Consider the following 115,062-nt stretch of genomic DNA (forward strand, 5'->3'; position numbering starts at 1 on the left):
CAACTCCCGGAGCTCACTCAAACTCATGTCCATTGAGTTGGTGATGCCATCCAACCATCTCATCCTCTGTTATCCCCTTCTCCTCCTGCCTTCAATCTTTCCCAGCATCAGGGTCTTTTCCAAAGAGTCAGTTCTTCGCATCAGGTGGCCAAAGTATTGGAATTTCAGCTTCAGCAGCAGTTCTTCCAATGAACATTTAGGAATGATTTCCTTTAGGATTGACTGGTTGGATCTCCTTTCCATCCATGGGACTCTCAAGAGTCTTTTCCAACACCAGAATTCAAAAGCATTAATTCTTTGGCGCTCAGTTTTCCTCATAGTTCAACTCTCACATCCATACATGACCACTGGAAAAACCATAGCCTTGACTAGAAGGGCATTGTACAGGAGGCAGTGATGTTGGAGGGCACAAACAAAACCTTGTGTGCACCAGGACCCAGGAGAAAGGAGCAGTGACCCCACAAGAGACTGACCCAGACTTGCTAGTGAGTGTCCAGGAGTCTCTGGCAGAAGCATGGGTCAGCAGTGGCTGCTGCAGGGTCAGGGGTACTGACTGCAGCACTGTATGCACAGGATCTTTTGAAAAGTGAAGTGAAGTCACTCAGTTGTGCCCAGCTCTTTGCGACCCCATAAACTGTAGCCTACCAGGCTCCTCTGTCCGTGGGATTTTCCAGGCAAGAGTACTGGAGTGGATTGCCATTTCCTTCTCCAGGGGATCTTCTCAACCCAGGGCTCAAACCCAGGTCTCCCGCATTGTAGACAGACGCTTTACCATCTGAGCCACCAGGGTCACCATTATCTTCATTACCTCCACCATAGTTTGGTCTCAGGTCAAACAACAGGGAGGGAACACAGTCCCTCCCATCAATAGAAAATTGGATTAAAGATTTACTGAGCATGGCCCTGCCCATCAGAAAAAGACCCAGTTTCCCCTTCAGGCTTCCCTGGTGGCTCAGATGGTAAAACGTCTGCCTACAGTGCAGGAGACCTGGGTTCGATCCCTGGATCAGGAAGATCCTCTGGAGAAGGAAATGGCAACTACTCCAGTACTCTTCCATGGAAAATCCCATGGATGGAGGAGCATAGTAGGCTACAGTCCATGGGGTCGCAAAGAGTCGGACACAACTGAGTGACTTCACTCCCCTTCCTCTTCAGTCAGTTTCTCCCATCAGGAAGCTTCCATAAACCTCTTATCCTTATCCATCAGAGGACAGACAGAATGAAAATCACAAAAAACTAATCAAACTGATCATATGGACCACAGCCTTCTCTAACTCAATGAAACTATGAGCCATGCCATGTAGGGCCACCCAAGACAGGCGGGTCATGGTCGAGAGTTCTGATAAAACGTGGTCCACTGGAGAAGGGAATGGCATGCCACTTCAGTATTCTTGCCTTGAGAACCCCATGAACAGTATGAAAACACAAAAAGATAGGACACTGAAAGATGAACTCCCCAGGTCAGTAGGTGCCAAATATGCTACTGGAGAAAAGTGGAGAAATAAACTCCAGGAAGAATGAAGAGATGGAACCAAAGCAAAAACAACATCCAGTTGTGGATGTGGCTGGTGATGGAAGTAAAGTCTGATGCTGTAAAGAACAGTATTGCATAGGAACCTGGAATATTAGGTCCATGAATCAAGGCAAATTGGAAGTGGTCAAACAGGAGATGGCAAGAGTGAACACTGACATTTTAGAAATTGGTGAACTAAAATGGACTGGAATAGGTGAATTTAACTCAGATGGCTATTATATCTACTACTGCGGACAAGAATCCCTTAGAAGAAATGGAGTAGCCATCATAGTCAACAAAAGAGTCTGAAATGCAGTACTTGGATGCAATCTCAAAAACGACAGAATGATCTCTGTTCGTTTCTAAGGCAAACCATTCAACTCACGGTAATCCAAGTCTATGCCCTGACCAAGTAACACTGAAGAAGCTGAAATTGAACAGTTCTGTGAAGACTTACAAGACCTTTTAGAACTAACACCCAAAAAAGATGTCCTTTTCATTATAGGGGACTGGAATGCAAAAGTAGGAAGTCAGGAAACACCTGGAGTAACAGGCAAATTTGGCTTGGAGTATAGAATGAAGCCAAGAGAACACACTGGTCACAGCAAACACCCTCTTCCAACAGCACAAGAGAAGATTCTACACAAGGACATCACCAGATGGTCAACACCGAAATCAGATTGCTTATATTCTTTGCAGCCAAAGGTGGAGAAGCTCTATACAGTCAGCAAAAACAAGACCAGGAGCTGACTATGGCTCAGATCATGAACTCCTTATTGCAAAATTATGACTTAAATTGAAGAAAGTAGGGAAAACCACTACACCATTCAGGTACAACCTAAATCAAACCCCTTACGATTATACAGGGGAAGTGACAAATAGATTCAAGGGATTAGATCTGATAGAGTGCCTGAAAAGCTTTGGATGGAGGTTTGTGACATTGTATGGAAGACAAGTCCTGCTGGCTGCTGGCTGCTGCTGCTAAGTCGCATCAGTTGTGTCCGACTCTGTGCGACCCCATAGACAGCCGCCCACCAGGCTCCCCTCTCCCTGGGATTCTCCAGGCAAGAATACTGGAATGGGTTGCCATTTCCTGATTCAATGCATGAAAGTGAAAAGTGAAAGTGAAGTCACTCAGTCGTGTCCGACTCTTCACAACCCCATGGACTGTAGCCTATCAGGGTCCTCCGTCCATGGGATTTTCCAGGCAAGAGTACTGGAGTGGGGTGCCATTGCCTTCTCCAAGATAAGTCCTAAGAGAACACAAAAAGCTTTTTCTTAACACTCAAACACCAACACTAGCTCTTCTTGTTTATCTTTTGTTTTGAGGGAAAATCTAAGGGATTTGTGAAGAATATGCCACCCAGAAATGTAGTATATTGGCTTCTTGGTATCACAGTTATGCCTTTTATGCATGCTATATTGATAGAGCAATTAATTTTTACTCCAGTCTAGTTTTCTACGAAGAAAACTGAGTAGTCAGTATGAATAATAGGAAACAGCTTTGAGATATGTTTGTCCCAAACCATATTCTCTACTTCTCTCATGAAAATCTTGTTGAGCTGCCAAAATGATAATAGACCTCATTAAAAGCATCCCACCAGTCAACACTCAGCAGAAATTGAGGAGGAGGATGCTGGGAAATTACCATTGCTGTGCCAAGATGCTGGGTGTAAATTAAAAAGAGTAGGTTTTTCCTGTCAGGAGCATCGGGTCCAAAATAAAGTAGCATTTCTGGATTACATGTTATCCAAGATATTCTACAGAACTGTGGCTTCTACTTTAGGTTTCCATTCTGCACACGTTTCTGTCCTATTTTATTATTTATCTCTAATGACATTCCTACAAAATCCCACTCAGTCCCCTGCCTCCTTGGCTAGTTGCCCTTTTTTCTATGCTGCTGCCTCCTCCACAACACCCAGATGCTCCCAAGAGGACACTCACTCAATTCTCAGCTCTGCTTGTAAGCCCCTAGAAGTGCCCTGATCATGTTCTACTGCTCAGTGTTCAGCAAAATAACAAAATTTTTAAACACCCAGAAAGTTGATTTTCCAGCTCACGCTGAGCACCTGCTGGCTTTAGTACAGAACCTATTTGCAGGGCAGGAATAGAAGTGCAGACGTAGAGAATGGACAGGTAGACACAGTGGGCAGGGGGGAATGAATTGAGGGATTACGCTTGACGGATATACACCACCATGTGCAAAATAGATGGCTTGTGTGAAGCTGCTCTATCGCACAGGGAACTCAGCTGGGTGCTCTGTGATGGCCTAGATGGGTGAGATCGTGGGGGGCATGGGAGGGAAGTCCAAGAGGGAGGGGATATATGTACACATATAGCTGATTCACTTCATAGTACAGTAGAAACTAACACAGCATTGTAAAGCAATGATACTTCAATTGAAGAAAAAGAAATTAGGAAAGAGAATTATTCATGAAATCAGGAGATGTGAACAAGTTGCCATGTCAGTGGAAGCCTTGGTATTCTCAACAGTAAAATGTAGTTTAAAATAGCAGTGATTCTGTACCCTGTGGAGTTTCAATGAGATGAAGTTTGTGAAAGCATTTTAAAGATGACAACATACACTATATACGCCAAAGGCATGAGAATCAAGGTATTCCCTGAACACACTGGGTGTGGGATGTTTTAAAGACAAAATCATGCTGTGTTCATGACTTCACTCCTCCTTCAAATCTCAGAAAAATCCAGTTTATAATGATACCTGGAACTCAAACATTTGCCATTTTCAGGGGTCTCCAGAAATCCCCTAAAAATACCCAAATGTACCCAGTACTGATAACAGATGAAACTTGAGAACAGATTCAGAAAGGGGTTTATCAAATTATTTCATTCTGATCTTGCTAGGTGGATGAAATATCTTAGAGAATGGGATACAACTTGAGTAAATTTGGGCTGAATTCAGGTTTGAACTACTTATGTGTTTGAGTAAGACACAAGGAGAATAGACATTAGAATCAGTCCCAAAAGGGAAATGTGAAGGGAAGTACTATAGAGAAACTTCCTCTACTTAACCACTTGACTCAATTCTAGATCAGAAGGACAAGATTTGACTTTGAAACTTAATTATCTTTCTTTCAAAGTCCCTTTCATTACAACCTCTGTCAACTTTGGTCTCCTCATTTGTGAAATAAGAATAGCAATACCTGGTACTTTTTTTGGAAGATTAGATATTAAAATAATTAAATGCACCAAGACATCATATTTAGAATCTAGTATGTGCTCAATAACTTTCTTGAACGATGTTTTGATGTTTTTATGTTTAAGGGTGCAGAAGGAAGAATGGGCATAAAGGGGAAAAGAAAAAGTGATATGAGAACTAGGCTCAGAGAGAATCACTTTGATAGATGTGGAAAGTCATAAATAAATGTACAATCTCTATAAAACAGTAGCAAAAACATTATGAATGCCTAAAAGAGCATAGTTTTATTTCAATTGGACAATTAGCAAAAATTCTCACAACCATATTGTCAAGAGAGAGAACTCTAAAATGGAGACATACAGGAAGAAAAATTGGAAGAATTATTGAGCACAAATCCTCAAATAGCTAGTTCATCGTTGTCAATATACCCAGAATAATCTCCAGCCTCAAATTTCAATTCCTGCTAGATTTTCCTTGTTCCATCTGCCCCATTTCTAGAAAGGGACTCTCCAAATTCTCCCTTTAGGCAGCCTAGAACCTGTCCCCTCTCCCAAGCCAATCTTCACAGTAGAATATACACCAGCTTCTTATTATGACCTCACATGACAGAAAAAGTGCTAGGGAGCTCTCTTGGGGTCTCTTTTATAAGGGCACTAATGCCATTCACAAGGGCTCCACCTTTATGACCTCATTACCTTCCAGAGGTTCCACTACTTATTATTATCACATTGAGGGTTAGAATTTCAACATGGCAATTTTAAACATTTATTTTATTAAAGTATAGTTGATTTACAATGTTGTGTTAATTTCTGCTATACAGCCAAATTGATTCATATATGTATATATATATATATATATACACACACACACACACACATATATTATTCTTTTTCATACTCTTTTCCATTATGGTTCATAACAGAATATTGAATACAGTTCTTTGTACTATATAGTAAGATCCTTTGTTTATCCATCCTATTTATACCAGTTAATAGTTTGCACCTTAATCTCAAACTCCCAATCCATCCTTTTCCCTTGGCAACCACAAGTCTGTTCTCTGTGAGTCTGTTTGTTTCATAAATTACTTCATTGTGTCATGTTTTATATTCCACATATAAGTGATATCATATGGTATTTGTCTTTCTCTGACTTACTTCACTTACTATGATAATCTCTAGGTCCATCTTCAAAATACGAATTTTGAGGGACCACAAATAATCAGTCCACAACACAGACTCTCCTATCCCTCAAGGTCTTCTTTAAAGCCAATTATACCCAAATCTCAAGAACTAGGAGTAAATCTTGGGCACCTGGGTAGTGTCCTCAAATTTCAGTGCTAGCCCGACTTTCTTCCCCATGAAGCCAACCTATATGATCCTAAGCGTTTCCATTGGTTGTTGTTCTGCTTGGCTCCTCTAGTAGCTGCGTTTTGGGGTTGTGGAGGCCTCCAGGTTCCTACTGTGCGCCTCCCTAGGACAGTCCTTGGCCCTCACAAACTCACTTCTCCTACCTACTAACGAGGATCTCTCTCCTCATCTCCTCTGTAGCTATGATTTATTCTGTATTTGTCTGCCACCTGAAATCCCAGGATCCAGAAGTCTGCTCATCTTCCTGAATAAGTATAAGCTATTTTCTTACTTTTCTAAGAATACTTATCCTTCATCTCAATAAACATGTCTCTGGTGCCTTAATATTCTCTTCCTACTGGCCGGCCAGTGTTATCAGTTTCTAATTATTTCTATGGGTGAGATCATCCAATTTATAGGCTCTAAAATATTTTTGAAATGTTTATTTTTAATGTATTCATTCAACAAATACTTTCTGAGAACTTTCCTAGCACTATTCTAGGAACTAGAAACAGATAAATGAATAAACAAGTAAATTTCCCTGCCCTCACTTAAGGTAAGATATATTTAATTTTAAAAATTTCTAAAAACTAGGAGGTATATTCAGTAAGTTAGGAGACAAAATGATCAAAGTAAATTTTATGATAAATCAAAATAAATAAAACTATATTTAGAAAAGTAATACATTTGGTGACAGGCTTTTAAAACTCCTTTGTTTAAATATAATTTGGGAAGATCTGGTATGCTGGCAGTGCAAGTGAAAAAGTTCTGCGAGTTAATCACAGCATAGAAGCCCAACAACTGCCAACAAACCAAAGCAAAAAAACACTGAAGTAAGAGAAGTTCAATGTCTACATCTGAATGAAATATTGGGATCCATTATAAACGATGAAGAGGGGCTTTTAAACACTAGAAAGTAATCAGAAGGAAATGAGAAAGATGGTTACGAGACATGGAAACCATGTTATCGGGGGTGGGGAGTAGGGAGAACAATTAAAGAGATCCTTTAGAGACGTTTTCCTGGAAAACAGGAAATCTGCAAGGGATAGCAAGGTTCTGGAAACCTTTCCAAATATTTGAAGTGCTATCATATGGAAGTGAGAACAGAATTTTCCAACTGCAAAGGACAGATCTGAAGCAAACATAAGCTTTCAAAACCAAAGAAACTCATCAGCTGGGTTTCCAATAACTCTAAGTTGTGTCAAAGCAATGTAGTCTAGCTGTGTGGAAGCAGTAAAGTCTCTGTCCCTGGAAGGTTTCCAGCAGAGGTCAAGATGCCACCTGCTAGGAACTGAGGGGGACAGAAGGAGTTCTGCAGTCAGACATACGTGAACCTGTATGACCATTTAACATCCTCTCCAATTATAAAGTCCTCTCATCAATACTTGCTACTCTACCATATACCAAAGGAAGGAGAGATATTCCCAGGCACTAGAAAATACTCAAAGAAATCTGATAATCATCCTGCAATGGAGAAAGCTATATCTAACAACAGAGCAGTCAGCACAAATTGAGGCAAAATGGCCCTTGTGAGGATTTCTAGTTCAGTCACTTAAATAAAAACTGTCTAAATTTAGATGTGCATATGGTATTCATTTAATAAATTTTAAAAGTGACATTTCTTGACAAGCAAAGGAAATATTTAAGTGCCAACTTCAGAACTACAAATCTGTCTGAATACTAATTTATGAATGAGATTCTTTGCCAATTTTTAATGCAAATCAAAAAATTTTTTTAATTTTTAATGCAAAGGTATATGCATACATATACAGGCACAAACATGTAGACACACACATACGTGCTTTTAGAAGTATTCCTTCTTATGTTGTATGCTTTATGTTTATAAAGCAAATGCTTATAGCTTTAACTGGACTGTGTTACTGTTTTTAAGATTATTTTCTCTTCTTTTCCTTTTTTTTTCAGCTACACCAGTGTTTTGTAAATTGGGAAAAAGAATTATTTTGTCATAGCCCACATGTTGTTAAGTAACAGTGAACAGTAGTAGATTTTGCTTCATGTTGCCCTTAAAACCATAAGCAATATTGTTTATGTATTAAAAAGATATATTTTTATCATTCAGTTGAAGAAAACATATTTATCATATATATTTGGTTTCTAGCCATTTTTCTGGCTCATGGCTTCCAAAACCTTTGGAATTTCTTAAGTACTGAGAGTAATAAAGAAGTTTTTGTTATGTCAGTGAGGTGGCTTTCGGAAAGCATCAAAGGATGGGGCAAGTTGCCAATGGAGCCAACTTAAAAGGATTGAAACTTTCAGTCCATGACCTCTGCAGAAGGGAGAGGAGTTGGAGATTGAATTCAGTCACCATTGGTCAACAATTTACTCAATTAAGCCCATGCAATGAAGCCTCCATAAAAACCCAACAAGAGAGGGTTCAGAGAGTTTCTGGTTTCGTGCACACTGGAAGATTAGGGCAGAAGTTCCGTACACTTCCCCTATACCTCTTCCAATGCATCTCTTCCATCTGGCTGTTCCTGAGTTGTAACTTTTTCTAATGAATTGGTGATCCAGTAAGTAAAACGTTTCACTGAGTTCTGTGAGCCACTGTAGTAAATCAGTGGAACCTGAAGAAGGGTTCACGGGAATCTCCGATCTATAGCTGGTGGGTCAGAGTGTGCATGCTCAGTTGTTTCTAACACTTTGTGACCTCATGGACTGTAGCCAGCCAGGCTCCTCTGTCCATGGAATTTTCCAGGCAAGAATACTAGAGTGGGTTGCCATTTCCTCCTCCAAAGGTTCTTCCTGACCCAGGAATCAAACCCATGTCTCCTGCACTGGTAGGCAGATTCTTTACCACTAGCACCTCCTGGAGTGGGTCAGCATGGGTGGTAATCTGGGCTGGTGACTGGTATGTAGAAGTCTTGGGACTAAGCCCTTTGCCTATGGAATCTGATACCATCTTTGAGTAGGTAGTGTTACAGATGGGTTGAACTCTTGAAAAGAAACCAGCCAAAGTGGAAAACTTCATAACTCATGGGATCCAGATAGGACTCAGTAGGCATCACTTCATTAGTGAGACCAAATTAGGTCTTTATTAAGGTTGCCTGGTCTTCACACCTTATAAAACTTAAAAGTAAGCTTGAAAAGGATCAAATTGTTTATAGGTGACTTGACTCTGTCACAGAACAAAGCTCAAAAATATTCAGTACGCAACAAGAAAAAAAATAATGTCTGCCATCTAATGGGAAAAAAACATTCAAATAAGCAGGAAAATATGACCAATAAGAGAAATAACCATAATCAATAAAGAGAAACAGAAATCACATTCTTTAGGATGTAAACAGCAAGGAAAGTGATTTGTATATTTGCTTTTATAGAATTAATATACCATCAGGAAGCAATGAGGATTTAAGGAATATTATTTAACAAAATATAAATGAGAAATGCTTAAGAAGTAACCACAGTTGGGTAAGGATTACATTCATAAGTATGATTATTTCATTAAATGTCCTGGAAAAGCATGTGTTTTTTTGAAATCAGAAACCATACTCTTAAAACCTCAATAAGCATAATGCTGCTGGATTGATGTGGTCTGACTAGTCTGTTCTTTGGTAACATTACAAATTTGACAAGAACCAGAACAACACAAAATAACAGGAAATGATAACTTAAAGAAAATTTAATCTTCTCACCTAACCATTTTACAGAAGATGTAAGTGAGCCTTGGGTAGATCAAGCAACTTTATTGCTAAACATCTCTATTATTTATTAATGAATATGTCTATTTTCTACTTTAGCCAGCACAAAATGCCGTCATGAGCTCCAGGTTCCTCTTCTGGAATGTGTGTGCTCATCTCTGTGCCCTATAGAAGCAGAAGAAGACTGACACATTAGCACAAGGACCAGCCATGAAAGTTATGTTTTGTTTCTAAATCCTGGGCCTAGAATAGAGTCTTGTGATCTGCCTTCTTTCTGGCAAAAATCCCCATTCTGTAACCAGAAATTTCATTATTTGAAATTTTACCTAATAGCTGTTGATTAAAATGTTTTGACAGAGAAGGCAATGGCACCCCACTCCAGTACTCTTGCCTGGAAAATCCCATGGACAGAGGAGCCCAGTAGGCTGCAGTCCATGGGGTCGCTCAGAGTCAGACACGACTGAGCGACTTCACTTTCACTTTTCACTTTCATGCATTGGAGAAGGAAACAGCAACCCACTCCAGTGTTCTTGCCTGGAGAATCCCAGGGATGGGGGAGCCTGGTGGGCTGCCGTCTATGGGGTCGCACAGAGTCGGACACGACTGAAGTGACTTAGCAGCAGCAGCAAAATGTTTTGAATAGTTTTATTTATTGTTGTTTTTACAAAATTCATTGAACATTTGTAGAATTACAAAAGTTTCTAAAATGAAGCTATCCACATTTTCCCCCCTAAGAGGTTTATTTATTTAATTAATTTATTTATTTTAACTGAAAGATAATTACTTTACTATATTATGATGGTTTTTGCCATACATCAACATGAATTGGCCACAGGTATACATGTGTCCCCCTCATCCTGAACCCCCTCCCACCTTCCTCCCCACCCTATCCCTCTGGGTTGGCCCAGACCACAGGTGTTGGGTGCCCTCCATTCACTGAACTTGCACTGGTCATCTATTCTATATATGGTAATGTACATGTTTCAATGCTATTCTCTCAAATCATCCCATCATCGCCTTCTCCCATTGAGTCTAAAAGTCTGTTCTTTACATCCGAGTCTCCTTTGCTGCCCTGCACGTAGGATCATCATTACCCTCTTTATAAACTGCATATATATGCATTGCTGCTGCTGCTGCTAAGTCTCTTCAGTCGTGTCTGACTCTGTGCAACCCCATAGATGGCAGCCCACCAGGCAGGCTCCTCTGTCCCTGGGATTCTCCAGGCAAGAATACTGGAGTGGGTTGCCATTTCCTTCTCCAATGCATGCATGCATGCTAAGTCACTTCAGTCATGTCTGACTCTGTGTGACCCTATGGACAGCAGCCCACCAGACTCCTCTGTCCATGGGATTCTCTAGGCAAGAATACTGGAGTGGGTTGCCATTTCTTTCTCCAATATATATGCGTTAATATACAGTAATTGTCTCTCTCTTTCTGACTTACTTCACTCTGTATAATGGGCTCCAGGTTCATCCACCTCACTAGAACTGACTCAAATGCCTTCCTTTTTGTAGCTGAGTGATATTCCGATGTGTATGTGTACAACTTTCTTACCCATTCATCTGCTGATGAACATCTAGGTTGCTTCTATGTCCTAATTACTGTAAATAGTGCTGCAATGAACACCGGGGTACATGTGTCTCTTTCAATTCTGGTTTCCTCAGGGTATGCCAAGCAGAGGGATTGCTGGGTCATACTGCAGTTTTTTAAGGAGTCTTCACACCGTTCTCCTTAGTGGCTATACCAGTTTGCATTCCTACCAACAGTGTAAGAAGGTTCCCTTTTCTCCACACCTTCTCCAGCATTTGTTGTTTGTAGACTTGTTGACGATGGCCATTCTGGCCAGAGTGAGATGATATCTCATTGTGGTTTTGATTTGCGTTTCTCTAATAAGGAAGAAAAGTTATGACCAACCTAGATAGCATATTGAAAAGCAGAGACATTACTTTGCCAACAAAGGTCCATCTAGTCAAGGCTATGGTTTTTCCAGTGGTCATGTATGGATGTGAGAGTTGGACTGTGAAGAAAACTGAGCCCCAAAGAATTGATGCTTTTGAACTGTGGTATTGGAGAAGACTCTTGAGAGTCCCTTGGACTGCAAGGAGATCCAACCAGTCCATTCTGAAGGAGATGAGCCCTGGGATTTCTTTGGAAGGAATGATGCTAAAGCTGAAACTCCAGTACTGTGGCCACCTCATGCAAAGAGTTGACTCACTGGAAAAGACTCTGATGCTGGGAGGGATTGGGGGCAGGAGGAGAAGGGGACTACAGAGGATGAGATAGCTGGATGGCATCACTGACTCAATGGACGTGAGTTTGAGTGAACTCTGGGAATTGGTGATGGACAGGGAGGCCTGGCGTGCTTTGATTCATTGGGTCGCAAAGAGTCGGACACGACTGAGTGACTGAACTGAACTGAACTGAATAAGGAGTGGAGTTAAGTATCTTTTCGTGGGTTTATTAACCATCTGTATGTCTTTGGAGAAATGTCTGTTTAGGTCTTTTGACCACTTTTTGATTGGGTTGTTCATTTTTCTGCTATGATATCCACATTTTTATGGCATATCTACAAAGCATTGGAACTATCAAAATTATGAATTAGAAACATGTTTTTAATCTTACAAAAAGTAGGATTCAGTTCAGTTCAGTTCAGTTGACTAGATGGACCTTTGTTGGCAAAGTAGTATCTCTGGTTTTGAATATGCCATCTAGGTTGGTCATAGCTTTTCTTCCAAGGAGAAAGCGTCTTTTAATTTCATGGCCGCAGTCACCATCTGCAGGGATTTTGGAGCCCAGGAAAATGAAGTCCCTCACTGTTTCCATTGTTTCCCCATCTATTTGCCATGAAGTGATGGGACCAGATGCCATGATCTTAGTTTTCTGAATGTTGAGTTTTAAGCCAGCTTTTTCACTCTCCTCTTTCACTTCCATCAAGAGGCTCTTTAGTTCCTCTTCACTTTCTGCCATAAGTAAGATTACTTATTACAAAAAATAACAGAATCCCATTTGTTTCTTCATAATCAAAGTAAAGGATTTTCTAAATACAAGATAATCACCCATAGGCAATGGAATTGTCTCTTTTTGATGATACTTTTAATTTATTTTTCTCTAAAGTAAAAACAGTCAATTACAAAAATTAATACAGCAGAACTTAATTTGAGGACAAAGGTCCATCTAGTCGAAGCTATGGTTTTTCCAGTGGTCATGTATGGATGTGAAACTTGGACTATAAAGAAGGCTGAGTGCCAAAGAATTGATGCTTTCCAACTCTGGTGTTGGAGAAGACTCTTGAGAGGCCCTTGGACAGCAAGGAGATCAAACCAGTAAATCCTAAAGAAAATCAGTCCTGCATATTCATTGAAGGGACTGGTGCTAAAGCTGAAACTCCAATACCCTGGCCACCTGATGCAAAGAACTGACTCATTGGAAAAGACCCTGATGCTGGGCAAGATTGAAGGCAGGAGGAGAAGGGGACGACAGAGAATGATATGGCTGGACTCAATGGACATGAGTTTGAGCAAGCTCCAGGAGTTGGTGGCAGGCAGGGAAGCCTGGTGTGCAACAGTCTATGGGGTCTCAAAGAGTCAGACATGACTGAGTGACTGAACTGAACTTAATTAGAAATATTTGTTGGCAATATAAGAGCACAATGAATGAAACAATTGAAAAGAATATCACAGTATATTTTTAGAACTATTTTTCTATCCCTTAAAAATATACTGATGATTGTTTCTTCTAAGATTTATATACTTGGGCAGTTACAGAACCCAAGTAATCCATTCTGAAACACTGAGGTAATGCAAGAATCTTACTTTGAATTATCTAGCAACTGTTAAAGGTGAATTCCTCAACCAGAAAGATAATGTTGTATTTCTCACTAATGCAACCTGCAGAAGACTCTTGAGAGTCCCTTGGACTGCAAAGAGATCAAATCCATCAATCCTAAAGGAAATCAACCCTGAATCTTCACTGGAAGGTCTGAGACTGAGGCTGAAGCTCCAATACTTTGGCCACCTGACACGAAGAGCCAACTCATTAGAAAAGACCCCAACGCTGGGAAAGATTGAAGGCAAAAGGAGAAGGGGGCAGCCAAGGATGAGGTGGTTAGGTAGCATCACTAACTCAATGGACATGAATCTAAGGAAACTCTGAGAGACAGTGGAGAACTGAGGAGCCTGGTGTACTGCAGTCCATGGGGTTGCAAAGATGTGTACACGACTTAGAGAATAAACAAACAACAAAACAGCAAAAAAATGCAACCAGAGGGTCCAAGAAGCCACTGACAGTTAAAATTTAGTCCTTCTAAAATCTCTTGAGGGCAAACAGGCTCCAGAAAGCAGAAAGCAAACTCTTGTGATGCCAGACCACAAGAGAGGCAGGGTGTTTAGAGGTACAAAGGGCTCCTGTCGTGTCTGTCACTACTCCAAATTACAAAACAGACTGTATTCTTCTCCTGACATCTATTAGTAACAAAACTATAATAGAAATGCCTACTATGAGAAAGTGAAATTTTCTCTGCCGTGTCTGACTCTTTGCAACCCCACGGACTATACAGTCCATCGAATTCTCCCAGGCCAGAACACTGGAGTGGGTAGCCCTTCCCTTCTCCAGGGGATCTTCCCAACCCAGGGATCAAACCCAGGCCTCCAGCATTGCAGGCCGATTCTTTACCAGCTGAGTACCAGGGAAGCCCAAGGGGAAAGAATTTGCTAGAAAATTACTTACTCATCTGCAGGAGTTTAAATCACCTGTCACTTGAGAGTGAAGCCATTTTATAAATCCATCTGCAAGTTCCCTTGACAAGACTAAACTCTTAAGCTTCTTCTGAATTTCTGAGAGATAACCTTAAAACCATAGTCTCAGTTTTTAAATGCTGCATGCTTAATAACATACAGAAGAGTAACTGCTGTTTATACATGTTTCACATTAGCAATTCATAACTAATGTCTCCTGAGGGTTATTAATCAAGAATCACTAATTGAAGTCAGTCATTTGTGAGAACATGTTCATGTGCCTTCCCTTGCTGTCCATAGCAATGGCTGCCTTGTATTCAATCCCTAGATGCTCCTCCGACTTCCTCTCTCTACATCAGTGGTCCCCAACTTCCGGGATCTAATGCCTAACGATCTGAGGTGGAGCTGATATAATAATCATAGAAATAAAGTGCGCAATAAATGTAATGTGTTTGAATCATCCTGAAAGCATCTCCCTGACCCAGTCCATGGAAAAATTGTCTTTCAAGAAATCGGTCCCTGGTGCCAAAAAGACTGGGGACCCTGCCCAACATCGCTGCTGCCATCAGGGCAAGGAAGAAGGAAGATTCCATGCTGGATTTATGTGCGGGAGAGGGTGAGAATTCCCTGTCCACAAAAGGGCAGTCTAAACAATTCATTTATACATTTGTTGTTCAGTCGCTCAGTCGTGTCCGACTTTTTGTGACCCCATGGACTGCAGCACTCCAGGCTTCCCTGTACTTCACCATCTCCTGGAGTTTGCTCAAACTCAGGTCCATTGAGTCGGTGATGCCATCCAACCATCTTATCCTCTATCGTTTCCTTATACATTTAGTGTTTGGAAATGCAAAACAACACTGTGCGTGGTTTTGGTTTCACTGAGAAAGTAAAAACAAAGTTGCTTCATGCAGGGAAAGATTTTCAGATTAACTAACCAGATCCTTTCATCTTTGCTACTAAAAAACTCAAATTCAGTCCAGAGAGATTGATTTTTCCCTGAGTAAAACAACTAATTTGTAGCAGGATTTGGATATACTCCAAGCTCCTAAACTCCAAGTCTCATACTATTTCTTCATTTCACTTTTGTTTCCTATGTGAATTCCGCTCTGAAGAAAGAAAGAATTTTGAATGTATATTTTATCATAGTATCATGTCTGAATACTTTACATCTGCATTGAAAAGAGTAGCAGTCTAAATCTTGTTAAATAAATAAAAAATCAAGAAATGCTATTACTTATGTTTACTATTCATGTTGATGACAAAATAGAGTAATTAGAAGGCCTGTGGGCTTCTACTTAGAAAAAAGAGGAATTGTGTTCCTCTGTATGTTATTCAGAGGACTCATCTCCACTGTCATATAGACTATCTCAAGCACTACCCCGGTGCTCTATGGACAGAGTTCACAATCCATTTGGGCTCTTTGTTTATGCCTTTAGTGTAACTGTCACTACACTGGATCATTTGTCAGTCAGCTGTGTCAGTGGGATGGCTTCGCCCCTCTGATTGCAAGTTCCTTGAGGTTACAGCATAGCCTCTCATCACGATACGTTCAAGCACCTCCATCATGGAGCTTCTTGCCCAACAAGTAGACAGTAAGTGTGTGTTGAATTGAACCACAGTGAACTATACTGGACATCATTCTTTAGTTGTTATTGCTTCCTACAAGAAGAAAAAGCAAAGAAAGAGGAAGAGAAACAAGAGACAGAAGAGAGACCAGAGAGGAGGAAAGGAGCCAAAAGAGGACAAGAGGGAGAGGAGAGAGGAGGAGAGAGGAGGAGAGAAGGAAGGGAAAATAAAAAAGGGGAAATAAAAAGAGGAAAATGGAAACTAAGGCATCTTTAATTTGTCTGTGAAATTACCAACTCGTATTTCTTGCCCTTCTGGGTGCTAGAGTACTAGGGATTAGGCTTATATCATGAAACTAACAAAAATTCAGAGCCTAAATTTCATTTTTGATATCTTTTATAAGATTCAATATTTCATTTAAAGAACAAAAGGATTTGTGTTAAGGTTTAAGGAATTGTGCTCTATAATGAAACCATTAAAACCACAAAAATTTAAAATTTGATTTTCATAAAATTTTAATTTCTATAATATTTTTATATTATTTTCACATATCTATTCTCACATAGCCTTATATTTTTCCTTTACTGCCTTATTAATATCCTTGTCCAATAACACTGCATTTGGGAACATAGTGCTCCCATAGTACACATAGGGTTGAGTGGTATCATTTGACAAGTCACACTGAAAGGGGATGGTTATACCATACCCAGAGAGACACCCTAGTTCTTTAGCAAGGTGAACATCAACTCCCCTGCAATCAAACATCTAGAAACAATACATCATTAATTAGCACATGCCATCCCATTAGCTTTGAGAATTAGGGTTTAGGATGCTACTAGGGCTTCAGAGAAATCAAACCCATATTGTGCTAGTCTAGCACAAAAAGTAGGAAATAATAGGAAAATGACTTTTTTAAAAATATATCTGCAACACTACTTTATGAAAAGAGAGATCTATGAGTAAATTGCTTTATCTGAAAGAACATTTAACAAAAAGTTGTTTTGATTGCCCTGATGAATAAATTACAAAGTCAGTATAAATCAATCATCTCCTAACTTCCCTAATCTCTGTGAAATCAATAAAATCTTTATGTAGAGACACTCAAAAAAATCATTTGCCACCATTCATGAAAAGAATAAGAAATTGATTGTAACAATCAGCTGAATCACTGTCTTAGTATTGATTCTGTTTCACAGTGTTCTTTAAGATTCTAAAAGCACATCATTTCTAACATTTTCATTTCGCTATAAGACATTAAGAGATTCCAGTTTCCTCTCATCACCTCATCACCTCTCTGACCCACTAATTCTTAGCCTATCCTCCAATGGGTGAGTGAGTCATTGTTCTGAAGATGAGCAGCTGCTATTCTCACAAAAACACAATGAAGAGCCTCCAAGTAAGTGCTAAATTTTCAATTATCCACTAATGGGTGATTGCACAAAGATCTTGGCAAGTGCTTCTCAGACTTTAGTAGACCTAAGAATCAGTCAGGGTACTCATTAAAAATACAAATTGCAAGCCCCTTTGTAATTTACCAGGTATGAGGTGTCCCTGAAGGATGGACATTTTTAAATAAGGACAACAGGTGATTCCTGATATAACACACTTGTGGACCACACTTTGAGAAACAGTGATGCTGACTTGGGAAGCTGAAAATGCTTCTAATCACCAGCCTACTGAAGACCTCTACAACAGATCCAGAGTGAAAATACCTATAAGAAGGACAATGAATCCAAAGGTTTAGGCCAAAGCACCCAGCCTTGGAATCTGAAATATCCTTAATGAAGGGAAGATAGCTGGAGAAGCAGCAGAAGCTGAGACTTGTCCTGGGCCCCTCTCCTCAGCCCCTTTCACACTCAGACCTACAGACTGCTGGTACCCCACTCCCACTTCCTCTGACATCTACCACCTTAACATACAATCTGGACATACACTGAAAGTTGTGAATAGATTTAAGTTTGCCGGTGCGTGGAGAACAGACTGAAGTACTAGTAAAGTTGAAAGTGTTATAGCCAAGAGATCTGGATAAAGAATGACTTGAAAATAAGAAGAGAGAATGAAGTCAGAGGAAAAAAGCCTGAGCCTGGAGTGAGGGCAGTATCCAGATCAAGTCAGTGACAGAGGGGATGGGGAGGGAGGCTGAGAAGGTCTGGGCTCTTCTGCTGTCAGTTGGACATTCCATTCAACTGCCCGTGGTGGGCATTCCAGTCCACTGACCATGCCTAGTTTGTGTGACTGACTTTCACCAGGTAGAACAATCAACAAGGTCACCATAAAATTTTGACCAACACCAGGCCAGTAAAGTGACCACTGAAAACAATTTCCAAATTTGTAATCAATGGACCCACGTTTAAGGAGAAGAACTCCTTTGGTCTACCAAAATGGTTTGAGTTTCAGTCTCTAATTTCTTCCTTCTCAGATACTCTGGTCTCCACCAAAAGGACACTATTTGGTGAGATGAAGCCATTTTGTTGGTCAGCAGGAGCTCAGAAGCAAGAAAATGTCCCAGTGGTAGAATACAGCATCATCTTCCTCAGCAGCAGCCCATCACTGGAAGTTTCCAGAGCATTGTGCCAATCGAGTGGTGGACGGACTTTCATTTAGAGACCCTTATGTGAGAAAATTGCAAACCTGTTTCTTGGACTTGTTAGCCTTACTGTTTCTGATACTTAGGTGCTGTCTCTTAGAGAGCCTGAAACAGCCAAGACATGGCTGAGGACATGGAGGAATCTGCAGGTAAGCGTCACTGGACCCTGAGGAGTTAGATATTTTGTGTCTGTGTGACCATGTACATATGGTGGGGAATAGTGAGCATGATTTAGGGAGATCTGTACACCTGAAAGGTTTTATGAAAAATTATATTAAAGTAAGATTGTTTCTCTCCACTCTCCTTTCATTCCAAAATAATAAAAATCACCAGATTATAAATTATAATTATAAAGGACCAGTGAAGGACTGGGAGCCTGAGAGATGATTGTGTTTTACCTCTTTAAAAACGTATAGTCTATTTGAAGAGAAAGTGCCTACAACACAAAGGCAATTTCTTGTTTAATCTTCAGTGCTGGCAGAGTCCTTTGGAAATATTCTGCTTTGCCAAAAACGACTGTATGAAAGGGTGATGTTGTTTGATTTGGAGGCTTATGGAAAATCATTACATCCAAAAGGATCCCTCCTACCAACTTGCTGTGTGGTGTGAAATTTCTCAGTTCCCTTGACTCAAATATGTCTTTTCAGTTTTCCAACGTGCTTTATTCAAATAATGCCTGGAATGTGCAAGTCAAAAATATTTGGATCATTTTTAGAAAAGAACAAGGTTGCATGAGCATGATACCAGAAGAGCTGGCAGGCCCAGAAGGGAAGTCAGAGAAAAAGAGGATGTGAATAAATAGGATGGAGGGGAGCATGGAGGACGGAGGTAGAAAATAACCAGCTCTATCACACTCCTGCCTTCCCCTACTCAAGTCAGGCATAAGGGGCTCAGTTCATGGAATCTGAGAGGGGAGCCTTGCTGAAGAGGATATAGAGTGATACCTACATGACTGGAGGGATTAATTGGGACATAGCATCTTCTGTCTTCCCCTACGTGTTTAATTTAGGTTTTGAAGAAAAAATACAAAGCATCTTCTATTGTCAAGTATATGAAATATACATGACACTGTTCCTGCCATCAAAGAGCTGGCAGTCAAGAGGGAAGAGGAGAAAAGTAGGAGGAAGGGAGAGAGGGAGAGAGAAAAGAAAGGGAGAGAGAAGGAAAGAAGAAGAGAGAGGAGAGAGAGAAGAGAAAGAGAAGGAGAGAGAAGTGAACACTGCAAAGTAATTAACAGGAGGGCATTTCAGCATGTGTTTTTTTTTTTTTTTTTAATGTTTACAATGTTGTATTGGTTTTTGCCATATTTAATTCTTTTCCCATCCATTTTTAGAGATTTTGGGAGATATTAACCTCACTCTTGGCATGCTGAACAAGGAAGATAATATTAGCAAGGTAAGGAAAAGAGAGAAAAATCTCTTCCCCATTCACTTTTTCTAGTCCAGTTATTGCAACATTTCATCTGCATCCTTCTTTGCTTCAACTTCTTCTTTTCTTTCTGGCTTCTTAAGTGGTATTCAGTTTTTCAGAAAATGCACTTTCATGGAAGTCATTTTAATGTTTCCACCATGACACTTGGCATTTGAGGATTCAGAGTATCCGGTTGTAGAAGCTAGCAAAAGAATGTCCCCTTCCATAACCTTATGCAGATAGATGTGGAAAGAGGGGGATGCCAGAGTCACAACCACGTGGGTTAGAGCCTACTCCTGTGTACTCTGAGGGTTAGCAGACATTTTTTGGTGCGGACCAAATGTTTTATGAATGTTTTGGACAGGACCAAATGACCTGCAAGGAATTTGAGGGCTCCTATGAGAAAATTCCCAAAGATCAAACCAGTCAATCCTAAAGGAAATCAACCCTGAGTATTCACTGGAAGGAATGAGGCTGAAGCTGAGGCACCAGCACTTTGGCCACCTCCTGGGAAGAACCGACTCACTGGAAAAAATCCTGATGTTGGGAAAGATTGAAGGCAGGAGAAGGGGGCGACAAAGGATGACCGGTGTGTCCATCATGGACTCAATGGACATGAGTTTGAGCAAACTCCGGGAGACACTGAAGGACAGGTGTGCTGCAGTCCATGGGGTCGCAGAGAGAAAGACAGCGCTTAGCGACAGAACAGCGAACAACAGCAACGACCCATCTGTATGCTATTCCACAAATAGAGATGAATTTCTCTGAGATTTGAAGGTTTTTCTGGCTTCAATAACCTTTCGTAAAATAACAATGCTATCTTTCATAGAACACTTATCTAGGGCACTTGATTCTTTCCAAACAATAATGCATTGTATTATGGTCACTCCTCACAACTTTGTGATATAGGTGTTGTTATTTCCATTTGACAGCTAAGAAAAGTGAGGCCCAGAGAAGTAACATGCTTGAGAATAGTAGACAAGCCCATTTGATTCCAAAATAATGCTCCTAATCATTATTCAGTGTAACCTCCCTGTGAAGGGCGGTGCCTACACCTTTATCTCTTAATCCAGTGGTTCTCAACCCTGATTCCATATTAGAATCCTGTATGCAAAGTGAGTTATCTCACACCTTAAACACAGGCATAGTACCTCAAGGTAACATGCCTGAGGCTCTTGGAGATTTCAGAAGACCAGTCTCTCATCTTCCAAAGGCCTTGTGGCCATCTAAGAGATTGAGAAGAGCCCTCACACAAAACATCTGCTCAAGCCATGTAGTTCCCAGAGGCTGCAGCTCTGTGGAAAGGAGTTCACAACTTCTCCTCCACAGAGGCATAGATGAAATAAGGGCTTACAAATCCCCTTTAGGAACAAGTTGCATAACTTTCAGCCTCTTGGGGAATGACATCATATTCCTTAATGCTATAGGTGCTCTTTGGTAGTAAAAGCAACAATTAGGGTGATGGGCATTTCCATTGCCCTGAGGGCCCTACAACAGAGGATTTCGAGAGACTTTAGTATGTCAAGTGACCCATTCCTGCCTTCAGTTAGATATTGCCTTAGAAATATGGTCATATTAAAACAGGTTTTAGAATGAACTTCGCTTTACCTATAAGCCTTTGATTCCTAAAGATGCATATTATGTTAAGTGCATGTGTGCTCAGTCATGTTCACTTCTTTGCTACACCATGGACTGTAGCCTGCCAGGCTCCTCTGACCTTGGAATTTTCCAAGCAAGTATACTGGAATGGGTTGCCATTTCCTACTCTGGGGAATTTTCTGGACCCAGGGACCGAACCCACGTGTCTTGGGTCTCCCGCATTGGCAGGCAGATTCTTTACCACTGTGCCATCTGGGAAGCCTATATTATGTTAAGGAAGCCTCAATTAGGATATATAAAATCTCGTAGATACTTTGCTTAGTTTAATGGTATTATTCATCTGGATATATTCTGACTCTTTTAGTTTTGCAACTCAAATTTCTGTGTATAACTTTGTATGTTCACAGGAAGACATTTATGGTCATCTCGCTTCCATTATTCAGAATACTGACATCTTGGATGATGCAATTGTCCAAAGGTTGATTTATTATGCTTCTAAGGACATGAGAGATGACAATGTAAGTTTTATCCTTAATGATGCATCAGTGTCAGGGCCAGTAACAGGTCTTTATGTGACGCAACTGCACCCATGTAGACATCCATAAACATTTTTTACATCACTACAAGGACCATAGATCACTTCTATTTGTTTTTCATGGTAACCTGGATATTATTTACCCCATCACAGATGAGGAAACCAAGGTAGAGCTTCGAAAAGTTTTAGAAGTAATATCCCATTCACTTTTAGGTGAGGAAATTGGTGCTTAGAGAGATTGTTTGCAAAGTAACACAGCTATCTATCAACAGAATGAATAAACTAGAACCCAAATTTCTTCATTCCCATGTGAATTCCTATCTCTTCATATGCCTAATTGTCCATGTATACTAGGCATTGTGTCTGAAAAATTATTTGTAGAAGTAGTTTGAGTCTTACATTATTTCCTTCCAGAAAGGATTTTCACTTGTTTATCTGCCGAGGCACAAGCAATCTAATTTCAAGGCTTGGGATTTTTCTGGGCAACTTCCGTAACTCAAGGTTGGACTCTAGTCCCCGGAGAGCCAATTTAACCTCCCATATGAACGCAGCTCTTAAAACATAGGATGACCAGGGTCTCGCTCTTGGTTGGCCCTGAATTCTGACTATTGTCCCGAAAAGCTGCAACGCAGTCCCAAAGGCAAAATTCACATCTCTGGATTTCCAGTCTTGTCCAGATTTCAATTCAGTAATTCATTCCACCTTATATTGTGATTGTCTTTGATGTTTCTATGAGTATATTTTTTAATATCTTGCCCAGCACTTTTTCTTTTCCTCAGCAGGAAAGTGGATCAAATTGACTTCATTCACCATTACCAAAAGCAAAGGCCCCTCCAAATATCTCCAACATTAAGGATAATTAGATCAGGACAATACTAAAACTCAAAGCTCTGGACTCCCAGCCCATTTTTCTTTCTCCATTCCCTTCAGTAATTCATACCACTTAAACGTAAATCTTAAGTTCACGGTACCTGATTAATTAGCTAGAAAATATGCATTGCCTCGAGTTTACAAGAACTCTATGAAAACCTGGCTTTGAGAAGCTTTTGAATCACATCCGCTTCCCAGCTGCTGACATCTACCCTAGAGTCTTCCACACAGGGTTTGTAACAGCCTGTTCTCCCTCGATTGAAAAGGTAGAGAACTTATAAATATTATGTCAACTATTTCCCCTCTGCTGATTCATGCTGGCTGTTATTGTTATCTTCCTTTTCTTCTTCAGATCCTCAGAGAAATCAGAATGCTAGCTGGGGAGGTATTGGTGTCTCTTGCTGCACATGACTTCAACTCTGTAATGTATGAAGTACAAAGTAACTTCAGGATTCTGGAGCTACCAAACGAGTTCGTTGTGCTTGCCCTGGCTGAACTGGCAACCAGCTACGGTACGGAGGGAATAGCCTCCACATTTTCCCTGGGAAACCATCATTTTAATTGTCTAAACCCAAATGGGAGCAAACAGCAGAGGGGGAGTGTCTCTCCTACTTCCTTCGGTACTAAAGAAATACTGACCCGTTTGGGCTGCTGTTTGTGAGCTTGGATGGGCCTGCCCTCCAGCCATGGGTCCACGCTGCTCTGAATTTGGCTGGACTCTTTCTCCCACTTTCACCTCTCCTTTCATCTGGCCTTGTGTTTGCAGAAGCACATTTTCCACAAGGCATATTCTGCAAACCACTCAACTCTTACATGAAGTAAGGGTTTCCTAGGATGCTTTTTTCTTTATTTAACATATTTATTTATTTATTTAGCATATCACCTGTGCTAGGCCCTGCGGATACAGGCAAGTTCTGGTGGGAGGGATGAACATTAACAAAATAATTATCCAAAGTAATTGCTAAGAAGCAACAGGTACAGACAAACTAATAGAAAGCACCTTATTTTAAGGTGCTCTAACTACAGTAAGTCTGCCAGATGTGACTGAGTTCCATTCCAAGAGCATGTTTGTAAGTCCAGTTTGTTCGTTCAGTCCAACAAAGTTAGCCTAGCATGGTCGGCTGTATAGTACTGTACTGTAATAGGTTTATAATAATTTTCACACAAATAATACATTAAAAATGAACACAAAATATGGAGAAAATATTTTAATCCTACTGTACAGTACCTTGAAAAGTACAGTAATCCCAAGCTACATCACCACAGCTTTTGTGCTTGCTTCCAGACATGATGGGCTTGGAATAAAAACTATGTACTTCTGTATTGTCTACAGTACTGGGCGGTAAAGAACATGTCTACTTGCACATGACATTGTATACCGGACACGTGAACTAATGTATGAGACTGGACAGGCAATTGCACATTCTCATCTTTGAAAGTTTGCAATTTGAAGATTCATATGAAGGAGACTTACTGTACAGGCTGGCATTGGGGGGTGGGCATGGGGCAGAATGGCTTCCCACCACACCTCATCTGCTTTGAAATGCTTGTTAACTGATGATGGTTTGGGGAGCTGTGACAGAACTTCCTCTTGTGCCCTTCCTGCAGTGTCCCAGAGTATTCCCTTCATGATGATGACCCTGCTCACCATGCAAACCATGCTCAGGCTGACCGAGGAGGAGAGGATGAAAGGCGCTTTCTGCGTTGGTGGGTATGCCTGTGGTTTCCCCTTTGTTAAGACCAGACTATAAGTGGAGCAAATGTCTTATTTTTCCTTTTATTCGTGTCCTTTCTAGCAGTAGTATCTACCATTTACTGAGGGCCTTCCACATGGAAGGCCTTCTGCCAGGAGTTACCCCTATCAATCCTCACTGCAATTCTACAAAGTACTATTAGCCCATTTTACAGATGAGAAACTGAGGGCCAAGGGAGTTAAGCGATTTTCTCTCAAAGTCATGACAGTCAATGTGATGGAGAGGTGGCATTCAGATCTATATGGCCACCCAGCCCATATTCTTTCCACTCTCCTACCTAATTAGTTTCTACTAGTCTCCTTTTTCAACTGGACCACACTTTCTCTAGTGACTATGAGATCTTACTAGCTCTTCAGTTCAGTTCAGTTCAGTTCAGTTGCTCAGTCGTATCCGACTCTTTGCAACCCCATGAATCGCGGCATGCCAGGCCTCCCTGTCCATCACCATCTCCCGGAGTTCACTCAAACTCACGTCCATTGAGTCGGTGATGCCATCCAGCCATCTCATCCTCTGTTGTCCCCTTTTCCTCCTGCTGCCAATTCCTCCCAGCATCAGTCTTTTCCAATGAGTCAACTCTTCGCATGAGGTGGCCAAAGTATTGGAGTTTCAGCTTTAGCATTATTCCTTCCAAAGAACATCCAGGGCTGGTCTCCTTTAGAATGGACTGGTTGGATCTCCTTGCAGTCCAAGGGACTCTCAAGAGTCTTCTCCAACATCACAGTTCAAAAGCACCAATTCTTCAGCGCTCAGCTTTCTTCACAGTCCGACTCTCACATCCATACATGACCATCCATACATGACCAAGGCTATGGAAAAACCATAGCCTAGACTAAACGGACCTTTGTTGGCAAAGTAATGTCTCTGCTTTTCAATATGCTATCTAGGTTGGTCATAACTTTTCTTGCAAGGAGTAAGCGTCTTTTAATTTCATGGCTTCAGTCACCATCTGCAGTGATTTTGGAGCCCAAAAAGATGGGCTAAATTTTGGTATCTTTTTGTAATGAAATATTGTAAAAATGATAAATAAATAATCTAATAAAAGCACAAGCAATCATAAAATCAAGGGAAATGGGTATACAAACTATGATCACAAGTCCCTTCTACCCCAAAACTGAAAGACATCTATAGTAATCAACAGTCTGCAGAGAATGGCATGCCCTTCAGTTCCTGGAAAAAGCATTCTCTGAACAATAAGAGGCTTCTTGGATGAGTCTGAAGACCTGAACTCTCTCCTCTGATGAGTCACTGAGCCATCAGGTGATTCTGTCCTTCTCTCAACCTCAATTTCATCTCTTAAAACAACAAATGAAGTGACTGCTGAGATTCCTTCCACCACTGACATCTCTGTGACTATTACTTTATAGTATTTTAAGGCCCATGCTGTCAGAAATGTCTTCTTTACTTATCATCGAAGTCTTCTCTGTTCTATTTTGCCTGTTTCTTCTTGTCTGTCCTCAGTGAAGGTAAGATTTGTACCTGATAAATATTGAGAATTTACTATCTACCTGGGTACTGCCGTGGGTATTTTTAGATTATTTCATTTAACCCTCACAGTTACTACATTGAGTGGATAACAATTTCAGTTCATTTTACAGATGAGAAATTGAGGCTTAGAAAGGTTAAACAGCTTGCCTGCAATCACATAGCCAATACTTGACAGAGACAAGATGTGAAGTATGACAGTCTAAGTCAAGGACTAAAACTACTATACTAGATTAGCAGTTTTCAATATTTTTTTTATTTTCCCTATTTATCATCACAGTTAACATTGTGTTCCAGCAAAACAGCATTTGGTGCCTCTAAGTGCATTTCTACCTCCAGTATTAATAACCAAGAAGGTAAAAGAAAATAAAATCAGAAATCACAATGCAATGAATAAGGGAATTCTTATCTGTGTATTATAAAGTTATCTAAGTGCTCTTTGGTCCTAAAACAACCTTTGCCTGACTGCCAGTTAAGGTTAAATGTCTATACTATAAAGAAAATATATACAATTTAATAGCCGTCCATCTAGCTGTGCAATCAATCAGCAAAGAAACAGATATTGTGTTTGTTGTTTCAGAATATCAACAAATAAGGTATGTATACCACACGCACAAAATAGATTTGTGATGCTTTTGAACTGTGGTGTTGGAGAAGACTCTTGAGAGTCCCTTGGACTGCAAGGAGATCCAACCAGTCCATTCTGAAGGAGATCAGCCCTGGGATTTCTTTGGAAGGAATGATGCTAAAGCTGAAACTCCAGTACTTTGGCCACCTCATGCGAAGAGTTGACTCATTGGAAAAGACTCTGATGCTGGGAGGGATTGGGGGCAAGAGGAGAAGGGGACGACAAAGGATGAGATGGCTGGATGGCATCACTGACTCTATGGACGTGAGTCTGAGTGAACTCTGGGAGTTGGTGATGGACAGGGAGGCCTGGCGTGCTGCGATTCATGGGGTCGCAAAGAGTCGGACACGACTGAGCGACTGATCTGATCTGATCTGAACACCACTTTTCACTTTCATGCATTGGAGAAGAAAATGGCAACCCACTCCAGTGTTCTTGCCTGGAGAATCCCAGGGATGGGGGAGCATGATGGGCTGCCGTCTATGGGGTCGCACAGAGTCTGACACGACTAAAGCGACTTAGCAGCAGCAGCAGCAGCAACATGAGATTACATGAGAGAGTCTGGAGGGGGAGGAATAAACCAATAAATGACCAGTTCTAAAGCTAAGGTACTTGGCGTCTTTTCCATAGTATTGTGTGACATATCCTTGAGAGAGTAAACTATAATTTTTTACTATCTAACACAAGGGATAGCATGAGGAGCTGAAGGAAAAAACAAATATGTAATGATTTGATGCAAATATATACGATATATTGCAGGCTCAAGATTTTTCAGTTTTATTAAAGTAAAATATACATGGAGAAAAACATAATTACCGTAAGTATACAAAGAGCTGAGTTGTCACAAAGTCAGCCTTCCATTTGACCTCCACTCAGGTTAAACCTTTGGACATTACTAGCTCCTTAGAGGCCCCCTTCATCTTTTTTCCCAATCATCACCCTCTCCATCCTCTCCAAGAGTAACCACGATTGTGGATTCTAACACCACAGGTTAACTTTGCCTGTTTGTGAGATTCATGCATGTTGTTTTGGGTCCATGGAGTCCATTTTCACCTCTGTTTACAGTTACACATCTATATGATAGTTTTTCCATCCTGCCTGTTGACAAGTAATTTGGATTGTTTTTTGTATGAAGTTGTTACCAAAACGTGAATAGAAACATTCTTGTACAAGTTTTTAGTGCCTATATGTATGCATATCTAAGGGCTGTATACCTCAGAGCAGAATTTCTGAGTCCAAGATAAAGCATGTTCAAGTTTGGTTGATAACATCAAACCTTTCTCTAAAGTGTTTGCAGCAGTTCATACTCTCACTAGCAAAATGTCAAAATACCAGCTGTACCTTAGTCTTGTCAATACTTGACAATGACTGTCTGAAATGATAGCAATTCCCGATGGTATGTTGCAGTATCTCATTATGGTTTTAATTTACATTTCACTAAAGTGGCTGGAGCACTTTTTTATAAATTCATTTGGTACTGTCATAGATTTTATAGAAATTAATACACATTTGTTAATCATCAGTACGCTCTTCTCAGATTATATTATGGCCCATCCCCTCTTGATACTTTTCTCAGTCTGTGGTTGTTTTTAAATGCAGCCCTAGAGAAGTTCAGCAGAGCCATTTACAAGTATGTCAACCACTGGAGAGATTTCCCCTATCCCAGATTAGATGCCAACCGCCTCTCTGACAAGATCTTCATGCTGTTCCGGTATATCATGGACAAGTGGGCCTCCACGACCTCGCCCACACAAGTGAGTGGGGCTCAGTATGACTCCAGCTAGCTCTCCTCGCATCCCGATTGAACTTCCTCTTCTCTTTTTAACATGATAATTCATCTTAGTTCTTTTGGAAAGTGATGGGTTGTATTTTATCTGGTTTATTAAGTCTTTTGTTTTTCCTGTTTCAAATCACTGTTTACTTGTTTATTTCAACTAAAATTTGTTGAGTCCCCATGACATGTCATATCATTCCACATACTGGAGATACAGCAGAGATTAAACAGACCCAAATCTCCACTGTCATGGAACTGACATACCTATGTGTGGAGAGAACAATAAATATCTAAAATGAGCAAAATATATGGAATGTTAGCTATATCATAACCCATATTTGGACTGAATCACTGATTAGGAAAAACACCAGTCCACAGAAATTTGCTGTGTCTGTGACTATCACAGTGAATTAAAATGACATCTAAAGAATGAGACTGATCATTTCATAATAGTGTAATGCCTTATAAAGAATAGATTACAAAGTTCATTCATATATATAATCCCATGCTGCTGCTGCTGCTGCTAAGTCGCTTCAGTCGTGTCCAACTCTGTGCGACCCCATAGATGGCAGCCCACCAGGCTTCTCCGTCCATGGGATTCTCCAGGCAAGAACACTGGAGTGGGTTGCCATTTCCTTCTCCAATGCATGAAAGTGAAAAATGAAAGTGAAGTCACTAAGTCGTGTCCGACTCTTAGTGACCCCATGGACTGCATCCCATCCTAATCTTGCTTAATTGCTATAATTTTTTAAGTAAGCTAACTTATATTTTATTTCTTTATTGCTATATTATAAAAGATTTAACATTTAGCTACCTTCTCTAGTTTCTTTTTTATATTTTGAGCTATTATTTTTTTTAACATGCTGGGATGGTGAAATCATCAGCGAACATGAAATTTTTTAAATACTCTGTAGAGGTCTTTTATGAAAGCCACTTGAAAAGCAAAATGCAATTCAAACTTGCTCACTACAAGAGTTAGGCAAGTAATAAGAAGGTGCACAAAGTAATAAGAGAGCACAGGGAGAGAAACACTTAACACCCGATGAGTACTAGAAAGGCCGTGACACTAGAACTGAGCTTGCAGCCTATGAAGTCATTTACTGCTGGGGAGATGCAGTCACTAAAGAGGGGAAAACTCACTGAAGCATAGGTTGGAGATGGGATAACGTGGCACTTGAGTGAGTTAAGTGGGAGGAGGGGAAGTAGGGTGAGGAAAGTGAATATAAACAGGCAGAAACAAAAGAAACCCAAATGGTGATCTTGGCCAACAGAATAAAGAGCCTTGAATTCTACACAGGATGTATTTTAAGAATTAAGAAAACTTGGAAGGACTTGAGAAGAATGAGATCTTAGAAATTAAAGAGTGATTTTCAAAAAGCAAAGGCAGATCTACAGAGGCCATTGTTATGGTGCTCAAATAAGGAAAATCTTGAAACATGTCCACTGCATGGAAATGTGGTAGAACCACCTCTCAGCTGACATACAGTCTTAAGTGAAATCAATGGTTATTGTTATTAGCCACTAAGCTTTTTAAAATTTATTAATTTTTTAATTGGCGTATAATTGCTTTACAATGTTGTGTTAGCTTCTGCTGTATAATAACGTGAATCAGATATGTGTATGCATATATCCCCTCCCTCTTGAACCTCTCTGCCAGCCCATCCCACCCCTGTAGGTCATCCCAGAGCCCTGAGCTGAGCTCCCTGTGCTATACAGCAGCTTCTCAAAAGCTATCTGTTTTATGCAAGGTTGTGTCTATATGTCTATGCTCGTCTCTCAATCCATCCAATTCTGTCCTTCCCCCATTGTGCCCACAAGTCTGTTCTCTACATCTGCATCTCAATTCCTGTCCTGCAAATAGGTCCATTGGCACCATTTTTCTAGATTCCAAGTATATGTGTTAATATACAATATTATTGCATTGTATATTACAATATACAATATGCAAAGAGTTTTGCTCTTTCTGACTTACTTCACTCTGCATGACAGACTCTAGGTTCATCCACATCACTAAAAATGACACAATTTTATTCCTTTCTGTGACTGCCACTAACTTTTGAGATGGTCTGCTCTATAGGAAAAATTAACTAATAGATAAAAATTATATAATGTTAGGTAGAGAAAGCAGAATATAGATCTATAGATTAAAGAATGATGTCAGTTTCTAAGAAATTAAAATACATAGAGAAAAAGAGAGAAAAGAAAAGGTCAAGTAAAGAAAAAACATATTAAAAACATACCAAATAGTGCCTATCCATGAGTACTCTGGACACTATGTTTTCTGCTTCCTCCTAATTTTTGTGATTTCTAAATTGTTATCATCAATATACATTACATTTATATTTTGTGCGGGTTCGCTTTTCATGTCATGTGGAAGCCAGAGTATTGTGGACTGAGAAATAAGTGGAAGGATATTGGAGAAGGAAATGGCAACCCACTCCAGTGTTCTTGCCTGGAGAATCCCAGGGACGGGGGAGCCTGGTGGGCTGCCGTCTATGGGGTCGCACAGAGTCGGACATGACTGAAGCGACTTAGCAGCAGCAGCAGCAGCAGGGAGTGGAGATAGCAAACGCAGACCACTCCTTCAATAAACTTTGATATGCAAGCAAGAAAAGAGAAAGAGAATTGGGTGAGGATAACAGTGGGGTTGAAGTGATATGGAATCAAAGAATATTTCATGTCAGGGAGATTTTTAATTTGTTAGTATATTCTCATTAGTTGTATAGCACAGGGAGCTCTACTTAACTCACTGTGGTGACTTGAATGGGAAGGAAGTCCAAAAGAAAGGAGATATACTTATGGTTGATCCATCTTGCTGTACAGCAGAAACTAACACAATATTGTAGAGCAACTATGCCCCAATGAAAGTTCATTTAAAACGAAAAAAATCCATGTTGTTTGCAAAATAAACTTACAAGTAAATTTTCTAGATTATTGACATTTTAAGCACCATGATGTTTAATAATATTATTCAGAATAATAATAATATTCAGAGGAATACTGAAGAAAATTAAACATTTAATGAAAAATTTTTTAATTAAAAAAAATTTAGTCTGTGGGAACTTGAATAAAATTTGTATCCTATTATTGTGTGAAAATTATTTAAACCTTAATTATGTTGATTGGCTCATGGTGCTTTTCCAATCTACTATATCCTTCTACTTTTCTGTATATTCTATTAGTTTTTGAGAGCTTAATATTGAAACTCCAATTAAAAATCTTAATTTACTTACTTAAAAAAATAATTGTAATATATAGTGGAACTACATGTAACATTGTTCTGTATTTTCCAAGTCTCCTGCAACTGTGCTATTATCATACTTTCATGATTTAAAAAATAAAGAAAGAGAAAAAGTTTTTAATAAATCTGTTAATATAGTAAAATAAACTGACAATTAGAATGAGATTAAAGAAATAGAGGAGAGGGGCAAACATTGAAATAAGCATAGATATGGATATGGATGTAGATACAAATATGAATATAACTCTTCATACAATGAATACAGTGATCTTAGCTTCAATATTTTTTGAAAAAACCTTGTTTGGTTGAAAGCAGTGAGGAAAGGTTTTTGGAGGTATCTAAAACTCTTCCTGGTATACTGAGAAATGTACAAAAACATAGTGAAATATTTTATTATGTACTTATGTAAAGTATCAGTTCAGTTCAGTTCAGTCGCTCAGTCGTGTCCAGCTCCTTGCAACCCCATGAATCACAGCATGCCAGGCCTCCCTGTCCATCACCAACTCCTGGAGTTCACTCAAACTCACGTCCATCGAGTCGGTGATGCCATCCAGCCATCTCATCCTCTGTCATCCCCTTCTCCTCCGGCCCCCAATCCCTCACAGCATCAGAGTCTTTTCCAATGAGTAGTTATTATATATCTTATATTATTAATATATAATTATATATTATACTTTACATAAATTTACTATACTTATGCTTAATATGTATAATATACATAATATACACAAATATAATATACATAAGTATATTATACTTATGTAAAGTATAATTAAGTATTATACTTTTTCTAAGTATCTGTTTGCTGCCTCTGCAGATTTTGGCCATCATTAAGGCTCACGGCCCCACAGTAAGCTTGCTGCTCCATCGGGAAGACCTCTGTGAATATGCCCTGGGCCAGGTCCCATGGCTCCTTAACCAGTACAAAGACAAAGAGATTGACTTTCACGTCACTCAGGTGAGAGCCACATCAGAGAAACTGATTCCCACGGTTGTCCAAAGATCATCCTGAAGGATGTTCATTCTCAGGAGGGGTTAAGGAACTCAGACATGTTTTGGGGCAGCTGAATTTACATACCTCCCAGGAAATACGAGGTAGAGAAGCAGTAGGCCTCTAAGGTGGCAGACACTCCAGAAAGGAATTCCTGTTCAAGCTGCAGGAGCACTGAACAAGGTAAGGCAGCCAGAATCACTAAAGAAAACGGTAACCACTGGAAGGATAGGGGTATGTTCTCCTCACAACCATGATCATTTGCCTTCCACATTCTGGGCAGTCGCTCCGCAGGCAGGCTCCAGCTAACCTTGGAGAGCTTTTATTCCAGAGTCTAAGACAGATACTGACCGCAGCAGTCCTTTACGATGTCAGCCTTCCGAAGGCCTTGAGGAAGGCCATCTTCATCAATTTACTCCGCCAGGTAAGAAGACCATGCTGTCAAGTCTGTTTTGTTGTCACCAGTTTTCTGTTTCACGTCTAGGCCCTTAATGTTTTTTCTTCTCATTCAGGTGTGCAGAGTTCCAGAGCCTCCAGAAAAAGAAAACGAAACCGAAGCTTCAAACTGTTTCCTCATTCTAGGTAGGACTCAGCATCCAGTGGGCTTTTAATTAAAATGTCTCAGAGGGGTGATGACAAGGATGAAGTGTGAGCAAACTGCCACATTAGTCACTTTCACACATACACACAAAATGTTCCTTTGACTCACGCTATTCTGTTTTTTCATACCCTACCTGTTCTGAGGAGTGCTGTAGGTGGGGTGACCAATTATCCCGATCTGCCCAGGACTGAAGGATTTCCGGGAAATTAGAACTTTCAGTTTTAAAACCAGAAAAGTCCCAGACATGTTTTGGATATAAACTTTTTACTGGATATGTGGTTAGCAATTACTTTTCCCATTTCATAGGTTGCCTTTCCATTTTGTTGATGGTTTCCTTTTCTGAGCAGAAGCTTTTTGGTTTGATGGAATCCCACTTGTTTATTTTTGCTTATGTTACCTCTGCTTTTAGAGTCAAATGCAAAAACTCATTGCCGAGACCAGTGTCAAGAAGCTTAGTCTCTATATTTTCTTCTAGAAGTTTTACAGTTTCAGGTCTTATGTTCAAGTTTTAAATTTATTTTGATTTAATTTGTGTGCATTTGTATTTTTTGAGGTAACAATCAGATTTCTTTCTTTTCCCAGCACCATTCACTGAAGAGACTAATCTTTCTGCATTGTATATATTCCCGGGTCTTTTGTTGAAAATTAATTGACCATATATGCTTGGGTTTATTTCCAAGCAAACCAGTGTGAGTTGGTAACCCTAAGGCTAGGAAATACATTTTTTCTTGGTATTTGTGATTAGTAGACACTCTATCAAACTAATGTTACCCTTTTTTTCTTCCCTGTCAACTCTTGGTATTTATCCCTTATCATTTTCTCCAGCCTTCAGTCTTTTTTCTTTCACATCACAATCCTGCCCATCACTATGTTAGAATCTACAGCCTGACACAAGTTGCAGAGGAAACACCAAGGTCCCAGGGTCAGGATACAAAACCATGTTCTAATATAGTTTCTCAGGGCAAGGGACAAGAACACCCTATACCTCCCACACCTGCACCCTCTCCAAAATGTGTCATCTCCACTACCTCACTGCATACCTTTCTAGCCTGGCCTAGTTCTCTCCTAATCAGCCCCTCTGTTTTTGTACTTTCCATTTCTCTATGTGCCAGCCTAATTAACTACTTCGCTTTATCATTTCTAGCCCAAACCCGTCCACTCTATCCAGACCTTTCTTCAGTTTTACCTGCTTCCTCCCCACCCCCACCAGCTGCACAGCTGGTGAAGCATCACTTTGGTCTCTGCCTCCATGTTCACAAGGCATCCTTCTGTGTCTCTGTCTGTGTCTTCTATCCATCTCTTATAAAGACACCAGCTGTATTGAATTAATACAACTTCATCTTAACTTGTTTTCTCTACAAAGAACCTAATTTCCAAATAAGGTTACATTCACAGGTATGAACAGAAGTGGGCCTAGCTCTCTTAGGGACCAAACTGTTAAATTCTGTATACTAAAGAAGTATGGGCCTAATAAAATCTGATTACCAACCAAAGGGTGACTTTGACAATTCTCATAGAATGATCGTCTTCCCATTCACAAGAATTTTACCTAAGGTGAAAACGAGTTCTTTTGACTCCAGTATTTCTTAAACCCACAGCCCATTCAAACCCTGCAGACCTGATGGATTTTTTTGATGAACAAATGAGAAATAATAATGAAGCCATTCGAATGGGAATCTTGACTTTGTTAAGATCAGCTATCAATGCTGAAGGTAAGAATAGGGATGACACCAGAGTTGTTTCTTTTGCATTAAGAAGCAGATTGAAATCTGTGCACCGTCTCTAATTTGATCCTGTGTCTTTGGGAAGTTTACAGAACATCATATTCAAGTAAAGCTAGGTTTTCTTAGTTGTCTATAATCAATCTACTACTTTTAAATAGGCATTTCCAGTTACCTCTGTTCTTTCATGATATTTATGGATGCAACCAGTAAAGGAATAGAATATTTGAGAATTGAATCTGGAATTGAAAGGAGGTATTGGTTAAGTGGCCCAATAAACTGAGGGTGGGTGTAAGAATGCACAATGTTCTAAAAATTTGTACTTTTAGAAAAGAGAATTTAATGAATTTTCATTTTTCATTCTAAAAACTGTTAATTTTTGCAATTTCAGAATGCATCTTATAATTGATAGCGTCTTTAATTATCATTAGCCACTATAGGTTTTCACTCTTGGTGCAATATAAACTAATGATGCCTCATAAAATTGATACCTTAGATTCAATAAAATATGATCTTTCATTTTTGTACAACAAAATAATAGTTTTTTAAAAAAAATTCAGTTTGCCCTGTGATTTACTGAAAAATTGGCAAAAGAAACCTGAGGTGGTCTCCAAAATTTAAGGCTAATCCATTAGGTGTGATGTATTGACTGCACTTAAGAATCTAACAATTTAAACAAGGTTAAACAAAGTGTAACAGAGAACCAAAAAAGCAGTCAACATCTATAAAGAGTTGAAAAAGGAGAAGGTAGGAAGGAAGTGAACAATATAAAATGTTAAGGACAAGAGACTTTGAAATTATGTGCCATAACTCTAATCGGTTTTCAACAATTCCAGAATGTACTGTACTCCTACTGAAGCAGGCTTCTCAATTTCTCTTTCTGTCTTTCAGAGCCCAAGCTGAGGGATCATATCACTTCAATTGAAAAAGCAGTCAAAGTCGTCATGGGTGACCTCAGTATTAAAGTAAGAGAATTAATGGGGACTTTTATTTGGATAATGATAGCTTTAGGAGTAAATGAAATAGTTTTGACTCTTTAGGGATGTGCTTATGAGACTGATTTATAAAGAGCTCAGTGACCAATTCTACTTTTAAAAGAACTCCATCTTTCCCTAATAAGATAAACTCTATCAAAGTAAAGTTCTGAAGCACATTCTCAAGGGCTTCTCAGTAGGAAAAAAAAAAAAAAAGATTTTGTTCTAGAGCATGATTCTGCTATGCTAGTTAAATAGTTTTAAAATTAATTGTTAATTATAAAGATGATACTTCTTCCTCCAAAAATAATAACCCCTGAACCCTATTTTGAGCAGAGATATCCTATTTTCCAGTCAGGGAGCATCTATAGAAAGTCTTACATGCACAATAGATTTCTCAATATCTCCTGATTATCTGATTAAAGTATTCCATGTTGAAAAAGACATAGAACTTTTATGTGAGAAATTTTTAAAATTAGCAATTATAGTATTATTTTGTATGAAAATTGTATTTTATTTGGATCAAAGCCCTATGCAGAAGCCAATGAAGAGAAGAAAATTCCCCCAGGAGGCTTTGGTCACCAATAACTATGGTTAAAATAATCAAAGCTATGCAATAAATAATAATGGAGTGATTATATTATGTCCAACCTAGATAGCATATTCAAAAGCAGAGACATTACTTTGCCAACAAAGATCCGTCTAGCCAAGGCTATGGTTTTTCCTGTGGTCATGTATGGATGTGAGAGTTGGACTGTGAAGAAGGCTGAGCGCTGAAGAATTGATGCTTTTGAACTGTGGTGTTGGAGAAGACTCTTGAGAGTCCTATGGACTGCAAGGAGATCCAACCAGTCCATTCTGAAGGAGATCAGCCCTAGGATTTCTTTGGAAGGAATGATGCTAAAGCTGAAACTCCAGTACTTTGGCCACCTCATGCGAAGAGTTGACTCATTGGAAAAGACTCTGATGCTGGGAGGGATTGGGGGCAGGAGGAGAAGGGGACAACAGAGGATGAGATGGCTGGATGGCATCACCAACTCGATGGACATGAGTCTGAATGAACTCCGGGAGTTGGTGATGGACAGGGAGGCCTGGCGTGCTGCAATTCATGGGGTCACAAAGAGTTGGACACGACTGAACGACTGAACTGAACTGAACTGATTATATATATAAACCTGACCCAGTAATTGAGCAAGCCAATTGAAGCATTGCTAGGATTTAGGGTAGAATAAAAGAGGACAGAAATTTCCAGGAAAGCGCTCACTCCTTGGGCAAATATACAGAGAAGGTTTACCTCTTTCTCCTCAGTTAAGGAGATTACAGAGTCCGTGTGTGCAACCTTGGGACCCTGCTTCCCTATGAAAAATTATTTTCTTCCTATCCTCCATTAAAAGACCCATTCACTAAGGAATTAGATCTGAGGTTTCTATCCTCCAGGGAAACAATCCAATAGATGAATTGAAGCCAAATTATTAAACAACTTGTGACACAGGTTCATAACCATTTATTCAAATCCATAGAGCAAGACATATTTCATAATTTACAATTTTTCAGATTAGAAAAAAGTGTTACTGTGATAGTAGCCCACAATCAAACCTATTAAGATTTCTTCAAGAAAATGTATGCATATTCACACTACATAGAAAGGGTAGAGATGTTGGATGACATCACTGGCTCAATGGACATGAGTTTGAGCAAGCTCTAGGAGGTGGTGAAGGACAGGGAAGCCTGGCATGCTAGAGTCCATAGGCTCGCAAAGAGTCGGACATGACTGAGCAACTGAATACCAACAAATCGCTTTAAAACAGTTCAGTTTGAGTTTCTCAACCAAGTAGGAACCAAATTTAAGAAACAAAATCCCAGTTTTCAGTGTCATTTAGAGTTTGAGTTTGTGGATAAGAAATTGTGGAACTTTATTTCAATGTGCCATCTTTCACTGAGGATTTTTTAAGTGAGACAGTGTTTTAGCCTTTTCATAGGCTAAAACAGAAAAGGAAAAGCTTTATTTTGGGGTGGGGGGGTCGCTCCAAAATCACTGCAGATGGTGATTGCAGCCATGAAATTAAAAGATGCTAGCTCCTTGGAAGAAAAGCTGTGACCAACCTAGACAGCATATTAAAAAGAAGAGACATTACTTTGCCGGCAAAGGTCCAACTAGTCAAAACTATGGTTTTTCCAGCAGTCATGTATGGATGTGAAAGTTGGACTATAAAGAAGTCTGAGCATCAAAGAACTGATGCTTTTCAACTGTGATGTTGGGGAAGACTCTTGAGAGTGCCTTGGACTGCAAGATCAAACCCATCAATCCTAGAGGAAATCAGTCCTGAATATTCATTGGAAAAACTGATGCTGAAGCTGAAACTCCAATACTTTGGCCACTTGATATGAAGAACTGACTCCTTGGAAAAGACCCTGATGCTGGGAAAGATTGAAGGCAGGAGGAGAAGGGGATGTCAGAGATGAGATTGTTGGATGACATCCCCGACTCAATGGACATGAATTTGAGTAAGCTCTGGGAGTTGGTGATAGACAGGGAAGCCTGGCGTGCTGCAGTCCATGGAGTTGCAAAGAGTAAGACAGGACTGACTGAACTTAACTGAACTGAGTTTTAGCCAGGATATGTCGTGGGAACTAGAAAGAGTTTGGTTAAAGAGAGCTTTGCTAGTGACACTTAAATCATAACCTTATAGATTACTTCCTGCTCCTACAGGGCGTAATTGTTGTTGTTGTTTAGTTGGTCAGTCATGTTCAGCTCTTTTGCAACCCCAGGAACTGTAGCCCACCAGGTTCCTCCATCCATGGGATTTCCCAGGCAAGAATACTGGAATGTGTTGCCATTTCCTTCTCCAGGGGATCTTCCTGACCCAAGGATAAAACCTGGGGTCTGCTCATTGGCAAGCAGATTCTTTACCGTTGAGCCACCTGGGAAGCCCCATCTATTACAGTAATATCATTCAATTTATAGGGTTGTTTTTTTTTTTTTTTAAGATTCCTGCTGAACAATCCATAAAGGTTACAGAATAGGAGTATCTAAATTTCCATTCTGCCCAAAGAAATGAAATATTGTTAATGTATTTTCCCTACTCTAGGTGAGGAACTCCACCCTCCTCCTCATCCAAACCATGTGTGAAAAATGCTACATTGAAGCCCGGGAAGGCTGGCCACTGATTGACTACATCTTCACCCAGTTTTCAATGTCCAACAAGAATCTGGTACGAAGAGGGTGCCATCTTGAGTGCTGCTCTGCAGCAAGTGCAGTTGACTCGACTGGATTTTTAAAAATACCTGAAGTTCAATTTAGTAACTAAAGTCATATTTAAGCTTTCACTTTTATTAATAAATTTTTCAGCATCTAGTGTTCTCAGTTCCCTTCCACTGATGCCATTTCTAACTTATCATAAATGCAAGGTAGGTTAACTCACAGTTTTCCCTAGAGAGGAGACAACTTGGCCTCCAAGGCTGGGGGCTGGTTTGGAGAGAGGCAGAGAAAGTGAATTGTCTCTAGAAAACAGGAAACATCCATACTTGTTACACTGGTTCCTTTGGATGAAGAGCCTGAAAAACACATGTCTAAGATCTCAGTGATCTTACAACCTGCAAGTGAAATTGCAGTCCACTCCATAGGAAGTAGTGGAAATTTTTGTCCCAGAGAAAAATGGGGAAAGGCCTCAGAAAGGGGGTAACTGAAGTTCACAGTGTTTGTTTTTCTATGAAAAAAGCCAGAGGCATTTTTGTCTCCCCCTTCTTCCAAAGAGCAGTTAGAAGCAGGGGTTAGATACTGGAGTCCAAGGTCACTGGGTTCCTCAAGCCCTTTAAGCTGAGTGACTTTATCCTCCACCCCAGAGACTAAGAACACACCCAAGGTCAGAGGAGACCAACAACAGGGATTATTAACAAGTCACCTGCTTCATCTTTCTTAAAGGAGAAACCAATAAAACCTAACTCCCAGGAGACTGAAAAGGGAGAGATATCTATCCGAGAAATAAGCCTGGAGGTCTTAAAAACCCTGGACCCACTGGTCATTGGAATGCCTCAGGTAAGGAGTCTTCTGTCACCAATCATAGTTCCTTTGATCACCTTTCTAAAGCTCTGTCCATTTAGGAGTAAAGAAGTTGGGACTCCATCTGTCATCAGCTTTTTGACGCTCTGGCCAGAGAAATTATGTGAGAATATTCAAGGCCAGCACATAATGGTTTCTCAAAAACAGGTGTTAAATTAGCTACATACTCTTATATCTGGAGGCAAATGGCAGTTTATAAGCATCTTAATATATTGTTCTCTTCTTCCCAAGTAGTAAGGCAGTGAATGCTAAACTTACCCCCACTTACCTGGAAAGGTGTTAAAAGCACACATTCTCAGACCTCACTTGAGGTTTAAAATAACCTGAACCTCAGGAACTTTGGGATCTGCGTTTTGCTTAAGAAAAACAACCTGGGAAAGGATTTAATGGCCAGAAATACATGGCACAGCCAGAAGACAATCTACAGACCAATTTAAGTGAATCAGAGGCTTTATCTAGGATGGTATTTTAAGGTGTGATTGTAGATTACCTGCAATATTTATTTAAAATGCAGATTTCCAGGTCACATGCCAGACCTAAATGAGTCAGCATATCTGGGCGTGGAGCCCATGAATCAGCATGCAAATAAGTTCCAACATTTCTGATGCATATTAAAGTTTGGGGAATTTCTGATCTAGTAGTAAATGATGAAAAAGTAGTCTAGAGCCAGAATCATAAAGGATCTGAAATGCTAAATTCCTACCTTGTCCTTGATGAGCCACTGGAAATTTTAAGCAAGAGCGAAACATTTGAACTGTGGTGTTGGAGAAGACTCTTGAGAGTCCCTTGGACTGCAAGGAGATCCAACCAGTCCATTCTGAAGGAGATCAGCCCTAGGATTTCTTTGGAAGGACTGATGCTAAAGCTGAAACTCCAGTACTTTAGCTACCTCATGTGAAGAGTTGACTCATTGGAAAAGACTCTGATGCTGGGAGGGATTGGGGGCAAGAGGAGAAGGGGACAACAGAGGATGAGATGGCTGGATGGCATCACTGACTCGATGGACGTGAGTCTGAGTGAACTCCAGGAGTTGGTGATGGACAGGGAGGCCTGGCGTGCTGAGATTCATGGGGTCGCAAAGAGTCAGACACGACTGAGCGACTGAACTGAACTGAAACATTTGATAACTATAGGAAGTCGGTGAATTGACATGAGTAGTCTAAGCACAGAGACTATATATAAGATGAGATTATATATATATATATTATATTCTTATATATATTCTTATATATATATATTCTTATATATATATAAGAATTGACATGAGTAGTCTAAGCACAGAGACTATATATAAGATGAGACCCATATCCAGTCTCTATGATGGATATAGAGACTGGATATGGGTCATAAAATTAGGAAGGGAAATACGCAAGGGCATGAAAAATCTTATAATGAAAAAAAGATCTAGGCTTGGTGATTCAATGGGGTTTCCCAGGTGGCACTAGTGGTAAAGAACCCACCTACCAATCCAAGAGATATAAGAGACTTGAATTCTATTCCTGGATCAGGAAGATCTCTTGGAGGAAGGCATGGCAACCCACTCCAGTATTCTTGCCAAGAGAATTCTATGGACAGAGGAGCCTGGCAGGCTACAGTCCATGGGGTCAAAAACAGTCCGACACGACTGAAGCAACTCAGCATGCTGGTGATTAAATGCAGATGGCAAGACAAAAGGCAGAGTCCAAGTCGATACCTAGGTTTCCATTAGGACATGAACCATATTCAAGTTTTCCAAGGGATGTGAAACACACAGACTACAGAAGTTAGCACCTGGAGCACAGACGGCAAACACAGTCCATTCGCTATCCATTCCCAATCGTTCTCACTTTGGAGAGTTCCACTCCAGTCTTGGAGTTTGGAGAAATATATGGGGCATTTTTGGTTGTCATATTGACGAGGGGCTTAAGGGCACTTGGTGAGCGGAGCCTGGCGCTTCCTGCAGTGACCCACAGTGAAGACTTGTCCTGTCCCAGATTCCAGCAGCAACCCCATGGAGAAACACTCATGGCCAGTAGCGCCTGAAAATGAATGTGCTCAGCAGAGACAGATTTCATGATTTCATTTTGATTTGGCCCAAAGAGCAAAATAATAACAAATGAGAGGAAGTTTTCTAAACTAGAGGGAAACACACAGTGAGGACCAGGGAGGAATAATGGAAAAGAACAAGCAGCACTTTCATTTTGCCTTCGTTTTCCACAGGTGCTATGGCCCAGAATCCTGACTTTCGTGGTACCTGCAGAATATACAGGAACGCTGAAATACCTGTTTAATATCATCAGGATTCTGTTTATGGCAGAGGAAAGAAAGAAGAAGAATGCCGAAGAATCAACAGCACTTGTCATCTCTACAGGAGCTGGTTTGTACATTCAAAAACAAAGCAAAACTTTTCTCTTATGAGACTCGTTTCCTGAAGGGCTACAGGGCTTCACTCATACACCCAACCCCAATCTGAATTTTTCTAGTCCCCATAACAGTAATGAAAATTGCTTTCTCTTTCTAGTGAAACTTCCTTCACCACAACAGCTACTAGCCAGACTTCTGGTGAGTGAGTTATGAAAAATCAAGGCGGGATCAATTTAAACCAATGCAGATATTTCCAGTTCCAAATAAATGATAGTAAAAGCGACAAAGATACTCCAAACCAAAAGAAACACTAAAACGGCATAATAAATGTTCTGCTATATTAATGACACTCATGAAAATTTATTCCTGGCAAGATTATCTCCTAACTCTGAAATGTTTCCTAAAACTTCATTTATGATTTTTTAATAAGCGTAAACTGAATCTGATCCATGAGAATGATTCAAGCAAATTGCATATCTGTTGTTCAGATTTCTCTCTCTCTCCTTTTGGCCACATATTCGTCATTTACTCCAGTTGTATCTCCACGTGCCCTTATTTAATTCACAGATAGATCTGTTAGTACATTTCATTTATTTTCAGTTGATGCCTTCCATACACTTTTTCACTTTTATCTGCAGAAAAAAATTGGACAGATGGATGTCTAAGTATTAGCTTTACTCTAGAATAGTCTGTGATGGTCTGTTAAAAGATTATCTAATGAAGGATTCTAGGGAATCCAGAACAATGATTAAAAGGAAAATGTCGGTGAGCCCTTTAAATACCCCTGAGTTGATCAGTAATTTTTCTTCCATCCTCCAGGTAATATCTATGCTCGCTAGTGTGGGGAAATTGCGTGGGGCTGGTGCAATAGGACTTTTGAAGATATTGCCTGAGATAATTCACCCAAACTTAGTAGAGCTGTGGAAAACACGCATACCTGAACTCCTACAGCCTTTGGAAGGTACAAGTGCATGGGATCAGGTCTTATTCAAGGAGGCAAGAGCACGAAGAACAAGGCATCCCTTCTGTGTCTTAAGCCATGAGTGTTCATGCTAGACAATAAGGACAGTGAACTTGATATGCAAGGTGGACAGCTCTGTTTTGTCTTAGACTCCTCAGGTTCCATTTCTCTACCAAATACTTATACTGTAATAAGGCCAGGTGGGTTACATACTTAGCAAGAACTTTTACTTGTGGTCTGGTCTTTTTCTTGTATTTAGAGAAGTCTTCTTTTGGTAGTATTCTAAAATGTTACTATTCATCTATGCTAGAATATTAAAATACTATCATTCAGTAAGTACTGTTGAAATTGGCAAAAAGCCTGGATTTTTACCATGAACTAGCAATTTAAGATTGCTAACATAGTAATTTTAATCTTAAATAACCATCCTGTGTAGGGAGAAAATTGAAAATGGAACACTAGCATCCAGTGGGAACCTGGCAAGGGAGAAGTACATCTTGATTTTTTTTTTTTTTTTTTTGCCCTTATTGCATCAATTTCTGTTTCTAGGAAAGAACAGTAGTATCGTGCTGTGGGAGACCATGCTGCTTCAGGTAAAGATGGCTCCCAGACCAACTGTTGATGATGGGGTGATGAAACCACCTAAAATTACTCACCTTGATCAGAAAGAATTAAATTCCCAAGGGCAGGAAACAGCATTTCTTTTCTTGAGAAAATTGTTAGACTATTAGATGTGATCGTGTCAACACTGTACTCTTTAAATTACCATAATTTGAACAACTATCTTTAGTCTTCAATTTGGTTCAGAATCTAGGACAGTTTTGAAGATTTCACATACTAATATTTTTCTCCCTCTTTCTTAAATCTTCTCTAATTTTCAAGTTTTCTCCTCTCCTTCCAATTGCATTCTTTCATCATTCATATAGAGAAATAGAAATTAACATAATTTCTACTTCTTTGCTCCTAAATACAACTCTATTTCCTCCTATATCTGCTTCTCATTATCTTTTTCTTGATGTCTAAACACCAAAAGACCATATTGCACCCCTTCTCCAGAAAAGAATCTTACTCTCATCCATAACTTTTTGGACTTTGACAGCCAACAGTGCCATAATGTCAAATCCCCAAAACTATAAGATAGGACTTGCACATAGGACTTGGACATTAGCGTTACAAACAGCACATTGGTTTTAGGAGTCTACAGAAGATCAAGGAGCCCACAGCCAGGAAGCTTTTAATCCAACAGAGTTTCAGTGCATAAACCACCTATATAGAAATTAACTATGGCTTCTTTATTTTTTAATTGAATTTATTGATTTGCTGCTGTACAGCAAAGTGATTCTGTTATACATATCTATATATATACATATACATTCTTCATTATGGTTAATCATAGGATATTAAATATAGTTCTCTGTGCTATACAGTAGGACCTTGTTGTTTATCCACTCTATATATAAAAGCTTACATTTGCTACTTCCAACCTCCCACTCCATCCTTTCCCTCTCCCTGTCCCCCTTGGCAACCACCAGTCTGGTCTCCATGTCCAAGAGTCTGTATCTATTTCATAAATAGGTTCTCTTGTGTCATAGTTTAGATTTCACATATAAGTGATACCATATGATATTTGTCTTTTTCTGATTTACTTCACTTAGTATGATAGTCTCTACTTGCATCCATCTTGCTGTAAATGGCATTATTTTGTTTTTTGTTATAGCTGAGTAGTATTTCATTGTACATATGTCCCACATCTTCTTTATCCATTCGTGTATTTATGGACACTTAGATTACTTCTGTGTCTTGGCTATTGTGAATGGTGCTGCTATGAACATAGAGCTGCATGTATCTTTTGGCATTATAGTTTTGTTCAGGAGCAGGCTTGCTGTATCATATAGCAATTCTATTTTTTTATTTTCTGAGGACCCTCCATACTGTTTTCCACAGGGGCCCTACCAACTTACATTCTCACCAAGAATGTAAGAAGGTTCCCTTTTCTCCACACCCTCCCTAGCATTTGTTATTTGTAGACTTTTTAAAGATGACCATTCTAATCATACTAATCTAATGAGGTAGTACCTCATTGTAGTTTGTTTTCGTTTGGGGGCAGTTTTGAGGGGATGTATTTATTACTATGTATTACAGAAAAGGTGTATTTTTAAAAGTAAGCTAAGGGTATTTATAATGATTTTTAAATTTATATTTTAAAAAGGACCTGTCAAATAACTTTTTAGGATTTTGATTATAAAATTTACTAGATTTTTTTAGTATTTTAGTTTTATTGGAGTAAAGCTGATTGACAATATTGTCTTAGTTTCAAGCATACAGCAAAATGACTCAATTATACATATATATATTCATTCATTTTTAGATTATTTTTTCATATAAGTTATCACAGAATATTGGGAAGAGTTCCCTGTGTTATACTGTAGGCCCTTGTTAGTTGTGCTAAGTCACCTCAGTAGTGTCCAACTCTTTGTGACCCTATGGACTATAGCCTGCCAGGCTTTTCTGTCCATGGGATTTTTTAGGCAAGAATACTGGATTGGGTTGCCGTGCCCTCCTCCAGGGGGTCTTCCTAGCCCAGGAATCAAACCCACATATTTTACATCTCCTGCATCGGTGAGCGGGTCCTTTACCATTAGCACCACTAGGAAGCCCCCATGTTGGCTATCTATCTTATATAGTAGACATGTTTGTGTTCATCCCAAGCTCCTGATTTATCCCTCCCCTTCTCATGTTTCCCTTTGGTAACCATAAGTTTGTTTTTGATATCTATGTTTACTTCTGTTTTATAAATAAATTCATTTGCATCTTTTTAAAAAAATTATATCTTACATAAGAGTGATATCATATGATATTTATCTTTCTCTGACTTACTTAGTATGATAATCTCTAGATCCATCATGTTGCTACAAATGGCATTATTTCATTCCTTTTTATGGCTGTGTAATATTCCACAGTATATATGTACCATAGCTTTTTTATCCATTTCTCTGTTTATGGACATTTAGAGTTGATTTGTGTTCCTCTAATAATTAGCAACGCTGAGCATCTTTTCATGTGAACTATAATTTCTATAAAATGTAATATTTCAGTGATGTCTCCACAGCACCTCTACCCCTAAAACCCCCCTTCTAGAATCAGAATCTCCAAGAGGGGGTACCTGACAGCTTACAGGTCTTGATGACGCTCACAAATGAGTCTTATCCAATATGAGGTTTGAAAGCAACAGCTCTATTCTTCCTGTTCCTTAAGTCTAGAATCTATCTTCCTCCTATATTCATGCTTCTTCTATCTCTCCCTCCCTCCCTCTATCATAATTTCTACCTTATTTCCCCACTTACCATTTTAAAATAACTGTTCTTACTAGGAAGGAATGTTCTTGAAGCCTTGAGAACATTACTTTCCCTTCCTCCAATCTTGAGTATACTTCTTGGCTTCTTTTTCCAAAACTGTCTACATTTGCTTTCTTCCCTTATAATGCCAAGGTTGTACAATTTTTACTTTTCAAAAGATCCATTGAATGAATTCTTATTAAGAAAACATGTTCACAAACTTTTTCAATGGTTTTGACACTGTGTTCTGTCTAAGATTAAGATAGAGAAAATGCAGGAGAAATCATAGATTTTAGATATTGCATGGATTTTGTCCTCCAAAAGGACAAAAACACCTCTTCATATATGGTTCAATGAAGAAAGACATGGGTTCAGATGACTGATTGTGGCCCTAGCTCAAAATAATTGATGAAATGAGGAATATTTCATTACTCCAGTTGAAGTTGGCAACTTGTGCTTGTATATCTAATTGGTTCTTCAAGGCCTTTAACTCACTATTCCAAAAATGTCCCTTTTTCTTAGTAAATAATAAAGCAAACTAACTTTGACAAGTGGAGTTTTTCCAAATCTACTGAAACCTTGAAAAATGTTAACTTCAATTTAAGTTTCAGATTGGATGAGTTTCTATTGTAAGTCTTTTGGCAATTTTTATTTAAAAGGAAAACAGAAGGCACTTACATGAAGTTAACTTCCACTTCCTGTGGATCTGATTCTTACTGGAAATTCAGAACAATACGGAGTATGTCTTCTAAAATAAGAAGAAAAGTTTCAAAGTAATCAAGTTTTTATGGGAAAAGGAATAATCCCATATAGTATACATTTTATACTTCTAGAATATATTGTAACAGAAAAGTAGCAAGAAAACACATTAAACAGTCACATTCATATCTGATTTTCACCTCCTACAACAGTTGCTCAAAGAATCGTTATGGAAGATCAGTGATGTAGCCTGGACCATTCAACTGACTCGTGATTTCAACCAGCAAATGGACAGTTACAGCAACACCTCTGTTGAGAAGGTTGGTTTTTCAGCTCAGAGACCATACCTTCTAATTTATGACCAAAAATTGTGGTGCAAGTTCCAGCTTGTCTGCACTGCAATGCAAAGGAGGAAGAAGTGGTTAGAAAAATGCTCCCTTCTATTTACCTTTATTTGACCCAAAGTTACAGGGCCACAGCCTATCTGCAAGGAAAACTGCTGAGTATAGTGCCTTTAAGATAAATACATGCCTGACCAAAATTTGGAGGTTCTGTTCTAGAGAAGGAAAAAAAAAATTACTCGAGAGCAAATAGCAGCCTCTTAACCATAGCACTGGTTTAATGCCAGTTTATGCCTTGGTTTGCATTCCACTGGGCCACTCATGTGAGGCTGGCTGCGGGAAATAATCTATCTTTTTTTTTTTTAATTGAAAAAAAAAAAAACAGAACGCTCAAATTTACATTTTTACAAATTTACCAATTTTCATTCCTCTCTCTACACATGACCTCTACCAAACCCTCCACACTGTAACCATCCATTCCAAATGGAGTTTGAATTCAGCTTCCACTACTTAACTACTAATGCAGCTTTTAGTAAAATTTTTAACCTTTTCAGAGCCTCAGTATACTCACCAATAAGATGGAAATTTTTATCTCTCTCTGAGGATTGTATTTTTATAAGGGTTTGATGAGATAAAGTATATAAAGACCCTAGTAAAGTGTCTGGCACATGGCATGTGTTCAATAAAAAGTAGATTGTAGTTATCACTGTGGTTATATCATTCCAAAATTTATTCCCCCCTGGAAAGACATTTGCTCAGTTATTAAGTGTTCCCAGTATTGAGTGTTTCTTCCCACAAATCCTTTATTATCAACCTACAACTCTCTTACATCATTTTCAAATCCTAAACTTTTCCCTGGAAAAAAACGTTTCCTAAATCATTGTGTTCCCAGGATTAAGTGTCTCTTTCCACAAGTTCTTTATTAGCAACCTGCAACTCTTCTATGTAATTTTCAAAATTCCCCTCATTGATTGACTCTCTAATTTGGTACAGAGTACTGATTCTCCAAATTGGCCTACCCAGCCTACAGACACACCCATCAGGAAGATTTGGTGAGCAATGCCTCATCTTCTTATACACAAACCAGCCTTCTGCATCTTATGTAATACCGTTCATCCAATGGCTCCCAAACCCACAAGATTAGTTCAAGATAATGGTGGTGTGAGTAGACAAAACAATTCAAACAACGAGCTGCCTCAATGGCTCTCATCTGTTATGCCTAACACCAGAAAACTAGGAGTGTACCAAGTAGCTTTAAAAGCATGACAAGCTATCCTTAGTGGCTTAAAATAATGGGCACCTAAAAAGCTTTGGATTTTGCAGGTTGACTGTTTGGGTTAGACTCAATTGGGAAGTCTTCTGATCTCAACTAGCCTCACTGGGGTGTACTGGGGATTGGCTGGTCTGGGATGATTTTGTCTAGGACAGCTTGTTTCTGCTCCTTGCAGTCCCTCATCCTGCAGCAGGCTATCAGGGGCTTGCTCTCATGGTGGTGGCAATGATGCATGCAAGATCCTTGAGGTCTAAGCTCAAAGGGGGCATGCTACCACTTCTACCACATTCCAGTGACAAAAGCAAGTTGCAAGGCAAGCCCAGATCCAAAGAATGGAGAAACAGACTTGTCTTGATAGGAATCACAAACTCCCATAGCAGGGAAGCATGGACAGAAATGAGATAGAAAGATTATGGCTATTTTATGATCAACCACAATTTTCCCCCAATTTGGGCTTTCTGATTTCTGGGATTCCTAACCAAGTCCCCAGGTGTGAATGCACTATTCATTGAATCTGACAAAATTCAGCAGATAAGCAAAAGGTCAGCAGTACTGGGAGGCACTGAAGCTATATTATAATACAATATATTTTCCTCCTTCCTCAAATCAATATTCCTGCAGCACAAGATTTTCCCACCTCTTTCCTACCCTTCTCCCAAGATGAAACTAAATAGACTCTAGCAGCTTTGGCCCCACTCAGGGGATCTTTTGCCTAGACAACTGAGAATGGAGTGGATGCTCCCTCATCAGAATCTTACTCTGATCAAGTCTACTCTTACTCTGTTCCACCTGTTTTATAGCCTTATGGCCCCCTCCCATCCCAAATCAGATTAATCTGTACAATTTCTCCTGAATGTGCTAATTTGTCTTTATCTGTTATGCCTAGATTTTCCATTCCTCCTGTGCCATAGATCCTTTCTGATTACTAATGACCACTCAAAGAGCTACAATCCTTTGAGCTCTGCAGAGTTTTTGGAGTGGACTTCCAACTGGCCATTTTTCTCTCCTTTCTGTAACAAGACGGACATTCTAAATTAAAAGATGCCAGTCTGGTATTAAATTGCTTTGTATACCTGCATGTTCATACACCTATTTACAGCCAGGCATGTGCTGTGATTTTCAAACACAAGCTACTGCAGGGCTGTCCCTTGCCCCTAGTCAATAACTCTGCATGGCCTCCGATGAAAGATGACAGGAAGCAGTGCCTGTTCTACTTGCCTTTTCTCCATCCTGACACTACAGAAGTGCCCAGCGTATGGCTGGCATAATGGATCCAACACTCTCACCGCCTCTGGAGGGGGTGGAAGCCACAGAATGATTCCTGACATGCTCTGTCACCAGCGTTCCTCCACTGGGTGCTTTCCTTCCTCAATTTACTCAGTGTTCATTACCGAAGACACATGTGTATGTGAAAGTTCTTATGTGACTTTTCTGCTTCATTCCTAACACCAGTCTGACAGCACTTCTGGAGAGAGGTAATGGTAGAGAAGCCAAGGTGTTACTTTCAAAACTACTGTTAAATCTCTTAAACTATAAACCAAGTCAATATACTGTGAAGTTTGAAAATATCAGATGACATTGTCTTCAAAATAACCCAATTTTCATTTAGCATGTTTATTCAATAAGAACTTATTAACACTTATTTGTACATAGATAATCAGTGAAAACCTCTGCTACCAAGAACTGAAATTCTGAGCATAGAGACAATAAGAAAATTAAAAATCACAGTAGGTAATAAAAGGTATTATTATGATGGCAGGGCACACAGCACAGAGGAACGCAGGAGAGCACAGGCAGAGGACAGAGCCTGTGGGGAGGGAACATTGTGAAGAAGAGACAATACGCGAAAGCGCTTGATAAGGAAGCAGTCCTGAGTCAACTCAATGTCTTTTTTTTTGAATGACTGTTTTTACTCTTTCTACTTTTTATCAGTCTTGCTTTCCAACTTTTAACATTCTGTTGCTTGTCCTTTGTTTTCCAGAAATTTCTTTGGAAAGCCTTGGGAACCACCTTGGCATCCTGCCAAGATGTGGACTTTGTCAGCTCACAGATTAAGGAATTTCTGGCTGCTCCCCACCACCTGGGGGACCAACGACAGGTGGGACCACTTTCTCTCAATTTCCTCTCATGACAATGATAGTGAATTCCCTCTGGAAAACTGCTGGCAGTTCTTACATTAATAGCTTACTTATCCAGAATTATCCACGCAGAATTATCCACGCATACATTCAAAATAGTCCAACAGAATTTTTCAGAAAAATGAGGCTTCCCTATTTTTTATTATTATTAGAGTCTAACTGCTTTACAATATGTTATTTTCTGCTGTACTACAGCATGAATCAACTATATGTATACATATATACCCTCCTTCTTGAGGCTCCCTCTCACCCACCATTCTTCCCGGGCTGAGCTCCCTGTGTTTGTTTCACAGCAGCTTCCTACTAACTATGTATTTTACACATGGTAGTATATTCTTTACATCTGCGTTTTCTATTTCTGTTCTGCAAATAGGTTCCTCTGTACCATTTTTCTAGATTCCAGATATATGCAATATTTGTTTTTCTCTTTCTGACTTACTTTACTCTGTAGACAGACTCTAGGTCCGTCCATGTCACTACAAATGACCCAATTTCATTTCTTTTTATGGCTGAGTAATATCCCATCATATATATGTACCACATCTTCTTTATCCATTCATCTGTTGATGGACATTTAGGTTGAGGTTTCCCTATTTAAAAATCAGTGCTTCATTATCTAATCAGATTTGTGAAAATAGTGAAAAATTAATTTCAGTCACTCCTACTCAACAAGAGTATTTTAAAAATATTTTGACCTTGGCTTTGTAACATAAGGGCATGATTCTAAGTACCAAAATCATTAAATGTGTAAGCCGAAAGTAAGGGTATGTATCATTGGTTTTCCTCCTAGAGAAAATATAACCTGGAGAGCTTTTGCAAAGAGCTTTTGCCTATTCCCTACCCTAGCCTAAGCTGGAGAGCATATGTGAAGAAAAAGACGATGTCTGTTTAAGAAAAGAAACCACCCAGGAATAAAGACCAGCTAGTAAAAATAAATGATCCTAGTCTGTCTTTTTATATACCTGTCTCAGAAATTCTCAGGTGTTTAGCGTCCTTTCCCCATTGTAAATAGCTGGAAAACATTATACTTACTGAACTTTTAAAACTGACTTTATATTGTCATTAGTTCTTTTTTCCATCTCAGATATTCAGCCTTCAATTATTTCTCATTGACATTATTCCTAGCACCATTATTTCCATTCTAGTTGCCCTTTTAGTTCTGCTCTGGGCTAGAAAACAATTAAGTTTATTTTAGATCCAAGCATACCATATGGCCATCATTCAAAGTCTGAGGAATTCACAAGCCTTGGAAGGAAGATGAACTTTGTGACATCCACTCAAGCTTCTCAAATTCCTCTTTTACTTAACTTTGCTTCAAGTTCTTCAGTGTATCCTGCACACTCAAATCACTTAGCAAATGGCCTCTGGGTTGGTGAGGAGTTAACACATAACTCTCTAAGTCTCACCGATCAGCTGGCCTTCCTTCTCCTAAGAGTGACTCTCTCACTCAGGTGACACCTAGGCTCTGATTCTGGTGTCAGACCAGCTGGATTCAAATCCTGTCTCCACAACACATTGCCTGCATCCCTCAAGTTCCTCCAAATAAAATAAAGGAAAATAGACTCCTCAAAGTTTTTTTTCATAGAAAATGCTTAGTAAGGAGTTTCAGGAGAGAAGATCTGAAATTACAACTGTGAGGAATTGGAGAGAGAAAATAGATTAAAGAAAACAAATAGGATATGTGTGCAGATTTGAGGGCCCCTTGGAGAGTTGAAATCATCTTCTACTCCAGCAATTTTCTCAGGGGTGTCATTTTTTTTCCCGGAAGCATCCAACAAATGGGGTATACGGATAGGTGATAGACAAGTATGAGAGTCAGATTTTTCCAGACTCACATGACAGAAAGACAGTGGGACATAGGTCAGAGCTGGAAAGATGGGGAGGGAGTTAAGAAGTTAGGAAGATGGGTCGGGAGAGGAGAAACACAGAGCACTGTGGGGTGAGAGGACCCGGAGATGGAAAGTCACAGAAGTTTACATCTTAGGATGTAAAGGAACCTAAGGAACCAAGGCACCATGACCAAGGAACACAGAGACACCAGGCCACCAGCCTTTAAAGATTTCTTCCAAGCATCTCCTGGTGGTAGAGAGTGTAAGACCCGATATCTAAGAACAGTGCTGGTTGAGAGCTTGATGACAGAAGTCTAGTCCCTGGATTCTCATGCTGGCTCTAGCAGGGTTATGCAACCAAATGAAACAAATCAGGACTCATGAACAAACTGGCATGAAGGTACAGTGGTGAAGTGAGCCTGAAGCAAGTGAGGTGGAAAGAATGTGGGCAAGGGGGAAATATGAACACAGAGTGTGAAACAGGAGCTTTCAACATTTTAATCACCTAAGGGTGAAGTTAACCTTGGGCTTCCCTGGTGGCTCAGACAGTAAAACATCTGCCTGCAATGCAGGAGAGCTGGGTCCAATCCCTGGGTCAGGAAGATCCCCTGGAGAATGGAATGGAAGCCCACTCCAGTATTCTTGCCTGGGGAATCACATGGACAGAGGAACCTAAAGGGCTATAGTCCATGGGGTCACAGAGTTAGACAGGACTAAGCAACTAACACTTACACTTTTCAAGGTAAAGTTTCAGAAGGAGAGTGATCCTGTAGAAATGATAGTCAACTCCAGCTCAAGAAAACCTCCACTTGCTTCCCACTGGTCTAAGATTAAAAATCCAAAGTATTGAGTGTGGCCTAAAAGACCTTACTCAGACCAACCCCCACTTTCTCTCTGACCTCATCTTTTACTTCTTTGTTCCATCTGTCCTCCTTGGTGGACCTCAGGACCTTAGCACATACTCTCTCTGTTTGGAACTCTCATTTCCAGGAAGTCCATTAGCTCACTGTCTTGCTTATTTCGGGGCTCTTCTCCATGTCACCCTTTTATTGACAACTTGTCTGGCTACTCTATTTGTATTGCCAACTCCCCGAACTTATAGAAGCTACCCTTTTTTCTTCTTTTCTTACAGCACTTATCACCATTTGACATACTATATATTTATAGGCTTACTGGATTTGCGTATTCACTTTATGTCACTTCCTTGTGACTTCCCCTGGTTTTACACTCAAGAGGATGAGGAGTTTGGTGTGTTCTGTTGACTCCTATACCTCCAGCACCTAGAGTTCCTGATGCATCAAAATGCCCTGTCTTTTCTGATTTTAGGGAATAACATCTATCTTAGGATACTGTGCTGAGAAACACTTTGAAGTTGTCTTAAAAGTTCTTAAAACATTCCAAGATCGGGAAAAGTTTTTCATGAATCGATGTAAGGTAAAAAGAATATCCTTCTCCTCCAAACCCCTTGGTCATTGCAAAGGCAAGTGACACTGACTCCATCCGTGGACATCCTTTCTCCATATCATACTTGCTCCCATCCTTGGTCTTTATTCCAGGTTGGAACCATCTGAGCCCAAGCCCTGTAGAATGACCAGCTAGATAACAAGTCTCCTCCATTTCCTGTCACTCATACTGACCTGGGAGGACCTGAGGAGCTCTGTGGGTGTCTAGTTTTATCCCTCTTCTGGCTCCTCAGGCCTCATGGACAGTTTCCATTGCATACACTGCTTCCCCTAAAGAAGAGGAAGAATGAGTAAAATGAATGCAAGCCCTCTCTCAAGTACCTCTATTAAAGCCTGGTAGATCCACCACACCATTCTGGGTGTTGAAATTTATATCAGCAAGCATATCAGCTTCAGACTCATTTTAATAATCCCAGTCCCATTTCTTAACTCCCATAGTGGCCCATAGGATTAGGAAAAATCATGAGAGGAAAAGAAACTCCTTCAAAAAAAAAAGAAACTCCTTCAGCCGTATTTTTCATGTCTCTCTTTTCTCCTTTTCAGGGTATTTTCTCTGGGAAAAAGAGCCTGAGCAAAACTGACGTCATGGTAATCTATGGAGCCGTGGCCCTCCATGCACCCAAGAGTCAACTCCTAACCAGGCTTGATCAGGACATTGTATCCCAAGTCCTATTTCTCTACGGCCAGTGCTCTCGGGTAATAGCCAACACAGGGCTACTTCAATTTCCAAGACTGGGGTTCCCAAACATTACAGGGGCTCAGCTCTTCAAAATCTTCATCCTCAAAGGATACAGACCAAAGGGAAGATAGGATCTGGTACATTTAGAAGATGAGAACATACTGTTGTTGCTCAATCACTCAGTCATGTCCCACTCTTTGCTACCCCATGAACTGCAGCAGGCAAGCCTTCCCTGGCCTTCACCATCTCCCAGAATTTGCTCAAACTCATATGCACTGTGTCAATGATGTTATCCAACCATCTCATCCTCTGTTGTCCCCTTCTCCTCCTGCCCTCAGTCTTTCCCAGCATCAGGGTTTTTTCCAATGAGTCGGCTCTTCTCAGCAGGTGACCAAAGTATTGGGGCTTCAGCTTCAGCACCAGTCCTTCCAATGAACATTCAGGACTGATTTTCTTTATGATTGACTGGTGTGATATCCTGCAGTCCAAGGGACTCTCAAGAGTCTTCTCCAGCACCACAGTTACAGAGCAGCAATTCTTCACCTCTCAGCTTTCTTTATGGTTCAACTCTCACATCTGTACATGGCTATTAGAAAAACCATAGCTTTGACTATATGGACCTTTGTCTGCAAAGTGAGAAAATATGGGAAGAGAAAATTTGATTATGAAATGGAGTTGAGTAATTTGTTTCTTTTGTAAGATCTTGGGCAGAGTTCCAAAGAATAACAAGGAGAAATAAGAAAGCCTTCCTAAGTGATCAATGCAAAGAAATAGAGGAAAACAATAGAAAGGGAAAGACTAGAGATGTCTTCAAGAAAATTAGAGATAAAAAAAAAAAAATTAAAAAAAAATAAAAAAAAAAGAAAATTAGAGATACCAAGGGAACATTTCATGCAAAGATGGGCTCAATAAAGGACAGAAATGGTATGAACTGACAGAAGCTGAAGATATTAAGAAGAGGTGGTAAGAATACACAGAAGAACTATACAAAAAAGATCCTCATGACCCAGATAACCAGGATGGTGTTATCACTCACTTAGAGCCAGACATTTTGGAATGAAAAGTCAAGCGGGCCTTAGGAAGCATCACTATGAACAAAGCTAGTGGAGGTGATGGAATTCCAGTTGAGCTATTTCAAATCCTAAAAGATGATGCTGTGACAGTTCTGCACTCAATATGCCAGCAAATTTGGAAAACTTAGCAGTGGCCACAGGACTGGAAAATGTCAGTTTTCATTCCAATCCCAAAGAGAGGCAATGCCAAAGAATGTTCAAACTACCGCACAATTGCACTCATCTCACATGCTAGCAAAGTAATGCTCAAAATTCTCCAAGCCAGACATCAACCGTATGTGAACCAAGAACTTCCAGATGTTCAAGCTGGATTCAAAAAAGGCAGAGGAACCAGAGATCAAATTGCCAACATCTGTTGGATCATAGAGAAAGCAAGACAATTCCAGAGAAACATCTACTTTTGTTTATTGACTATCCCAAAGCCTTTGACTGTGTGGATCACAACAAATTGTGGAAAGTTCTTCAAGACATGGGAATACCAGACCACCTGACGTGCCTCCTGAGAAATCTGTTTGCAGGTCAACAAGAAACCATTAGAACTGGACATGGAACAACATACTGGTTCCAAATTTGAAAAGGAGTAAATCAAGGCTGTATACTGTCACCCTGCTTATTTAACTTATATACAGAGTACATCATCTGAAATGCCAGGCTGGATGAAGCACAAGCTGGAATCAAGATTCCCAAGAAAATATCAATAACCTCAGATACGCAGATGACATCACCCTTATGGCAGAAAGTGAAGAAAAACTAAAGAGCCTCTTGATGAAAATGAAAGAGGAGAATGAAAAAGCTGGCTTGAAACTCAACATTCAAGATCATGGCATCTGGTCCCATTACTTCATGGCAAATAGATGGGAAAACAATGGAAACAGTGAGACTTTCTTTTCTTGGGCTCCAAAATCACTGCAGATGGTGACTGTAGCCATGAAATTAAAAGACATTTGCTCCTTGGAAGAAAAGCTATGACCAACCTAGACAGCATATTAAAAAGCAGAGACATTACTTTGCCAACAAAGGTACGTCTAGTCAAAGCTATGGTTTTTCCAGTAGTCATGTATGGATGTGAGAGTTGGACCATAAAGAAAGCTGAACACCAAAGAATTGATGCTTTTGAACTATGGTATTGGAGAAGACTGTTGAGAGTCCTTTGGACTGCAGGATATCAAACCAGTCAGTCATAAAGGAAATCAGTCCTGAATGTTCATTAGAAGGACAGATTCTGAAACTGAAGCTCCAATACTTTGGTCACCTGATGCGAAGAGCCAACTCATTGGCCAGCACCCTGTTGTTGGGAAAGATGAAGGCAAAAGGAGGAGGCAGCAGAGGATGAGATGGTTAGATAGCATCATGGACTCAATGGACAAGAATTTGAGCAAACTCCATGAGATGGTGTAGGACAGGAAGCCTGGCATGCTGTAGTCCATGGGGTCGCAAAGAGTTGGACATGACTTAGTGACTGAACAACAACAATGAATCAGTCTTCAGGGATGGATCACTGAATCTGTCATTTCAGACAGATTCTAAATGTGATTCTGATGCTACACACCCAAAATTTGATAAATAATGATGAGAACTGAAAACATAGTTTAAGAAGGTATTTTATATTATATTACTATTAAGTCCATCACTGAGGAAAGTTATGGTAACAATAAAATAGAAAGGAGATACAGATGTTTTAGATAAGGATCACTACACTTTAAGGTAAGTCAACTCTGCTAAAATGCAACTTTTGCACAAGAGAATACAGGAAAAACCACAGGGATTGTGGGGAAAATGGGATGAGTGGTACAATATTCAACAACCCCATCAATTATACAGTTTAAAAAAAAAAAACAAGAATTTAATTTTCAAAAGTAATTTTAAAAACAGTAAGTAGATAAATACTACTAAAAAATGATGGAAATTTTCCTTAAAAAACCCCTGAATTCAACTGCGCAATTTATGAGCTATTATGAAACGGTGGTGGGAAGGAGGGATATCTGAAATCCGACAGACAGCTGTAATGCCGGATTTGGGTGAGAGCAGCTCATCACACACAGTAAACAGAGGCAGCTGATGACGTCTGTGGTGTTATGTGCAAGTCTTCCTCAGGCTCAGTTCGTCTGGTTCACCTTTTTGCCCTCATAGACAAAACTGCACATAAGCAAACTCAAAATTCAGAATACGCTAAAAGTATCCCCTCATACATCAATTTCATTGTAACAAATTTGCATTTTCAACACAGGCATTGTCAGAGAACTGACTATATCTCAGTTCCAAAATCAGCTGCTACATTAACTTTCATTTTATAAGTTTTCATTGCTCTTTCTTCCAAGAGCTTTTGTGCCCTTTTTCTTACCAAGGTCTGATAGAGCCTTTTTATTTATTTATTTATTTATTTTTTCCCCAATTTTATTTTATTTTTAAACTTTACATAATTGTATTAGTTTTGCCAAACATCAAAATGAATCCGCCACAGGTATACATGTGTTCCCCATCCCGAACCCTCCTCCCTCCTCCCTCCCCATACCATCCCTCTGGGCCGTCCCAGTGCACCAGCCCCAAGCATCCAGCATCATGCATCGAACCTGGACTGGCAACTCGTTTCCCACATGATACTTTACATGTTTCATTGCCATTCTCCCAAATCTTCCCACCCTCTCCCTCTCCCACAGAGTCCATAAGACCGTTCTATACATCAGTGTCTCTTTTGCTGTCTCGTACACCGGGTTATTGTTACCATCTTTCTAAATTCCATATATATGTGTTAGTATACTGTATTTATGTTTTTCCTTCTGGCTTACTTCACTCTGTATAATAGGCTCCAGTTTCATCCACCTCATTAGAACTGATTCAAATGTATTCTTTTTAATGGCTGAGTAATACTCCATTGTGTATATGTACCACAGCTTTCTTTATCCATTCATCTGCTGATGGACATCTAGGTTGCTTCCATGTCTTGGCTATTATAAACAGTGCTGCGATGAACATTGGGGTACACGTGTCTCTTTCCCTTCTGGTTTTCTCAGTGTGTATGCCCAGCAGTGGGGTTGCTGGATCATAAGGCAGTTCTATTTCCAGTTTTTTAAGGAATCTCCACACTGTTCTCCATAGTGGCTGTACTAGTTTGCATTCCCACCAACAGTGTAAGAGGGTTCCCTTTTCTCCACACCCTCTCCAGCATTTATTATTTGTAGACTTTTGGATCGCAGCCATTCTGACTGGTGTGAAATGGTACCTCATAGTGGTTTTGATTTGCATTTCTCTGATAATGAGTGATGTTGAGCATCTTTTCATGTGTTTGTTAGCCATCTGTATGTCTTCTTTGGAGAAATGTCTATTTAGTTCTTTGGCCCATTTTTTGATTGGGTCGTTTATTTTTCTGGAGTTGAGCTGTAGGAGTTGCTTGTATATTTTTGAGATTAGTTGTTTGTCGGTTGCTTCATTTGCTATTATTTTCTCCCATTCTGAAGGCTGTCTTTTCACCTTGCTAATAGTTTCCTTTGATGTGCAGAAGCTTTTAAGGTTAATTAGGTCCCATTTGTTTATTTTTGCTTTTATTTCCAATATTCTGGGAGGTGGGTCATAGAGGATCCTGCTGTGATGTATGTCGGAGAGTGTTTTGCCTACGTTCTCCTCTAGGAGTTTTATAGTTTCTGGTCTTACGTTTAGATCTTTAATCCATTTTGAGTTTATTTTTGTGTATGGTGTTAGAAAGTGGTCCAGTTTCATTCTTTTACAAGTGGTTGACCAGATTTCCCAGCACCACTTGTTAAAGAGATTGTCTTTAATCCATTGTATATTCTTGCCTCCTTTGTCGAAGATAAGGTGTCCATATGTGCGTGGATTTATCTCTGGGCTTTCTATTTTATTCCACTGATCAATATTTCTGTCTTTGTGCCAGTACCATACTGTCTTGATAACTGTGGCTTTGTAGTAGAGCCTGAAGTCAGGTAGGTTGATTCCTCCAGTTCCATTCTTCTTTCTCAAGATCACTTTGGCTATTCGAGGTTTTTTGTATTTCCATACAAATTGTGAAATTATTTGTTCTAGCTCTGTGAAGAATACTGTTGGTAGCTTGATAGGGATTGCGTTGAATCTATAAATTGCTTTGGGTAGTATACTCATTTTCACTATATTGATTCTTCCAATCCATGAACATGGTATATTTCTCCATCTATTAGTGTCCTCTTTGATTTCTTTCACCAGTGTTTTATAGTTTTCTATATATAGGTCTTTAGTTTCTTTAGGTAGATATATTCCTAAGTATTTTATTCTTTCCGTTGCAATGGTGAATGGAATTGTTTCCTTAATTTCTCTTTCAGTTTTCTCATTATTAGTGTATAGGAATGCAAGGGATTTCTGTGTGTTGATTTTATATCCTGCAACTTTACTGTAGTCCTTGATTATTTCTAGTAATTTTCTGGTGGACTCTTTAGGGTTTTCTATGTAGAGGATCATGTCATCTGCAAATAGTGAGAGTTTTACTTCTTCTTTTCCAATTTGGATTCCTTTTATTTCTTTTTCTGCTCTGATTGCTGTGGCCAAAACTTCCAAAACTATGTTGAATAGTAATGGTGAAAGTGGGCACCCTTGTCTTGTTCCTGACTTTAGAGGAAATGCTTTCAATTTTTCACCATTGAGGATAATGTTTGCTGTGGGTTTGTCATATATAGCTTTTATTATGTTGAGGTATGTTCCTTCTATTCCTGCTTTCTGGAGAGTTTTTATCATAAATGGATGTTGAATTTTGTCAAAGGCTTTCTCTGCATCTATTGAGATAATCATATGGTTTTTATTTTTCAATTTGTTAATGTGGTGTATTACATTGATTGATTTGCGGATATTGAAGAATCCTTGCATCCCTGGGATAAAGCCCACTTGATCATGGTGTATGATCTTTTTAATGTGTTGTTGGATTCTGATTGCTAGAATTTTGTTAAGGATTTTTGCATCTATGTTCATCAGTGATATTGGCCTGTAGTTTTCTTTTTTTGTGGGATCTTTGTCAGGTTTTGGTATTAGGGTGATGGTGGCCTCATAGAATGAGTTTGGAAGTTTACCTTACTCTGCAATTTTCTGGAAGAGTTTGAGCAGGATAGGTGTTAGCTCTTCTCTAAATTTTTGGTAGAATTCAGCTGTGAAGCCGTCTGGACCGGGGCTTTTGTTTGCTGGAAGATTTTTGATTACAGTTTCAATTTCCATGCTTGCGATGGGTCTGTTAAGATTTTCTATTTCTTCCTGGTCCAGTTTTGGAAAGTTGTACTTTTCTAAGAATTTGTCCATTTCTTCCACATTGTCCATTTTATTGGCATATAATTGTTGATAGTAGTCTCTTATGATCCTTTGTATTTCTGTGTTGTCTGTTGTGATCTCTCCATTTTCGTTTCTAATTTTGTTGATTTGATTTTTCTCCCTTTGTTTCTTGATGAGTCTGGCTAATGGTTTGTCAATTTTATTTATCCTTTCAAAGAACCAGCTTTTGGTTTTGTTGATTTTTGCTATGGTCTCTTTTGTTTCTTTTGCATTTATTTCTGCTCTAATTTTTAAGATTTCTTTCCTTCTACTAACCCTGGGGTTCTTCATTTCTTCCTTTTCTAGTTGCTTTAGGTGTAGAGTTAGGTTATTTATTTGACTTTTTTCTTGTTTCTTGAGGTGTGCCTGTATTGCTATGAACTTTCCCCTTAAGACTGCTTTTACCGTGTCCCACAGGTTTTGGGTTGTTGTGTTTTCATTTTCATTCGTTTCTATGCAAATTTTGATTTCTTTTTTGATTTCTTCTGTGATTTGTTGGTTATTCAGCAGCGTGTTGTTCAGCCTCCATATGTTGGAATTTTTAATAGTTTTTCTCCTGTAATTGAGATCTAATCTTACTGCATTGTGGTCAGAAAAAATGCTTGGAATGATTTCTATTTTTTTGAATTTACCAAGGCTAGCTTTATGGCCCAGGATGTGATCTATCCTGGAGAAGGTTCCATGTGCGCTTGAGAAAAAGGTGAAATTCATTGTTTTGGGATGAAATGACCTATAGATATCAATTAGGTCTAACTGGTCTATTGTATCGTTTAAAGTTTGTGTTTCCTTGTTAATTTTCTGTTTAGTTGATCTATCCATAGGTGTAAGTGGGGTATTAAAGTCTCCCACTATTATTGTGTTATTGTTAATTTCTCCTTTCATACTTGTTAGCATTTGTCTTATGTACTGTGGTGCTCCCGTGTTGGGTGCATATATATTTATAATTGTTATATCTTCTTCTTGGATTGATCCTTTGATCATTATGTAGTGACCTTCTTTGTCTCTTTTCACAGCCTTTGTTTTAAAGTCTATTTTATCTGATATGAGTATTGCTACTCCTGCTTTTTTTTGGTCCCTATTTGCATGGAAAATCTTTTTCCAGCCCTTCACTTTCAGTCTGTATGTGTCCCCTGTTTTGAGGTGGGTCTCTTGTAGACAACATATGTAGGGGTCTTGTTTTTGTATCCATTCAGCCAGTCTTTGTCTTTTGGTTGGGGCATTCAACCCATTTACATTTAAGGTAATTACTGATAAGTATGTTCCCGTTGCCATTTACTTTATTGTTTTGGGTTCGAGTTTATACACCGTTTTTGTGTTTCCTGTCTAGAGAATATCCTTTAGTATTTGTTGGAGAGCTGGTTTGGTGGTGCAGAATTCTCTCAGCTTTTGCTTGTCTGAAAAGCTTTTGATTTCTCCTTCATACTTGAATGAGATCCTTGCTGGGTACAATAATCTGGGCTGTAGGTTATTTTCTTTCATCATTTTAAGTATGTCTTGCCATTCCCTCCTGGCTTGAAGAGTTTCTATTGAAAGATCAGCTGTTATCCTTATGGGAATTCCCTTGTGTGTTATTTGTTGTTTTTCCCTTGCTGCTTTTAATATTTGTTCTTTGTGTTTGATCTTTGTTAATTTGATTAATACGTGTCTTGGGGTGTTTCTCCTTGGGCTTATCCTGTTTGGTACTCTCTGGGTTTCTTGGACTTGGGTGATTATTTCCTTCCCCATTTTAGGGAAGTTTTCCACTATTATCTCCTCAAGTATTTTCTCATGGTCTTTCTTTTTGTCTTCTTCTTCTGGAACCCCTATGATTCGAATGTTGTAGCGTTTAATATTGTCCTGGAGGTCTCTGAGATTGTCCTCGTTTCTTTTAATTCGTTTTTCTTTTATCCTCTCTGATTCATTTATTTCTACCATTCTATCTTCTAATTCACTAATCCTGTCTTCTGCCTCTGTTATTCTACTATTTGTTGCCTCCAGAGTGTTTTTAATTTCACTTATTGCATTATTCATTATATATTGACTCTTTTTTATTTCTTCTAGGTCCTTGTTAAACCTTTCTTGCATCTTCTCAATCCTTGTCTCCAGGCTATTTATCTGTGATTCCATTTTAGTTTCAAGATTTTGGATCAATTTCACTATCATTATTCGGAATTCTTTATCAGGTAGATTCCCTATCTCTTCCTCTTTTGTTTGGTTTGGTGGGCATTTATCCTGTTCCTTTATCTGCTGAGTATTCCTCTGTCTCTTCATCTTGTTTAAATTGCTGAGTTTGGGGTGTCCTTTCTGTATTCTGGCAGTTTGTGGAGTTCTCTTTATTGTGGCGTTTCCTCACTGTGTGTGGGTTTGTACAGGTGGCTTGTCAAGGTTTCCTGGTTAGGGAAGCTTGTGTCGGTGTTCTGGTGGGTGGAGCTGTATTTCTTCTCTCTGGAGTGCAATGAAATGTCCAGTAATGAGTTATGAGATGTCTATAGTTTTGGGGTGACTTTGGGCAGCCTGTATCTTGAAGCTCAGGGCTGTGTTCCTTTGTTGCTGGAGAATTTGCTTGGTATGTCTTGCCCTGGAACTTGTTGGCCCTTGTGTGGTGCTTGGTTTCAGTGTCGGTATGGGGGTATTTGATGAGCTCCTGTCAATGAATGTTCCTTGGAGTCAGGAGTTCCCTGGAGTCAGGGTTTGGACTTAAGTCTCCTGCTTCTGATTATCGGTCTTATTTTTACAGTAGTTTCAAAACTTCTCCTTCTATACAGCACCATTGATAAAACATCTACATTAAAGATGATAAGTTTCTCTACAGTGAGGGTCACTCAGAGAGGTTCACAGGGTTACATGGAGAAGAGAAGAGGGAGGAGGGAGTTAGAGGTGACCCAAATGAGATGAGGTGAATCAATAGTGGAGAGAGTGGGCTAGCCAGTAGTCACTTCCTTATGTGCACTCCACAACTCGACCACTCAGAGATGTTCACGGGGTTATACAGAGAAGAGAAGAAGGAGGAAGGTAACAGAGGTGGCCAGAAGGATAAAAGGGGGAATGAAAAGGAGGGAGACAGATCCAGCCAGTAATCAGTTCCCTAAGTGTTCTCCACCGTCTGGAACACACAGAAATTCACAGAGTTGGGTAGAGTAGAGAGGGGTTAGGGAGGAGACACAGGCGACCTGGTGGAGAAAAAGGAGGGTCCAAAGGGAGAGAGAGCAGTCAAGCCAGTAATCTCACTCCCTAGTGAAAAATGGGTCCTGAAGATTGGGTCCTTATAGGTACAAAATTGGTAACAAATACATAAAAGCAAAAATTAAAAATCTAGAGTAGAGTTTGGAATTTCAAAAATACGATGTTAAAGAAAAGAAGAAGGAAAAGAAAGAGAGAAAGAACGAACAAACAAAAACAAACAAGGTTGCGAAAATTATAGAGAAAGTACAGGTACAAAATTGATAACTAATACCAGAAAGCGAAAATTAAAAATCTAGAGTAGAGTTTGGAATTTCAAAAATACGATGTTAAAGAAAAGAAGAAGGAAAAGAAAGAGAGAAAAAACGAACAAACAAAAACAAACAAGGTCGCGAAAATTATAAAGAAAGTACAAGTACAAAATTGATAACTAATACCAGAAAGCAAAAATTAAAAATCTAGAGTAGAGTTTGGAATTTCAAAAATAGAATGTTAAAAAAAAAAAAAAGAAGAAGAAGAAAAATAAAGAGAGAAAACAAACAAATACGAACAATGTCACAAAAATTATAAAGAAAATACAGGTACAAAATTGATATCAAATACCAAAAAGCATAAATTAAAAATCTAGAGTAAAGTTTGGAATTTCAGATATACAATGTTATATAAAAGAAGAAGAGAAAGAAACAGAGAAGAAGAAAAAAAAAAAAAGTCACAGAAATTATATAAAAAAAAAACTATAGGTACAAAATTGATAACATATACCAAAAAGCGAAAATTAAAAATCTAGAGTAGAGTTTAGAATTTCAAAAATACAATGTTAAAGAAAAGAAGAAAAAAACAAAAACAAACAAAAAAAAACAAGGTCAAAAAATTATAAAATATATATATATGAAGTTTGCTGAAGAAGAAAAAAATAGGGTCTTTTTTTTTTTTTATTGCAAAGTAATAGGATATAAAGGTGAAAATTAAAGGAACAATAGAGGACTTAAAATTTTTTTTTTAATTAAAAAAAAAAGAAAGAATGATCGTAAAAATAATAAAAATATATCTAGTACTTTTTTTTTTTTTTTTTTTTGTGGGTGTTGTGGGTTCAGTTCATTTTTGGCTAGTTCCTTGGTCAGATTTATATTTCTCAAGATCTATAGGCCCCTTCCTATGTAGTCCGTAGTAACCACAGGGTTTTGATCTATTGCCTGTAGCTTCCAAGGCGTTTCCCTCTGTTATATCTTCTTCTGTTTGCTAGTCTCTTCAGTATCTGGTTTCCGCCCTGACTCAAAGGGCAAGGTGGAGGGCACTTTTTTTTTTTTTTTTTTAGGCTTACTTGTTCAGTCGCGCTGTGGGGAGGGAGGGAGGGATGCTGCAAACAAATAACACTGGCGTGGGCTCGCAGTGCCTCAGCCACCCTGGGTCTGCCCCCGCTCACGGCGCGTGTAGCCTCCCTGTCCACACTGCTCGGACTCTAGGTTGTTCCGCCGGGAACAATCCAAGGCTGGCCCTGGGCTGCATGCACCTCCCAGGTCCAAGCCGCTCAGGTTCAGGCACTCGGGTAGTCCTCAGAGGCGCAGACTCAGTTGGGCCTGCGTTTTGTGCTCTTCCCAGGTCCGAGCGCTAATTTGCTCTTCCCAGGTCCGAGCGCCAATTTGCTCTTCCCAGGCGAGCGCCAATGCTGCGACTTATCGCCTCCCCGCCACTCGGTTATCTGGATGTAAAACCGGCGCACCTTCTCAGGCAGATGTTGACCGTCCAGACCCCCAAGAAGTTTTAGTTAGCAAAGAAGCCTGCTTACAGTTTTATAGATAATGTCTCTCTGGGGCTGCGATTGCCCCCTTCCGGCTCTGGCTGCCTGTCACCGGAGGGGGAAGGTCTGCAGCCGGCTATCTCTGTTCAGTCCTTTGTTCCGTGCGCGGGCCTGGCGGTCTTAGGTTAGGGCTGGCTTTTCGCGTGGTAGGTATCCCACAGTCTGGTTTGCTAGCCCAAATTATTTTGCTCAGATAGCGCTCAGGGTATTCAGGCCAGATTCTTACTCTCAGCGATGCAGCCCACGCCGCGCCTCCCTGCCCAGCCCCGGTTTGCTAATGGCGGATGCAGGCGTCTGCGCTGCTTCTCTGCTGGGGGAGTTACCGTAGGGCTCGCAATCTGCGAGTTTTAAATTGTTTATTTATTTTTTCTCCCTGTTATGTTGCCCTCTGTGCTTCCAAAGCTCGGCACAGATTCGGCAGTGAGAAGGTTTCCTGATGTTTGGAAACTTCTCTCTTTTTAAGATTCCCTTCCTGGGACGGAACTCCGTCCCTCCCTCTTTTGTCTCTTTTTTTTTGTTTTTAATATTTTTTCCTACCTCCTTTCGAAGAGTTGGGTTGCTTTTCTGGGTGCCTGATGTCCTCTGCCGGCATTCAGAAGTTGTTTTGTGGAATTTACTTCACGTTTAAATGCTCTTTTGATGAATTTGTGGGGGAGAAAGTGTTCTCCCCGTCCTACTCCTCCGCCATCTTGGCTCCTCCCCCTGATAGAGCCTTTTTAAAATGAGAAGCCTGAAATCCAAAGGCTTGAAATCTTTGTGCTGCCTTTTGTAGCTTAGTCATGATTCATCCATGGCAAAGAATCCACCAATACACAGGTGTCCCTTTTGAATCTGAGGGAGGGAGGGAACAGCCCCCACCACTTGGAAAAGTTGAACACCCTGCCTCACTGTTGTCCTTCAGGTTGATGCGTGGCTCTTTGGTTGGGGTGAAGGAACTCTGACTGCTGCTCTAGTATCTGCCTTTCCTTCTGATTTTTTTCAGGTTCTGGGCATGTCTGTGGCGAACAAGGTAGGTGATATATTTTATATACCTGAATACCTCTGTTTGAGTATAAATATATCTGAATACAAATTATGCTCCCTGAAAATACAGTAAGCATAAATGTTCTCTTGATTTGATTTCACAGGAAGGCATCCCAAATTTTAACTAATTAATCCAATTCTGAAGTCAGGATTCCCAAGCCTAATTTAAAACAGAACAAGGAACTGCATTTGGTTCTAGGTGGTTTGAAAGTTACCTGTAAACCAGAACAGTGTTCTTAGAACTGTGATTTGTGACCCACCAGTAGATTAGGAAATCAATTTAATATATCTAATAAATCACAACTAGTAATTTTTTGTAATAAAATAAAAGAGGAATAAAAGATAATTTTTGAGAGTTTGATATTGAAACTCCAACTAAAAATCATAATTTTTCTACTTAAAAAATAATTGTAATATATGGTGAAACTGTATGTAACTGTGTTCTGTATTTTCCAAGTCTCCTATAAATGTGTTATCATACTTTCATAATGTACAAAATAAAAAGAAAGAAAAATGACTATATATAGCATTAAGTATCACAAAACTTTTATTTCAGTTATGTATTATATATATATAATATATATTATATTGACCTACGGTTGAAATATGTGCCCAGACAGCAGTGATACTGTGCTTCTTTGGCCATTTTCACCTTAGTCTCAGATCCAAGTTGCAGGCAGGTTGAGAAATCATGGTTTTATATATATATATAATTATATATTATATACATATATATATGTATACATAATACATCATGTATTATATACATGTTCAGTTCAGCCACTCAGTCACGTCCAACTCTTTGCAACCCCATGGACTGCAGCACACCAGGCTTCCCTGTCCATCACCAACTCCCGGAGCTTACTCAAACTCATGTCCATCGCATCGGTGATGCCATCCAACCATCTCATCCTCTGTCATCCCCTTCTCCTCCTGCCTTCAATCTTTCCCAGCACCAGGGTCTTTTCCATTGAGTCAGTTTTTCGTATCAGGTGCCAAAGTACTGGAGCTTCAGTTTCAGCATCAGTCCTTCCAATGAACATTCAGAACTGATTTCCTTTAGGATTGACTGGTTGGATCTCCTTGCAGTCCAAGGGACTCTCGAGAGTCTTCTCCAACACCACATTATACATGCATTATATATATATATATATATATATATATATATATATATATATATATATATATATATAGTTCATGTAAGTACCAGATAGATTTGTAAATTGTTCCCTATTTTGATTCTGGTCAGAAATGTTTGAAAACCACTGTTCTAGAGAATCCTCAGTCCATGGCAGAGGCCGGGGTTGAGAAGCCCTGCAACTTGGATCTGAGACTAAGGTGAAAATGGCAGAAGAAGCACAGTGCCACTGCTGTCCGGGCACATATTTCAACCGTAGGTCAAACATTCGTAGAACCAGGTTCGGTGCCTAAGACTCTGGCTTGCACTGTGAGTCATTTTCCTTTAGGACATGGATCTGCAGATGAGTTTTACCAGAAGTATCACAGAGATTGGTATTGCTGTCCAGGATGCTGAGGATGAGACGTTCAAGTTCTCCTACAAGGAGGTGCTGCTGGGTTACATGCTGGTGAGTGTGCAAAGGACATGGGCAAGATCCTGAGAAGTTAATTACCAAGAGAGCAAGTTGTCTTTTTTTTTAAGTGGGTAAAACTTGCCAATCCCTAAGAACAGAATTTTGCCATGATTCTGCCTGAGGGCACCCAACAGTCCAATGAGGCTTCCACCTCAATGCATCTAGAAACTCCCCTAGTCCTCCCTGAGATGGTTCACCACCTTGTCTGTGTTGCAGGACTTCATCAGGGATGAACCTCTGGATTCCTTGGCCAGCCCTATTCGGTGGAAAGCCTTAATTGCCATCAGATACCTCAGGTAGAGAATTTTTTGTTTCTTCTCATTGAAGAAAAAATTTCCTCCGCATATACTCATTCTGATCGACTGACATTGATAAGTGCAGACTCTAGTGCACCATCACAAAAAGGACACCGTTCATCAATGCGTGCATGTTACCTAAGTCGCTTCAGTCATGTCTGACTCTGTGTGACCCCATAGACGGCAGCCCACCAGGCTCCCCCGTCCCTGGGATTCTCCAGGTAAGAATACTGGAGTGGGTTGCCATGCCCTCCTTCAAGGTGTCTTCCCAACCCAGGGATCAAACCCATGTCTCTTACGTCTCCTGCATTGGCAGGTGGGTTCTTTTACCACTAGTGCCACCTGGGAAGCCCAATTCATCAATAGGTTATTTCAAATGGGAGCTTTTTCTTTTTCCAAAGTGACAGAATTGACTGAAAGCCTGATCATTTGATGACTGACAGAGACTAGCAAGCTGCTTATAAAAGTCAGATTTATTGATATATGAGGACCAAAATTTCTGTGCAAAAATAATTTCTCTTGGCCTATAGGCAAATTTTAATCTTCCCATTAAAAACTTATGAAAGCCTTAATCACACTCAGGTTTGGTTAGCAGCACTATGCCTGAAGAAAATGATAATTTTAAGCACATTTTAAAAATAATCTTTTTCCCTGCAGTAAAAGAAATAGAAGTTCACTGTTAAAACTTGGAAACTGCAGAAAGTCTTTAAAAATAGTAAAAATCACACCTAACCCTACCCTATTATCAAAATTTTGGTATATTTTCTTCAATTCTTTATTCCCAATTGTCCATGTTGATTACAGAGCTGAGATTCTGCTCTGCATATAATTTTTATCCTGTTTTTTTTTTCCTCATCTTATATATTCCCATGTTATGACCAATTCTTCACAAACATAATTCATTTTTCATTAATTTTTTATTGTGGTAAAATATACATGTTTATCACCTTAGCCGTCTTTAAGTGTACAGTTCAGTAGTGTTAAGTACTTTTACATGATTGTGTAACCAATCTCCAGAAATGGAAGCACTATACCCATTAATCAACTCTTCATTTCCTCCTTCCATCAGCCCTGGCTGATACCACTCTATATTCTGTCTCTGTGAATTTTATGCTTTAGGTAGCTCATGTCACTAGCATCATCTAGTATTTGTCTTTTGATGCCTAACCTATTTTCCTTAGAATAATGTCCTCAAGATCCATCCATGTTGTAGGGTGTATCAGAATTTCATTCCTTTTGAAGGCAGAGCAATATTCTGTTTGATGTGTATAGAATACTTGGTTAATCCATTCCTCTATTGGACACTCATCTGTTGGAGGGTTTTCACATTTTGGCTACTGTAAATAATGCTGCTATGAACATAGGTACATACATATTTCTTCCAGACCCTGCTTTTATTTATTTTGGGCATATACTCATGAGTCAGCCTGTTGGATCAGATGGCAAGCTTGTTTTTGATCTTTTGAGGAGCCACCACACTGATCTTTATAGCAGGGCACTGTTTTATGTTCACGAACAGCACACAAGTGTCCTAAGTTTCCCATTTCCTTGCCGTCACTTTCTGATTTTTGTTTGTTTGTTTTTACAGTAGCCATCCTAATGGGTGTAGGATGGTGTCCCACTGTAGCATTGAGTTGCCTTTCAGTAATGATTAATGACTTTGAGCATCTTTTTATAGGCTTATTGCCTGTTTGCATATCTTCTTGAGAAAAATATTCGATCCTTTGTCCATTTTTCTCAGTTCTTTCTCTTTTTTTTGTTGAGTTGTAGTTCTTTATATTTTTATACTTTTCGTATTCTTTCTACTCTAGATAAGGTAATTAACCCCTTATCACATATATGATTTGCAAATATTTTCTCTCATTCCATAGGCTGTCTTTTTACTCTATCCTTTGTGTCCTTCATGAACAGAAATTTTTAATTTTGACATAGGTCCGTTTGTCCATTTGTACTTTCACTGTTTGTACTTTTAGTGTCATATCCAAGTAATCATGGCCAAATGCAACATTATTCCCCTCTGAACGGTCTTGGCACTTGTTGAAAATCATTTCACCATATGCACGAGAGTTTATTTCTGGCCCCTCTGTTGTATGCCACTGGTTTGTGTGTCTGTTTGTTTATGCCAGCACTATACTGTTTTGATTACAGTGGTTTTGTAACAAGTTTTGAAACCAAAAAGTGTGAGATCCCCAACTTTGTTCTTTTTCAAAATAGTTTTGGGTATTTGAGGTCCCTTGAGATTCCATGTGAATTTTAGGATGGATTTTTCTATTTCTGCAAAAAGTATCATTGGGATTCTGATAGGGATTGCATTAAATCTGCAGACTGCTTTAGAGGGACATCTTAACAATCATAAGTATTGCAATTTAAATATGAAACACCTTTCCCTTCAGTTGTGTCTTCTTAACTTCCTTCAGCATCATTTTGTGGTTTTTTGGTGTACAAGCCTTTCACTTTCTTGGTTAAGTTTATTTCTAAGTATTTTATTCTTTTGATGCTATTATAAATGGAATTGCTAACTTTTTTGATGGTTCATTGTTTTAAGTGTATAAAAATGGAAGTGATTTTTGTGTGCTGATTTTGTATTCTGCAACTTTGAAGAATTTGTTTATTAGTTATAATATTTTTGTAGATGTTTTAGGATTCTCTATATATAAGATCATGTCATCTGAAAACAGAGATAATTTTACTTTACTTTTCCAATCTGGATGGCTTTTATTTATTTTTCTTATCTATTGCTCTGGCTGGGACTTGCAGTATTATGTTAAATAGAAGTAGCATCTTTGTCTTGTTCCTGATCTTAGAAGGTAAGTTTTCAGTCTTTCACCATTAAGCATGATGTTAGCTTATACGGTTTTCATATATGGCCTTTATTATGTTGAGGTAACAACTATTTTAATCACTGCCTGATATCTTGATGCATAGATATGCCTCATATTATTACCTTCAATTATTAATCAACCTCCTATTGCTACATTTAACTATTTCTTGTTTTAAAACCTGTAAGTGATACTTTGATGAACATCCTCATGCAAAAAAAAAATGTTCTTTGAACATCTAATTATAAAAGCTGACAATTTGGTTCAATAAATATTATTGAGTTGCATCTATGTATCAGACATTGAGCTAGGTTCTAAAAGGACAATGTTAAACAAAATATGACCTTTCTCTGAAGGAGTTTTAGCCAACAAAGAGAAATGAATTCAAAACACAGCCACATAGTTTTTCTAAAATTCAGTAAGAAGCAAAATAAGGGAAAGGCACAAGTTCCCATATTTATAAAGATAAGAGAGGTTTCAAGAAAGTGCAAAGAAATCTTGAAGATGAATTAAGAATTAACCAGGTTCCAGAACAGCATTGTTGAGTAGAAATAATACAGGTCACATTTATTGTTTAAAATTTTCTAGTAGCCACTATTAAATATGTAAAAAAGAAACATTAAATTAATTTTAATAATTATTTTAATCTAATATATTCAGTATACTACTTCAACATGTATTTAAAATAAAGAATTAATAAGATGACTTACATGATTTTCATACCACATCTTCAAAATCCGGTGTGTTTTACAATTACAGTGTATTTTAAATCAAACTAGCAACAACTCAAGAGTTCAATAGCCACATGTAGCTAACGGCTTCCCTCATATAGACAGGACATTTGTAGACCTTGAAGACTAATGACAGAAAGCAAATCAGTGGTTACCTTGGACCAAGGTGGAGGAATAGATGAACTGCAAAGATGCATCAGGAAAAACTGGGGGCTGATAGCAATGTTCTGTATTGCTTATAGTGGTAGTTTCATGAGTGTGGAATTTATTTGATTGCACACTTTAAATGGATGCAGCTTGTTGTGCATAAATTATGCCTCAATAAGTTGATATTTTTAAATAGCCAGCCAGACAATAAGGATGAGAAGACTGCACACTATATATCAACACATTTAACATTCAATAAAGCTGTCACAGCTTTATTGACTTTTACTCCTCTGTGCAAGTGAAAGTGAAAATCTATCAGTCATGTCAGACTCTTTGCAACCCCATGGACTATAGACCATGGAATTCTCCAGGCTGGAATACTGGAGTGGGTAGCCTTTCCCTTCTCCAGGGGATCTTCCCAAACCAGGGATCAAACCCAGGTCTTAAGCAGATTCTTTACCAGCTGAGCTACAAGGGAAGCCCTGTAAGAGAACCAGTTTCACCCTTCTCTGACAGTGTCATCATTTTTTATTTTTTTGCTAATTTTGTTGCAGACAAGTGGTGTTGTATTGTCTTAGCTTACATTTATCTAATAACAAATGGAGGTTTTCATATTTACTGAATACTTACATGTTCCTAAGCTATATCCAGGTTTCTTTATATCCTCATGTCTATACTATATGTCAGATAGTGAGAAAGGAAAAGGAAGGTTCCAGTGTCATTTACTCCTGTGTTTATAGGTGGTATTTAGTCACTAAGTTGTGTTCCATTCTTGCAACTTCATGGGGAGTAGCCCACAAGACTCCTCTGTCCATGGGATTTCCCATGCAAGAATAGTGGAGTGGGTTGCTCTTTCCTTCTCCAGGAGATCTTCCCCACCCAGGGATCAACCCTTTGTCTCTGGCATTGCAGGCGGATTCTTGCCAGACTGAGCCATCAGGGATAACACATGACATGAAAGGACATATGACATCGATAAAACTCACTGCTCCAAACTTAGAATCTCTCTTCTGTCTCTCAGTCACTCACACATACATACACACATAACTTGAGTGCTGAAGAAAATAAGTAGATAAATGTTAGATCATACAATAAAGGATTAAGTAATGCCAAGCAAGTGATGGTTTGTTTATCACTGTAATAAATTAGACTTACAGTCTGGTTTTATGTCCCCAATCTTTCTCTACTCCTGTTACCATCTCCTTCAACATTGCATTTCCATCAGAAATGCATCTGACCCCTTCAAGCCCCTTCAGATCCTCAGTTCTCTGGAACTCAACTGAGACGTGTGTTGTTTGGCGATATAATATCCACTCCTCCACGTGGTTCTCATTTCAGTAAATTGAAACCTCAACTCTCACTGAATGACCATCTTAATATTCTTGAGGAGAATATTCGGAGGCTGCTGCCCCTTCCACCCTTGGAAAAACTCAGAAATGAGGGCGAGACGGACAAAGACAAGGAGCACATCCAAGTATGTGGGGGCGAGGCTGGAGGAGGGTGAAGAACCGGGTAGAATGAATGAACTTGAATGAACGCGTGCTCTCAGCTTCACTGTCACTCACTTCATTTCAGTTTCTCTACGAACGATCCATGGATGCTCTCGGAAAGCTGCTGAGGACCATGATGTGGGATAACATGAAAGCAGAGGACTGCCAAGAAATGTTCAATGTGAGTAGGTCCCATGGACCCTAACCTGTGCTCCAGGTCACCCTCCAAACTCTGCCTCCTCCCGGGGACTCATCTAGCCTGACCCACGTAGCCCCCCAGCAACACCACAGAGCCAGCCCACTTACACAGTGTTTGTGGGGAGGCCAGCACCCTATTCCAGAAGAGGCAGAGTGAGAGCAAGAGAATGAGAATGGATAAATATGAAAGAATATGCTACTGGAGATCAGTGGAGAAATAACTTCAGAAAGAATGAAAGGATGGAGCCAAAGCAAAAACAACACCCACTTCTGGATGTGACTGTTGATAGAAGCAAGGTCCAATGCTGTAAAGAGCAATATTGCATGGGAACCTGGAATGTTAGGTCCATGAATCAAGGCAAATTGGAAGTGGTCAAACAGAAGATGGCAAGAGTGAACATCAACGTTCTAGGAATCAGAGAACTAAAATGGACTGGAATGGGTGAATTTAACTCAGATGACCATTATATCTACTACTGTGGACAGGAATCCCTTAGAAGAAATGCAGTAGCCATCATAGTCAACAAAAGAGTCCAACATGCAGTACTTTGGTGCAACATCAAAAATGACAGAATGATCTCTGTTCATTTCCAAGGCAAACCATTCAATATCACGGTAATCCAAGTCTATGCCCTGACAAGTAACACTGAAGAAGCTGAAGTTGAATGGTTCTATGAAGACCTACAAGACCTTTTAGAACTAACACCCAAAAAAGATGTCCTTTTCATTATAAGGGACTGGAATGCAAAAGTAGGAAGTCAAGAAACACCTGGAGTAACAGGAAAATTTGGCCTTGGAGTACAGAATGAAACAGGGCAAAGGCTAATAGAGTTTTGCCAAGAGAATGCATTGGTTATAGCAAACACCCTCTTCCAACAACACAAGAGAAAACCCTACACATGGACATCACCAGATGGCCAACCCCAAAATCAGATTGATTATATTCTTTGCAGCCAAAGACGGAGAAGCTCGGTACAGTCAGCAAAAACAAGACTGAGAGCTGACTGTGGCTCAGATCATGAACTTCTTATTGACAAATTCAGACTTAAATTGAAGAAAGTAGGGAAAACCACTAAACCGTTCAGGTATGACCTAAATCAACTCCTTTACGATTATACAGCGGAAGTGAGAAATAGATTTAAGGGACTAGATCAGATAGACAGAGTGCCTGAAGAACTATGGACAGAGGTTCATGACATAGTACAGAAGACAGGGATCAAGAACATCCCCAAGAAAAAGAAATGAAAAAAACCAAAATGGCTGTCTGGGGAGGCCTTACAAATAGCTGTGAAAAGAAGAGAAGCAAAAAGCAAAGGAGAAAAGGAAAGATTTGAATGCAGAGTTCCAAAGAATAGCAAGGAGAGATAAGAAAGCCTTCCTAAGTGATCAATGCTAAGAAATAGAGGAAAACATAGAATGCGAAAGACTAGAGATCTCATCAAGAAAATTAGAGATATCAAGGGAACATTTCATACAAAGATGGGCTCAATAAAGGACAGAAGTGGTATGGACCTAACAGAAGCAGAAGATATTAAGAAGAGGTGGCAAGAATACACAGAAGAACTGTACAAAAAGATCTTCATGACCCAGATAATCACAATGGTGTGATCACTCATCTAGAGACACATCCTGGAATGTGAAGTCAAGTGGGCCTTAGAAGCATCACTACAAACAAAGCTAGTGGAGGTGATGGAATCCCAGTTGAGCTACTTCACATCCTAAAAGATGATGCTATGAAAGTGCTGCACTCAATGTGTCAGCAAATTTGGAAAACTCAGCAGTGGCCACAGGACTGGAAAAGGTCAGTTTTCATTCCAGTCCCAAAGAAAGGCAATGCCAAAGAATGCTCAAACTACTGCACAAATGCACTCATCTCACACGCTAGTAAAGTAATGCTCAAAATTCTCCAAGCCAAGCTTCAGCAATACATGAACTTCCAGATGTTCAAGCTGGTTTTAGAAAAGGCAGAGGAACCAGAGATCAAATTGCCAACATTGCTGGATCATTGAAAAAGCAGGAGAGTTCCAGAAAAACATCTATTTCTGCTTTATTGACTATGCCAAAGCCTTTGACTGTGTGGATCACAAGAAACTGTGGAAAATTCTCAAAGAGATGGGAATACCAGACCAGCCTCTGACCTGCCTCTTGAGAAACCTGTATGCAGGTCAGGAAGCAACAGTTAGAACTGGACGTGGAACAACAGACTGGTTCCAATAGGAAAAGGAGTACGTCAAGGCTGTATATTGTCACCCTGCTTATTTAACTTCCTCTACTGGGCTGGAGGAAGTACAAGCTGGAATCAAGATTGCCGGGAGAAATATCAATAACCTCAGATATGCAGATGACACCACCCTTATGGCAGAAAGTGAAGAGGAACTAAAGAGCCTCTTGATGAAAGTGAAAGAGGAGAGTGAAAAAGTTGGCTTAAAGCTCAATATTCAGAAAACGAAGATCATGGCATCTGGTCCCATCACTTCATGGCAAATAGATGGGGAAACAGTGGAAACTGTGGCAGACTTTATTTTGGGGGGCTCCAAAGTCACTGTAGATGGTGACTGCAGCCATGAAATTAAAAGACACTTGCTCCTTGGAAGAAAAGTTATGACCAACCTAGACTGCACATTAAAAAGCAGAGACATTACTTTGCTAACAAAGGTCCATGTAGTCAAGGCTATGGTTTTTCCAGTGGTCATGTATGGATGTGAGAGTTGGACTGTGAAGAAAGTTGAACACTGAAGAATTGATGCTTTTGAACTGTGGTGTTGGAGAAGACTCTTGAGAGTCCCTTGGACTCCAAGGAGATCAAACTAGTGCATCCTAAAGGAGATCAGTTCTGAGTGTTCATTGGAAGGACTGATGTTGAAGCTGAAACTCCAATACTTTGGCCGCCTGATGCTGACTCATTTGAAAAGACCCTGATGCTGGGAAAGATTGAGGGCAGGAGGAAAAGTGAACGACACAGGATGAGATGGCTGGATGGCATCACTGACTCGATGGATGTGAGTTTGAGTGAACTCCGTGAGTTGGTGATGGACAGGGAGGCCTGGCTTGCTGCAGTTCATGGGGTCGCAAAGAGTCGGACACGACTGAGAGACTGAACTGAACTGAACTGAAGGAAAGCACTTTTACTCTTTGACCAACAGCTTCTCCGAATGTGGCTTGTCTCACAAAAAGACTGGGAAAGAGAAAGAGCCTTCCAGATCACCGCAAAAGTTCTGACAAATGATGTCGAGGTGAGTAAGCCCCTAGAATGGGTGGATGTCATTGCCTGCTAACAGCAAGGACTTCGGAGGCCGCTGGAATCCAAAACTCCCGTGTGAAGGATCTCCAGTCCAGGCGGAGTTTTTTCAGAGAGCCACCCTGAGGTCTGCCCCATCCCTCAGCACTGTGAGTACAAGCAGGAGCTGGCTGAGGGATTGCGGGGGGCAGGGGGAGGGGGAGATTTGGAGGCGGGGAGTGAAGCGATTCATTTGTCTTTGCTTGCCTGTCCGCTTGGGAAGTCCGAGATTCCATTTTATTCTAAGGACCTGCACGGAGGAAACAAGGACTTAATATCCAGCGTTGGGACTATCCTGAAACATCATCAAGCCACCCCATCACCTCGGGATCCTCCTTTATCCTGCAGGCACCAGAGAATTTTAAGATCGGCTCACTCCTTGGCCTCCTGGCTCCTCACTCCTGTGACACCCTGCCCTCCATCCGCCAGGCGGCTGCTAGTTCGGCTGTTGGTCTGTTCTCTATAAAAGGTGAGGGAAGGATGAGAAACCCACAGATGCAGAGAAGATACCTGTTTTCACTTTTCTCAGCTTTTCTCTTTGTATATCTCTGTCTCTCTCCTTCCTCTCTCTCTTTCTTTCTCCTCCCCTAGTTCAGTCATTTCTGAGTTATGTCACACAATTTATCTCTCTCTCTTAGATCCTTTTTCCTCAGTGGCTCTGCTTTTTGTTTTTTTTTAAATAAAGATAATAGCACCAAAGCATCATAAAGATCCATTAAAGCAGGTGAAATGTTTTCAGAGTGTCTGATTTAAACCACACACCAATTGGGCATATTAGCAAAGCTTTTTCTACCACACAGTTTTCTTTCAGAGGAAATCATACTATTATCCTGGTGCTAAGTGAATTTCAGAGTTCTCTAAGAGAGAGAACTTTGTGGAGACTTTTGTAGCTTGCATAGCAGGACCTCTGCCTGCTCTGCCAGAATGTGTAAATGCCTATAAATGTCAGGAAACAGAAGGAATTTTAAAACCTCAGTATCAGGCTGAAACCAACACTCAGGGCTTCCTTTAGATTAAATCCAGGTTAAATCAGCAAATGTTTTGCCGAGGTGGGACCTGCCTTGTGTACAGTTCCCTCCAGACCAGGTGCAGCCAGATCCCCCAGCCAGCTTGCTGCTGCTCATGCCTACACTAGACTCTTCATTCTTTTAGATGTAGAATTAAGAGTCTAGATTGCCGGGAGAAATATTAATAACCTCAGATATACAGATGACACTACCCTGATAGCAGAGAGCGAAGAGGAACTAAGCCTCTTGATGAAGGTGAAAGAGGTGGTTTAGCCACTAAGTTGTGTCTGACTCTTTCGACCCCATGGACTGTAGCCTGCCAGGCTCCTCTGTCCAAGGAAGTCTCCAGGCAAGAATGCTGGAGTGGGTAGCCTAACCCTTCTCCAGGGGATCTTCCCAATCCAGGAATCGAACCCGGGTGTCCTGCATTGCAGGTAGATTCTTCACCAACGAGGTACAAAGGAAGCCCCTAGGGAAGTATTTGAGTGCCTTTTTGTGTGTCAGACACTGTTCTGGTGCTGGGACACAGAGATATAACAATTCTAAATTTGCATGCTAAAAGTGTGTGAAAGACAGGTGGAATTTGGTTGAGGGCAGATGATAGAGTCAGTCAATAGGGAAAAACTATTCAGCAGAACCTGAATAGATCTGACAGTCCCTTGGGATTTGGGAAGAGAATTCATGAAGGGTGTATGATTTTATCAAAGCAAGAAAAAAAAATGAATTAAAGGGGTGAGAATTAAAGGACCATTCTAATAAGACAAGAAATGTACCACAAAAGGACCTCATAGGAAGAAAAGAATTCTATTATTCTTCTGCCTGGTCTTTCTTTGTTGTTGTTGTTGTTGATGTCCAACTCTTTGCGACCCCATGGCCTACAGCATGCCAGGCTTCCCTGTCTTTCATCATTTCCTGGAGCTTGCTCAAACTCTATTGAGTTGGTGATATCATCCAACCATCTCGTCCTCTGTCATCCCCTTCTCCTCCTGCCTTCAATCTTTCCCAGCACCAGGGTCTTTTCCATTGAGTCAGTTCTTTGCATCAGGTGGCCAAATTATTGGAGCTTCAGCTTCAGCATCTGTCCTTCCAGTGAATATTCAGGACTGATTTCCTTTAGGATTGACTGGCTTGATCTCTTTGCAGTCCAAGGGATTCTCAAGAGTCTTCTCCGACACCACAGTTCAAAAGCATCAGTTTTTCAATGATCACTCTTCTTTATGTTCCAACTCTCATATCCATACATGACTACTGGAAAAACCATGGTTTTCACTATATGGACCATTGTTGGCAAAGTAATGTCTATTTTTTAATATGCTATCTAGATTTTTCACAGCTTTTCTTCCAAGGAGCAAGTGTCTTTTACTATCATGGCTGCAGTCACCATCTGCAGTGATTTTGGAGCCCAAGAAAATAAAGTCTCTGACTGTTTCTATTGTTTCCCCATCTATTTGCCATGAAGTAAGGGGACCAGATGCCATGATCTTCATTTTTTGAATGTTGAGTTTTAAGCCAGCTTTTTCATTCTCCTCTTTCACTTTCATCAAGAGGCTCTTTAGTTCCTCTTTGCTTTCTGCCATAAGGATAATGTCATCTGCATATCTGATGTTATTGATATTTCTCCCAGCAATCTTGATTCCAGCTTGTGCTTCATCCAGCCCAGGATTTCCCATGATGTACTCTGCATATAAGCTAAATAAGCAGGGTGACAATATACAGCCTTGATGTATTGATTTCCCAGTTTTGAACCAGTCTGTTGTTCCATGTCCAGTTCTAACTGTTGCTTCTTGACCTGCATACACAGGCTTCTCAGGAGGCAAGTTGAGTGGTCTGGTATTCCCATCTCTTTAAGAATTTTTCACAGTTTGTGGTGATCCATACAGTCAAAGGCTTTGGCATAGTCAATGAAGCACTAGATGTTTTTCTGGAATTCTCTTGCTTTTTCTATGATCCAACAGATGTTGGCAATTTGTCTCTGATTCCTCTGTTTTTTTCTAAATCCAGCTTGAACATCTGGAACTTCTCGATTCGTGTACTGTTGAAGCCTAGCTTGGAGAATTTTGAGCATTACTTTGCTAGCATGTGAGATGAGTGCAATTGTGTGGTAGTTTGAACATTCTTTGGCATTGCTTTTCTTTGAGATTGGAATGAAAACTGACCGTTTCCAGTCCTGTGGGCACTGCTGAGTTTTCCAAATTTGCTGGCACATTGAGTGCAGCACTTTCACAGCATCATCTTTTGGAATTTGAAATAGGTCAACTGGGATTCTGTCATCTCTACTAGCTTTGTTCGTAATGATGCTTCCTAAGGCCCACTTGACTTCACACTCCAAGATGTCTGGCTCTAGGTGAATGATCACACCATCGTGGTTATTCAGTCATGAAGATCTTTTTTGTATAGTTCTTCTGTGTATTCTTGCCACCTCTTGTAATATCTTCTGCTTCTGTTAGGTCCATACCATTTCTGTCCTTTATTGAGCCCATCTTTGCATGAAATGTTCCCTTGGTATCTCTAATTTCCTTAAAGAGATCTTTAGTCTTCCCCATCCTATTGTTTTCTATTTCTCTGCATTGTTCACTTAAGAAGACTTTCTTATCTCTCCTTGCTATTCTTTGGAACTCTGAATTCAGATAGTTATATCTTTCCTTTTCTCATTTGCCTTTTGCTTCTCTTCTTTTCTCAACTATTTTAAGGCCTCCCAGATAACCATTTAGCCTTTTTGCATTTCTTTTTCTTGGAGGTGGTTTTGATCACTGTCTCCTGTACAATGTTAGGAACCTCTGTCCATAGTTCTTCAGGTGATCAGATCTATATTTCTCCCTTTAGGTCCTTTCATTTTCTTGAAACATGCAAAGTTCCAGTTCTTAAATATTCTTTGTTAGCAGGTAATCCCATACTTCATTTTTCATTAACTCTTTTTCCTGTTTGATCAAATAAACATGGTAGAGAGAGAGAGAGAAAGAATATGATCATTAAATTAAATATGTACTGGATACAAGTAACTAGTGTTTTACTGAATTAAATGCCCACTTAATATTTGTGGATGTTGTTCAGTCCGTTGTTAATGTGGATAATAGATCAGAGGTTGAGAAATTTACCAGTTGCTTGGACAATTGAAGGCAGTGAAGCTGGACTTTGAGCCCAGGTCCTCTGCCCAGGAGGCTAAGCTACCTCCCAGAGAGTGATTCAGGTGTGAGTTTCCACCAATTACTAACTCCAGACAGCAAACAGAAAATCATTACCATTGAGGTCTGCATTTACAAGTCACTATCGGAGAAGGCAATGGCAACCCACTCTGATACTCTTGCCTGGAAAATCCCATGGACGGAGGAGCCTGGTAGGCTGCAGTCCATGGGGTTGCTAAGAGTCGGACACGACTGAGTGACTTCACTTTCACTATCAACAATCACACAATTTCAATGATTACAATGGTTACCTTACCATTCCCCTCAACAGAAGTTGACTGCAGAATAGAACTCCAACAGAGCCAGCAGTAGAGTAGAGTAGTAAGAGGCTGGGCAGTGGTGTCAGACCAGGGTTCAAGTTCCAACCTTCCATTTTCACCCCCTGCATGACCTGGCCAAATGACTTTACATCTCTCTGTGTCAGTTTTCTCAACTGCAAATAACCTCAGATGATCTCTAGGAGTAATAAATGAGATCAGAGTATTTAGCATGCTTTTAGCATGCTGAAACTCCTCAGTCAGTGTTTGCTCTTATGCTCATCAGAGAGGCTTTCGTGCGTTTGTGAAAGGCATCCAGCAGCTGAATTAGTGTCACATTAAAATATAGACAGCCTCTCAACCCCTATCAGCTCTTTGAACTCCCATGTCACCCTTTGTTGATTGCAGGTGTTCACCTGGAAGTGGAAAGACTACAGGATTTGCAGGAAGGGCTGCAATGTGATGATGTGCAGGTCCAGATCAAGATTTCCTCCAAAATAGCAAAGGTAATAGATATGGAGGACTGATCAAGGGACATAAGGATGATTCTGGGTTGATTTTCAAATGAGTCAGCTGTGTACGCACCTCTACCAAGGAGGGCAAACAGTCTAGCCATTCTAGCAAAATAAAAGACTTTGTCCATTCATTAAATCTGGGTCCACGTATATAAGCAACCCCTGCTAATCTCATTTCAAACTCTGGGAAACCTAGGGAACCATGCAGTCCTCTCCAGGTGAAGGAGGCAGTAGGGTAAAATGAGAGAAACAGGGCATTGGAGTCCGTCAGATGTATTCTGTGTGCACCCCTTGAAGTGCGTGCACTATGTGATCCATTTCCTCATCTTAAAAAAATGCATAACCTTCCTCTCAGAGCTGCTATGAGAATTGGTCAATCAATTCATTCATTTATTCAGTCACTTATTCATTCACCTCATGTGCCCTGTGCATCTACCACATGCCAGACTATTTTCCAGGGTCTTAGGATAGAAATGCCTGGCCTCATTGAGTTCACGTCCTAGTGGATGGAGCAGCCAAATAAATATGATGTCAGGTAGTGATAAGTGAGAAACACAAAGTCAAGGAGGGGAATAAAGAGTAAGGTGGGCGCAGATCCCCTGGGATCACAACTCTGAAAGAGAGAACCACAAAGATATCTGGAAAGAACATTCCAGGCAAAGGGGGAAACAGTATGTGCAAAGGCCCTGAGGTGGAGAAAGAAGTGGATCCTGAGATCCAAGAGATAGCCCAGAGCAGATTGAAGTGCCTTCCAAGCCTTATTAAGAGCCTTGGTTTCACTCTAATAAAAATCAAAAACCAGCAGAGGGATTTGAACAGAAGAGTCAAAACCACTACATACAATGTGGCAGGTGTGAAATGTACAACTTGTATGAGACAATATTATTCCTAATGCAGACATTATGGATTTATGTGTGTACTATGGTAATTACCCACTGAGGGCGGTAAACAACAAAATTGGTCATTATGACAATAACAGAGAGAAGGGAACTTTCTTGAGAACAAAGCATTTTTCCTAACTTGCAAAATCTCCTTATGGGGAAGCGGTGGTTCTATGAGGAAGAATGTGATACATCTCTATTTCTGAAGGGTCACCTGGCTGCCATGTTGAAACTAGACTATAAGCTGGCAAGAGTGAAACTAGTGAGGTCAGTTTGGAGGAAACTGTAAGAATCCATGTGCGAGCTCAGGTGGCTTGGACTAAGGAGGCGGCAGCAGGGACAAGAAAGTGATGAGTATACAGGAAAGAAACTCATGGGGGCACAGGGAGGGAAAACAGGTCTGATGCCTAAGACAGTGTCTGATGCGTGATAAGTGTCAAAAACATGAGTTCCCTTCCTTCAATTATTCTTAAGCCAATATCATCCCAATATGAGAAAGAAAAAAACACATAACTGTTGAGCTTGGACCCAGGCAGACATTTGGTGCTCCAAAGAACAGACACATGGGTCTAGGCCTTGATCTTGGAGCCATGGTAACTCAGAATCCAGCTAGGACAGGCAGCTACTCATGAAAAAGAATTCATGTCCTCTCAAAGATTGTTCTACCACACATCACTGGGCCATTTAATACAGAGGGAATTCAGTTGTGAATAGGAATGTTTTCATACCCACAAACTCAAAACCATGACCTTCTTGTTTGGTTAAAGCCCCAGATAATGCTTCTGGAATTTATTCAGACTGCTAACTTTTCACCTACCCTGCTTGCCTTTTCATTCGCACATACACAGAGGCATATACAATCAAACATTCTATATAATTATTGTCGAGAGACCAAAATTACAAAGTCTTATTTTCTTGACCTTTTTATTGACTACTCAATATTGAAACACACAAAAGCAAAAGACAGGGTACATCTTAATTCACCCTCCATTTGGATGCTGTGAGGCACAGGCTATTTAGCCAGGCACTTAGTACATGTGACAGATTTCCTGAATCCTCAAGCCTAGCTCCTAGCTACTCTTTGGCAGACACAAGACATTTCTATGATAGATGAAATGTATATGAAAGTACTTGACAACATTTAAATTGCCATGTATGCATTATTTTTCCATTATGAGGCATGTTGTAAATTCAGGTTTGGAGAGGAAATTGCCTTGGCAGACCTAGAATTTAATAAATACAAAATGATTTTTAGAAAGCAACTTCAAGAAAGTTTTACTTAGACTGAAAGGCCATGTCTATGTCATATTTTAGTATTTTCTCTAGTTTCTATGGCCTCAATCATACGCTAACTCTTTGGAAAGCCCAGTGGTTTCTAATATCCTAAAACAAAGGACAGCACGTTTTGGGTGTCCAGATAGGAAGTGAGGGGCTTGGTTACGTGAGTCTTTCTGGGTCCAGATATGAAGTGAGGGGTTGGTGACATGAGTCTTTCTGGGTCCAGATATGATGTGAGGGGTTGGTGACATGAGTCTTTCTGGGTCCAGATATGAAGGAGGGGTTGGTGACATGAGTCTTTCTGGGTCCTTTCTCAGATTGTCAGTAAACTCATCCCCAGTGAAGAAATGCTCGTGTTCCTGGAGGAAACCCTGGATGGTCTGGAGAGCCTCAACCCCCCATGTACAAAGGCCTGTGGCGTCTGGATGATCACTGCCCTGAAGGAGCAGGGAGCTACTCTGGAAGACCAGGTGAACTGACAGCCAGTCTGACAACTGAGCACAATTCTAGCACTTCTGAAAGGCCAGTACCAGAAGCAGGTCATCACTCCTCAGTTGGTCCTCTGATGAGTCACAGGCAAGAGTATACACAGCCGCAGGAGGCCTCAACAGAGACCCAAGTTGTGTATGAGCAACCAGGCTCAGGCGGAGGGCCTGTCTCGCCTGACTCAATTGCCTCTCTAGTCTGTGATCATGAGCACTTTCCAAGCTGCCACTCTCTGGCCAGAGGAAGAATATCTGAACCAGAAGAATGTGGGGTGTGCAAAACTGGGTTGTAAGACCTACAAGCATAAGAGTGATCTTGTGAACCTTTGAGATGGCCACTGAGGGCCAGGCGCGCTTTCTAACTCCACTGCCACCCTGTGAGCTGCTCTTTAACATCCTTTAGGTATTTTCTGATAAAGAAGGCTATTCTTGAGGAGCTGACTGAAAGAAACGTCCTCAATCCTTTCTCCCAACTAGAGAATTAAGCAGAGAGATTGGATTTAAATTCAGGAAGTCTGGTTAAGAGCTCCAAATGGATATGCTGTCTTCTCTCTCTCCTAAAGTCAGAATCAAAATATTAGCAATTCAGAGATCAATGATGAGGAAAAGAATTTTTAACCCCGAAAAGCTTCCTTCCCAAGGGTAACAAGAGGAAGAAGTCATGGACCCCAGAGCCCAGAGTTAATCATCCTAAATTAAAGAGTTCTCCAAAGCATGACTTTTACAAATGACCTCTGTTCTAATTACTGTCCAACTGTTCATTTGTTTTCAAAAACATTTATTGAGTATATACTGTGGCAGGCCCTAGGCCAGTCATGGGAGAATGAAAGGTTAATAAATTTAGAATATCCATGTGTTTGTGTGTTAAACATAAAAGGGGAAGTTGTTCACATGCTAGGTAAAGGCTAGGGACCTAAATGTTTTCCAAGAATCACTAGTATGGGACTGTGTGATAATCAGGCTTGCAGGATATTTATGATTAAGGAATTACAATTCTATGAAAAATGTTATATTTAACCTAAAAATGTCTATCCAAAATAAGAAAGAGAAATATCTACTGGACGCAAAGTTGCTTTCACATAGAGACGTGTCCTAATCCATGTCAAAAATCCAAATGCATGATATAATTCCCTACTGCACACAGACTAACATCCAAACTCAGAAAGGTGGCCCTCAATGCCCTTTCGGATTCAGCTTTGTCTTGTCTATCAAGTTATCCTCCTCTTTTTTCTCACCTTCATTCTTTCTGTGCTCCAAACTGAACCATTCTCCTATTCCATAAAGCTTTTCTACATCTGCTTCTACCAGGCTTTCATATAGTTTTTATATAGATTTTAGAAGGCAATGGCACTCTACTCCATTACTCTTGCCTGGAAAATCCCATGGATGGAGGAGCCTAGAAGGCTGCAGTCCATGGGGTCGCTGAGGGTTGAACAAGACTGAGCGACTTCACTTTCACTTTTCACTTTCATGCACTGGAGAAGGAAATGGCAACCCACTCCAGTGTTCTTGCCTGGAGAATCCCAGGGACGGGAGCCTGGTGGGCTGCCATCTATGGGGTCACACAGAGTCGGACACGACTGAAGTGATTTAGCAGTAGCAGTAGCAGTACTTTATAAAGCCATTAGGTTCACAGCAAAACTGAGCAGAAGTTATAGAGTTTCAATACACCTCCTATCTCCACACTTCCAACATCCCTCACCTCAGGTTACATTTGCTACAATCGATGAACCTACATTGACCCATCCTATAATCACCCAAAGTCCACAGTTCACATTAGAGCTTTTAGTTTTGGTGTTGACAGATGTAAAATGACATGTATCCAAAAGTGGAGGATAGATCAGTTTCACTGCTCTCTGAACCTTCTGTGTTCTATTTGCATTTTTACCTGTCTTGTTCCTTCTGACGAGGATTCCTTTCCTCGCCATCTCCACCTTGCCTTTTGGAATTGGTATATATCCTTTGAGACCCAGACCAGTGACCTCAGTTACTTCTGGATTCCCCTATCCGTCCCATGAATCTCTTGTACACCCTTTGTCATACACAATTTTGTGCACAAGCCTTTGGGTGTACAGCTGAAGTCATTTATGAGATGACTCATTCCTTTTGAGAAAGGGCTACATCTTATGCAACCCTGGTAAATTCCCCACAATGCCTAACTCAGCACCTGGCATAATGCCGCCTTTTACTAAATGTTTGCTAAACTGATTTAAGAATAAATGCCTAATTTATCAATAATTGTCCTGAGCAAGAGATAGGCCATGTGTAGAATCAATCACCTCCTTAACATTATTTCTATTTCATCAATCACCATCCACAACTTGCTGATTGTACATGACCTAAGCCAACCATGTCAAGGAAAAATGGTGATTCAGTGATTGAATTGGCTTTTTGTTTTTAGCTGTTGGAGATCTTGGGCGTAATTTACCATCACATGCCGGTCCTCAGACAAAAGGAGGAAAGTTTTCAGTTTATGCTAGAAGCCATCTCTCAGATAGCCAGCTTTCACATGGACGCAGTTGTTGCCAACCTTTTACAGAAGCCTCTGCCATTTGACAGGTAGATTCAAACTAAGGTGGTCCCTTTTCCCAGGGAAGACCCCTCTGTAAGGCACTAGGAAAAAATCTCTGGTTTGAGAGAAAGATAGCAAGAAAAAGTTGAAAACATCTCACCTGACTAATTTCAGAAACAGTGCTTGAATCACAGGTAATGGTTTTCCAAGTATTTTTCAAATATATGTCCTCATTGGATAATGAGAATTTTAGGTATATGTATGTGTGTGTGTGTGTGTATGTATGTGTGTGTGTGTGTATATATATATATATATATATATATATTTAAAATAGGAGTAGGTGAGTTTTAGAAAGTGATTATTTCCCCCCTTCCTGGTTGCTGAGAATGCATCTATATGAGAGGTTTCTGTCTTGATGGATGTTAACAAACTTCAGCAACCCAAGGCCCAAATGCTAGATTGTTAAATAAAGCATCCTTATTATCCCCAGGCACGCTGGCATGTCCACTCGTCCCTGCAATTGTGATTAGTCATAATGTGGTTTTAGAGTGGATCCAATGGAAAAGCGCATCTGCCAAGGAGTTGAGCCTCATCAGCTTCCTGCCTTCCTTCCCTAGGGACACAAAGACACTGTGGAAATCTCTGGCTGAGAACCCAGCCTCCAGTAGCAAACTCTTGCGAGCCTTAGTCGACAAACTGGAGAATGAGTTAGAAGATGACCTAGCCAGGATAGAGGCAATATCTGTGAGTTGGACAACCTGTGGCAATGACTTTGTGGCTGATCATGTTTAGAAGCCAATTTCTTACCAGCCCAAGGAAAATCTATGCCTCTGTGTTTCCAAATTATCCTTCAAGACATCTAATTGTTGTCAAAAGACTCTAAGCCTAACCTGATGGTGCCAACTAGACTTTGGAATCACCCCATATGGGAGCCCTGAGAGAAAAACACAATCTCAGTTGAGAAGTTTCCAGAAAAATAAACCCTCTGTTTTCTCCCCTTTCTGTGTGCTTTTACCACAAGTGTGGTCCACCTGGGAAGCAATCCTGTGGAGGGAAAACAGCCTGGAAGGTCAGCCCCACCTGACACGAGACCCTTCCTCCCCGCAGGTGGCCTGTGCCGTGTATGAAGTGGTGTCGACGGGCACCCCTGTCGCGAGCCTGTACCCGGAGCTGTTCGCGCTTCTCCTGAAGCTGGTCAGCTGCACGCTCGGTCAGAAGATGCCCACCTCAGCCCTCAGCCGCCGGCGGCGGGTGATGCCGCAGGGGGAGCGGCAGCAGATAGCTGACCCCTGCAGGTAAATGGCCAGGCAGAAGGGCCTTCTGGAGACATCCTGACCCAAGACTCCAGAAAAGGGCCTGGCATGGCCTCAAGTACCCATTTAGAAACAAGAGCCCTCCATCCCTGAGCCTCATAGCCCTTCTTCCCAGAACTGGTACCCAGGCGCTGTTGTCCAGAACAGTCTTATAAGCAGCAACATCCTCTTCTCTAGAGTGCCCCATCCACTTCCTTTGTCTTCTTTCCTTGAAACCTTTCAAGGAAAGTTGGAATTCTGTAATATTCAAGGCAGGTGGCACTACTGGTAAAGAATCTGTCTCCCAACAAAGGAGACTGCCAATGCAAGAGATGCAGGTTCAATCCCTAGGTCGGGAAGATCCCCTGGAGAAGGAAATGGAACCCACTCCAGTATTCTTGCTTGGAAAATTCTATGGACTGAGGGTCCTGGGGGACCCCAGTCCATGGGATCACAAAGAGTCCAACACGAGTATACACGTATACACTGTACAAGGAAAGAAGAAAAATAAAAATAAATATCATATTTCCTCAAATCTAAGACTTCACCAATTGAAAGAACCAATATTACTTCATGAACCATTGAAAAAGTTTAAAAAAAAAGTCCCAATTAAGTCATGAATTAGTGCTTTCTTAAACTATTAAATTCATATTTTATATTGCTCCATAGAGCTCTTTGAGGATTATTAAGTATAGATTTTTATCCTGTAACACATTGCTTTGCTTCCCTGTTCTCTTGCCTAACTTTTTGTTCCAAAGTCAAGTCAACCTATTAAAAGGCATTTTAAAGAGCAATTAGACTCATTGAGCATGCATGTGGGGTGGGGTGGGGGGTGGGGTCTGCTTGCTTGCCTGTGCAGGCCCAGGCACTCAGTCACACAGTCCCATCTGACTCTCTGTGACCCCATGGACTGTGTAGCCCACCAGGTTCCTCTGTACATGGAATTCTCTAGGCAAGAATACTACAGTAGGTTGCCATTCCCTTCTCTAGGGGATCTTCACATCTCAGGGACTGAATATGGGTCTCCTGCATTGCAGGCAGGTTCTTTACCATCTGAGCCACCAAGGAAGCAGTTAGGCTCAGCACATGTACATACATACATGTAACTTTACTAAAATACCTACAGCTCTAAGCATGCATGTGTGCATGCTAATTCACATCAGTCGTGTCCCTCTCTTTGCAATCCAATGGACTGTAGCCTGCCAGGCTCCTCTGTCCATGGGATCCTTCAGGCAAGAATACTGGAGCAGGTGGCCAGGTCCTCCTCCAGTGACAGCTCAAAGAGCCACACTTAAATCTGTTTGTGTACACGAATTGTAGACACAGTCAATAGAGACTGCATCACAACTACTGTTTGGCCAACAACTGGAATGCACTATCTATTGAGAGATGCATCCTGGTTTCCAAGGTGCTGTGTTTGAACCACTAAAATACAGTATTTCACACTTTCTATCTTCAGGGCTTGATTTTCTCAGGAGAGGTTAAGATTTTGGGGAATTATTGACTGACTTCAGGACATGTCAATATCCCCTTTGGCCCCAAAACCAAAGTGTGAGATCAAGGCTGCCTGTGTTTTCTTTGCACAGCCTCCATTCATCCAGAAGTAAGGGAGCATTATGGGGAACATTTTTTTTAAACAAACAAAATGTGCTATATTTATTCTGTAGAATGTAGTGATTATAAGTAACCAGATTCATACATGTCAATATAGAGCCCCAAGATATAATATGTGAAAATATAGAATACAGACAACTTGATGGTATTTATTATGGATTATGGACTTGGGGGATTCACAATTCCCTGCATGGTGATGACTTACTTTTGTGATGCCAACTGTCTCTTTCAGGCTCTCGACTACAACGCTGAAGTGTGTGCAGGCCCAGGCCATGAGAGAAGGGCTGACCAAAGAATCTGACGAGGGAGACAACGTGTGGACCCTCCTCAGCAGCCCCAGTACCCACCACATAGGAGTCTGTGCACTGGCCAGGTAATGTTCAGATACTCCAAAACTAGATACCAAAGAAAAAACTGAAAATAAAGTGAAAATGCAGTGCAGACAACTTCACTGAGAGCCATTGAGTCACCAAGGACTTAGAGTCAAGGAGAAAAAAGAAAAAAACAGATGAAAGAGCAAAGGGGGTTGGGAAGACATAGTAGGATCAGCTCCAGACTCAGCAATTCCTCAAAAAATAGTGATACAAATTAACAGTTTTAGGCAAACTACACTTTAGAATTTAAGTAAACTCCCGGAGTTGGTGATGGAGAGGAAGGCCTGGCGGGCTGCAGTCCATGGGGTCACAAAGAGTTGGACACGACTGAGTGACTGAACTGAACACTTTAGTCAGGCACTTAGATAGGGTGCTATAAAGTTTAAGGCTTGGTGCTCTTTCCTTGTCAACATCCCTTTTTAAAATTATTGATCTTCCTGATAGAGAAATAGACTAAAGTGTCTTCCATTGTTTAGAAAGAAAAAAGTCTCCACTACAATGGGAGCCTTGGTTTTCTAGGAGCATGGCCGTGTGGCAACATGGAATCATACGGGACATCACAGAACAACTCCTCCCATCCCTGACCTCCTCCTCGGAGAACTACCGGATAACGGGCACAGCTTTCTTCTCTGAGGCAAGCCATCCCAGGAGGCTCGTTGGGTCCCATGGGGTATCTCTCTCAGGAGTCCAGTGGGAACCAGAGCCACGGAAGAGGGACCTTCACCAGAAGCTGTGGGAGAGGCCCAATGACTGCCAGAGATACAGTACCTGAGAAGAGAGAGAGAGAGGAAAAAGAACCCAGCCTCATCCTCTTCCTCCCCTCTGGTCTGTAGACATCAATTTCCAAAGCAGAGAAGGACAGAGACTTAACCTGCAAAGGACAAAACAAAATATAACCAACAAACATATCAATACTACAGTCCTTCCACACCCTGGGATAAAGGCTGGCCCAGCCAGTCCAGAGAAATAACATCATCAGTTACTCCTGTTTTCCATGCTCTATTTTCCCATTTAGATTAGAATTATCTTCTTAACTGGGCTTCCCTGGTAGCTCAGCTGGTAAAGAATCTGCCTGCAATTCAGGAGACCCCAGTTCGATTCGTGGATTAGGAAGATCCCCTGGAGGAGGGCATGGCAACCCACTCTAGTATTCTTGCCCGGAGAATCTCTATGGACAGAGGAGCCTGGCGGGTTTTATTCCATGAGGTCGCAAAGAGTCAGACACAACTGAGCAACTAAGCACGTGCACATATATTCTTAACTAGGTGTTTTGGTTCTCATCAGCTCATAACCTTGACCTGTGGGTTGTTTACCGCTAGAGCTTAGTTCCTGCCAGATTTGCATATTCACCCAAGGCTTCTTCCTCTGCTCCACAAGCAGCTGGGGCCCTATCCTTTCATCATAGCTGTGATGCCTTCAGAACTCTCCTGAAGGGAGGCCCTTCCCTCAACTAAAGGGGAGAAGTGTGTCATTTTCAGCTCATGAAGGAGCCAGTCCTTTGGAAGCATGGGAATCTACGGGAAGTGCTTGTCCTGATGGATCAGAGTGCTTGGGACTCCAACCCCATCCTGAGGCAAATGGCCATCCGGGGTCTTGGTAATACAGCTTCTGGAGCTCCTCACAAGGTAAAAGGGGTTGGGGGAGGGACAAAAAGTAGTTCATCTAAATAGAGTTAGGGGCTTCCCAAGTGGCTCAGTGGTTAAAAGAAAAAGAAGAATCCATCTGCCAATGCAAGAGACACAGGAGACAGGTTCCATCCCTGGGTTGGGAAGATCCCCTGGAGAAGGAAATGGCAACCCACACCATTATTCTTGCCTGGAAAATCCCATGGAGAAGAAGGAGCCTGGTGGGCTACAGTCCATGGGGTTGCAAGGAATTGGACCCAACTGAGCATGCATGGACACAAGTAGAGTTTTAAAATAATTATTTAGTAACCCACACCCCATGGTTACCATGTGTGTTAATTTCAGAAATTAAGTGAAAATCCAAATAAGTTGCTGAAGTAGTGGCTCTTGTGTTGAAGGATCCGTGACCCTAACAGAATGTCAGTCCCCTTGTCTGGGGTCTCCTACCCTATTCCAGATACACATAGAACAGTTTTTGAGATTAAGAGACCTTATTTCAAAATAGGTGAAGAAGCACAAGCAGATGATGTTAGAATCTGTCATCAGAGGCCTCTATCACCTGGCCCGCACTGAGGTCGTCTGTGAAAGCTTGAAGGCTCTAAAAAAGATCCTGGATCTGCTCACAGACAGAGACGTGAGCTTCTACTTCAAAGAAATAGTGCTGCAAACAAGAACCTTCTTTGAAGATGTAAGTGAACCTGTTCAGGAATGTTGCCTCCCCAGAAGTGAGTGAACAGAAAGAGGTTCAGGCGGTGCTTGCAGCAGACCAGTTTGGTGTCCATCTGCCGTACCCGCTTATATTCCCTTTCGTAGCTTTCCTCTCTTGTCCGTCTTGCTTCCTGGGCTCACCTTCCATGTAAATCCCTTACACTTAAATCCTTACTTCAACGTTTGCTGTTGGGGGAACACAGATGATGACAGTACTCATTACAGGGCTAGACGTCGATGCCGCCAACACCATCTTTTCCATGTGCAAGATTTCAAAGACTTAAAATGCTTGCGTAGTTCATTTCACCCAGGAGTCATTAAACTGCCCCATGGCTCATGGGCCAAATTCGACCCAGAACATCTTTTTGCAAATGTAGTGCTATTGGAACACAGCCATGCTCATTGGTCACATATTATCTATGGCAGCCTTCACACTTCATCTGCAGAGCTGATTAGTTGTTACAGAAACCATGTGGCCTGCCGAGTCTAAATTATTCAGCCTTTGGTCTTTTACGGAAAAATTTTGTCAACCCCTGATCTGGTTTACAGCCCTCATTTCAGAAAAGATTAGTCAATGATCCTAGGCAAAGGAAGGTCATTTTTCTTTATACCTTCTGGGAAACTAGATTTTATTATTTCTTCTTGGTTTATTCACTGTCATTAATATAGAAATCTATTTCACATCTAACATAAACCTATTTTTTATCATCTAAACCTGTCTGCTCCTGTTGTGTGATTGGAGGAGATGGAAAATCTTGGCTGGCTCCTCAAGTGCATCCTTCTTAAACATTAAGGCCTTATTAAATTACCTGTTCACCTGATGGTCTCCAGAATGAAAAGTCTTTATTTCCTTCATTATTCATCATAAACCTAATTTTTCAGCTCCTTAATATTTTACAAGCCAGTGACTGTGTTGTATCTCTAAATGAGGCCTGAGAAGTATTGAATAGAATCTGAAGAAAAATCACCTCTCAAGTCCAATTTTTTCCTATTTATTCACTCCAGTTTTTTTTTTAATCTTACCCTTTCTTCCTGACTCTTCAGAGGTTTATTAACCACCCGACCTCCAGATTTCAGTTTGTAATCCGTGCCCTCAGTCCACAGTCCACCAGTTTTGTGTTTCCGTTTCTTTTGTGTGAGTCTGAACCTGACCTTTGAAAGCAGCTTTCTGCTGGTATTAGTGTTACTTTCTCCAATGTGTTAGTGTTACTTTTCATTCTCATTTTTTACTCAAAAATTACTTCATGGGCTTTCATTCAACTCAGTATCTTCTTTAAAATAACAAAGATGTTCTTTTCTTCACTACACAGATTTGAAACAATCTTTAACAACAAAGAGCTGAAGTCAGCCCCAGAGAGACCCACCTGTTAGGTTTCCTGGACTGTTGTTGATTCAGTGATAGTAACACTCTTGGATCTGAGCCTTCAATAATCACAAGTCTGTCTACAAGTTTTATGGTCAAAAGAATGTTTCTCAGTTTTACTGCAAAAAAATCTAAAGTCTTTCTGGTTGTTAGGTTAGAACTTTTTCCTTTCTAGTAGGTATCAACCTCATCAAATTTGCATAAAATTTGACAAAAATTGAGTCTTAATAATGACATGTTCTTTACAGTCCTGTAATGCTCTTTTGGGGGCTTGCCAGGTGGTGCTAGTGGTAAAGAATCTGCCTGCCAATGTAGTAGACTTAAGAGATGCATGTTCAATCCCTGGGCTGGGAAAATCCCCTGGAGGACGGCATGGCAACCCACCCCAGTATTGTTGACTGGAGAATCCCATAGATAGAAAAGCCTGGTGGGCTACTGTCCATAAGATGGTGAAGAGTTGGACACAAATAAAGCAACTAAATGCACGCAATTCTCTCTTTCTGCAAATAAATTATGATACTTTGCCCCTATATTTTTCTATAGGTAAAACATACAATTCTGTAATCTCCAAATTCTCTCTTTCTTTTCTTCACTATTCAAATACTTTCTTGAAAATCCAAAAATATGGTGACACTTTGAAAAAATGGTATAAAATACAGCTGCTGTCCCATGCTCCAGGCCCTGCTCACTATTTCCCATACCAGCACCCAAGCGCTTACGTCACTCTCTATAACAGGAAATTAAACTTTAATACTTCTCCCAGCACCCAAGACACTTCTACGCTTCTCTTTTCTGCTTTCTCATCCTCCCAACTGGTTAATTCCTCCTCCACCTAGCTTTAGGTCTTTGATTTTTAAAAATTCAAATGGTTTCTTTTTTTTTAAGAAAATAACTCTCTAGCTTTTGGATACTTTGTTATTGGGTTGCTTCTCTTTCTAAAAGGAGATCTTTTAAAAATATACCTTGACCTTACTTCTAGTACATTTAAAGAACATGTCTGCTTCCATTTCCATTCTACAAGGTCACATCTCATGTATTTAACTTTTCTAGCCTTTTCCCAACAAGCCATCTTTATTTTTTTATGGTAGATCTTTATCAGCGTCCTTTTTCATAACATTGTTGTTTATATGCCCACTTCTCACACACATTTAATTTTGCCATCAAAGTTAATTCTTCTGTCATCTTCCCCTCATGTCCATGGGAATGCTTTTTTATTGGTTCTTGTTTGTTGCTAACCTAAATAATATTGTTACCCGAAATGACCTTTCCCCTCATCCCTCTGCCTTCCTATAGGTATTTTAGACTAGTTTTCTAGATACCCAACTCCCTCAAGAAAAAGAAAGAAAAAAGAAAACCTCCAGAAAATTCATCAGAGTTTGTTAGAACTCTAAACCATATCAACAAAGTGTCTTAGATAATAGAAGGCCATCTTTCTCCACCACCTGTAAAGCATTGCCAACCATCCTGGAGAGTAAGCAAGGGAGCTCCGTAACTTCATATATAAAATAGTGAGGCTAAGCACTTTCTTGTTTATCCTCTCTCTCTCTCTCTCTCTCTCTGAGACCCAAAGTTCAAATTTCTGAGCTTTCTGTAATCCCTTTGGAAAGTGTATGGGATCTTGGAGAAGCATCCTAGACCTTGAGCAGTTTCGATCAGAGGCCCCATAACTCCAGGCTAATGATGCAGTCAGACTAATATGTATAAAATACAGAACAAACAAGAACCCTCCCTGGCCTTCTCCCACTAGCATTCCCTGTGTATTATTCCTGTGGTCATATTTCCTCATTAGTTCCTCAAAGTCAGAAACCAAGTCTCCAGCTCTGAACTCAGGTTGTGTGGATGGAGAGATACTGGGAAAGAAAAGGCATTCTTGAAACACACAGGGGCTGTGACAAGCGAGCTCCAGTGCCTGGACTCCAGCCTCCTTTACTGAATGGGAAGGGGCATAGTGGGCTGGGGGGTTTCCAGCTGGGAATGGCCATGTCGGGGACTCACCCAAGACATGCATCTGTCATCACAGGAGCAGGATGATGTGAGGCTGACTGCCATCCTCTTATTTGAGAATCTGGCATCCCTAACAGGAAGAAGGTGGAAGATTTTTTTTGCTGAAGAAATAAAAAAGAGCATGATTTCATTCCTTCTCCACCTCTGGGACCCCAATCCCAAGATTGGAACTGTAAGTGGCCCTTTCAGAGACAGCTGCACCTCTTCCTCTGCCCGTAGCCAAGAGGTGCCAGGAATCTTGGTCTGGCTGGGCCAGAAGCCATATCTGAAGACACCAGTCTCAAATGAACCTGAAAACCAGTTATCCCATCTTGGGTTCTTTTTTGGCCATCACTTCCTGAGTTTGCACTTCCATCTTTGAAACTGGGAAGGTGGTAGCACTGACTGTCCAGCCCTTGCATCACTCTTTACTGCTCTTTTCCCAACATACCAATAAGCCTGCCTTCCCTTCTGGAAGGGGAACTAGCATTATGCACTGTGACGCAGAAAACTCTGTTTTCCAGGCTTGCCGTGATGTCCTGATCATCTGCATTCCTTTTCTGGGTCTCCAGGAACTCTATGGGGTATTAGACCATCTCCTGGATGTTCAGGATCTACCAAGGGCCAGGGATTTCTACAGGCAGTTCTGCATGAAGCTGGTGAGTGTGCAATAGGTGCTGCTTCCAAAAATTCAGGCCAAGAGTCCAGGCAAATCCCAGAAGGCAAAGCACATAGCAAAGAATCCCAGCTAGAGCGAGAACCATCTGGGAAGAACAGTGATTCTGGATATCCTGCCACATCACCCTCTACTCTGTCCCCAAGTTCCAGCTGGAATCTGCTCTTGACTCCTGAAACATCTGTTGATTAGTCCTATAAGCTCCAGTGCCACCCTGATTAAATTTAGAATGAAATGGCCGCTGTATGCATGCTCACTGGTCTTTTGATGTCTGTTCTTGGGGCCTATAGGATGCTGAATTTCATAAAGGGTCACTTCTCAGTTGCCTTCTTTTTTTTTTTTAATTTATTGAAGTATAGTTGATTTACAGGGTTGTGTTAATTTCCGCTCAACAGCCAAATAACTCAGTTATACATACTTATTCTTTTTCATGTTCTTTTCCATTCTGGTTTATCACAGGATATTGACTATACTTCCCTGTGCTATACAGTAGGACCTTGATGTTTATCCATTCTGTATATACTCATTTGCGTCTGCTAATCCCAAACTCCCAGTCCTTCCCTTGCCCACCCGTCCCTCCCACTTTCAGTTACCCTCTTTGTAACACAAATCTCTTCCAGTCGAAGAGAAACCAAGAAATCCTATGGATCCTCCACACACACTCATTCACGTTCTTCAGCAGCAGCTGGGAGACCATCAGGAGTGCAGCCATCAAACTCACAGGTGAGGCCATGTCCACTCTCTCCACTCACAGGTCCACTCCTTGCCATCCTGTTTTGCTTTGCCTGGAAGCTACCCCAGCATGAATGCTGGTATGATTGTGTGCTGTTGCTTCAGTCATATCTGACTCTTTGCAACCCCGTGGTCTGTAGCCTGCCAGGCTCCTCTGCCCATAGGCTTCTCCAGGCAAGAATACCGGAGTGGGTTGCCACGCCCTCTTCCAGGGGATCTTCCCAACCCAGGGATCAAACTCATGTCTTTTATGTCTCCTGCATTGGCAGGTGGGTTCTTTACCACAAGTGCCACCTGGGAAGACCAGTATGATTGGTATGACCAAAAAAAAATAATAATAATAAGCCAGAAAATTCATTTTATGTATTACGACATCTTCCCTCAAAAGAACCTGTTTTCTTTGCAAACTTACAGTAGCAGCTTCTGAATTCCCAACACTCATTCTCTTTCCATCAGACCATTCTCCCTATTTGGGTCCTTCCTGCTTCTTCTGATTCCAAGTCACTGTTCCCTCTTTTCCCCAGGTCTTTGATCCAAGCCTGAAGCCCCTGCCAAATTGTTTTCCTTTGTATCACCCATTAACACAAACCATAGTCAACCTTCTAAACTCAGTTCAAGTTGAGAGCTTTAGCAGCAACGTGATAACTAGTGAAAAGTGTACGGGTGCTTGGGGGCCAGCGGACCTCGGCTCTGCTAGCTGATTCTGGACAATTCACTTAATTTCACTCTTTGTTGTGAAATTGCACTCTGTGTCGCCTCTTTGTTTGATCTATAAAATAGTAAAGTAAGTGAATCACTGAGGATTAAGTCTTATCATGAAACCCATTCCATCTAATCAGGCCTACAATGAATAGGCCCACTGGGTTGGCCACCTTAAAGAAAGAAAGAAAGTGAAGTCGCTAAGTCATATCTGACTCTTTGCGACTCTGTGGACTGTAGCCTGCTGGACTCCTCCATCCGTGGGATTTTCCAGGCAAGAATCCTGGAGTGGGTTGCCATTTCCTTCTCCAGGGGATATTCCCGACCCAGGGATCGAACCTGCATCTCCCACACTGCAGGCAGACTCTACTGTCTGAGCCACCAAGGAAGCCAGGATCCTGATGATCCCTTATTGGATCCTATAGAGGATCCCCTTTTTGTTGTTTTTCAGTCACTAAAATGTGTCCACCTCTTTGTAAGCCCATGAACTGCAGCATGACAGACTTCCCTGTCCTTCACTATCTCCTGCAGTTTGCTCAAACTCATGTGCACTGAGTTGGTGATGCCACCCGACCATCTCATCCTCTGTCACCCCCTTCTCCTCCTGCCCTCAGTCTTTCCCAGCATCAGGGTCTTTTCCAATGAGTCAGCTGTTCACGTCAGGTGGCCAAAGTATTGGAGCTTCAGCTTCAGCATCAGTCCTTCCAATGAATATTCAGGGTTGTTTTCCTTTGGGATTGACTGGTTTGATCTCCTTGCCATCCAAGAGATTTTCAAGAGTCTTCTTCAGCTCCACATTTCAATAGCATCAATTCTTCGGTGTTCAGCTTTCTTTATGGTTCAACTCTCACATTCGTACATGACTACTGGAAAAACCATAGCCCCCTAACTACATTGTAAATTTTTGGAAGACAGGGGCCATACATGTTCAAAAACCTGACAACTCGCGCCGCTCCCCTGGAGGAGATAGTGAGTTTTCCCAGTAACATGGTGGGCAAGCAACCGCTTCGAGTCACAGCACTCAAGACTCCATACACATCATCCTGGAGGTGCAAGGGGAGCCTAGCTTGTTCATTCACTATTCAGACCACTTAATTTCTGACCAGGTGCAGAGTCTGCCCTGACTTTTTGTGGCCCATTCCTCTATAGCAAATAGTAACTTTTCTTCCTGTTGATTTTAGATGCCATTATTCTCAATTTGACCTATCAATATGTGGAGCTAGTAGACAGAGAACAACTGACCACACGTGAGTACCAACCCTAGTTTCTGTCCAGAGCCCTGTTATATTCTTAGAGAAAGAGAAACTAAAGCCACTCCAAGTTCCACATCAGCTGTAAAATCGTAGTGTACCCCATCATCAGTGGTCTCTGATGCTCCCCATACACTGGACTTTCTCCAGAGTGTAAGGTGACCCCCAGCTCCATCCCATTGCAGGCACCATTCCCAGCAGACTTCAAGTTTTCGATTGTTTGTAAACCTACTGGTCCCAAGGTCAGCATCTTCTCTTCCCTTATTTCAATGTAAAAATAGTTTCTAAATTTGTGGATCCAAATCCTAACCATTAGGGCAAAATGTGAGCCCAGGGACCTGAGCCCCATGTAGCTCTGATCCTTAGTGGAGGCTTCCCTGCACTGCAGAGCTTGGGCTTTGGCTTTCTTCCCTCAGTGGACATTGCTCTTCTTCCCATTTCAGAGCTCCAAGCACTTCGACAGGACCCCTGTATCAGTGTCCAGAGAGCAGCTGAAGCTGCCACGCAGACCCTCCTGAGAAGGTGTAAAGAGATAAGTGTCCACCTGTAAACCATCAGGAAATAAACTGCTAGGCTTTTTCTATAACTGAGTCCTGTCTTCATCCTCACAACTCACAAACTTGTAATATCTTGAGGAAAGAGGTGGCGCCCAGGGTGGGGATCTTGAGGTAGTGGTATATCCCTTACCCTCCAGACTCCCTGGTGGCTTCAGTTGGCAAAAACCACACTCACCAGTTCACATGAGGAATAACCTGTGATGTGAGTGGTGACAGCCACATGGCCTTTGCACAGGACAGCCTTCAATGGAAGCTTACATCCCAACAGATACCAAAAAAATGAGAGAACGTCAAACAATTCTGCTGCCACTGAGAAGAGGACTACTGCTACTTTCCGCTCATAGCCCCTTTTCATATCTTTGTCAGTTTTGACTTGCTACTCAGGCTCTTTTCTTTCTAAGAAACAGTCTTATGACAAACTTTAACCTGTCTGTTCTTCCTTTGTAATTTATGTGTCGAGATTGTGCCCCAGGGAATTTTCTACAAAAGACCCTTCCTGACATTGTATTAAATCTCACTATCTCCTTTCCATTTTTATCCTAGAGCATTCCTCTCTTTGAATTGTGTATATGCAAGTGCATATGTGTTAACCTGCTTCATGGCATCTGAATCGTAACTCTCCACTCTTTTTCACAATGCACACCTGAAAAGCTATGTACAGGAAGTCATGTTCAGACAAAGAAACTTCTAACACAGAGTCCAGGACTCATTTAACACCACCACGATCACAATCATTCATTAGCAGCCTTATTTTTTGCTATTATTTTTGTCTTGTGAACATTTAAATTTCAAACACTGAGCTCAAGTATGATCTGGCCCTTTGTTCAGATTTCTGAAATAAAGTTAAACTGATAGCTTTAAGGATGCAATGTATTTAACACTGTACATTAACAATTTGAGAAAATCTAGGGGGTATCATAACTACATACCTTTTATATTTAGTAGCACAAGTATAGGGACAAGCCATGCAATTGGAGGAAAAACCTGTTAGGGACTGACAGAGAGGTCCTTGGTTGCTGGCAGAGTCTCCTCTTGACTCCAGACTTGAGAAAAACTAGGAGTCTGTCAGTATACAAAAACCACTGAACTCAGGACAAGCAGTTACAGGATATTAAGGAATTGGCTCTTGCCAATTCGGATTGTGGTGCCCAGTCTGAAGTAAGCAGGGTTGGCTGGAGACTGGAAGTGTTGCAGTTCAAGTCTGCAATCTATAGATTAGCACAGCAGTCTTGAAACAGAATGTCAATGCCTTCTTCAAAAATCCTCAGTTTTCCAACACGTCCTAGGATTCTTTTCACAAACAACGGCAACACTTACTAAATTGACATGTCTCCTTATAAATTCCTCTAATCTATATTCTAATCCCTTCATCCTCAAGTTCTTGAGAAAATTTCTCTCATTTCCACCAAACATTTTAGGAACCAAAGGAGTCTTTTAGGTCAGAGATTTTAGACCAGAGTCTTATTTATTCATGCATTGAACAAATATTTATTGAGTGCCTATAAATGTATAAGGCACTGTTATAGCCACTGGGGCTACAACTATGAGGAAAAAAAGTACAAAAATTCTACCCTCATGAAATTTATACTCTATGGCTCCAAATGATTCTTGTCTCCTGGTGTTCCTGTAACTCTCTTCCCACAGTGAATAGAAATGTCCTGTGCAATCAATACAAAGGTTCAGAAAGTTACAGTGTGTGACTTTCAAGACAAGGTCATAAATGGTACTGCCCTCTCTTGAATCACCCACTATGGAGGAAGCCAGCTGCCAACATAAGGATGCTCAAGCCGCCCAAAAAGAGATCCATGTGTCCAAGAACTGATTCCTTCTACAAACAACCAGAGCTAACTTGCTAGGTTTGTTAAGGAGCCATCTTGGAAATGAATCCATGAGCCCCGGGCAAAGCCTTCAGATGATTGAAGTCAAGTTGACACATTGACTGGATTATGAGATAAAATACAGAATGCCCAATGAAATTTGAATTTCAGGTGAGCAATGAGTAGTTTTTCAGTGAAAGCGTGTCCTGATTATTGCATGGGACACACTTCTACTAAAGAATTATTTACTGCTTTTCTAAAATTCCAAATTAACTGAACATCTTGTATTTTTGTTTGCTAAATCTGGTCACTCTAGTACAATCTAACCAGAGTCCTGGGTCAGAATCACTAAGCTAAACCACTCCTGGATTCCTGAACCACAAAACTGTATGAGATAATAAATCCATGTTGTTTTAAGCCACTAAGCTTTAAGGTAATTTGCTATGCACTAATGGGTAACTAACACAGAGAGGCTGTGATCCCACCTAAGTCATATGCAAGTTTCTGTGTATAATTGCATAGGTGTATTTTGGGCTAATGGCTTTGATTAAATTCTTAATGGAGTCGGAACTATTCCAAAGCATTAACACACATGAAACAAAGCAAAAAGGCAAGAGATATGGTTTAGTTGACCTCTTTGGCAGGTTATTTTATGTCAAATGACAGTTCCAATAGAACTTTCTGCAATGATGGAAATGCTCTATATCTGCACTGGCTAATATGGTAGCCACTAGCCTTAGTGGCCACAAGCCACTAGCCACTAGTCTATCAGAGAAATTAAGTTTTTAATTTTAAGTAACCATATGTACCTAATAGCTACAGTATCCCACAAGACAATTTCAGAATATGGGGCAAAGAGTTGTAACAGAATGTGGGCTGAGCCACCCAGAACTACAAGACATTCTCAACAAGTATAAATTCACTCACACAAGATCTTATCTGATACTTCTTCACATATCCATCACCACTATTACTCTTCACCCACCCTGGCAACCAGCAAAGAGCCTCCCTTATCATTGATTGGTGGAAATTAGGTAGAATGGCCACATGAAACACATACCACAGCTGGACTTTTGTCCAAACCCTAATCTTAGAGGGGTTCACCCTGACACGAATTTCCAAGACTCTTTTTATCACATTCCAGCTTCACCCTTTACTAGCTGTGTGACTTGGGGAAAATCATTTTACCTGCCTGTACTTCAACTTCCACATCTGTAAACTGGGATCATGGACATTGTAAACTGGGAACAAGGAACACAGCCTTGTCTAACTCAATGAAACTATGAGCCATGTGGTATAGGGCCACCCAAGACGGGCGGATCATGGTGGAGAGTTCTGACAAAATGTGGTCCACTAGAGAAGGCAATGGCAAACCACTTCAGTATTCTTGCCTTGAGAACCCCATGAACAGTATGAAAACATAAAAAGACAGGACTCTGAAAGATGAACTCCCCAGGTCAGTAGGTTCCCAATATGTTACTGGAGATCAGTGGAGAAATAACTCCAGAAAGAACGAAGGGATGGAGTCAAAGCAAAAACAACACCCAGTTGTGGATGTGACTGGTGATGGAAGTAAAGTCCGATGCTGTAAAGAACAATATTGCACAGGAACCTGGAATGTTAGGTCCATGAATCAAGGCAAATTGGAAGTGGTCAAACAGGAGATGGCAAGAGTGAACATCGACATTTTAGGAATCAGTGAACTAAAATGGACTAGAATGGGTGAATTTAACTCAGATGACCATTGTATCTACTACTCTGGGCAAAAGAATCCCTTAGAAGAAATGCAGTAGCCATCATAGTCAACAAAAGAGTCCAAATGCAATACTTGGATGCAGTCTCAAAAATGACAGAATGATCTCTGTTTCTAAGGCGAACTGTTCAATACCACAGTAATCCAATTCCATGCCCTGACCAGTAATGCTGAAGAAGCTGAAGTTGAATGGTTCTATGAAGACCTATAAGACCCTCTAGAACTAACAGCCAAAAAGGATGTCCTTTTCATTACAGGGGACTGGAATGCAAAAGTATGAAGTCAAGAGATACCTGGAGTAACAGGCAAATTTGGCCTTGGAGTATAACATGAAGCAGGGCAAAGGCTAACAGAGTTTTGTCAAGAGAACGCACTGGTCATAGCAAAAACCCTTTTCCAACAACACAAGAGAAGACTCTACACGTGGATATCACCAGATGGTCAATACTGAAACCAGATTGTTTAGATGGAGAAGCTCTATACAGTCAGCAAAAACAAGACCAGGAGCTGACTGTGGCTCAGATCATTGCCAAATTCAGACTTAAATTGAAGAAAGTAGGGGAAACCACTAGACCATTCAGGTATGACCTAAATCAAATCCCTTATGATTATACAGTGGAAGTGACAAACAGATTAAAGAGCTTAGATCTGATAGAGTGGCTGAAGAACTATGGACGGAGGTTTGTGACATTGTACAGGAAGCAGGGATCAAGACCATCCCCAAGGAAAAGAAGTGCAAAAAGGCAAAATGGTTGGCCGAGGAGGCCTTACAAATATCTGTGAATATAAGAGAAGCAAAAGGCAAAGGAGAAAAGGAAAGATATACCCATTTGAATGCAAAGTTCCAAAGAATAGCAAGGAGAAATAAGAAAGCCTTCCTCAGCAATCAATGCAAAGAAACAGAGTAAAACAATAGAATGGGAAAGACTAGAGATCTCTTCAAGAAAATTAGAGATACCGAGGGAATATTTCATGCAAAGATGGGCACAATAAAGGACAGAAATGGTCTGGACTTAACATAAGCAGAAGATATCCAGAAGAGGTGGCAAGAATACACAGAAGAACTATACAAAAAAGATCTTCATGACCCAGATAATCACGATGGTATGCTCACTCACCTGGAGCCAGACATCCTGAAATGTGAAGTCAAGTGGGCCTTAAAAGGCATTACTACAAGCAAAGCTAGTGGAGGTGATGGAATTCCAGCTGAGCTATTTCAAATCCTAAAAGATGATGTTGTGAAAGTGCTGCACTCAATATGCCAGCAAATTTGGGAAACTGAGCAGTGGCCACAGGACTGGAAAAGGTCAGTTTTCATTCCAATCCCAAAGAAAGGCAATGCCAAAGAATGCTTGAACTACCGCATGATTATCTCACATGCTGGCAAAGTAATGCTCAAAATTCTCCAGGCCAGGCTTCCACAGTATGTGAACCATGAACTTCACATACTGTTGAAATTTTCTAAATCCAAGCTGGGTTTAGAAAAGGCAGAGGAACCAGAGATCAAATTGCTGACATTTGTTGGATCATAGAAAAAGCAAGAGAGTCCCAGAGAAGCATCTATTTCTGCTTTATTGACTATGCCAAAGCTTTTGACTGTGTGGATCACGACAAACTGTGGAAAATTCTCAAAGAGATGGGAATACCAGACCAGCCTCTGACCTGCCTTTTGAGAAATCTGTGTGCAGGTCAGGAAGCAACAGTTAGAACTGGACGTGGATCAACAGACTGGTTCCAAATAGGAAAAGGAGTACGTCAAGGCTGTATACTGTCACCCTGCTTATTTAACTTATTTGTGGAGTACATCATGAGAAATGCTGGGCTGGATGAAGCACAAGCTGGATTCAAGATTGCTGGGAGAAATATCAGTAACCCCAGATATGCAGATGACACCACCCTTATGGCAGAAAGCAAAGAAGAACTAAAGAGCCTCTTAATGAAAATGAAAGAGGAGAGTGAAAAAGTTAACTTAAAACTCAACATTCAGAAAACTAACATCATGGCATCTAGTGCCATCACTTCATGGCAAATAGATGGACCAACAACAGAAACAGTGACAGATTTTATTCTGGGGGCTCCAAAATGACTGCAGGGGGTGACCGCAGCCATGAAATTAAGACTCTTGCTCCTTGGAAGAAAAGGTATGATCAACCTAGACAGCATATTGAAAAGCAGTGGCATTACTTTTCCAACAAAGGTTCATCTAGTCAAAGCTATGGTTTTTCCAGTGGTCATGTATGGATGTGAGAATTAGACTATAAAGAAAGCTGAGTGTCGAAGAATTGATGCTTTTGAACTGTGGTGTTGGAGAAGACTCTTGAGAGTCCCTTGGACTGTAAAGAAATCCAACCAGTCCATCCTAAAGGAAATCAGTCCTGAATATTCATTGGAAGGACTGATGTTGAGGCTGAAACTCCAATACTTTGGCCATCTAATGTGAAGAAGTGACTCCTTTGAAAGGACCCTGATGCTGGGAAAGATTGAAGGTGGGAAGAGAAGGAGAGGACAGAGGATGAGACGGTTGCATGGTATCACCAACTCAATGGATGTGAGTTAAACTCCAGGAGCTGTTGATGGACAGGGAGGCCAGGTGTACTGCAGTCCATGGGGTCACAAAAATTGTACATGACTGAGCGACTGAACTGAAACTGGGATCATATTTATCTACCTCAAGGTGCTATTGTGAAGATTAGATGTATTCGTGTACATGTAAAGAATGTAGAAATCTGGCACAGAATCATTATTAACTAAATGTCAACTATACAATATAAATATTAATGAGTAACAAATTTATTATTATAATCACAAATCTTAACATAAATTCCATGATTGACAATATAAAGCCAACTGATTATCCCACCCCAAGTGGCACATTCCTAGCTCAGTGAATGTTGCTGCTCTTCTTGGGAGGCTGGAGACAGCATGGCCCCTCTAGTCAGAGGATCCAGTTCAGCTGTTCTGGCGGCCTCTTACAGACTGTAATTTCCCACTGAAGGCTTCTTGCTTGCTCTCATAACGTGCAGAATAAGTCACAGTCAGGTTGTGTGACAGGAGAAATTTAGATCTATTTCCTCACCTCAACAAGTATTTCCATGAATCCCTCCCAAACACTACCATCCGCTCAGAGTTGCCCACCCCCACACCCCTGGATGCCTCTCTTTTGGTTAATCCTCCACTGGCCTCCGTGGTTCACCTCTATGGTTGAGACACAGGCATGTTACTCAGCGGGGAGAGACCTCTTGAAGATCTCAGGGAAATAAAGTTATAGAGAAAACATATATTCAAGTACTCTTGAAGAAATTACAGATTTGTTTTCCAGTTTTACTCCTGCTGTTTGCCTCCCCATTATTTGCACATGTAATCATTTTTCAACTTGTGTTTACTTTAGGATAGAGATTCGGTGATGTTCACAGACTGCTTAATGGGCCAGCACTACTCTGAAGCCCTCTGAATGACATTATTTTGCAATTTAGCACTCTGCCCTTTAACCCAACAGTGAAAGCCAGTGTTCTGCTGGTAAATCAGAGACGTTTAGCTTGGCTGACTTTGCTAAGAAGGCAGTTTTACCAGAAAACAGGAAAACAAAAAACCGCAAATGGGAAGGAGGAGACACGCTTCCAGACAAAGAAGCCAGGGGGATTGCTTAAATGAGATTTTCCCCATACCACCGCAGTTTTAAAACAAAATCCAAGACCAGGTACTTATTCTGGAGTCCTTAAGAGACTCCAACAAGGTTATAGCAAACATCTTCTAACAGCGTTATATTCTCAGTTGACTTAGTCCCCAACCCCATAATTATCCTTCAGATTATCTATGTATAAAACTAGAAAACGCATGTCAGTCAGACATGTTAGCAACCTGTAAGCTAATCAGAATTTTTGATCTACATCCTGACAGAGAGAAACTCTCTGGCAAAAAATTTTCTACAGCTATAGTCTGAGAATTATCATTCTTCAGAATTTCTCTTTCTTTTTAATTTACTTTAAGTATCCCTAAAACCAGGACAGAATAAAACATGGGAAGAGTCAGGAGCAACGTGAGGGAAGGACAGTGGGGCTCATCATAAAAATATGTGTGTTTGTGTACATGTAGAAACCCCTAAGACATGGCCTGAGAAATGGCATTTGCTTCTTCCCTCGGCTTTACCAAACTTTATTTATCCAACAAAACAGTATTACTTGTTTGTATTCCTTCTGGACACACTGTCCTGGATTTTATTTATAGAATTAGGTGCTTATCCTGAAAGAAAGATAAATTTGGAGAACACAATTTTCTAAATATATGTGACTCATAGTTTCTTTTTCAATTTGAGAGCCACAGAAAAACACAAGATAAGAAATCCTTCCCTCTACCTTACCTACCACTTCCTCCTCATATTCTGAAGTAACTTTTGAGGATTAAATTGACCAATGCCTCAATTGGCACGGCAGTCAAAAAGAAATTCTATCTTAAAATGGGAAACGTGGAGAATTGCTTATTAGTCTGCAGGACAGTTTCACCAGGACTTTTTAAATTTTTCTGAGAAAGATGGGGGAGTTGAAATTTATCTTTATTTTCATTCCAGTGGAATTATAATTATCTCACATCTAACCCTCAATGGCTCTGCTTAGAGTAGAGATGGTAAGAATGTGCCAGGCCTGTGGATGGGGGTAGACAGGTCTATTGGATCATTTTGCAATCTGTACCATTTCATAGAGTGTGGAATGGAGCCCCATGACTGTATCAAAAAGGTGTTACTACGAGATAAAGACAGCTAAATAGCAAAGGGCCAAATGTTGGAGGACAAATTGAGTTATACTGTATTTGGAAGAAACCAAGTTATCAAAAGAAGTTCTTAATCAAGGTAATGAAATAAAAAACTAGTATTTTAGCATGCAATGCACAGAGTAGATAAGCTGCTGAGTTAGACATAGGTGACAGCATTTTGGACTAAGGCCTATTATTTTTAAAAAAGACAGAGACTTCCCTGGCCATCCAGTGATTCAGATTTCACCTTCTAATGCAGGGGGTGCAAGTTCAATCCCTACTCAGGAAGCTAGGGTCCTATATGCCATGCAGCCAAAAGACCAAAACAATATTGTAACAAACTCAATAAAGACTTTAAAAATGGTCCACAGGGGGGGAAAAAAAAAAAACTGCAAAAAATAAAGAAGAAAGAAATGACAGGGTCAATTACTAGTAAAGAGATTGAATCAGTAATCAAAATTCTTCCAACAGACAAAAGTCTAGGACTAGGCAGCTTCACCAGTGAATGCTACCAAACATTAAAAGGAAAATCAATATCAATCTTTCTCAAAAAAAAATCTTATCCAAAAAATAGAAGAGGAAGGAACACTCCCAAATTCATTTTACAAGGCCTACATTACTCCGATACCAAAACCAGACAAGCGTACCATAAGACAAGAAAATTACACACCAATATCCCTGATTAATATAGATGCAAAAGTCCTCAGTAAAATGTTAGCAAGTTAAGTTCAACAGAGTGTTAAAAGGATCATACACCACAATATGCTCAAGTGGGATTTATGGCATAACAATTCATAGGAATATAGATCACCTTTCTCTTTTACAAAATATCACATCACACAATTGCATTGCTGATTGGATCTAGTGAGCAAGAAATAGCAACTACTCTAGATTTATTGGTAAGACCTTAATTTGTTCGAGGTTGGAAAATAAATCTACCTAAACTGAGATCATCTCCCTCAGGGACATGTCTAGGGATCCAGTGGTATGGGACCATGTGGAGATATCCTATCTATGGTGAAGAGTAAATTATTGCATCCTGCTGCTCCTACAACCAAGAAAGGCACAACGCCTCGTGGGCCTCTCACTTCACAGCAAAAGAAGTGCTACAACAGGCTTTTGTATTTTGGAGCAAAGCCCTGCCATCCTCTGCAAATTCCTCTTCTTTCAAGAAACAAACTATTCTTCTTTGCCTGTTACTAGGCCTTAATAGAGATGGAACGCTTAGTTGTGGGTCACCAAGTTACTGTGTGAGCTGAGCTGCACCTTGTGAAGTGGGTGTTATCTGACCACCAAGCCAGAAAGTTGATGAGCACCGCAGCACCCCATCATCAAATAGCAGTGATGTGTATGTGACTGGGACTGAGCAGGCTAAAGAACATAAGTAAGTTATGTGACGATGTGACCCAAATGCCCATAATCCCTCCTCCTGCTATCCTGCCCTCTTTCTCTCGTGTGCACCCATGACCCCTTGGTGCATGATGAGTGCTCAGCTGACAGAGGAAGGGACAACTCAGATCTGGTCTACAGATGGGTCTGCGATGGCTGCAATACCACAGCCCTTCCTCTGAAAGCAGCAGGAAGGGAAACCCTCCTGGTGGACAGAACTTTGAGCAGGGCATCTGGTTTTTCACTTTGCTTGGAAGGAGCAATGGCCAGGTGTGCATTATGCTCAGATTCTTAGGCTGTGTCCCATGATTTTCTAGATGGTCAGGAACATGGAAAGACATGACTGGAAAGTTGGTGCCAAGGAAATTTAGGGAACAGGAACATGGATAAACCTCTCTGAATTTTCAAAAAAATATGAAGAAGTTTGTGTCCCATGTAAATGCTCACCAAAATGTATATCTCAGCAGTGGAGGGCTTTAATAATCAAGCAGAGAGAATGACTTGTTCTATGGTACAAGTTGGGCTTCCCGGGTGGCACAGTGGTAAAGAATCTGCCTGCCAATGAAGGAGATATAAGAGTTCGATCCCTGGGTTGGGAAGATCCCCTGGAGGAGGGCATGGCAACCCACTCCAGCATTCTTGCCTGGAGAATCCCAGGGACAGAGGAATCTGGTGGACTACAGTCCCTGGGGTCACAAAGAGCTGGACATAACTGAAGTGATTTAGCATGCGTACACAGTACCAGTCAGCCTCTTTCCCCAGTCAGTCCCATCATCACTCAGGGGGCTCATGAACAAAGTGGCCCTGGGGACAAGGGTAAGGTCATGCATAGACTCAGCAACATGGCTGACCTGGCCACAGCCACCACTGAGTGACTAATCTTCCAGCAGAAGAGACTAACCCTGAGTCCTCAATATAGCAGCAGTCCCCAGGGTGGTCAGCCTGATGGTGCATTAATACATTGAACTCTTTCTATTACAGAAGAGGCAGTGCTTTGTTCTTACTGAAATTGACACTAAGTATGGATATGGATTTGCCTTTTCTTCATCCAATACTTCTAGTAAAACTAACATCTGTTGACTAACAGAATGTCTTATCCACAGTCATGGTATTCCACACAGGATTGCTTCTAATCTAGGAACTCTCTTCACAGCAAAAGAAGTGCTGCAACAGGCACATGCTCCTAGTCAAAAATGTGCAGAAGGTTGTATATGCTCTGAATCCAAATCCAGGGTATGGTAAGATTTCTCCCATCCACTATTCAGAGATCCAAGAACCAAGGGATGGAAACGGGAGTGGCATCACTCACTCATTGGTGTCACTCACTATTATTATCCCAAGTAATCCATTGGTAAATTCTGTTTTCTGCTCCCATGATCTTATGACCTGCAGGCCTAGAAGTCTTTGTTCCAGAGGGTAAATGTTTCCACCAGGGAACATAACAATGATTCTATTGAACAAGAAGTTAAGACTAATACCTGGACACTTTGGGCTGTTCATGCCGCTGAATCAACAGACAAGGAAGGAAGGAATTGTCTGACTGGTGTGATTGGTCCTGTTCACCAAGGAGAAACTGGACTACTACTCCACAATGGAAAGAAAGAAGAGCATGTCTGGAATACAGGAGATCCTTTAGGTCTTCTCTTGGTGCTACCATGCCCTGTGATTAAGGTCAACAACCTAATCCAGGCAGGGCTACTAACGGCCCAATTTAGGAATAAAGGTATGGGTCACTCCATTAGGTAAAGAACCACAACTAGCTGAGGTGCTTGCTCAAGGCAAAGGGAATACAGATTTGGTAGTTCAAGAAGAGAACTAAAATACCAGCTACAACCACATGACCAGCTGTATAGTAGAGACGAAAGCTATACTTGTCATGAATATTTCCTCTTTGCTTTGTCATGAATTTCTGCATGTATATTAAGCAAATATAATTTTTTTCTTTTCTCCCTTATTTCCCTATCATGCAACATATTTTACATTATGTATGTAAGTATTGTTCATTTTGCATCATAGTACTTAAGTACAGGATATCAAGGAGAAAAGTAAACATCTCTCAAGTTCTCTATCTCCCCTTCTGGGGAAAGGATGAGTATGTTTTCAATTGTATGTAAGATAATTAGGTGGAATTATGACCTTATTATTATCTTCATTTGGAGATTAAGTATAGCTTAGAGATGTGCATGGATGCCAAGTTAATAAGGGATGGACTTGTGATGGTTAATTTTCTGTGTCAACTTGACTGGGCCACAAGATGCAAAATATCTAGTTAAACATTTTTTTCTGGGTGTGTCTGTGAGGGCTTCTCCAGAAGAGATTTCCATTTGAAAGTGGATAGAATGAAGCAGATTGGCCTCCTCAATATAGATGAGGATCACCCAACCCATCAATGGTCCAAATAGAAAGAGAAATGTTGAATTTTCTCTCTCTACTTGAATGCTTGAGCTGACATTGGTGTCCTCCTGGCTTTGGAATGAGAATTACACCACTGGCACTCCTGGGTCTCAGGCCTTCAGAGTCAAACTGAAATTTACACCAGAGGCTTTGGGGTCTATAGCATGCAATGGCAGATCATTGGACTTCTTAGCTTTCATAATCACATGAGCCAATTCCTAATAATAAAACTTATTTTATACATGTTTATTTGGAGAACCCTAACAAATAAAGTCTACTTATATGCACAGAGTTTATACATACTACTTCAATAACCAAAGGGAAACTGGAGTAGCTATGTTAATACCAAACAAAGTAGACTTCAAAACAAAGAATATATCAGATACAAAGAGACGTTTGATGGCAACAAATGGGTCAGTTTATCAAGAGGACAGAATAATCCTAAAAGTTTATGCACCTAATAATGGGGATTCAAAATACATGAAGCAAAACTGATGGAATTGAAAGAAGAAATAGATAAATCTGCAAAACACTCTCAATATCTGATAGAACAAGCAGGCTGAAGATCAATAAGGATACAGAAGACTTGAACAACACTACCAACTTGACCTTATTGACATTGTGGAACACTCGACTGAATCACAGTAGAAGGCAACTTCCTTTCAAGTGCAAATGAAGCATTCACCAAACTAGATCATATTTTGAACCAAAATATGACAAATAAGACAAATCTCCATAAATTTAAAAGGATTGAAATCATTCAAAGTATGTTCTATAACCACAGTGGAATTGAACTAGAAATCAATAACAGAAAGATATTTTGAAATCTCCAAAATATTTAGAAAATTAATGTTATTTAATTAAAAAGTCAATGTTTATTAAAGTTTCATATCCTTAGGATAAAATCACAATAGACATATTTCTAGGTAGATATGCCCACGTGTGCGAATGTACTCAGTTGCTCAATTGTGTTCCATTCTTTGTGATCCTGTTGCAGGAAGGGGGACCCCTTCCAGGGCCCAAAACTGGGCTCTTGTCTAACACTCGGAAGTGAATTGTCCAAGGAGACACATGTGCTGACAAAGCAAGAGAATTTATGGGGAAAGGGCACCCGGGTGGAGAGCAGTAGGGTAAGGAAACCCAGGAGAACTGCTCTGCCACATGGCTTGCAGTCTCAGGTTTCATGGTGATGGGATTAGTTTCCGGGTTGTCCTTAGCCAATCATTCTGACTCAGAGTCCTTCCTGGTGAACAAGTCCTTCCTTGTTCAGCCAAGATGGATGCCAGCAAGGATTCTGGGAGGTGGTAGGACATGTGGTGTCTCCTTTTGACCTTTCCCGAACTCTTCCAGTTGGTGGTGGCATATTAGTTCCTTGTTCCTTACTGGGACCTCCTGTCTTAAAACAACTCATGTAAATGGTTACTATAGTGCCTGGCCAGGGTGGTGGTTTCAGTCAGTGTGCTTCCCCTAACAACTCCCCTCTGAGAGACTTCATACTCCAGATACTTCTTGGGAATTGAGGCGGAGGTCTCTTGCTTCTGTTAACTTCTTCCTGCTGTGCATGGGCATAGACCTGCCTAGCAGAGCAGATGTCTCTCTCTACCTGATCTAAGTCAAGGTATTCTTTGCCTGAAAATAGCATTCACCCTTGTAATAACAGCAATTTAGCTTGAAACTGTTGGCTCCTCTCAGAGATGAAATAGACAGGGGCCAAACAGGAGACCTAACAGGATGGTCGTTACTGGTCCCCAGAAACAGAAGGCAACGTCTGGGGAGAGGGCTGCAGGGTGTGTGACTTTTTTCTGATTGGTTGGTGGTGAGGCAACAA

The 115,062-nt window shown here is 40.5% G+C and overlaps 1 protein-coding gene across 7 annotated transcripts; it reads left to right on the forward strand.

Annotated features, from left to right (window-relative positions):
- The first annotated feature begins 18,150 nt into the window (after positions 1-18,150).
- Positions 18,151-101,164, forward strand: MROH2B (maestro heat like repeat family member 2B). Of its 7 annotated transcripts, XM_061393637.1 has the most exons (43): positions 18,151-18,226; positions 18,397-18,713; positions 19,898-19,959; positions 21,981-22,091; positions 23,331-23,490; positions 24,587-24,685; positions 28,442-28,596; positions 32,675-32,815; positions 33,180-33,272; positions 33,361-33,430; positions 35,048-35,161; positions 36,062-36,135; positions 39,234-39,356; positions 40,067-40,180; positions 42,404-42,560; positions 42,705-42,745; positions 43,367-43,508; positions 44,058-44,101; positions 47,755-47,862; positions 51,138-51,254; positions 54,450-54,557; positions 55,130-55,282; positions 67,555-67,581; positions 69,062-69,181; positions 69,404-69,483; positions 74,519-74,654; positions 74,756-74,851; positions 78,012-78,101; positions 78,494-78,614; positions 83,000-83,097; positions 85,583-85,735; positions 88,152-88,309; positions 88,880-89,006; positions 89,370-89,557; positions 91,401-91,541; positions 92,062-92,176; positions 93,021-93,167; positions 93,673-93,855; positions 97,259-97,414; positions 97,746-97,880; positions 98,518-98,620; positions 100,510-100,575; positions 101,022-101,164. In XM_061393637.1, exons 2-43 carry the CDS (start codon positions 18,686-18,688, stop codon positions 101,126-101,128), a joined length of 4,761 nt encoding a protein of 1,586 aa, XP_061249621.1. In that variant the 5' UTR covers positions 18,151-18,226; positions 18,397-18,685; the 3' UTR covers positions 101,129-101,164. The 7 variants fall into 7 exon arrangements, 5 of the variants coding, with proteins under 5 accessions (XP_061249621.1, XP_061249622.1, XP_061249624.1 ...); XM_061393638.1 differs by having other exon boundaries at positions 18,172-18,713; positions 97,794-97,880; XM_061393634.1 differs by having other exon boundaries at positions 18,173-18,713.
- The last annotated feature ends 13,898 nt before the right edge of the window (positions 101,165-115,062 follow it).

This window comes from Bos javanicus, chromosome 20 (genome assembly GCF_032452875.1).
Source record: "Bos javanicus breed banteng chromosome 20, ARS-OSU_banteng_1.0, whole genome shotgun sequence".
NCBI lineage: Eukaryota > Metazoa > Chordata > Mammalia > Artiodactyla > Bovidae > Bos > Bos javanicus.

Excerpts from the sequence above, each read along its gene's own strand:
- MROH2B (XM_061393637.1), top strand. The coding sequence starts at position 18,686 with ATGGCTGAGGACATGGAGGAATCTGCAG. Across the intron at positions 33,273-33,360 it reads TCATCAATTTACTCCGCCAG|GTGTGCAGAGTTCCAGAGCC; the intron begins GTAAGAAGACCA and ends CTTCTCATTCAG. Across the intron at positions 91,542-92,061 it reads GGAGTCTGTGCACTGGCCAG|GAGCATGGCCGTGTGGCAAC; the intron begins GTAATGTTCAGA and ends TTGGTTTTCTAG.